We start from the raw sequence: 144,179 nt of genomic DNA on the forward strand, positions 1-144,179 counted from the left end.
TTCACAGAGTGGAACACAGATCTAAGTTATGTGCAAACAAGGTGCAAGCAACATGATCCCTGCACTCCTAAGCAACTTCCTGCCTATATTCTGAAAGAGGTCAACCTGAATGTAGGGTATATGCTGTGGAAGCATGTCTTGAGACATTATGGGAACAACAGTTTTGGGGTGGGACTAGGAAAGTCTTAGAGTGTTAAAAAGATATGTGGCTATGATATGAAAGTTCATATTGAGAGACTGAGGAGCTGGTACAGTTCTCCATATGTCACTTCCTTAACCATGCCAGGACAAGTGCTGAATGAAGCATAGCTGCATATTTCTGTAAAATGCCCTATTCTCTCATTATTCTGGTCATCCCAGAAAGGGCATCGCTTCCCAGAGAAGGGGATCTTAGGTGAGTTTGTTTTTTTTTTTCCTTTCATCCTACTGACCATTTTATGTGTTATGGGCACATAGATATAATGGTAGAGGTAGAAATAGGTACATATTTTAATTTACTGTTCCCTTTAAAATGTTCACTATTTGAAGATAAGTTCAGAAAGCTCATCAAAAAAAGTTCACTGTCTAAGAGGATAAGGAAAGGGAGAAGAGAGCTTTAGATTAGGAAGGACAACTAGACAGCATCTAGTCTACCCACTAACTTAATAAATAGGTAAGGAAATGAAGGTTCAGGAAATGGGACTCATGTAAGATTCATTAAATGGAATAGAGGTAAGAATGGATAGAGAATAGAACAGAGGTGTCCTGAACCCTCTGCAAGCCTCTAGAATCGCCATCCCTATGGCTTACCTGGGCCATGCACACTTCTAGGGCTACATTAAGGAATGCCAGCTAGAATCTATCTGCAATGCAGAAAGTATGAAATCCCAAGAGCAGCGTTGCCAGGCATAGTAAAGAATTTCTAGTTAAATTTGAATTTCATACTAAATACAAGTAGTATTAGTTTAAACAATAAGTCCCAAATATTCCATGAGACATGATTATGTTTAAAAATTATTTGCTGTGTGCTTGAAATTCAGATTTAACTGGCAGCCTGTATTTTTACTTGCTAAATCTGGCAATCTCACCCAACAGTCTCATGACCAGAGACTTACAAATATGGAGTCAAGCAAGAAAATGCTATAATTCATCGAAAGTACAGAATAATTTTAAGAAGCAGTTTTTTATTTATGAAGTGACAAATTCTGGATGGTAATCATCATAAAACTAAATTTTTCTGTTTTAAATAAAAATTATTAAATAACCATATAATATTATCTGTACTACTTCATAGATTCACCATGAACATTAACTGACATTTTACTTGCAGTATAATTAAAACAATACTGAAAAATATTAACTATGAAATATATATATGTGTCTGTGTGTGTGAACCCCATTTTATTCTCTTAATAATCCTCTTAGGTGAGTATAATTTATTTCATATCTGTTTTGTAGATGATGGAACTGAGCTCAATGAAGTTGGGATTGGGTAGGTTTCCCATAATGTTATATGTTGTGAACATAGTTTGGTGGACCTGATAGGCCAAGTCTGTTTGACTCTAAAATCCAAAATCTTAAGCATTGTATTATAAACAACATTCTTTTTTTTGTAGGAATTTATGATAAGTGCTAGGAGGTTTATGTACTAGAATATTTACCACAGAGTCATAAAGAAATTAGATTTTCAAGTGGTTAAAAATAGTAAACTGGTTCAAGAAATTGAAGATCACACATTTATAAAATACCACAAAATCATTAAAAGTGATGTACAGAAAGATGAAACTCAACTACCTCAAGGATTATTTTTATAAGAGAAAGGCTTGTCACATTTACTTGCAAGTATACAAATAAAAGTTACAGTCATTCATGCTGCCGTGAATGGCAGCATTTCATTCTTTTTTATGGCTGAGTAACATGTCCTTACTCATAAGTGAGAGTTGGAAGGAAGGAAGGAAGGAAGGAAGGAAGGAAGGAAGGAAGGAAGGAAGGAAGGAAGGAAGGAAGGAAGGAAGGAAGGAAGGAAGGAAGGAAGGAAGGAAGGAAGGAAGGAAGGAAGGAAGGAAGGAAGGAGAGAACAGCCCTATAGTTATTAGAGGTGGGGGTGGGGCAGGGGGAGGAAAACGAGGGAGTAATTGGGTAAGAGACACAAAGAATAATTACAATTTGTAATGATGAACATGCTAGTAATATTGATTTGATCACCACATACTGTACACAAGTACTAATAGTCAACTCAGTATCTCATCAATATGTATAGTCAATTACAATTAAAAAAAAAAGCATATAACACACTAAATAATCAACACATCTTTAAATAAATAAACAAAAGTTATTTCTGAAAAGTGGGATTATTAGTTATTTCTATTCTTAATATTTTCTGACATTTCCAATTTTTCTATGATCTATAATATGCTTTATTAATCAGAAAAAAAATGATGAACTATTTTTTTACAAATTTGGTCAAATAAAAAAATATACTTAACAGTATAATTATGTTTGTTCCCTCTTCTGGGAACAGAACAAGAAGTGACTTTAAGAAGAAAACAGAACATTTGGATCACAGTCGACTCTGAAATATAAAGCCTATCCAAACAAGAAGTAGATTAGAGAATGAATTCTTGTTTTGATATACATTCCAACAGCTTTAATGGAGGTTTTTGTTTTGTTTTGTTTTGTTTTTTAGTTATTTACAGTAACTATAATCTTGTATGGCTGGTACAATTTAGGACTGTTTAGCCAAAGTCACACCTGAAATATAAGAAGACAGTTGGAATAGAAATTAGGTAGAGTAACACCCAGACATCATCTGTAAGCATGAGAAAATTCTCTATGTTAAAGTTAGACACCAGACGTTTGCAACTTTATATAGTCATATAAGTGTAAATCACAGTTTCTTAGTTTTTGGTGTAATACTTTTGGAAGTCTGCACTCTCTCTTGCTCACATTGAAAAAAGAGGTGACATTGTGAATTTGACTCAGAGGTCCTTTTACTTCTCTTTGAATATTTTCCAGGATGCCTAATAAACTAATCATTGCTAAAGACAAGTAGTATCTACATGTGTTATAATTCCAGCGCTTCTTGATTTAGCAGACTGGTCCTAGGCATATAGAGAAAATAAATGACAGAATTTAAATGATACCATTTTAGGCACTGGAGCACATGAGTTGGTGTCCTGCCTGAGTCTTCCAGACTGATGCTCATTCAAGTACTTTACAAAATAATATATAGTTTGAATAAATCTGAACTTGTCAGAGTAGAAGTGATGAAGTCAGCAAAGAAGTCAAGCAGGTTGAGAGTATTTGCCTGTATAAATCAGAAGGTACAAATGAATGCAGGAAAGATCAGCTAATTATTTGCATCATTGTGCAGAAGGAGCCAAGCCCATTTCAAATTCTAGAAGCTTCAAATTGTGAGGCTTTCAACTGGTATTTGTCCCCTTGAACTCGGTTGGTACAAGAACCTATGCATGTATGTTAAAGTGATAGATATGTCCCAGTTCCCAGCAGGTTTAGGAGATCTAGCTCCTAATTCAGTTTCCGACTTACTTCGCTATGAAATAAAGGCATACTGACTACCTTGCAGAGAGGCTCAAGGTGCCTGATCAGGTTCCAGCCATGTGATTGGTCTGGTTTAGGTTCCACAGGGCTGAATTTGAGGCTGCTTCACCAGACAAATAAGAGAGGTGAAATCCAGAAGGCCAGCTGAGAGGACGCTGCAGAGGAAACCAAGGTCTGATGGCAGGAGACAAAATCCAGACGTCAAACCTAGAAGTCAGAGGTAGGAAGTAAGGTCCCAACGTGAGGTCGGAGCCACAGTGATGGAGTGAAAACGGCAGGCTCTGAGTGCAGAAGTGGGTCGGGTTTGCATGAGGTTATGCGCCTGGCGTGAGCTGCATCATCCGGAATAAGTCTCGCTTTTCTCTGGGTCTCAGTTTCTTCCCTGATTAAAGAGCATAATATCAACTGCTCTACCTTTACCTCCAAAGTTATTTAGAGAATCAGGTATGACAACGTTTCCAAGAAAGTAAAGAGTGAGGAATTTCCTACATAAAGTAATGCAAAGAAACCAAATTTGGAATACTGGTACTCAATGTAATGACCTTTATTTGTTGAAGGCATTATAAACTAAGAGGTATCTACCTCTCCACCCCTCACCCCTCGTCCCTCTCCCCTCCACGCCCACTCCTCATCTGCAGAGTGGCACCCTTCCTCCCAGACAGAGCCCAGCCGCCACACTTGCTTTGGGCTCTGTCCCCTCATTCACTTTGTCCTTCATTCAATAGCCATTGCTCTCTTAATTCCTTCTCTTCAATTTTCTTTCCTCTCTTCTGGCTCTTTCCCTTCAGCATATAAAAATGCTCATTACGCTCACCTAAAACCATTTTTTTCTTTGCTTGTATCTAGTTATAACCTTATCTTGCCGTTTCTCAGATTTTTAAAAGGACTAATCAATCTCAGTTGACTAATTCAACCACTGTAATATGGCTTCTGCACTCACCTTATTGAAATGGCCCTCATTAGACTGAAAACTAATAGTGAAAATTATCACAATGGCAAAGAATCCAGCATTAAGTGATAATTGCTATGTAGTAGGGGGCACTACAAGAATATCTCAATAGCAACTCTAAACAGCAGGTAAAAATGTTTATTTCCATTCTACAGATCAGAACTTGAGGTTTGAAGTAGGTTGATAACTTGCCTAAGGATACAGAGCTAGTCAGTGTTGGAGCCAAGAGTGGAACCCAGGTCTACCAAATTATAGATTTCCTATTCAAATTATAGAGGTCCCTTTTAAGTGCTAGACCAATTACACAGTTGACTGCTGTTCAAATAGCCTTAGCACAGCAAATTCAATAAATTCAAAATCAAACCTATCATCTTCTCTTCTCTAAATGGGCACCCTACTTTCAGCCACATCCTGCTGCCAACCCTTCAAAAGACAGCACCTGCCACTTGTTCCTTCTCATGGCCAAACTCTTCACAGTCGCACAGAGTGAGCCATGCACTAGTCTTGATTTTGCCTTGTCTCTGAGGAGCCTCCCATCACCACATTCCACAAACACTTACTGAGCAGTTGCTACTACATATGGCATAGTTCAGAGTCCAGTGATACCAAGAGACATAAAATATGGTCCCTATGCTCAAAAATATGTAATCTATTGAGGTAGAAAAGAGAACTCAAAGCCACTGGAGGATACCGTACAAGTCACCTAGTACAAAGATCCATTTAGTAGGTAACCTGTCCCATAGCATAGAGTTCCATTTTCTGATATCCCTGATAAATGGTCATCTTAACTTTGCTGGGTATTCCCACTGAAGAGTGATTTGGAATGTGGGTATATTAGAAAACTTTTTTACCACTGGGCTGAAATCTCTCTCTTTTTGTTCTACCCTCTGAAATAATAAATAATAAATTCAATCCTTTTATCCTTAAATATTCAAAGCATATTTGAATATCCTCAGATATTTAAAACATAAGACTGCTGGCCCCTACAATTAAGCTTCTGAGTTTCTTTGAACATTAGATTGGCCTAAATGAAATAATAAGACACCAAATTACAATTATTATGTATTATTAGTTGAACTTCACCATAAGCAAAGAACTGTGCTAGAGATGTACACATATAGATGAGTAAGACATATAGCTCTTTTCCTCAAAGATGTTATAATGAATTTGGAGTGATAGTATATGTATACTATGTATGTGTGTGTGTATGTGTGTGTGTGTGTGTGTGTGTGTGTATACTATGTATGTGTACAAAACTGTGTATTATTAATAGTAAAAAATGTACTATGTGCCTTGAAAGTACAATAATCCACTTTAGCAAGAGTCTTCTGTCAGCTGTGATCAAGCTTGACACAAGTACAAGATCTGGAATGATCACAGTGCAGGAGAATGCAATTGGTGCTTTTACTTTTCAATCTCTCACTAATTAAATATCCCTTGACAAGCAAGATATGGAGAGTGAAAAAACTGAAAGAATAGAGCAATAAAAGGAAAGGCTTCCTGCTGGCATTACTTTGCAAACCAATCACAAAGATCTGTATGTAAGAATTAGGTTTGAAATTGTAGTGAAATTTCTTGAAGATACTTACCTTTTGGAATAAAGTGTCAGGTCAATTCCAAACTCTCAAATGATTATTTGCCAAAACAAAACAAAACCCAAAAGCAAACAAAACCATTTTCTTCAGGGTGAAATGGAAATTTATGTTACTTTATCAGAAATAAATCAAAACAATATCAAAATAATGACTCAACTTCTTTGTAGAGATATACCTTTCCCTAATATAGCTATTATAAACATTGGCAGTGTGCTCAGTTTTGAAAAGTAAACAATAAATATAATAAAAATGCCCATTTGTCATCATTTACCTCTTTCAAACATTAACCACCCATAGGAAAGTCAAGTAAACTATAAATGCAAGCATGAAGGCAAATTTTCTAATGATACGTAACTATCACATAATATATTTAAAGGGAGACAATTTTTAAAGGAACATATTACCATCTCAATTAAGTTGTAAATTGAAAATATACTCTTTTTCTGTTCAGCTTAAATTTTCTCAACTAAATACACACATTAACAAAGGTCATCTGTGTTGGGGCATAATGACAGTTTTGTTAATTTTTTTTCTTCTTTGTGTCTCTGCGTACTGAAAAATCTAACTATCCTTTTAAAAAAAAGTAAATACTAATAAGATATTAGTCATCTCTGCTAGGAGAGAAATGACCTCCAAATCTGAGTGACCTTTAACCACTGTTTACTTCTCAGTCATCTCAAATGTCAGAAGCTGAATCTTTTGTGGTTCTTCTCCATGTGATTTCACACTCTGGGATGAAGCAGAGTCTTTGTTTGGGACATGCTGTTCCCATGGCAGAGAGAAAGAGCAAGAGAATTGGCACAAACAGGAAATGGCTCATCAAGTTCCACACACGTCTACGACCAGCTGCTGCTCACTTGTTGGCGAAGCAAGTCATATGACCAAGCCCAACCTTGGGAGCTATGGGAGGCACAGAGAGTCACATGGCAAGTCACATGCAAGGAAAGGCACATGATGTGTACCCACATGGGTACATTTCCATTCACTGGATGAAGTAGTGATGATTGCAAATACTAATGGCATCTGCCAGAGTATAACTGTTCCATTCTAACAGCATTTCCAGACTAAGCAAACCGTATTGACCGGAATGGGAACTTTAAAATAAAACATACATGTATATCTTCCATGAATATAATCTAGCTAGCTGGAATAGGAACCTAAAATTCTGCTAAGGATTTTTTTAAATATTTAAGATTTATTACTATTTGGGGGAACATAAGCATAAAACAACCCATGTTCATCAATCTCAAAACTATGGTCCATCAATAATTCTATGAAGTAAAATATGGGATGGGAAAATGTATGAATGCAGAATATTCATAACAGCATGCCTGTTCAGGGTTTGGAAAGTGTCATCAGTCTGAATAGTTTACACCTGCACAGCAAGGTGCTGACCTTGACTTAATCCAAAAGCACTTACTGACGGTTCTCCCCTCAGAGAACTCACACTCAAAAGGGAATCAAGACATGGCTGGGAGACAGAGCCAGGCACCAAGGTCACCCTGAAGAACACCCCAGCACCCACCCAGGGCAGACAGGCTACCAGAGTGACACTCTGAAGGAGGTGTTCGCCCACATCGTTAGGAAACGGGACCACACGTGTATAAGCTTCAAGAAGCCAATGTTTAATTTGAGGATAAAATGAACACTTAAGATGTAAGGCACACCTAAATTAAACTCATTAACAGTCTTACAGTTCCCTTATTTATGGATTATATGGAAAAGCCATGACCCCATTCCTATGAAGCAGTTATCACTAGGAGATGTGGACTTAAAATTAAATAATAAAAAGAGCTTAATTATAAGCTTAGGAGATAATGTCAGAAACTCTTAAACTACTTAGAGCTTGGAGCTTGGAACTAAATTTTCAAGCTAGCGCTGGCAGGCTTATGTCAAAGTGAGTTTTTCTTTGTTTGTTTTGTTTGTTTTTGGGTTTTTTTTTTTAATTGCAGCAACAGACGTAAGGAAATGGGGAAAAAAGATGAGAGAAATGAAAATACATATTTTTTTAATTTCCTTTTTTTAATCCTGCAGTTTTTAAAGGTAAGATTTGCTTTAAATGTCATGCTCTGGACTGAAGAATAGGCAAACCTGATGTTGCCTTCTTCATTTTAGAAGTGTCAAGCTGCAGCAAAGACTGCCAGACCCTCTATATGTATCCTTGTCACAAACTATCTCATTTTTAAATGGTTTATAACCTGTCACAAAATTTCACTCTGAGATGAGAATAAAAGGTGTCAGTCTAGAAGCAATCCTTTTGGTAAATGTTTGAAAATATGCAGGGCCATTTTAAATGTGAATAAATGACTAAGTGTAACATGGTAAACTGGGGCTGATTCCCTTCGGGTGGTTCCGTGGCCTGGGTCGGAAATGGGGGAGAGCTTTGCCTTCAGATAATTTCCCATCGAAAAGGAAGTTCTGCTTTACTCACGCGTGGGTTCCTACAATGTGATCCGTTCCTGTGAAGATTAGCAGGGGCCTGTTCAAGATGAAGTTTTTTTGTGGACTGGCTCTTTCGCCTTGCCATCAGAATTTCAATAGCTGCTCCATTCCGGAGATTACATGGAAAAGCAGCTTGCAGACAATCGAACAAAGCCAGAGGCCAGAATTAAAGCAAATACTTTTAATCTGCCCATGTATGTCAAGGATAATGAGTGAGCATCAATATTTTTAGGGGCCTGCCAAACAGCAAAGAAAAAAATATATGAGTACATGTATAGTTAGATCTCGGTACATATGTAAATACGTGTTCAATTCTGTAGCTAACGTCAGCACCCCCAAGTAGACTCACCCTGGACATACATACATCCTTGCTCACTTAGCACATGATGACAACAGTCTAAGTATTGGACACCACTGTGGCAACCTCTTCCTCTGTCTTCTTGTAATTGCCAAGCAACTCCTGAAAGTATCTTTGGTAAATGCTATACCTAAAGATAAAACTGAACACATCTAGATGTACAGACAGGAATCCAAGTTTCAGTTCCTCCATGGAAATTGCTCTTGAGATGCTCACACACAATTTTTTTGTTGCTTTTGTTTTTTTGTTTTATCCTTTTAAGCCTTATTTCTTCCCCTAGAAAGTAGGAGTACTGAGCAAGATTCTCTCTAAAGTATTTTCAGCTCCAAAAATACAGGTTTTTATGCTTCTAAATGTTATTTCCTCTAGGAATTAGATACATTATCAAGGTTTTAGCAACAGAGATATTGTGAAATTTTATTTCTTAGTTTGTAGATTGACTCATTAGAAATGAAAGAATTGGACACGGATCTACATAGTTTCAGTCATTATAAGTTTTTCCCAGGCACATCTCAGCATGCTTAATAACCCTTTCTCACTCACAGCTCCAGCCCCTTCCCCAGTATGGGATCTGGCACATGGGATGAGCTCCGAATATTCATGGAATAAACAAGACAATAAAGTGCTGGTTCTTTTGGCATATGTAAAAATCAGGAGAGAGTGCATGCCCACATCAATTGGATCATTAGGAGATAGATCTAAGACCACCAAAGTTTACTTTTTGTTAAAATGTGATGCTTCAGGCCATACTCAGGAGAGCTGGCTTTGCAGTAACTTCCCCAAATACGTTATGTTGAAAGACACCTGACCTCAACCTTCCTACTGACTTTTGTGACCCCGGCCCTTCACACCACACAGTCCCTGCTGAAGTGCTGTATGAGGTGAGAGAATCCAGAGGCAGAGCTTGTCTGAGGATCCAAAGCGATGGCTCCCTCTTACCCTTCTTCAGCAGGAACTCAATTTTGGCTTCTCTGTACAAGTAAAAATAACACTCTTTATGCTTAAATAAAAATCTGCCTTTCCTGAGGTCCGCTCTCCTTTTCAGAGACACTTATTACTGACACCCAGTCATGAGTAACACTCTCTTTTCCCACCATGATCAAAAAGTTTAAGAGGTAAAATCCACTGCTTTTTGAGAGTTTTTTTGTTTTTTTTTTTAAACCACAACCCACTTTTTGTTTCTGGATCAGAAAACATAGGAAGGGGACACATTAAGCTCTTGTTACTTCATTTCATGTCTTGTGTTTTCTGAACCACATATGTATTATATGTCTCAATATGTAAAAAGAAGAAAGAGAAAAAGAAAGAAAAACTAAAAAAAGAGGGGGGGAAAAATCTCAGTTTCAAATAATGAGCATGTGTACCTTTTTGCCTCAGGCCTTCATACACAATTTAGTCAGGAAGCCAGGGTAGATCATGATTTAGCTTTTGACATCTCCTGCCTTCAGGCCAGGAGAGACTAATACCGATTTCTGACTCTGAGCACGCCACAGGAAAAAAAGTGAGAGAGAGAGGCCTTTTATTGACTAAATGATAAAGAGGTTTGTAATGATAAATAACAGTCATTTTATTGTGGAATTCCCCAGAAAAGATGCATTCTGCAGTGTCTGAAGGAGCCTAAAAGCTGAAGTTGGTTCCCCATGGAGCCGAACCTGTTAAACTCCAATTTTTACAGCCGGGGGTAGGGGTCACAAATACAGGCACCTCTGGCTATTAAAACCGCACACACACTCCTACGCAGCCCTGGTGGCAGCCTGTTTCTTGGCTCCAGGAAAATTAGCAAAGGCTGGTTCCCAAGGTGGTTGGTGGCAGGTGCTCCTGTCTGTCTGGTATCTGTCTGTCTGCATCACCTTCTTCTGGCTCTGCACACTCAGGTTCTGATGTAATTCAGCGGCTTCTAAGCTCAGGCTGCTGGAGAAATCACTGCCAGTTTTGATCGATAGTTTAATTGTAAACTTTGGGAACAATAATGGATAATTTGGCTTGAACCGTCCATTATGAGCAATGTTGTCTAGGAGAGAGCCTTCAAAATTAAACAAGAGTTGGGCTGCATTATTACATCTGTACAACTCACCCAGAGTTAAATAAATCCCCCTTCACGAATGCTGTCTTGGCATTGCATGGAGTTCAATAAACATAGGCCCAGGCAGAGACAAGGAGGAAAGAAAATAGCAAATGGGTCAAAGTTAAAACTACTGACCTGCTACTTTGTTTGGAAAATATTATTATTGTTGTTATTATTATTATATTACCACAAGAATTCTTTAAAGTACTCTTAAATAATGAAAAATCTAAATAAGCAAATGAATTATTTTTCAGAGGAAGTTTCGTGTTTTATTTTATTTTTTTAATGAAAATTGAAGCCAATGAAATTTTAAAAGGTGAATGGAAGGTAATTATATAAAAAAGAAATTCCTTAAAATGCCCATAGCATTGATGACTACCATAGGACATACTTCTCAGAGAAATATGCAAGACCATTCGGGTATCAGTTGTCTTCATAGAGACTATTATAAGAAATAAAAATATCATTACTTATTATTTTACCAAAATATTATTAAATAGGGGAAAGAATACAAGGGCCCTTCAAGAAGTTCATGGAAAGATTTGTATTATCTTTTAATTCTATTCTTCCACACATTTTTTTAAGTACCCTGGTATACTACGTTTGGGATTTAGAATGAACCCCAAACCAGGGCTTTCCTGTGGCTGGAATTATTAGTAGCCTGGCTCAAACCAGCTATGTAAAGTCCTCAAATTCAATGCAGAGACTCAAATACCTGAGTAGAATCTGGTGACAGGGTAGATAGAGCTCAGCTCCAAAGTTCCGTGGTGGCCCAAGGAAATAGCCAGCAGAAGATTGAAAAGTATTATCATGCAGAATAGATGGGCTCTGTAATGTAGAGTAAAAGGGGCAGGGGGCTCTAGAGACACCTGGATCTGAGTGCCAGCTCTGTGACTTAGTAACTGTGTGACTTTGACAAGCTTAAAAGCTTAACCTACCTATCTGTCCCTCAGTTTACCCATATTTTAAATGAAAATAGTAATAGTACTTACTCCATATAGTTATTATGAGTATTAAATAAATTAATATAGGAAATACACTTAGAACAGTGGGTAATATACAACAACTGCTGGCTTGAATAATAATACTAATTGTCCTTTCTAAAAAGTGATGAGTTGTCAGCTTCAGCAATTTCTTTTTAGAGTCTTTGTATTTCTTATTCCCTTCGTGTGGCTAGAGGACACTTGCCTTTGACATAATTTCATTTTCCAATTTATGTTTGATGCCAACCTTCTTTACAGAAGCCAACATTCTAAGTTGCTGGCAGCAAGGGAGTAAAGAGAGATTACTAGCTTGTCTTGTGCAAGGCATCTTTTGTCATCCTCTCCATCCAGTAATGTCACCTTGACCAGCATGATTGTAAATTACCTTGCAGGTCAGTTGTAAATTTCAGGCTTCTCCAGTCGGAGCACTTTACATTCTGTCTTTGTAACCACCTCCATGCCAGTGAGCTCTATCTTCACACACAGGGCAGCCCCCAGGTCCCTGAGTTAATCCCAAGGCTTGTGATCTGGAATCAGCTTGTCCTGCCTGGTCCCAGCTTCACCACTGAGTAGCTGTGTGACCTTGGCCATGTCTTTAACTACTCTGAGCTCCACTTTTTTCATTCGTAAAATAAGGATAATGATATCCGCCTCTTGGGATAGTTATAAGGATTAAAAGCTATCAATTATGCAAAACTCTTAGACAGAGAAAGAAATGGCAATTGACTGTTGTTGTGAATAATATATTTTTAATCAATAAAGTTTTCTGCTAGCCAGGCTCTGAGGCAGTGTTCTATTTCTTCTACAGTGGCTCTGCATTGTTCCTGAGTTCAAGTTTACCCATGTGCTCTGCTTCTCCTAATGGGATTTGTGCCCATGTCCATATTCTACAGTTTCTATGCTGACAATATGCACAAAGTCCCAGTCTTTGTTTAAAAAAACATTGAGATCTGGCTTACTCTTTCTAGAGTCCACACCACAAGCACCCCATGAATCTATGTCATTTATAATATATAATAAAATAAAGCAAACTTATATGGCACCAAGACAATTATAACATTTGGATAAACAAAGGTGAGGATCCTTAGTTGTGAATGGTCAAAATTCATCTGGAAGATGCGATTCCAGATGTAAAAAGATACCATGAAAAACTGAATCATGTACAGAGAAGAGGCACCAACATGGGAAAAGGTCTGGAAACCACACTACACAAAGCGATTAGGAGGAGAAGTAGGAGAAAATTTCAGAGAGAGTGTACAGCTATCTTTTAAAAGCTGATAAATGTAATTATCGTAAAAATCAACTCCAAGAGAAAGAAGACTGTCTCTCTAACACTTAGAGCATTAGCAGCAATGGAAACATCTGCCCCAGAGAGAAGAGATCTCCTCATTCCTGGAGGTTGTGTGCTGTGCCAGCATGAGGGTTGGCGCAAAGAGTTTGATTTTAAGGGGAGGTGTGGGATTAGATGGCCCCAAATGTCATTCCAGTTCTCTGACTTGATGATCTGATCATGCTTTAGGGAATTAGTGCTTTGGAGTGCTTTGTTGAGTCTCTGAAGCTAGTTCTGCCAAATGGATTTGACATCTAAGGTCAGGGAGCATGCAGATATCCGACCCATTTCTCACACTCCCCGCTGGGGCTGAGGTGCAGAAGTTTCTTCCCAGACCATCGCCAAGAAAAGAGACCAAAGCAGCAGAGGCATGCACGGAGATTAAAATAAGCTTCTGACTTTTCGAAACGCTTCTCTATCCCTGACAACTAAAACACAAAAATATTATAATTTTCATTAAAATGAGCACCATAAAGATAACCTCCTCATGAAGCATCTATATGTAGAATAAATATTAAATTATTCTGTAAAATGTTTTGAAGACACTTTCTACTTGAGGATTCTTAATAAATCGCCTTTGCTCTATTTGAGAAAATCTTTGTTATTTTTCTTTACTCGTCAAAGCTCTCTTTCCCTGTTCTTTAAGAGCATGAATCTTCTCATTGATGGAGATATCAAAAGCTGTCCATAACCAGATTTAATTCTAGAATATACCTTTCTCTTCTTCTCTTTGTAGACATTTGATTTAGCTTCACCCACGCAGAAACTGAGATGGATAAGCTATACTTCGCATTGTTATTGACAAAAACTTATTTGTTATTGTGATAGACTGTGACAATAAGTTATTTGCTATTGACCAAATTTTGACAGTGTCATAAAATACTTTAACTTGAACTGACATAGGAGTAGATGATCAGGAAGTCATTTCTCCTAAATAGTACCTGGGGGTGCCTACATTCTCTTTTCCCAGAATAAAGAATCCTCCAGAGATTTGAGATGAAGGACCATTACTAACAAGATGTAACCATTAGTAAGATTTTAATAAACCATACTGTATTAAACATGCATGTAAAATTGGAATGTTCATAAACATGTTCTCCATCCTTTACAAGACAACAAATTGAGGTGCACACCCTAGGAATGTTTGCTAATAATACTTCTACATGGCCTCCTGACTTGGGTGACTGACATATATGTGAATCTAGTAAATTAAATCTGTGGTCAGAAGTCTTCCACCTGCATCCCACCAACAGGAGGCATGGGGGGGTGTCCTCAAAGCACCCAGGCAGTGCAGCATTGGGGCTGAATAAATGACTTGGCTTTTATTTGTAAATGCTGCACCTTTCCTTTTTAAATTCTGAATCTTGGCATTTTTCTTTTAATACCTGTGGTGAGTTAAAATTGCCAGTTCATTTGAGTTTAATTTGTTTTGTAATTAATAGAATTTAATTAAGGTGGACTCCTGAGATTTTTTTTTCTCCTCTTCTCCCCTTTTCTCTGGAACTTTAAATCTTATGATGTTAAATCCTCTACAGCACAAAATCCATCAGGTCTGAGCAGATTTCCTAGAATAAGTGTCTACACAGGCCACACTTGAATGGCGTCGGCGAGACACTATGGAATTTTGTCTCTATCCTGATCGTGGACACTTTGCCTAAGAGGGAAAGCAAAGCTTTCGATGTTATGATTTCAGTTTCTGTTTAATAAAATATATTTCTGCTGGAGATAATTTTGCTCATATTCATTTTGATCAAAAGTGAGTATGTTACAAATAGTATATGTCTCTCTCTCCATCAATACCCAATTGATATTGTGACTTAGAAAATATATATACACACATTGTGCTTCTAACTGTCAAATAATTTTAAGCTCTGTTTTGGCCTTTCTCACCCTTGTAGGAAAGAGGTGAATATATTTACACTCAGACATTATGCATCCCCCAAATAGGAGCCAAGTATCATCCAGCATCTAGGCTAGACCTGGACAGAGTTTGATTAAGCAAGATTTATCTGTGTCCTTATGCATTTTATTTTTCTAATATTATTTTGCTCTTTTTAGTCATCTTTCCTCCTTTTCTTCCTACATTCCCTAAACGTCTTCCCTCTATTCCCATTCAATTATTTCACTCTTCTTTTCCTTTTCTTTTTTCTAAACTACTTGAAATGTCTCAAGAAATCTATTAGTTTTCTTTCCAGAAAATACATATACCCCAAAATTCTGTGTGCAATGTTGAGAGTTTTACAAGTGCCAGATGCTATGGGTCAAAAGTGTCCCCCAAAAGTTCATGTATTAGAGACTTAATCCTCACTGTAACAGTATTACAAGGGTGGGAAATTCTATATTGCAATTGAAAGGCGGGGTATTTAAGAGGTGATTAGATTGTGAGGACCATACCCTAGTGAATGGATTGATCCATATATGCAGTAATGGGTTGATGTTTTAATGGGTGGTGGTGGGCATGGTTCTGATGGCTTTATAAGGGGACTGAGCAAGCAGGTTAGCTCTCTTGCTTAGCTCATTCTCTCTGTGTGATATTCTGCATTGCTGTAGAGTCAACAATAGGAACAAGACCCTCACGAGATGTGTTCCCTGGACTTTGGACTTGCCAGCCTCCAAAACTGTAAGAAATAAACTCTTCTCTTTATTCATTACCCAGCTTCAAGTATTCTGTTATAAGCAACAGAAATGGACTTACATACCAGAGATGACTTGAGGGGCTAAGAACCTGTATTCCCAACAGAAAGATTAAAACATGCTGTGACAATAAACATCATATAAATTGGTTCCTAAGTCCAATTACTGCTTAAAAGACCATTACAGATATCACATGCATAAGATCCCAAGAGTTTTCTGGGAAATCCTAAAATATAAATATAATATAAATTATTCATTGTCTGAGACTTCCTTGGGTTTAAAAGACTGATTTCTGAATTGAGAAAGCATAAAAAAGGAGGTACTATAATTGAAAAGATTCATTTCATTCATTAAGTGTTTCCTGTGTCTAAGTTGTGGAGAAATGTGGACAAAACATCCTTGCCCTGGAGGGGCCCTCAGCCTACAGTGGTTATTATGAGTCAAATGATAATTTTCACTCCTTTTTGTAAGGGCTTTGATAGAAATGCACATAGAATCTGGCACACCCAGGAGGGCTCAGGGATGGCTCTCCAGTAAAAGTTAGCCAGGTTAAATGGGAGTAGAGAAGTATACAGATGTGTTGGGGAAGAACGGAATCCAGAAAGATGGTAAACTTATGCCCAGTACATGGAAATTTGAAAACAATTTGGCAGGCTCAAAGTGCAACAATGTAAATTTGAAATTACTAGAGCACCAAGTTTGAAGAACAAATGTGGAAAATTAAAGGAGCTATTTTGGCAAAAGCTTATATTTCTTATTACAAAACTTGAAAATATAAATATATATGGTGTGGAAGGATTTTAAGGAGAGAAATGGCATAATTGAATTTACAATTTACCTGCCTGTCTTGCCTTGTGGCCGATGCATATAAAGGGACTCATATCAGAAACAGGGAAAAGATAAAGAGATGAAGGTAATACTGTTACCTCCTGCCAGCAAATGTTTCTCTTGCATCTGAACTCATCACAAAGGACCATTGTTCATAAATCTCAATTTCTTTTGTGATAGAAAAGAATGGACTTGGAAGTACAAAGGAAGCTTCAGCTGAAACTCTGTCCCAAGTCTTGTCTTTTTGAAAATACGTTTTCAAGCAACTAAACACCTTTAAAAGAAGCAGCTTTGATGTGTAATGCACCATGATTTAAATAATAGCTTTCTCCCACAGATACACAGAACTTTTCTGAGAAATAGCAATTACTAGATTATCCACTACTTCAAACATGAATTCTTTGAGTACTGCCCTGGCTTTTCTCTGTTTAGTTAGTAATTATGTTTTTAAGATGACTTTATTTGCTTTCTGAGTAATGGGGTGCTAGGATTTAATTTTTTTTTCCTTCAAATTTTTAATATAAATTTGGACTTGGGCCATCCTAGGAATCCTGACCAAAAACAGTTTACCTTTTGAAGTTCATCGCATTGTCCAGTCAGAAGAATGTCATAAATTCTCTCATTATCTCTGAGAATGAGAGTAAAACTAAGCCTCTTCAAGGAAGAAAAAGCAAAAAAGAATGAACACAAAAAATTAGCATCCCTTTAAATTAATAGAAAATGTAGGGCAAGGAATTGTGTGTGGTCAGCAGTCCAGGGATCAATCCATCAACAAGCTGGGCCATTTCGAGGACTGAGTCTGGGCACTGGCTTGACGTATCTACCCAGGCTCCTCAGAAAGGTCTGTTGGCCTGAGGCCCACAGGCAGCCTGCTGGAGCTTCTCCGACACTCTGCTCAAGGGGAAGACAGAAGGCTGCCAGACGTTCCACAAACACCCCCTGGAATACTCCAAAGATTCCTTAAACCTTTCCAAGTCACAACCAGCCAAGACTTGGAGCATTCTTGTTTTGTTTTGTTTTGATCTTAAATTTTTTGTTTTGAAATGACTGTAGATTCAAAGAAGTTTCAAGAGTTACACCAAAATAATAAGTAAAGCTTCAGGAGAGGAATTATACCTTTCTGTTGTGTGAACAGTCATGACTAATAATTCATCAGCACCTCCTTCCCACTTCAGTTCAAGACTGTAGACACATGACTAGTAACAGTAGCAGGACACTAAATTTTAAAGAACGTGAGTAACTATTTAAGTATAATATGAAACTGCTATGAGCTCGGGACTCTATGTAACAGCGTTGTAAATTGCCCAGACCTACATTAGAAGCCCAGAGGATTTTTGTCTGTGCTTTCATTTCTGAAAAAGAGACAAAGCCCTGTCCTTTCAAGTTGAAGAATCGACACATGAATACACCCAAAGAAATAACAGATCTATAGGTTGCCTCCATATTTCCCAAGTAAAAATTGTGGAAACATTGAAAAAGTACTTTAATTGTTCATTTTCACTTTGTAAGCAAAAGGAAATCCTGTGAGTAAATACATGTATTGGAAGTAATAGTGGAGAAAGGCTTTTGTTAATAAATTATCCTCAGAAAATTCAAAGAAACAATCAATAGAATAAAAAAAGCAATCTGTTTTATTCAATAGATTGTGCTTTGATTATGGGGCATCAGTGGCCACTAATAAATGAAATTATGTTTTCTTTTGATAAATTTTGTATGGATATTATTAGTTTTAAATTTCATTTAGTAACACAAGGCCAGGGAACACGTTTATTGGGGTGAGAAAAACTCACTCTGAGCAGATCATGGGCATTAAATTATTTTAACTCATACTTTGTCATTTAAAAATGCCTAAAGTAAATCATGAATTCTGCTAATAATCCTCCCCAGTCTGGATCCAAATGGTTTGGAAAAGAATCCCACTGACAATCAGGGGTCCTGAGAGCTGGTCCAATCTCAGCCACAGACTTCCCTGTCTCATCTGTGAACTGTTTCCTCAGCTATGTGAGTTTATGGCCACATGAATTTCCTCATCTACGAAATGGAGGGATTGAATTGCTTGCTTTTAAGTTCCCTTTTAGGCCTAAGTTAAGATTCTATGCCTCTATTAGTATGAAATAAACACAAACCTCAAATAAGGAAAAAAATAAGGAGAAAAATAAATGTGTACTAGCATGCCTCTATAGAACACTCAGAAAGGAGTAAGACCACATTTTTAATATATTTTATTATATCTTAACTTATTCTATTTTAATAGATTTTATTTAAAATTTAATATTTTAGATATTTTATGTTAAAATACATTTAGACTTATATAAAAGTTGCAAATGTAATAGAGTTCCCATCTACCCTTTATCTAGCTTTCCCTGATGCTAATATTCTGAATAAACATAAAAAAAATCAATATTAAGAACTTCACATTGCTACAATACTGTTCACTAAACTGCAGACTTTATTCAGACTTCACCACTTTTTCGTCTGTTTTCCTCTTTCTGTCTTAGGATTCACATCCAGGATCCCACATTATATTTAGTCACCAAGGCTGCTTAGTCTTCTCCAATCTCCGACAGTTCTCAGTGCTTCCTAGTCTCTGTGACCTTCTCACAGTGTTCTGAAGAGGATTGATGTCATAATTAGTAATTGATATCCCTCAGTTTGGGTTTAACCGATGTTTTCTCATGACCACACTAAGATTATGTGTTTTGGCAAGAATGTCACAGAAGGGATGTGTCCTTCAGCATATATCAGTGGTACCTAATGTTGCTATGTAATCCATATGTTGTTAATGTTTGCATGCATAAATAAATAACTTTTACACTCCCCCACAACTTCTTCAGCTTAGATGCAAATAATGTTTATTCATTTTTTTATTCAACAGTAAAAAATATGAAACTTTATCACTCAAGTCGTAATGAATATGTGCAAAGAATAAAGAAACTCTTTATTCCTTTTCTAAGAAAGATGCTCAAGTATGGAAAAGAGAAATTGGAAATTTAAAAGGAATAGGAGGGCTCTTCAAAACTCACACTATTAATATGAACTTTCTTTGTATTGGGAGTAATTTTATTTTCAGTTAATAACATAGTCTATCAAAAGCTTAGTGGAAACACAAAACAAATGGCAAAAATAGGCATGGGAATGTCTTAGGTAACTATATTTGTGAAATGATACCCTCTTAATGATTTTTCATCTAAAGACATTGTAAGGGATGTGATCTGTTTATCTTTCACCACTGCAAGGTTGTGTATAATTATTTTTCCATTCTCTGTGTACAAAGCCCCTAAAACATATAACTGTACAACTTAATAACCCTGTGTCCTTCTAATTTATGTAAGCATCGTAAGCAAACATTCTTTACACACTTACTCTTCCTTCATTTAAGAGGTCTACCTAGTATAGATATCCTCCCGATTTAATCTCTTCTCTCTCCCTTCTGCCATGTAGAAGTCAGGTGTAAACTAGAAGAGCAGGACATCACCTTCCCGAAGGTGAGATAAGACGGAGAGCTTTCTTGCCTCTGTTAAACTAGATTTGTACTGCATCTATGAGAATGTAATTTGAAACAATTAAGCAAGAGAGTAACAAATCCTGAAAGTGAACGAATGCTTGGAAAGAAGGTAAAGAAAGAAATGGAAAAGACAATTGAAAAAAATGTTCAGATGTGAGCTTAGGAACAGGAAGGAGATCTATCACTGCATTTGAAGTTTGTAAAGTAGATTTTCTGTGTTAGAAATACTACAATTCAGAGTTCTAAAAATACATCTTGACTTTGGAAATGAATTCACTGTGGCCGGAGGAAAAAAAGAAAATTTTACCAAATGTGCAATCCCACTTACTAATTAAATTAAAACAATAGTAAAATTATTCAGAGGTAAAATATGAAATAGCAAAATTGTACAGAAAAATAATTATGCAATTATTATATCATGAGGTACAGTTCACATTTTCTTATTTTCACTTAATAACCTAAAAGAACAAACCTCTACTAAGAAGCTCCTTAATCTGAGTAATAATTCATATTTTTTTCCAAGATGAAAACCTGATGTTGTTTCTGATTACCTTTTTCTTTTTCTGTGTATCTTATTATATACTTTTTTGATGCAACAGTCAAAAAGCAAAAGAGAATCACAGAAGATCGTAAGAACACTTGTCAGTCCAGTGCCCACCTTCTTTTGCAAGTTTGTTAAACATGAAAAAAAAAAAGAAAAAACTGCTTCTGTTATTCTTTCGTTATTTCAAAATCACAGAAGGTAACTGGAGACTTCACTCTGTCCTGGTCTGACCACATCAGCAGCATTGTGTTCAGGTTGGGACATCTGGATTCAATAGGGCTTTGACAAACAAAATTCCAAGTAACATTTGAAAATTTTTAGGACGTTTAATAAGAAATGGAAAAAAGGCTAAAAATATTATAGCTGTCTCGAAATATCTGAACCATTTTCAGGCGGAAAAGAGATCAGGTTCATTCGCCGAGACTCTTGGAGGGCAGAACGGAGAACAAGCAGGTGAAAATTGCAGGAAGATATTGGCACATTGTAAGGAAGACTAGCTGAAAATTATTTTGCCTAAAAAAATATATGGCTTTCAAGGGAGATGGTACATTTTCCATCACTGGATATGTAGAGAAAAATGGGATGACCTCTTATCATGGCTGTTACAGAGATAATCCTTTATCTGTTAAAGTTATACCAAGTAATCTTGATGTTTCCTCCTAAATCTGAAACCCTATATGTGCAAAATGGTTATAGAAAACAAATAAATTGAACATTTAAATGCCTAAAGATGCTCTTTTGTTTAGAAAGCCCTCAGTCCATTATGCTGTAATTGAGGAACAAAGTCTTCAGCATGAGAAACTCTTACTTTTCCATTTTGAACCTCAGAATTTTATTAGTTGTCCTCTGTATATTATGTAAGATAGCTAGACATAGAAAGTTATTCAGCTCTACATGTATAAATATACATGCATATTTATATATATAGTTATTCATGCTAATAAAGTAAATAAAACAATCAAAAAAAGTCAAGATGATAATTTCTACTTCACATGGCTTAAAGTTACAAAATTATTCTTGCGGAAGCACATACGAGGACAAACATAAAATGAGACAATACCCATTTTTAAATAAAATTTAAAACTTGTATTTTCTAAATAAGTTTTTTATTGTTAATAAACAAATTCATTTATGATAAGTTCTAGAAAGGTTCAGAGAAAGTTATCTTCTGTGAGGAATTTGTTCTATTTTATTTGTATTGTTTTCGAGTGCTCACGTACTGATTTCGTCTTTCCCCCTCTTCTTTCTCCGGAAAAGAGAATGTCAGAGAATACAAACTGGAACTGATACGGAAAAACAAAAGGAAGGGGGTGGGAAAAGCCATTTTTTTTATTCCAACCTGTTTGGTTTTTTGTTTCCTCATTTATCGAGGTGGCGTGGAAATGACGCCCTGAGCTGCTTTACCTGGGAGTAGAATCTCCAAACAATTAAAATAACATGATATGATTGGGGCCAGATTTAAGTTAAAGACAAATAGGGAACATGGATTACAGCAGATACCTAACGAATTGGCAATATACTGTATATCAAAACTGGCAAACGGGGTACATATAAGTCAGTAGCAAATAAATCAGTTTACAAAGAAGGCAAGATAACTAGGGGAACTCTTCTCAATTGCACGAGACTCAGGGGGCTTCTACAACTGCAGTTTCTCAGCTACTGACCGAAATACTTAAAGGAGTAGGAGTGATAGCGGAGGGGCAATAGCTGAACCTATTGGGCATTACCTGTCACCAAGGCTATTTTACCCAAAGGGCAACTCTCCTAGCTATGGGACTATTTATGCTATAATCACAATGATGGGGATGAGGATAACCAAATTAATAAACCTAGACATGTTCATGGAAGAGTGTTCCTCATTTCAGCCTCTTTTCTTATTGGAGTCATGGAAAATATAAAAATCCTGCTGTAATACATTTACCCTACGTAGTGGATTGAATTAGGTCCCCACAAAACTCCCTGAAGCTTGAATTGTGTCCCCCACATTTTATATATTAGAAACTTAGTCCCCACTGTGACAATGTTAAGAGAGTGGGAAATCCTAGTATGGTAACTGACAGGTGGAGCCTTGAAGAGGTGAGTACATTGTAGGATGTGCAGGAGTGAATGGATTAAACATGGCGGTCAAGGGCATGGTTCTGAGGGCTTCAAAAGAAGAGGAGAGTCTGTCTTGCTCTGTCTGCTCCCACCATCTTGCAATGTGAGACCCCTGGGTCACTGCTGTCACCCCCAGATGGACTTTGAACTTCCCAGTCTCAGAAACTGTAAGCAATAAATTTCATTTTTCTTTATAAATGACCCGGTTCCAGGTATTTTGTTATAAGCAACAGAAATGGACTAATACGCCCTAAAAAGGTGATAAAAACTAATCAGACTAGGAAGCCATTTTCAATGAGTCTTATGTGGGTATTTGTAGTATTTTGGTGACTTTGGGCTTTGAAGAACATGTTATCGACCAAGAAACTTTATTAAGCACCCTCGTTGGTCTCCTCCAACCCCTTCTCCACATTGCGGCAGAGGTAGCATGCTAGACCTCACTGCTAATTAACCCCACTCCCCAATTAAACTCTTCAAAGGCTTCTCACTGCTGTGGTGTTTCAGACTCTCCAGCATCTTTTCTGACCACTCTCTCTTTTACATTCGACTATCCAGGGCTTCTGAGTTTCTTTTTTATATTTGTGCATCTATGAACGTGGTCTCTCATCTTTCCACTTTAGCACATCCTGTGCCCTAAGTATAAGACATTCCTCTGCCTTTTGTCGGTCTCTTACTTGTCTTTTAGGTTCCTGTTTGAGTGTCCCCATCCAGGACTTCTTAAGTCTCTCTCTACTGGATTAGATAGGCCTGCCATGTGCTTCTGAAGTACCCTGTGCTTTTCCTACAAGGACACCTTGCATTTTATTATTTGCTCCAGGAATTTGTCTCTCTTCCCTGATAAAATATAAACTCTGTGACAAATGGAATGCCATCTCTCCAATACCTGGCACAGGGCTTGGTCCATAATTGGAATACAAAAAAATATTTGTTGAAAGAATGAATCAGTGAACCAAGTGGAGAAGTGGGGAGTACAGGCGATGAGTGTGGGAACAAGTAAGCTGTTTACACAGTGTGTACATTTTATCATCCATATGCAATGCTTTACCCTCTTGCCTACAAGAGACACATGAATGATCCTTCTCACAAACAGGGAAACAGGCAGAATGCTTGATGCCACCTCTAAATCACGCAATTTGTTACTGTAGAGATGGGGATGAGTTACAGCTAATATCTCTAGACACTTTCTGCCTCTCCCCCAAAATTGAGATTTATTTTAGCCTTGCTGTCATAGACAAAAACACCATACACTGGATTAAGTTCCCCAAAAGGAGAGGAAAAAGATATTAAATGGATCAATATAGAAACAAGATATAAGTATAATTTCTCCAGAGTCTTTTCTTTCATTAACCAACTTACCAAGGAAAAGTACCGCACACAAATAATCAGTGGGTATAAAATGACCCTGGTGTTTGGAAAACTAACAAAAGGATTGAATTTGCCTAGAGGCATTTCCAGATTAACCTATCTATACCATGTTCTTCCAATGGAATTGGAAGCATTGGAGGAAACAGACATGCCTGAAACCTGATTTTCAATGTCTTGATAGTTTATCAGATTTCTGGCATCATCAAGTTTTTGTGATTAAGCAAAATAGGCTTGCTCACACAAGATAATGACAATTTTTTCATTTCAGCACACTGCATCCTCAACGCCATGGGACCGACTCTGGGGAAAAATGAAAGGAGAGCCCCTCTGGTTAACACAAACCAAACACAGCCCTCTGGCCTTGCTTAGTTAAGACTAAAGAGATTGGGTCAGCCTTTCCAGGTTATCCACCCCATAGGACTTGGGGCACTCTTCTGTTTCTGCAGCAGGTTACCTTTATGGTATAATCTGAGATTAAATACAGGGAAGAAAAAGAAAAAAAAGAATTACAAAAATTGTACTTAAAATATAATAGTCCCACTAGGAAACATGCAACACTTAAACCTTGAACACCAATGGCCATGCAGAACACTACCGTGGCCTGACAATAAATCAGACACACATGGCTGTGGCTATTATTTGTACACCCGAAAGGCTCCCCGATGAAACATAAGAATCTACCTTTTAGTTTTTATAGAAATGCAGTAGGAAAAGAGTAGCCTTAAAGTTCTAGAGGGGGAAGAAAAAACATTTAAAAAATGTTCATAGAAATCTCTTACAAAGTTGTGACGCTGTCCCAAAATTTGTGCCAGCAACATATGGGCAAATATACAGATCTCTGTAGCTGCTATTCACAGTGCAGATTTATGCTCTGGTGCTTTATCCCGAGGATGTCAATACGATCCCATCTGTAGTCTCTTAGGAACTCCTAGCCTTGGACAGTAAACCTGTTGCACCTCCAGTGCTTACTTCAGAGTCTTCTGGATGGCCACAGACAGCTGTTTCATAAGCTTGTCTGTCTCCTCCACCAAGCGCTGTCACAGTGTATCATGAGCAGGGAACTCAGAGTGTCTGGATGTCAAATCCCCTCTGCTGCCTGATCTCAGCCGCGTTGACTAGATTGTCATGTCCATGGTGAGCATCCTTCTGTGGCACCCACTAACAGATCTCTGAGAAACTTCCATTAGCCAAACAAATAATGGCTTTCAAGTGTCTATTAATCCTTAAAAGAGGTCTTTCTTCAAATACCAGGTCCTGTCGACTCTCACAGATTGTCATAATTGTCAGCTGTGCCTGATTTTTCCTGTCCAAACCAACTATTGCTACTCACTTTATACCAGACTTTATGTAAATATCGTAATTGATATTTGAGCTTTTTTTGAAGGCTTCAATTTTTCACCACTTTCATGATGAAGAAAAATTCCTGTTTCAACTTTTCCCTTTCTTTTTAAACTTTGTCTTTTGCTCTTTGATTATGGTTGGGCTGAAAGGAAATAAAATTTTAGTCAAAAATGAGAAAAGAGGGGGAAAGGGAAAAAACCATTTCTAGGTCCATGTTTCCTACCTTACCTGTGTGATTTTTTTTTTTTATAACTAATCTGGTGTTCAAAAGAAACTGGGTTGAGGTATTCCATGGTTAACCACTGATTCACAGAAAAAGGCCACAGACATCTCTAGTGTTCCATTTCTCTTTCTAGAGAAAAGTTAGAGAAAGTGGTATGCAATAAATGTGCATTTTCACAAAAAATATCCCATTGGTATCACCTAAAGAGAAAAATTATTTGAGTTTTCTGCTTTCAGCAACTGAGATTACCCAAGAAAATAAATTCCAATTTAGTCTTACGGTACTATCCGTATGTAATGATGATGACTTTAACACATTTTCAGTTGGCCAACAGAATTATCCTGATTTCTGTAGGTGATAAGTTGAAATGTGATAGTGGTGAACACATATAAATTATATCATATTATTATATTATATTTCATGTTTGTTGAACTTTTGTTTGAAAGAAAAGGATTAATTCTTCCTGAATACTATCCATCTACAAAGTTGAAAGTGTGGTCTTCTAAGTCTTTGGTCTGTCAAGTTTTAGTATGAGCTAGGATTGGTTAAAACTTTAAGAAGAACAACTTTATTAATCATGTTCTTTGAATCAGTCTTCATAGTTGACTTTCTAAGTAATCGGAAAAGGTTTGTTTTTTTAAACCTAAGTTGTGAAAAAAAATAGCTGGAAATATAGCTAGTAGTTCCTAACTACAAACGACCCACCTGCCCACCTCCCTGCACCCCAGCATCCACTTGCAGATGCCTCGCTGCAGGGTGGGGTGTGTGGGGATGGGTGGAGGGCGGGGATGTGAACCACCCCAGCAAAGACTCCTAGAGCAGCCGCTGATTTAGAGCTTTTTGTGTTTTTCTCACTGGCATCGAATCACCAGAAAAACATGAGTGCTCCCTCTCCGCTTCCATCACCCCGTTTGTTTCTCCTACAAGTGCAAGTTGCCCTTCCAGGTGTGAGCCTCAGAGCAAAAAGGAACATGTGGAAGGGCTGGAGCAGCAGGAGGACTTTAGATGAAACGCCAGCGGGGCAGGGTGAGGTTTCTACACATGAGCTGCTCACGACTTTGTCTGTTCCTGTGTTCACCAAATGTTCCTTGTCCATCTGACTCTCCACGACATTTTGACTCAGAACTTGAAGAAACAGAAATCTGTATTACACTTGAGAGTTTACTGAGTGTTTTCCCACATAGCTTTTAAGTGAATCCCAAAATTGTGAGAATGGATATAATTTTAACCATTTTACAAATTCTGGTTCCTTTTACCAGCTGTGTGACTTTGAGCCTCTCTGTGTCTCACTTTCCTCTTTGGTAAAATGGGAACAATTATAGTACTTACCTCAGAGAATTGTTGCAAGAATTAATAAATACAGAAAGTCACCAAGCCGTGTCTGTCACATAGGGAGAGCCAGAGGATGGTTGCTGGTACTACGGTCACTCACAAAGAAGACTTCTAGTATGTGATTTAGGGAGGAGGGGTGATGTTCCCATACTCAAAGATTCAAACCCTGTTCTCGTGACACCAGACTTACCTTCTCTGCACTCGCCAAGCCTGCTTCCGGTGTGCTCACTTAATCTGCCAGATAAATGAACTTAAATGTGGCTACCTTTATAACATTTATCTTGTGAGGCAATGGTCTTGATTTCCCACCAACTTTCAAAATACAGCTCATTAAAATCAGGAACACTCTCTGTCATACAAGGTGTGTGAGCTAAGGGAGAAGGAATGAGACACACATTTTACAGTAGCAGCAGGCCATTTAATTAATATGGATATTTAGGAAAATCACTGTGTGAATGAATCTGATAGTATGCTCTGTGCATTCGAGGTTCTGATGGATTATACCAGTTTGCACAAAGTAGTTATGGTCCTGTTTTCAAAGTTTTCTAAGCACTTGGGCAGGTTAATTCATTTAGCATTTGTCCATGTCCTAATCAAAAGCAGCATAATGCATTTAGTGAGACCCTCCTGGTTAACAGTTGAATACTTTGAAACACTGCACATGATTCTCTTTTCTTGTTACTATACATAAATGAATAGGATATCAGTCAACTGTCTCCTGAGCAATGGACTACACTTGAATCCCATTTCTGCAACTGAATAGTAGTAGGGCCTTGGGAAATTTGCTTAGCATCTCTGAGCCTGTTTCTTAAAATACAAAACAGAGGTGCAAGTGGTCCAGGCACACACTTGGGCCGGTGCCTGACCCATGATAAGTGGTTTAGACATGTGCCTCTATCCTTTTCCTCCTGGAGCAAATTGAAATGTGGGTCCCAAAGCAGATAAATGTGGACAGGGTATTTGCTGCTCCATTGCTTCCAGAGAAATGCTTCCAGGCCACACTAGATTGGGACAAAAAGAAACAGGTTTCACATTCTTCTGGGTGATTTCAGTATACCCTGATGCCTGCTTCAAAGCAAAATTCCTTTTCCCACTCATCTCAAACATTTTTCAGATCCTAGGAAAATGATTATCTGTTTTCCTCTTCTACTCAGATTAAAATTGTCACTCTGCCATTTTTCACTGTGTGACCTTGGGCAAGTCACTTTACCTCTCTGTGCCTCTTTTGCTCAGTCTCTAAAATGGGAATAATAAAAAGACCTAACCCAAAGTTGTCTCCAGGATTTTAAGAGTTAATAAAGGTAAAGCACTGGGAACATTTCTAGGCACATAGTCAGTACTCAGATACTGGCTACTGTTGTCCGTATTCTGCTCCAGCCCCCTGGGACTGCCAACTCAGTTTTTTTTCTTGCAGTTGATGCTTTTCCCTGCACCCACTGTGTGTCACCTGACCACCTGCAGCCAACCACAGCCACTGACAACTACATGTCAGTGACTGGTTTTTAACTTCCCAGGGACATACTGCTGCGTGGGATTCCCCACTACATGGCTCTTACAGCCACGCAGCTCTCTTTGTGCTAGACGGAAATATTTATTTCTGTTTTTTGTTTTTGTTTTTTTCTCATAGCTCCTTTCCTACTACTCAGATCTGATTCCACAGTTCTGGACCAGAGGATGATATGGGTGACATGTGCTTCCAGATCTCAGAATCACCCTTTCTGACCATGAGGCGTTTCCCTTGGATCTGTCTTCTGTGCCTTGATTTCTCCCAACCTGAAAATGAGCTTGGTTAGTAAGACTCTTTACTACTCCTGCAAAAAAGGCTACTTCTTAGTCTGCCTCCCACGTGAATGAAGTTTTTTCAGTATCAGAATTTAGGAGAGTTTGTGTTTGAATTGATTGATATTTTGAACTAGTTAAGCCCAAAGATTGCCAGATCCTAGAATAATTTTTTTTTTTTTAACTTTTTCTTCCTTTTCTTTTCAGAGGGTGGTAGATACAGGAATCTGAAGCCTTGACCTTGGTGTTACAGCACTGAGATCTAACCAACTGAAGTAACTGGCCAGCCCATTTTTTTTTTGTTTTTGGTTTTGTTTTGTTTTGTTTCGTTTATGGCTAGCCTGTATGGGGATCCAAAAAAATATTTTTTTCAATGTTCTTTCAGAGTTAATAATTATTTCAAAAATGAAATGTATGCGCTAAAATTGAGCAAATGGAAATTATAATATTCTAACAAATATGACTAGTAATTGTGTTTCAGAGGTCACACTCAGCAAGATCTAGTCCAGATGTGTCTGAATCTACCTCTAAATATTTCACGTTTACTTAAACTTAAATCATGAATAGCTCTGATCCGAAAATATCACACTGGAAAATTCTCATAAAGGATCAATAATTGCTATGAAACATATACAACCACTGCCATTACCCAGCTCTTTCAGAACCTGAACTTCTGACACTCTTCCTTAGCTTTGGATTTTTACGCTTCAGTTAGTGCTAGACCTCATTATTAAAAAATACATGTAAGCTTAGGGAGAATTTAAAAAAAACAAAAAGTATTGCCCTTCCTTCAGTCTTCTTATTGAAGAAAAAAACTGGTTGTTATAGGTCTTATATCTGTGTACATATCGTAGATTTAGTGAGTTACAGCTTGGATTGTGTCCTGGGATGTCAGTGCTGTGTGTTTTGATATCAATTGTGGTTTTATTGCAATTATAGAATTATTTTTACATAACTATTTTAAATAAAAGTAATAGCATAATGACATTTTTGTAAAAAAAAAAGATGAAAACGCTAAAAAAGCTAGTAGTGGATGCTTACATAATTTTAAATAATTTTAATTTAGAGTGTAGTCTATACCGTGCTCTAAATTGATTCACTTTTGCCATTATTCCTTAAATATGCCCGTCTTTAGCTAAAACGTTTCAACAGCTGTTTTGATTTCCACATTAAAATAAAACAAAGTAAGTTTGATATGCATGAACCTTTGCAAACTTACAGAGTTACAGATTTAAACATGATCTTGAGAACTAATTTTGTTTTGACTCTAAATCTTTTGTATCTGTTGCCCCACCCTCCCTCTCCTTTTTGCATGTGTGTATGAAAAGAAATTGTCTTAGTTAAAAGACACATCATGATAGATGATTTGGCATTCATGTAGCATTGGGAAACCCACATAAATACCAAAAAGGCTACTAAGCAAACGATCTCCAATTAAGCTTGTTTTAACTTAGCTACTTAAATATCTAACCTCTATTTTTTGCACCTGTTACATTTTATGCCCATCAAAAAGGTCTTCTAAATTATAACTTTTACCAACCTGAAATGTTTGTTCCTGGCTTTTTACTAACATTGACTCCAGTACCTCTGTTAGTACAAAGCAAAATACTACCAGCCAACATGTGCAAGATAAATATTTGGTTGATATAGCTTTCTGGTTATTTTCCTTTTCTTTTTCTTTTTCCTTTTCCGTTTCCATTTTTTTTTCTTCCCTTATCCCCTCCTCTCTTATCTCTGTATGTCCCCATTATATGAGCAAATGTCTAAACAGCGGAGCAGTTCAGACCACAGAAATGATAGAATGGCCACAAGGTTCACGGTTTCCTTCCTATACATCTGGACAACTGGCTCAGTCCCTTGAAGGAGACTCTTTTCTAGGTTGAAAGCCTTGCATATCTGGGTGCAACTAAATTCTGCTCCAGATACAAGGACAGTTAGGCACACATTGCAGTCTACTTGTTGCCTTCTTACAGATTTTCGCAATGCCTCTATGATAGCCAATGGCCACAGGAAGCTCTTTAATTCCTAGTTATAACTCAGAACTTGTTGACTAGATAGATAAGCGGACAAAATGAAGAAATGAGTTACTGCTTAAAGGTGGCACAATGGATTCATTTTAATGAGCCCTCAAATTTAAAAGGTTGTGCACTGCAAAAAATTTGTCTGCACATAGAAAACTAATGTATGTATATACTTTTCAAGGGAAAAAAAAATCATAGACATAGAGAATAGTGAATTGTTTTCCAGGAGAGATGTCTTGCATCTTTTTTGGAATAAACACATGTTGGGTACCTAACACCCATTTCCTCTGGGTGGAGACATTTTCTCTAAACTGAACATTTTTTTGTTTGAGTAAATAAGCTGTGATTTTAATCCCAAACTACAGATTTTTTAAAATTTTTTTTATTTTCCAGAAGTTGGCATGTGTACAGTAAGGTCTTTTCATTTAAATTACCTGCGTTGATGATTTGCTGTGTGCAAGGTGTGTCATAAGGGAAGAAGTGAAAATATAAAGGTGAGTTCAGACAATTGGACAATCCTTCTCTGTAAGGCTCTTACGTAAGTAGATAAATTGGCTACTCAGATAAACATCATAGAAATTGTAGTCTGACAATGAGTTTTTCTAGGATCCTGTAGAAATGATTCAACCTTGCCACATTTTGTTATTCCATATAAAAAAAGAAAAAGCATTGTTCTCTGCCCTCTTTCCTTAAGGGATATGGGGATAACGTTCATAAAATTTCCAAAAGTAATTGCTATTATGATCTGCCTTAATCTACTTGAATTAACTTAATCTACATTTTACTAATGTATTGTCAGTGTTTAATATACACTCAGAGACACACACACATGCAGAATCGTTTGGGGAAGAACACACGGCTCACCCTTCCAGCTGATTAGCTTAAGGAGCACCATTAACATACTTGATAGAATTTCTTCCGTGTGTGCGAAACAAATAAAACTTTGCCTTATTTTTGTATGGAGGCTTCCTGATGCTTTTTAAACATGATTTCACTGTATGAACATGTGTATACACACATCTGTGCATAGAACACTAAAATTAAATTGACTTGCTGGCTAAAGTTAGAGAAAATCCTTTCCTAGCTTCTTTGTACCACTCAATAAATTATTACAGTCTGTGCACAAAACGCAAATTACATGCTTTATTAGTATGTTCTGTGGTAACCTCAAAACCACAAGTGTTTACATGTGCTGCACGCATGCACTTTGGGGCTTTTTAATAGCGGGTTGACAAGAGATTAAAGGCAGAAATATGGCATTTTATTAAAGCAAACATATCAGTATGCCTACCATGATAAAATGATCTAGTTTTCTTCAGACACAAAAGTTTCTGTTGAGTGATACCTTGGAAATTCCTCGAGGGCACCCCTATTATTCACTTTCCCCAACAGAGAGCAGCTGCAAATGGTCTCCAATTTTCAAAGAGTATTGCCTGGTCATTCTTTACTGTCAAAATGAAGAAGAGCATAAAAGTTAAGTCAATAAAGTAATATGAAATGCTTAATATAAAAATTCAGGAATGAATGATTAACCATTAAAAACTTACAGTAGCTATTTCATCCAGGAAAAAAAAAAATTAACATTTCCCCTGAAACCTATTAACACTCCTTGTAAACAATATTCTTTTTTGAAATATATGACCTTTCCTAATGCTCTCCACACATAAGGCATTTTTCTTATATCCACTTTACCTCCACTAATATGAAGTTGAATTCCTCAGGAGAGAGTGCTCGCAGCCCCTTCCTTGGAAATATGTGGTCTTCTACTGTACATTCCACGAGGACTCGCCCATCCGTGTTGGATGCTGTGACAACCTGTTGTTACTGATCCAACTCCAAAATTCCAGAATCTGCCAGGGGACAAACCAGAGGCAAAAGACCCTGCTCACCTTGAAGCCCACAGCTTCTCTCTCAATTTACAATATTTAACAAACTGATCATTGTGAAAATCAGCATAAATGCTTTTCTTTTCTTGGTTACATCCATCTTTTATTTATGTCTTTTCAGTATCTGTGGATGTTGTCTAGAGGGCCATGTGCAGAGAAAAGCAAAGCTAAAAGATGTTTCTTTATATTTTTGAGGAAACCATTTGAAAGAGCAGAGTTTAACTGAGTCTAGGGCTTCTTCTCAAAATTATATCAGAAAAAAAGTGAGGTTGTTCAGGACTTATCATAAAGCTAATCCCTCCATGCCCTGATGTAGCTCAGAAAAAATAACACCCTGGCCATAATATATAGGAAGAATTATTTTGATTGAAAAATTAGAAAATGATATTGCCCAGGTCACCGAGATAGCCCCTGGAGGCTGACAAACATTTTCTACACAGCAGTTAACAGAGGAGAAGCCCCACCAGGTCAGCATCCTCAGAAAACCATGACCAGGGTCATGGCAAGTTGGTCAGCATGCAAGATCAGTGGGTGTGACTTGGTTCTGGGAATAAACCTCCCATGGTAGGAATTTTAAGAATTCTTGTAACTCTCTCATTTCACAGAATTCATTTGCTCGAACAGATATTGTGCACTGCAGTTTCCCAGGTGTTTTGTTCCAGAAATTGGACAGAGATGGCCAGACTAGTCCTTGTAGGGAGACAGGAAGCTTACTGAAGGGTATCTTTATTGTGCTATCACCTAAGAGGCATTCTGCTCTTGAGGAACACCTCAAAGAGACAGGATTCATGGACAAAACATGATTAAAGAATGTAAAGCACATTTGGGCAATAATTTTTAAATGCTCTAGGTAGGTATAGATTGAATGTGAAATGTCCCCTATATTTGTCCATTTGCCTTATGTTGGCTTTTTAAATCAAACAATAGATTCTTCTTATAAAATCCAGACTTATCTGCTCTCTCCTCACACCAGTGGGCCTGGTCTCCCAATTCCTACCTATAGGAGTAATTCCGTGACATTTTTCAGGGGGAGTTTGGGAGGTGGAGAGGGTCAATGTGGGTAGGGTCTCCCGGTATCCTCTTTTGTCAGCTATTTTAATGCAGCTCTAAAAAGATAAACTTTATATAGTTACTCATGTTTTCATGCATTTTACTTATTAAAACATGAACGAGAGACATGATTTCTGGTAGGTTTTAGTTACAGTGTGTGTGTGTGTATCTACGTATCTGTGCATATGTATATACATATACATATTTTGGTGACACAAATTGTTCTACACAATCTATAAGAATAAAACTATAGCAGCAAAGCTAATGAAATGTTGAAGCTCTGACTGAACGAAACTTCCAATTTCTCCCTATGGGTCATTATAAAAACTCTAATGATACTTTCTACCATATCTGAAAAAGAGGTCCTAAAATGTAAGTTTTTTTCTTATTATTTTTATTCATTAGCAAAACTAACAAACCATCGGGATTATTTCTAAATGTTCCATGGTTAATTTATAAATTTCTCAAATGACATCAATTGCTTTTTTCCTTTGTCTCTTCCTACCCTCCTGTCTTAACCTCTACAAACACCCATTTTACATCATATTCTTTTATAGACACACATAAGGGTCTTGGTTCTAGGTATTAAACAGATAAGAGCAAATTAAACTTAGATTCTGACCTCAAAGGAATTGTCATCCAGTTTGTGAGCATCATGATAAGGATAAGTAAAAGGTTATGGGAAGTATTTCCCAAGGGCTATTTCTCGAGCTCCTGTTTTACGCTACATGTTGCAACAAGTGACTAACATATGTTATATAATCTAACCTTTGGAATTGAGAAGGATATAAACAGGGCTAGGAAACTTTTATATTTAGGGGATAGACATTTGAAGAAAAATCTACTCAGGAGACCAAGAACAAACAGATATAGGGAAGGAATGTACAGTATCGTGCAACTCAAAGGTAAACAGTAAGTAATAGCAAGCACTGTGGGAAATAGAGAATTAACCTGGCAAATAAAGAATGATTTGAGGAGAAAAATACCATAATTAACCTTTGAGAAAAGAATGGAGTGGAGACATTTGATTAAACATGGCAAATTGAATAAAGATATTGATCTTTGCTCTCTTATGAAATTTTATTAAAATGACAGTGAAGGGATTTAAAAAAAAGCACCACAAATAAAAAAAAATTGGAGAAAATGTGATATCAGACGAAAAATTTCAAGAATGCTAAGGAAGGTGAAACAAACTTAAGCATTAGCACTCTCTACTCTGTTATGGACAAACAGGAAGCAAGTTAATTTTCACCAAAGAATCCCAGCCTATGTCAAAAATTAGAGGCAGCAGGTACATATAAAGGCAATGATACAGGACGGGGAGGAGAAAAGGGAGACTGGTTGGACATCTGTATAAGTAATAACTTCACTCCAAGTACCTTCTCCCATCTGATGCAGTCAAGTAGCTCTGTTTCTGCCACCTGCAAGTTGTGGGAGGCTTACCATGAAAATACCTTCAACTGGAGGTGCGCTGGGCTCACAGATATCAGACACAGCTGAGCATTAAAGTGAAGAACCAAGAAGAGGGAGGGTGAATGGAAAAGAAACTGCGCACCAGCCCCTGCCTGGCACTCAGAGCCCAGCAGCCAGCCTGCGTTCATCTCTCCTCTGCACCATTTTCACCTGCTCTCACAGACAGGAGACTGGAGAGTCTCTTTCCGGGAAAATTTCCCAGTCCAAGAGAAAATACCTATTTCAACTGGTATTTGGAAGCCCCAGCCAAAAGACTGAGTTTCCACACAGTCAAAAAGATCTCACCCACTTCCTCACCCAGAACTTCCTGCTCCTGCCTCATCGTGAAATAGGAACAGAGAGCCAGCAGCATGAAACGTTTTCGAAAGCTTTCAAAGTGAAAGACGAAGATCAAAGGAGACAGAGAAAAGGAGCTCAGAGGAAATGAGATCATTAAGAGAGGAAGTAAAAAAAGAAACAAACAAATACACAAAAACAAAGAATCAACAAAATAACCTTGGAAGTGACAACCTAGAAAAAAAGTAAGAAAGCAAAAAAAAAGGTTCATGAAACAAAGAAGGATACTGGCAAATAAAAGGAATATTTAGAAAGCAATAACTCTTAGAAATTAATAACTAGTACAAAAGAAATTTTAAATTCTTCTTAAAGACTGGAAGATAAAATTGAAGAAGGCTTATCTGAAAATAAAAAATGGTATAAAAAAGAATCAATTTATGAGTTACAGAAAGATAGAACAACAAAACCAGAAGGAAGAAATCCTTCAAAGAAATAATTTCTGAAAATACATTTCTCAGAACTAAAAATAACCTGAAACATTTCTTACCAGATTGAAGTGTACACAAAACACACAACTCAATCACTGAAAAAAGAACCCCACCAAAACACATAATTAAAAAGGTTTAGACTATCAGGGAAAAAGAAGATCTTGAAAGCTTACAAGTAGATGCCTCCACATTGAATTTCACTATATTGCTAACAATGTTATAGCCTTGTCGGAGAATCTGAAGATAAATCAGTAAATACACAGGGAAAGTAGGAAAACAATACAAAATAATAATTATTAACTCCTGGGGAGTACAAGAAAGGGAATGTAATCGTGGTCCTCTGCATTATGTAACTATGAACAGTATACATATAGACATAATACTGTAAACAGTTAACTTGTGAATTAACACAAAAATTGTCACTGAAGTACAGCAGAGAGGCAGGTGGAAGAAGATGAGGAGATTGGGGAGTTTCTTAGGAACGATAAATTGCATTCTTCCATTGTAAGAAATGAATAGACAACACCTAGAATAAAGAGGTCTAGAAATAGTACACGCGAGCCGTTTTGAAACACAGGTTTCTATGAAGAAATATCCAAAAGAATTCCTGAGGAGTACATTAGAGAGGGATGCGACCATCAGCCGCTGTTTTTATTTTCAAGCCCTATCGTAGTAGGTGCTTTTAAAAGTATTATCTGCATTATTTAGCTAAAAATAGAAAATGAATAAATGAAATGAGGTAAATCTAGATACACTGATATGGAACTAGGCTCAAAACATATTAAGTTATTTTAAGGGAGCTGCAGAAAAATGCATTTAGTACTGTCCCAGTTAAGCTGTTAAAATTATATATTTAGATATATATCTAATAAATTAATAAGTTATTGAATCTAGGAACGAATGAGTGGACAAATCAATGAGTTCTGGAACATTTTAAAAGTTGGCAAGAAAAGAAAAATTATGGTGTGCATGATAGTCATGAACAGTAGGAATATTAAGCGATGGCATTTCATTTGGTTTTCAGGATCATGGAAACTGAATATACTTAAAGAGAGAAGAGGTTCTGCAGATAGTCGTGATGTAATTGTTATGAGTTTCTGAAAGGACTTGAAAAGATGAGATTCAGAGCAGAACAGAGGCATTCGCTTCAACTGTTTTTGCTGAGAATACCAGCATATAGCACTCGCTCAATATGAGGATGTGAAAACCTGAATTTCAATTTTAAACGATGTGGAATGTATAAGGGAAAATTAAAGGTGGATTAATTAAAATGGCCAACCATAGGACATCTCTCCTATGATCTATAAATAAAGCAGAGAGAAAAACAGAGAAGAATAAAGACTCCACCAATTGTCAAGATCAGAAATATAGCGTGTAACAGAATCAGAAAATGATGTATTTATTTTAAAAACAGACTAAACATATATTTGAAGCATGACATCATGATGGGAGCTGACTAAGACTAGGTCAGCATCAAGCACTGATGTAAGGCTTCATGTCACAGAATATTTGACCTTGGAGAACACTTTGAGTACTTACCCAGGACATGACCCCCCCTTGAAAGTCCCATGGTGAGATGATCGGGAATAACAACAGGACTTTGTAATTTAACTGGAAAGGTATGTTAACCAGGTAGTAATATCATGGGTCACACTTAAACGCTCTCGTATGCTAAAGTTTAGAAAGATTTAGGCTTTTTTCTGTACAGTAGTGGCAGATCATAGAATCTATCTCAGACTAGCTTGTCTCCTAAGTGCTCGGTAGACACTGCTACTCTTCTGATAGATGGAGAAAACGAGGTTACAAAATTGCTATACTATCACTTACTTTTATGGGGAACAGGTAAAAATCCTCCGGGAAATCATGTTAATGGGCTATAGGTTTTCCAGAATTTAGCTATATGCTTGGAAAAAGAGCTAGAATGCAGACTTTAGATTTGCGCACCATCTCCATTTCATTTCTCATGATAGCACTGTGGTTGGTGAGATATTTCCTAATTTGGAAATGCAAAGCCATAAATATGCCTTTTTAAATAAATGTATTCACTAAAAAGCAATTCATTTTCCTCAAAATATAGCACGGTTTTGAATATGATTACCATAAGAAGTTGATACTGGTGCTCAATATAAACCTTTCGATGAAGGGATTGCTTCACAACAGGCATAAAGAGTTTCTCTTTGGTAATCAAGACACATTCTCCTCTTATGAGATGATAAGAGTATGTTGAAATCTCAAGTAAAATAAACGTTACTCAAACTCCTGCAAGCAACTGAATACAGAAAGAAAGGGGAAAAAAAGAAATTTGTTGAGCAAAAGAAGTGAAATAAACAGAAACTAATAAAAATAGGGGGGAAATGTAAATGTTTACAACTTGTTTACGACTTTCTCTTAAAACCGCTTATTCAGGCTCCTTCGTGACATTAACAGAAAATGGACAAGGACCCACGCTCTTTTCATCTAATATGAAAATTCATGACCATGTCATTAGCATGTGGCAAAGTTTAAATTTTCTGCTTATAAGCACATGGTTTCGATGGGTATTCAGTATACCAACAATCCGTTCTGAAATTGTACGCACATTTGTATATTTAATATTCCTTATCTACTCCTCCCTAAAATATTCTTAACCACTAAAACTCTTGAACATGGAACTCCCATTCACGCTAGCTTTGGAAGAAAGTCTGCCTTCTTAAATCCCTCTGTTAAGGACGTATAATGAAATGCCTCGTTAAGAACCTTAATTTAAAGCAGCCCACAGTTCTGTATGTCAGAGGTAATAATTACCTTCTTTAATGAGCCTGAATTTTCCCTGTGATGAGTAAGGCTCCCTCTGCCTTGTTTATAGTAATTCTGGATTTATTTCTGGCTTTCTTCAAGTGCTCCATTAAAAAAAAAAAAAAAAAGCATTATGTCTGTTTTCCTGAGGTTAGATTCTGCCTACTCTATACCGAAACCATGTGCTGTTCAAGCACTGCTAAAACCAATTACCTATATATTTCTGGGACATGCAGGGGCCTATAGAAGCCATGTAATCCATACCACAGCTGCCAAGCAGAGCTTCAGATAAACTATGTCTTCTGAAATGGTCTATACTGTGATTTTCCACATGAACTATGTATATCCAAAATGTCCCAGCAAATCTAAGCAATAAAATTGAAAGGCTCTTGAACAAATTGATTTTATAGATATCTATAATAATATTAAGAGCTGAAGGTATGTTTTTGCAGGCTGAGGAGAGGTTGAAGAGTTATGAGCAAGTTATGAGAAATTATCTGACAACTTACTTCAATGATCATATTAAGCATTTCTTTGTTTCGTCCAATATAGTTAGATCTTCCCCCTATCTTATCAGCTACCCATAATACTTTGTCCAAAATTTATCTGCATTTCATCCAAAATAACTAAGAACTTTATTTTCTCAGTTTTGAGATGTCAAACAGTTTAAATCACGAAATATAATCCCTTCAGTTTACAGATGGGAAGCAAATAAGGAGACACTAAATGATTTGTCTAAGATCCTATGAAGGTACTTCAAAAGGTTTGTGGAAAAATAAAATTAAAAGACAATACAAATCTTTCGACGAACTTTTTGAAGACCCCTTGTACAGTATGTGTCTGACAGAGGCAGAACTTGAACTCAGGTAACTGGTGTTTGGTGTTTGTGTCTAAATCTGTCTAGTCAAAGTCTTCCCTTAGTTTCTAGGTAAAGAGAACCAATTATTCTTTCTAGCGTTTTTCTGAAGTATGTGCTTTCTTGTCTAGTTCACTTAAAAGAGATGTTTTATGATTTTCCAATTTGGAACTAGGAGCCACGGTCATTAATTTCTTATTAATCCTACCCTAGTGTCCAGTCAGACTCAGAATCACAGAGGTTTGGGGTTGCAGAAAACCTTAGAGATCATGGGAATGGATACTTCATGCGATGTAAGGTAATTTTACCAGTAGTCCTCAACTCAAGCCATACAGAAGCACCCAGGCACAGGTATGGCATGCTGCACAGCAGTCAAATGACGACTAGGACTAACGCCACCGACACCCAGCACAGTTCTCTTTCAACTCTAAAGCAGACTTCTTAGACAAGGAGCTTGACATTTTATTTATCAGTTCATACTTGTCAAGTAAAAATGGAATTGGAAAATCAGACAATAATTTGAACTAAAATGACCTCTGTAGCTTGATGCAGAAGCAGCAGCAGATGTCAGCTTCGACAAATCTTCTTTTATTCCTTCGGTGTCATTCATTAGAGTCAACCACCCCAAAATTTGTGTGTGAAAAGAGAGTTCATTCTTTAAGCCTCATGAATTGATGCCATCCTTTCCAATCTTTCCCCTGGTGTTCTGTTGTGAAATTGAATAAACAAATTGGGATTATTTTTCCTCCTACCCAACTAATTGGAGCCAAGGGACCAGAGGAAAAAAGCACTCAGTGTGTACAGGGCTTGCCCCTGGAGCTATCCTGCAAGCCTGGTTGCTGCAAGGATTTTGTTGTAACTCTAAGACCAGTTTTACCTATTAGCTGCTGAAACAACCTGCCGTGATGCTAAGACTAGTTTTACCTCCTGCCATCACTTACCTATCAGCCCCGCTGCTCAGAAACTTCGCTGGTGCCAATGAGCTTTCTTTCTAAACAATAGGTAGCATTTCTGTTAATAATGAAAACCCAACCTTTTCTTAGTTCTTCAGACATACTGAAGACCACCCCAATCTCTGTGTATGCCCCAAATTGCAATTCTGTTTTTATATATTTCTAAATAAAACTTTTACTTAGATTCTTCTCGATATTTTTATTGTACTTGACAATATCAGTTTTCAAAACAGTATTGGTCTGCTAAATGTATTCTTCTACTACTAGAAATTGAAACAAATTTTTAAAATCTCTTGGGGCTACATTCTTTAATTATTTTAAAATTTAATACAGTAATTGGGACTACTTTATGTCAAAAACATCTCATTTTTAAATCCATTTACTTCAGTTTCCAAGTTTAAATAAAATGTAAAGAGAAAGACCTAATGGAAAGGTTCCTGTTTGCCACGGCCGTGGCTAATCTGTCTGTGCATTTAGAGCTTATGAACTGTGCCTGTAGGGGAAGGATGCTAAAAGTCAGGATTTCATAAAGCCCTCCACACACACAGCCAGATTTGTAACATTTAGACTAATGAGATCACCTCCCAATGCAACTAACATTAGAAATATCCAGTTGTGCAACTGCACTGCTCCTCTGGCATATCTTTTAGGCTTCTCAACAAATTAAGTAGTAAAAGTAGCATAATATTAAGTATTGATTTGGACCATCCCTGGCTGACTAAAAGAAGAAGCTCTTTTAAATGTTAGTGCTTAATTCAGGAATCAGCACATTTTGTTTTCATTTTTATTTTATTTTTCTCATTCACTTGCTAGCCAATGGGTGAATGAATGGGAGCATATAAAACAACACAGACCTGGATTTGGTGGAATAGTGTTTGAAACACAATTTTGTTGCTTCTAGCTACAGTACCTTAGGAAACTTCTCTAAGCCTCAGTTTCTTCATCCGTCAGTTGAGATAAATATAAAATCCATAAGATTGTTGCAAAGAACAAATTAGATAATTGAAGTGAAATGGTCAAACACAGTATGTGGCATGTTGGAGAAACTGTTCCAAGATTAAACGAAAGGTGGAGTGGTAGTACGTATAATCTAAATCACTGAAATATGTATGATAACCTTTGTTCTTCCAATAGAGGGATGTTTATAAGTCTAAAGAAAAAGTATAAACCTCACAATTTTGGTTTCTTCTCTATATGAATCTCGAAGGCAAGCAGAGCCAAGCTATATAAATGTTTGCAGAGATTTTTGTGATATTTCAACCTGTTTATCTGAGATGAAATCTAGTTGAATTATGATAATTTTGCATTATAGATTAAACCTGAAGAAATTTGAAATATGTACACCAAAACTTAATTCTAACCAGTAGGTCAGAATCATTCAATACCAACATGTGCTTGGAATACGCATTGCAACACCTGGCCCCAGCTCAGCAAAGCCTTGGCTCAAAATCACCCAAAGGTTTATGAGTCAGCACCAAAAAAACAAGTCATTAGAGCATCCCAAGCACTTATCTTGGGTAAAAATGGTGGTCGTCCATGTCCAAATGTGGTTTTATATCATACGTAACATATATATTATTCCAGAGAAATAGCAATAATAAAAAAAATGAAATAATAGCATCAATAAACAATGCAATACAGAAATACCTCAATATTTATGAAAATGTCAACAACAATAAGTTTTCCAAAACTTTAATCATAGCACTTGACATCTGACAGATCATGCTCATAGCTGGTTATTTTAGAAGTTATTAATCCTTTGTGGCAACAGGCTACTGAAAAGCCAGTAAGATTCACTAACCATTGTTTCAGCAACTAATGTAATTACTTTCCAGTTGCAAGCTGGATAGAATCAGCATATCTATTCTCCCAAATTAATCCACATACTCAAGGCAATAGATTTTGTTAGAAACAACTGGATTATCTTATCTTAATGTTTATATAAAAGAGCTAAAAGACCACAAATGGTCAACTCTATTTGGAAAGCAAATGTGGTAAGGGATTCATCCTATCAGATACAAAATGTTTCAGGAGGGGGAAGAGGAGAAGAAGAAAAGGTTCCTGTAACTATGGCAATATGTGTTGCTGCACGGCCACAAAACAGAGCAAAGACTCCGGGGATATTTTTAAAGATTATATGGCTTAGTATTGAGTATAAAAATAAATATTATAAATCTATAGGAAAAACCCAACAGAAACATTTTAAATTCCTTAACTGTAAGTGAAATGAAACTTTAAAACACAATGATCTACCTTTTCACACTCATCACACTGACCAATATCAAAAACTGTTAAAAAGTATTAGAAAGGATGTGGAGAAATGGGAAAAATTGGCAATAGTTAGTAACATTGAAGATGGGTGTAATTTAGCAACACACCTGGAGAAGCCTGGTGCATGAGGATGTAAGGAAACCTGTAGGAGAACATTCGTTGCCTCATTGCCTATTATTAGAAATTAGACTCAGGAATGAGATTGCTCAGCTTCCAGTCCTGGTACTAATTCTTACTGACTCTATAAATTTGGGTAAACTTACCAACCTCTCCGTGCTGTAGTTTCTTCATGAGTAAGACAAAACAACCTTATAGTCATTCTGAGAATTAAGTGAGTTCATACATATAAAGCATTTTTAGAAAAAACTTTCACGTGTCAATGTTTGCTAGTATTTTTAACAATTATATTTATTTAGCATGTACCCTTTATTACCAGTTTACTCATCTATCATGACAGCAATGACTGTGTTCATACATCAGAACTTCATTATTACATGCTACTCCAGGTCACAGGGAAATCACTCGTCTTCAACGCTTCAAACTTTGTTTCAGCTGCAGAAAACTTTCTTCAACAAAAACTTAAGCAGAAGCAGGTAACAGAGTCCATGAGAAACCTCATCTTTCAGAAGTCAGCATGACGTGGTTAATCTACATCAGGTCGCCTAGATTTCAAGGGTAAATATAGACAAGCACGATTAAAGAACACCAGATGTACCAAACACGAAATCTAAAAACCAGGAGAGATTAGGGGATGATTTTCACGTTTTTGAAAGGAATCACTCTCACTCAAATAAATAATAGTTCCCTTATTTAATTTAAAATGAGATTTGGTTTATAACACACACACACATGCACACACACGATTTGCTGAAAATTTTTGGAAAATGTACAATTCAATGAGAGTAGATTTTATACTTGGATTCTTTCTTTTACAATCACAAAAGTAACAGAAAAATTAAAAACATTAAAAATACAAGCATGTAGAGAGTCAAAAATAAAAACATTTTTTAACCTTTTCTCTTCACTTTGATGATTTTCTTCTCTGATACACACACACACACACACACACACACTATTTTAAAAGCACACAAGATTGCAATATTCATTACAATGTACAGGACCAATTTTTCTCATTCTTTGTTTTTTAACAGTTTATTGGCTATCTTTTTTAGGTGTACTGGGTAGAGTACTAAATTTTTATCCATCTGTGTATCCAATTACCCAAGTATCATTTATTAAATGATTTCCCGCTGATTTAAAATACTATTTTAATTGTAGTCATAGCCTCTTTCTAGAATCTAGTGTATTCTATTAGTCTATTATTGCATTTCCATGCCAAAACCACATAATTTTATTTACTGTAGTTTTATATTATATTTTGGTATCTGTAGAAAAAGTTATCCTTTGTTTCTCTTTTGAAATTTTTCTTGCCTATAACAATGCTTTCTTGCCTTCACATAATCTTTATAATTGACTTATAAAGTTCCAAAAGTATATTTTAGAGATTTAGATTGGCATTTCTTTAAATTTATAGATTTATTTGCAAAAATGGGGTATTTCAATATCCCAAGATATGCTGTAAGAAGAAAAAATGGACTAGAAAAAAATATACCTTTCTGGAATATTGAATGTCAAAGAAAGGTAATTTTCTAAAGATAAATAAGTAAAGGTACTCATTTTTATTGTGAAATAGGAAGGAAATGATAAAATGAAAAATAAAGGCACAAACACTCTAATGTATTATAGTTTAGCAGATCTGATTTTAAGGCTAGTCTCTTATACCCAGTCTGAACCAAAATTTTCTCATCTGTTAAATAAGAAACTTGGACAAGATGAGGTCTAAGGCCATTTCCAGCCATATAGTCTAGGATGCTCCTATTCTAGGCAGAACAAAATCATGAGCCAGACCATATGCAGCGGGTGATCAAAGCCATGCTGTGCTCACACCTTATTCTGGGAGGAAAATAAATTTGTTGCCCTTCATACATTTGTGGATTGATGAGCCAACCTGAAGGAAAGTGCTATCAATCTGATGATTCACTTGAGAATACTGAGGCTCAGAGGGGTTCAGTAAATTTTCCAGTATCACTCAGCTAGCAAGAGGCAGAATGTCATTTCAGTAGTACGTGTGTCATTCCAAGGCTGATTTTCTTTCCACTGTGTGGAACAATTCTCAGTGCTTGGAGAAGAACAATTGAGTAAACGGGTAGACAGACGTCTCAGAATTAACTAACTAAGGATATTGCATTTCAACTACGTATCTCCTCATTTCAAAGTAGAAAAATCATTTGCTGGGAAAAAAAGTAGACTTCGTTTTATAATTGACTTCTTTATATCATCATAACTAGCTTTCAAAGGAATTACTTTAAAAAAGCAGTGACCTAAAACTAACTTAAGCCAATTGTAAGTTTCCAAGGATAAAAACAACAGGAGAGGTCATTTTGCTTTCTGTTGTACCAAAGAATAATATGGCCAACAAAATGAGTATTACCAGTATCTTCTCTTTTCCTAATTAGCATCAATTCTACTACTTTATTTATAATAACACCATGAATGGTAGCTTTTGAATAATTATTTCTGGAAAACCAATGTATGAAAGAAGAAATGTAGCATATGCCAGTTGTTTAAAGTTTCTTACACACATGAACTCATTAAATTTTCACTAAAAAATTACAAATACTCTACTTATTTTATATATTCAAAAAAAAAAAAAAAAAACCTGAGTCACAGAGAGCAAGGAGGTAGGTTGCCCTCAGCCTCACACAACATGTGTGTTGAAATGCAGGCGACCGAGCGCCAAACCTGACATCACAACTCTGTATTTCACTAGGTAAAGATCATGGGATTAAGCATTATAATAAGAGGAAGAAAAGAAAATGAAGGGGAAGTATAGGTCACAGTCATAGTGCCTGCTAAGTGCTGAGTACTTTTCTAAGCTCCTTAAACACGTTAACTCAGAACAACCCTATGAATTCCAGTTGCGGTCTAATTCCCTTATATGCTGTGTGATCTTGGACAAGCAAATTAACATATCTGAGCTTCAGAGTAGAAACAGGAATGGTAATGCATAACACGGAGTTAGTGTAAGGTTTAGATGACAGAACCCATTTGAAAGCACGCAGCGTATAAGTGCTTGGGGTTTGAGCAGGTTTTACCTTTCTACACAATATTTTCCATGTGATCTCAGAAAATTTCAATGTTCTCATGGAAAAGAGGAACTTCATGGGTCTGAATATTAAGAGCAACAGAGTTTTCAAATTCATAATTCAATCCAACAAAATCCGATTTGTTCTACTCCCATTTAACTCCTTCTTAACAGTTTTTTATAGTTCTTTTTCCCAATACACTAAGCTAAAAGAACATAAATATCAGTACATACACACCTTTAAAGTTATTTTCTAAACAGGAAAAGACCTATAAATCTGAAATAAAAGTAATCTTGTGAGAAAATGAAGATTATGCTAAAATGTCCACCAATATAATCACTATCTGATGTTAGTTAGGTTCATGCTAGGACAGGAGTCACAAAATTTTAGAGCTGGAAGAAATCTGACTTGCCTATACAACAACTGCATTGTAGAAACAAGAAAAGTAAGTCACAGGAAGAGGAAGTGGCCCAGTGTCACAGAATGGCCCAGTGTCACAGAATGACCCCTTGCTGAGGGTCACATCCCCAGTCCTGTCTCCTGGAGGCAGTGAATGTGTTGACAACCTTACAAGTTGCTAAGCAGTTACTTGGATGTGAAGAGCACATCATCACACCATACCCTCCCTGAGCAATGGGGGTACCTACTGAATAATCAGACAGTTTTCACCACCAAGGACAGACGTGGTTGGCCCAGAGCTGTACACAAGTGTTGTTTTGTAAAGTGATGGGCTATCAGATGGTCAGTAGATATCACATCTCTTGTTCCCCTGTGCTGTGAAAAGGAACCAAGAAGAACAAGGTCTTACTGCCTCTGCCAAAGAGGAGGCAGAATGAGCAGCAGACAGGAGTAATTCCCAGTCACACCTTCCAAGACAGTTTTAAAAAATTATCTATCCCTACACCTATGCCATGATTTGGAAGACTGTACGGACCAAAGTACATAAATGAATATATCCTACCCACAGACCTAAGATCCACCAAGAGTAGAATAGCTCACAATCCCCATTTCAACTTTTAATTAAGTCCTAAGTCTGAAGAAGTTTGGGAAACCCACAGTCTTAAGAAGATTGGGAAGTCCAACTTGGAATCCCAGCTCCTTTGAATATTTAAGTTAATCTGATGTTCAGACATTTTACCCCAATGTATACAGACACATGTTCAGAGAAACTAAAATATACTAGAAAAACAATCCTAACATGAATTTAATAATTGTGTTTCCATGTTCTTAGCTAGGTTTTGAGGAAATTTTGATTATTTCGCATTAATCATAAGAGGCATCATTAGTGAGAAAACCAAAGTTGAATACTGTGGTTGGCATTTGTGGTTCACAAAGCTTGGATGTGCAAAGCAGAGCCGGCTTCATGGAAGAGGTCCTTTAAATGCAGAGAAATTTAAATTCATAGATTTCAGAGAGGAAAGAAAACCAACAATTCATGTGCGCCTGTTACTTATATGTGCCAGGAACTATAGTGAGCATTTCATACACAGTATTTCATTTAACACACACTGAAACTCTCGAAGTAGTTGTTATTACCCTTATATTAGCAATAATCTGATATGAGAGACCTTCAGAGACATGCCCAAGGGGCAGAAAACTCTGTCATATGCTATTGTTTATATTTGCATGTATTAAAAATGGGAGCATAAATCAACATTTGCTTATACTAAGATCAAAGAATAAACCAGAATTTTTAAATAATGACATCTGAAGATGAAAGGTAGAGGACGTAGAAGTAGACAAGTACAGGAGTAGAAGCTAGACTTCTTTGAATATATGAACCTTGCTCTGTAGAATTTGTTTTGTAACCATGTAAATTACATAGTCATAAACCAAAATTAAATGTTAAAAGCAATCTAATATCTAAAGTCAAATGAAAAAGTGAATTTAAATATGTTTCAAGTTGACATAATCAGAAAAAAGGAATTTTTTTCAAGTGACTTTAAAACATGTGATATGACTGTACATCCCTACTGGAAGAGAAACTACGGTCAAAAATAACTGAAAAAACTCTTTGTTTTTACTAAGCATAGTATGGGTGGCAGGAATATTTTAGGATTAAATATTAAATCCTAAGACTGTTGTGCATGAATTATGTAATAAAGCAAATTAGTATTATTTATGTTGGCATTATTGAGAACTGGGATTTTCATTGTGAGTTGGAGATATAACATTGAATAAGGGCAAGTAAAAATCTTGAAATCCTGAATTTGATTAGGAAAGATCAGTGTGAACTTACAGTGCACTTTACCTTAGAATTGTTTACCAAGCTCTATCCACTGAAAATGCCTAGAAACCATTACCTACACTATAGCAATAGACACCATTAGTGCTCAGATTACTGTATCTAAACACTATTTCCCACTAAAAGAAACCAGTACTCTTTGGAGAAATATAACTGATGCCAATCCTGGAACAAGAAATGTGTAAAATGAGCCTGAAAACATCTTGTTATACCAAAAAGCAAGAAAACTATCAGAGACTTTAAGGTCATATCAAAAGGACTCAGGAGCTAACTTGAAGACACTCTTATATTAGCCAAAGATGGACACTTGAGGCATTGATAAGAATAATAATTGAAATCTGACTGCAATTGATTTAATTTGTTATAAAACAGATCAGATCTATTTAAATCAATGAACTCCTAATAATTTTAAAAAGAAACTCATATCATATGATAGGGAACCAACTTATTATTTTGAAAACAAGTAAATAAAAAGAAAGAACCAACCATTTATCCTGTTTTCCTATACAAACACATTCTTTAGTATTATAACAATTAAAAAGAATAAATTTCCATTTTAAACATGCAAATCAAATACAATAAAATATTATATATGAACTAAAATTTGCAGTTACCAAACAAAGTTATGACTCCTTGCAATTCACACTCTGTTTTGGGGGGGTTTTTAGGAAAAAATAACTTCAAGTGGTCTCAAAAAACAACAGAACTGAGTAACTTGCATTTTCCTCTTTACCATGGCTATGATACGATTATTGATTTAGAATTAAACACAGGACCATGTAGCACCAGAGGGATTGGAGACACAGACTGAACAAATAACAAGCTCTAATGAATCTAAACCCTTACAAAATTATTCTCAAAATTAAAACATATAGCCCAACGCTCATGTGTGAGGCCAACTGTGTAACTGAACTTCTCTGAATTTACTCCTAGAACAGAATATTTACTAAAGGATAAGTAATAAAACTATGTGAATTTGAAGCTGACATTTATATTATTAAAACTCACCAGTAACCACAGCAATTGTTTAGAATTTAGTCCAACAGAATTTTATTTTCAGAGGTATTATTTAGAATTGGAGGCCTTATGGGGGAGAGGAAGGGAGGAAAAGGAGGAATTGGTAAAGGGACACAAAAATCAACTATATTGTATATTGATAAATTAAAATTAAAAAAAAGAATTGGAGGCCTTAGTAATAATAAAATGCATACCAACTTTTAGTTAGTTTTATTATTGTCTTTAAATTCTGTTTAGGATTCAAATCACTGTAGGCAAAGCACCCCTTACTGCGTACACCCCAAAACAGGCCACTCCGACTGCCCCCCCCACCAGTGCTGTTTCCCTGAATCTGGTCAACTGGCTCCATCCAACACAAGAGAGACAACCAGACATTATCCACCTATTAATCGAAGTATAGGACATTGTCTAAAAAAATAACTTTTGCTAGAAACAGCAAACTTGAATTTGATCAAGGCTCTAGATTCAGCCACTAATTTACCAAAAGTACACAACAAATGACACCAATTTTTCAACAAATACATTGCAGAGTGAGAGTGAAGACTTAAAAGACACATCAACGAATTGTACGATATGATCCTTTTGAATCTTGACTCAACACTCTTAAAAATGTATCTGCTACAACTGAAAAAATTTAAACACTCATTGGATATTTGATGATATTAAAGTATTATTGTTAATTATAATGCAATGATGACATTGTGGTTATGGTTAATGAAAAAAAATCTTTTATTTTAATGATAAATACTAGAGATGATGTAATGTCTGAGATTTGTTATAAACTAATCTGAACAGGAAGGCAATTGGGTGGAGAACAGATGAAACAAGATTGGCCGTGAGTTGGTGATTGCTGAAGTTCAGCGTTGCTTAAATGGGGTGTCATTATTCTATTCTCTCTAGTTTGTATAAATATGAAATTTTCCAAAGATCACAAAGCTTATGGGAGATTTAAATGGAGTGCAACTTGATTTCCTTTTGTGGAAAGTGAAAGAGAAGTTAAATAAAAAAAAGGAGACAAGGTAGTTGTTGAAGGCAGACCCCAGAATAAGCAAGAAAAGATGGAGCTGGGGTAGAGTGGAGAAATTAGCGTCACACCTTACACCTGAGAAGGGACACTTCTTCCTTGAAAATGGAGAGAAGGGAAGAGGAACGTATGAGGATGCTGTCACGTGTGTTTGCTGGGAAAAGAGAGGGAACATGGGAAGCCTGAAGGCCTTGAGCAATTCACATAACTACTTAGCTGCTGAAAAAACGGGGGAGATGAGGAGATAACCAGACAACGTCCGAGTCTTTTCCTCCATTTCGACCACATTCTGTTATGTCAGTGACACAGAATAGAACCTGTACCTTTTGAACTTAAGACTTCCTGTTAATAAGGAATTTGAAAGCCAGTGATTACTTCCGTTGTTAAGTCAGCTTTTTAATTTTTTTTTCCTGTTTCTCACAATATCTAGTAAAAGTTCTCACAAATATTCTCTGAGAATCATGTTTTGGTGATTGAGAGTCCCTCAGTTGACCTGTTAATGATTTTTGTGTACCATTCGATAAGGACTTGAAGTTATTACTTTTCCTGGATAGTTGATAAAACCAGACCTCACAGCATTGGAAACTCATGAAAAAGAAGGCCATTCATTCTAGCAATAAATTCTAGCAAGTTCTGATGGATATTTTTTAGGGGCAGTAGAAACTAGTAAGGTTGGGTGTGTGGCAGAGATTTCAACCCTCAAACACGGTCCTTCAGCTGCAAAAATTTAAGAACAAATGAAATATAGATCTCATGTGGCAATATGCAGGGTGCCCAAGGCAAAACTGGCTGAGAAGAAGATGGCCTGGCCGACGTGAAAATTCTGAATTCATTGCTTTCCATCTACAGCAGCCACGGGAAGTACAGGAAAAGCAACACTATTTCTGTTCCACGAAAAACGTATTTTGTAGCTCTTCACCCTAGGATCATGGAGCAGCGTACTTATAGAGACTGACACTTCGATCACATATACCTCAACACATCACATTGCATCACATCTCCTGACTTGAATAGGCAAAGGAAATCAGAGAAGCATGGCCACATTTGATAATCTGAATTCTTTGGAGACAGCTCAGTACTCTGCAAGTCAAAAGAAGAATAAGTTATTACAGAAGACTTCCCAGTGCCGCTGCTTCTTATTAAACACTGTCAAATAACTCCCAACTTTCTTTGATCTGAATGAATTCTCTCTATTACTTTGGTGACCTTTAGCACATCTCTTCTTGACTTCCATTTTTTCTCTTTTATTCTATTTCTGCCTATAAATGTTCATTCTTTATTTTTCACTATGCGTTCTGTGTGTGTGTATATATATATATTCATACTCATATATTACATATATGCACAAATAGAGAGGGAGAGGAGAGATCAGATGTTTAGTTGGTTTTATTTTATGAATGTATAAAGACCAATAGGGGTTTTAGTAACTCGAAAAGAACGATAAAGACACAAGAAGTTAAATAATCTAGCAAGAAATTAAAACATAATGTCCTGGGCTGCTAAAGTATTTCCCTCTGATGACTGATTGCTTGTGAAAGACAAATCACACAAAATCTATATCTAATGACTTTTTGTACATTTCCTAGGAGTAACAATAATGATTTTGAAGACTTGGGAGAAAAGGATCAACAAAATGTGGGAGGAAATAACAGATTATATAATAAAAGTAAATGCTGTGCTCTGTGGGGAAGAGAAGTAGAAAAGTTATAATTGAGGAAAAAGAAAAAGAAGAAAACTGAAATCACACAGACAAGGTGGATTTGGTTATTTTGTCTTTAAGAAAGAAAATAAAACACACTAGAAAAAAAAATAGTTGGATGTACTAGAAGAATGCTTATTATATAATGAGTTTTTTATCAGCACCGCACTCTACCGAGTGAGCCACGGGCCGGCCATATAATGAGTTTTTTAAATAGATGTATTATAATAAATACACTTACCAAATTTGTGTACTATGACTGCGAAATAATAAGAACAGTATCATTTATACTGTATATACTAAATTCAACTCTTTCACAGTTATGGTATATAGATAACTTAGAAATCCCAAGACCAAGACTTAAAATATTTTATTGTTACACTCAATATTAATTTTCTGCAATGAATTGTTTGAAAATGATATAAAGCAACAAGCAATACATTAGTGTCCTGCAGGTCAAAACCTTAGGTCAAAAGTGTAGATTAGAATTAGTGAGAACTCTGTGCTTTGGAAAACAGATTAAAAGATATGACGTTTAAAATTTTCAATAGGTTTATACTTTTTATTAAATAATTTTAACAAGCTAAACAACTTTTCTGGGGGAAAGAATAAATTTCTGCTTGAAATGAAGTCAGAACAGTAACATTCTTTGAACACATGCTATATTATCTGTGTGCCAGAATAAATGCTAATTCATTTTACAATACATTACCATATAATAATAAAGTACAGTAGAACTTAAGAACTGCAAATGTTACTTGTAGAATAGTAATATAATATATTTGGACATATAGAATCAAATTCTGCTTTTTGGGGTGATCATTGCAAGGGTTATTTTTGTCTCTACTTTCTTATCACCTATTGAGGCCAAAGCATTTCCTTAAAGGACTTGATTCTCTGCCACTGGGAGATAGGTGATCCCCTAACAGGACCTAATATGCAGAGTTACTATTTCTTGGGATCACTAGTCCTCCAGAATCAGTGCAATTCAAAAGTGCTCTGACAAATTTGCTGGAAATGGCACACACATTTAATACAAAAAGTACATTTTGAAAAATAAGTTAATATCAATACTCTTGACCAATCCCAACCCAACTAAATGCCTTTTATTTTTCCCCTCCCCACCACTTATTTGTTTTCCAATAGTTTCACATGCAGACTAAACTTACTTTACATAAAGTATTGAGTTTTAAATATTCCATTTAGTTATCCTTGGGATACAGGAAGAATTTTAATTAGTTAATGATAATGCATTACTTTAGACCCTTAGATGAAAGAAGTTACAGCATGCTAAATTATTTTTATCATTACAAAATTGTAAGTATAACATTGCATTAATTATGGGCATTTAACTCTAGATAATTTCCTGTGTTGGCAGGGCTTTTGATTTGTGAAGTCATGCAAAATTGTGTTGTGAGGCCTTTATCACTCCATAGTGTCCATGATTTGGTATAAGTCCCTAAATACTTTTAAATCAAGACCATGTTCTAGTATAGGCTATATTATTCAGTAAGCTTTTTACTTCAATATTTCTTCTCCAAACCGCTCATTGGGGTTCTGTCGTAAGAAGTAATTAAAAGATTAATATAATCAACCCACTGGTTATACATCATTTGCTAGCACTGTTTATATGTTTCTCATACTTGACATTAACAGCTTTATTTATGTACAGGGTCAATGACATCATCACATAAGTGGCGTAGAATTAGACTATTATCATCAATTAGAAATACTTGTTGAAGCTATACAAATCTTTTCTTCTAACTTCATTGATTAAAATCCTTCAGTGGCTTACCATTCCAGCAGAATAAAGTATTAGTATAAAAGAGCTTAGGACCCAAAAGTCTTCAACTTTTGATGCTTTTTCATTTCAGCACTTCTCCTGTCTCACTCACACAAGTGCACACGTACACACACGCACGTACACACACACATGTACACCCACACACACACCCACACACACACACACACACACATACTGTATTTCAATAACATGGTATGGGCCATGTTTTCTTGATTACCCATAAACTTCCTTCCTCCTTAATCTCAAAAGAAGATCTGAAAATCTTTCTATGCTGTTCACATATCATCTGTTTTGCAAAGACTTCCTCAACATCCCAGGAAGGATCTATTCTTCCCTATAAGGTCCAGTTTATGCCTCTGTTAAGCGCTTATTAACTAACATTAAAATATCATGTTTTGTTTTTATTGTGTCAACATATAGCATTAATTTCGGTCTTGAAAAACAAGAAGATAAAACTAATATCGTGTCTACCCAAACTTTGAAATAAGTATTATTTTTCCTACTTTCCTACTTTTCCTGTGATAAAACTGAACAACATGAAGCCAGGTAATAATCATGGCATCTCACTACCAAGTGGTAGAGTCAGAATCTCAAACCCAAGTCATCTGACTCTAAAGCCTGTTACCTTCCACTATGCAAACAAGACCGTGTCTTAGTTAGTTTTGAACTCCAAGTCCCTTGTACAGTGTTTGCAAAAACAACACTAAATCAGTAAATGAGTAGATGTGTGGATGAATAAAACTCATAGGACATGAGTTGGACTACTGAGACAGTAGAGATGAACACTCCAGGAACGAGGCAAGAACACCACAGCGACCTTCAGTCTCGCAGCTCTGCTTTTTACTCTCTGCAGCATAGCAATGTCACTTAAGTCCAGGAGACCCGCTCAAGTGATTTGCCATGATGGGGGCTTTTAGAACATACAGGGCAATGACTGCTACTCAAGCCACTGCTGTTCTGGCAACACTCAATGTTTGAGACTTCCTCTCCTTTGAAATCTACATATTTTGTTCATATTCCACCATTTGTACTTGCTTTTTAAAAAAGTAACAGATTGGACAGATTGCTTAACATCTGTATGTGTCCTTTTTCTCCTGTGTAAATGAGATTAATAATACAGTACACACTTCGTAACACAGTTGGGAGAATTCCATGGCAAAATGCATGAAAGTTGCCAAGCAGAGCCCCTGAGATGAAGTAGGCCTTCCTTGAATATCAGTCCTCCCTGTAGTAGCCGAAGAACATTTCTCAGCTGTGCCTAATTCTCAAGACCATGTGGTGCTACCCCTAGCTCTACTTCCTACTGCAACCAGGTGCAGTACCCGAACAAATTCGGTGTCATTCTCCTGAGTAGCTGCCACAGAGAACCTGGTGTTGTGCAAAAAGAGGCCTGATCAGTTTACTTTTGGTTCATTCGTTTCAACAAACTTGGTTCTCTTAAGACACAGCCTAAGTAAGATTAATAACTTTTACTTACCTAGAGGAGGAAAAGATAGTTTAAATGAAGAATCCCCAAATGAAAACACCACTCATTACATTACCATCCCCGCAGGGAGATTCTACATTCTCCCTAGAAGTCATTTCTTCATCGCATCTATTAAGAAGCAAAATTATTAATCTTCCAAATGCAAATAAATTATTGTTCAGTGTTCACCTCCTCGTTCCCAAACACCCCAAAGCTGGGCTACTCCAGTGTAGTTTTGCTGTCTCCACCTGCCTCTTTATGCATTCAAATTGACAAATGCCCTTGTACATTATTTTTAACCCGCCCATACCTAATGCATCAGTATCTTGTTATGTTTCCCTTGATTTCATTTCTTGCAACACTAGTATCAGCAGCACAGAATTGCCAAAGCACTAAGCAGCCCAATTTTTCTTTAATTTCTCAGGAAATTGACAGTTTTATGAACTGTCTCTTTACCTATGCCCCATAAACATGTCAGGCTGTGGAAAACCATTCTAATTAAATCCCAGGGGACTGCAAGGGAAGATTATAGCTTCTTGGCAGGTTATTAAAAAACAGTTGTTCATATATTCACAAGTATGTGTACCAGAGCCTAACATTTGACAGAACAGTCAAGGAATTAACCCCACGAGCAGCTTCAGCTCAAACTGACCGAAAAGAATGGGAAGAGTGAGTGGGAGGAAAAGACAGCTCCATTCAAGCTTTTTATTTTTATATCCTTTGTGAGCTTCTATAGATCACCAGAGAATTTCAAAGGTGTCTGAGGTTGTCACTTTCATCAAGATATTTTGTATACCTTCTGGAAATAATTTATACAACAATATTACTTTCCAAAAAATAATTTCTGATACTGAGATTCTCTTGATATACATATAATCTAGCCAGAGTAAAAACAAATAAGGGGAATTTTTCTTTCTCACAAGCTCAGAACAAAAATATCTGGTGTAGAAGAAGTCAAATTTAAGGGAACAAATATATTTATTGTTCATGACAATAATTTCCAATAGCATTTGCATTCTTGACAAATGAACTATGCATTCTGACTGAATAGGTAAATATTTCAACCTAATTGGAGATAACCATTTCTTACATGGATTAGTGAAAATCCAGTGTCAGGAAGATAACCTGAGAAGTTGTCTACACGATATATGATTTATAGAAAATGAGTATGACATTTAATTAATTAGTTTAACTGGAAATTGTGTACCAGCTAAATAATGATTCTGGGTGATATATTCAAGTGTTGTTAAATGGTGGTCCTGAAAATGTACCTTTCCATTTCCCAGGGAGATAGAGCCTGGCAAGTGAGACATCATGCTCCTGAGATTAGCACACATACTCAGTCTCTAACAGGGACAGTCCCTTTTCTTTCTTCCATGGCCATAGAGTGAACCAAACTTTTTGGCAACTGTATGAAATATCCATGCCCATGGCCTAAAGGGAAATTGAATATGAAATTACGCTTTTCTCATTGCAAACCCACCAATGAGTCCAGAGAGCCTCTGCCAAAAATCAGGAGCAAGTGGTGAAATCTTTGTAAATGAAATCTTGATGCATTTCACCTAGAGTCTAAGCCAGTTGCCTATTCATTCTACTAATATAAACTTTGACTACTTATAAATTAGGTCCTGTGGCATGGTAAACACCACAACACCTTGAAAATCAAATGGCAACATAGGCCCAGTGTTTGGAAATTTTAATTGGTTTGAGCTATATTTTTCTGTTCGCTGGGTTGTCATTTTTTTCTGTCTCTTTCCAAACTTATCTCCTCTTGCTTCCATCCTCATATCCCCAGTTTTCTAGAATCCTTTTCCTCTGTCTATAAATGTGTTCAGCTGCCCTGTAACCTAATATAAATATCTTTCCTTGAGCTTACTTGATCCCGAAGACACTATCTCTTCCTTCCCTTCACTGAAAAACTTCTTGCAAAAGTACTCAGTTCTGCTAATTCTAATTTCTGTGCAACCTCTCAAATTAATATTCATTTCCATGGGCTTATGGCAATCTTAATATCAAAGATTGTCAAATATCTCTCTTTTCTCTCCTCAGCTTTAGACTAAAGTTTCCAGTGGTTTCTGGACGTTTATATTTGGACACCTACCTACCTTATTATGTTCTAAATGTTAGTGTCCCCACAAGTCCAGTTGCTCTTCTTGGCCTCCCAATAGTCTGTTGAAAGACTATTTTTCCAGACTACAAAGTTCGTTAATGTTTTTGACTCCTCATTTTTGCTAAGTGGCCAAATATTGTGAATATTACCACTAAAATATCTCACATCTATCCAATGTTGCCCAACTCGACTGCAATTTCCATCAACTTTTTTTCATTTATTGTAATAACCCTGTAACTGACTTCCTTGCAATATCTTCTCATCTAACATACTATCTTTAAATAGGCATTCCTAAAATTTAATTGCAATTAAGTCATCCATGTGTTCAAAAATGTTAAATGATAATCATAAGATAATTCACTATTGCGGGCAGTTTTTAGGTCCAATTCCCTACCCCACGCTCTGCCTTCAATCTTCCTCTGCTCTAACCCTTCACGCCCATCACAACTGGGCCCACAGAGCATTCTCTACCTCAGCCGTTGCTCATGTCCTTTCCTCTCCCTTTCAGAGCTTTTCCCTACTACCTCAGATTCAAAAAAAAAAAGAAAGAAAGAAAAAGAAAAGATGTTGCCACGATGATTCCAAGTCTAGGGCAAGAAATACTTAAGATGAGCCTGGACATCTTGTTAGAAAAGCAACAAAGTCATGGAAGAATAACAGAGTCACATTTTAGGGCACAAGAGCAACTTCAAGGGTTCCCACTTGCCAAAAATGGGGCTCCTAAAATGGATTGAAACACATCAAATACATAAAAGTGATAAGTGTATAATAATCTTTTTCAATATCCTTAAAAAAGTCCCCATCTTTTAAAGTTTATTTCTAATATTTCATTGTTTCTACATCACTTTTTGATTTCCTCAAATAACTTAATGAGCCTACTCCTTTGATTTTTAATACCATTTCACTTTTCCTACTAGTATCCTATTTTTTAAAAATTGACATGCATCTAATAATATGATGGCCATGTGATTCATGAAATCATTTTTGGAGGTCAAGACTGCATTTAAAACATATGTAAATGTTCCTTTGAGTTGTATATGATTCATTCTTCAACCCCTAAGATTCTAGTAAGAATCAATGCCTTAGAAAACTAAAAATTTTAAATATACTATTTTTATTAATGTTAGTTATTATGAAAGGTAAATTTACTCAAATAATTATCTATCACTTTTTTTCTTGTTGCCACCAGTGCTTTGGTGAGTTAAGTTACTATATGAAAAAGCTACAAAGCTACAGTAATCAAAACATCATGGTACTGGCATAGAAACACAGACACCGATGAATGGAACAGAATAGAGAACACAGAAATGAATCCATGTATATATGCCAAATGATCTTTGAAAAGGGTATCTAGAACATAAACTGGGGAAAGAATGACCTCTTCAATAAATGGTGCTCAGAAAACTGGGTATTCGTATGCAGAAGAAAGAAACTATTCTCCTATCTCTCACTATATACCAAATTCAATTCAGAATGGGTTAAAGACTTAACACTAAATAGATTTAAATTGGATTAAAATTAAAATTAAAAAATGGATTAAAGACCTGAAACTATAAAACTACTAGGAGGAAACATAAGAGAAACACTTCAAGATGTTGGTATGGGCAAAGACTTATGGAGAAGACTTCTAAAGCAGTCAATAAAAGCAAAAACAGACAAATGAGATTACATCAAAATAAAAGCTTTTGCACAGTAAAAGAACTAATGAATAGAGCAAAGAGGCTACCAGAAAAATGGGAAAAAATATTTGCAAACTATCCATCCAACAAGGGATTAATATCCAGAATATATGAGAAACTTAAAAATTCAACAGCAAGAAAAAAAAAGTAATAATCTCATTTGAAAATGGGCAAATGACCTGAATAGACATTTCTCAAAAGATGACATACAAATGGCAACAGATATATAAAAAAATGCTCAACATCACTAGTCATCAGGGAAATGCAAATCAAAACCACAATTAGATATCATCTCACCCCAGTTAGAATGGCTATTATCAGAAAGACAAAAAATAATCAATGCTGGAGAGACTGTGGAGAAAGAGGAAATCTTATACACTATTTGTGGGAATGTAAATCAGTACAGACATTTTGGAAAACTTATGGAGATTCCTTTAAAACTAAAATTATAGAACTACTATATGATCTAGCAATCCCACTGCTGGGTATTTATCGTAAGGAAAGGAAATTAGCATGCTGAAGAAATTAGCATACCTGCACTCCTGTGTTTATTGCAGCACTGTTCACACCAGCCAAGATATGGAATCAACCTAGGTGTTCATCATCAGATGAATGGATAAAGAAAATGTGGTATATATACACAGTGGAATACTGCTCAGCCGTGAAAAAGAATGAAATCCTGTCATTTGCAGCAATACGGATGAGACTGGAAGACATTATATTAAGTAAAATAAGTCAGGCACAGTAAGATAAATATGTGTTCTCACTCATATGTGGGAGCCAGAAAGAAATAATAAGTTGAACCTTTAGAAATATAGAGTAGAATCATGGTGTATTAGTCCATTTGTGTTGCCATAACAGAAATACCTGAGACTGGGTAATTTATAAAAACAGATACTTATTTGGCTTACAATTCTGGGACAGCTACATCTGGCATGGGCCTCAGGCTGCTTCTACTCATGGTGGAAAGTGTCAGGCAGCCGGCGGGTACAAGCAGATCACATAGTGAGAGGAAGCAAGAGAGAGAGAGAGGAGGTGCCAGGGTCTTTTAAACAACCAGTTCTCGTGGGAACTAATAGAGCGAGATCTCACTCAGGACCCTCACCCCCCCCCAGGGAGAGCATTAATCCATTCATGAGGAATCCACCCCCATGACAGCTTCCAACACTGTCTCAATGGGGATCAGATTTCCACATGAGTTTTAGGGGACAACACATCGAAACTCTATCACATGGTTACTAGAGACATGGTTGTATTACTTGGTGCACAAAATTTTTAAATTGAAAAGACAACCAACAGGATGGTAGAAAATATTTGCAAATCATTTACCTAAAAAGGGGCGAGAGGAGATAGTGAGAGTTTGGTGAATAAACACAAAATTATAGCAATATAGAAAAAAGTTCTAGTGACATACAGTAGAGCTAGGTATCTGTAATTAATAATTTATTGAATGTTCTCAAATGGCTAGAAGAGAGGGTCTCAAATGTTCTCAACACAAAGAATGATAAGTTTGGGGGATGGTGAATTTGCTACCTGATTTAATTATATACATGTATCAAAATAAAATTCTGTACCCGTAAATATGCATAAACAATACATTTCAATTAAAAATAAATAAATTTTATATTAAATAAAAGAAAAAAGGAGTAACATATTAGTGGCCTGTTAGGCTGCAGCTATCAATTTTATTGCTGCTCAGTAAAGTTGGTAATGGCGCTGGATGTAAGTAACCACTATTTCATATTTCCAAAGAATAAAAAGTAACAGGAACAGAATAATTTTAAACATTTTAAGCAACTAAGATTCTTATATCTGGTTTATTATTAGAGACATAATAAATGATAAGTAACCTAGTTTATTATTTTCTTTCCATTATGGTTCCTACAAAAATTGTAAAACAGTTTTTCCAGCACTTCAGTGGGATTTGAGGAGGAGAAATTATTAAACTTGAAGCTGTCACTGAAAAATGTAGCACCGTGCTACCCAAGGGCAGGCAGGCCAGTGGACTAGCAACATGGCTATCACCTGTGAGATTTTTAGAAATGTAGAATCCCAGGTCCCACTCCAGAATTACTGAATCAGAATCTGCATTTTTAACAGGATTCCAGCTGGTTTTATGTACATTAAAGTTAGTGAAGTTCTGATGTAGTGAAGTTCTACAGGTAATGAACACTCCTACTGCTTCTTGAAATCTGTCTTCCAGGCTATGTTAACTAGTCAAGAATTGAAAGCGTCTCCTTAACTATCAAGAACTTATTTTCATATATAATATATTTATTAAAATGAGGATTAATCTTGCCATCAGTCTTGGGAACTGTACCATGTATGTAATGATCCATGGATCACTCTGGACTTCTAGTACTTGACCTCCTTAACACCAAACATTTCTTCCAGTCCACTTCAGTGCCTCCCTGGAGGGTTTGACTCTAGACCTGGGATCAATAAATACAGCTACAAACTCTTTCCTAAAGCTAGACATCCATTCCTCTTTAATTCATCCTTCAAGGAGCCGCCATAGAATTCTTCCTAAAATGCTATGTTTTTCATAATTGCTTCCTGTTCAACTATTTCCTATTACCTCTTTTACAGCATCTACCAGATTGTCCAGTAATTTTTGTGTTTCCAGGTTGATTCCTACCTTCCATCCTCTAACCCTTACAGGGTGAGCCAATGCCATGTCATCTCTGTGACAGAAGTCTGTAGCACAGCTCCTGTCTCAAAGCAGGCACTTAGTAAATACTGACCAAAGAATGGACAGTCATATGTTTTTGTGAGTTTCACTCAGCCATTCGGACTAAGTATGATCACCTTCATTTTGTAAATAAGGAAACTCATGCTCCTGACCTGCCAAAGATTAGATATGGAATGAACAAAAAAACCTAGGTAAAAACTCAGATTTTCTCCTTCAATTAACCATGAGTTTTTATTTTAGTGGATTTTTTTTCCAGTTTACGGTTCTCGAAAAAAAATAGTAAAATGTTTTCCACTCCTACATTTCAAGCCCTGCACAGTCTGGTAAGAGTGAACTTTGTTATATTCAGGTAATCTGTTCACTGACCCTCTTCCCCATGTGACTTCCCTCCTCCATGCCTATGTCCATACTGTTGTACTACAAGGAACACTTTAATCCTTAAATAAATCCAAATCATCATTTGAAAAGCTCATTAATCCCACCTCCAAAATTCTGTTTCAATGTTACTCGATACTGCATAATTTTAGTACATGTAGTCCTTGCTTCGCAAGGATCTGATTTGCACAAATTACAATTATCACGGTTTAGTTAAATAACATCAGTTTCTCCAACAACATGGTTCCAATTTCAGTTCCATGGCATGTTAACTGTGAGCAATTGCATAAAGTAAAACTGCTGCTAACTCTAGTTCAAGTTTAGTTAAAGCCCTACATCACAATCAGTGAGCAGCCACGTCACCTCCTGCAGTCGGTTGGTCATTGGTCAATGTGCCCGCGTTATCAGTTCACATGATGACAGCAAAGCGGGTAGTGGTATGACTCGTTGTTCCTCAATAAACCCAAGCAACAGTTTACAAAACTGGATTATCCAAAGAGGGAATTAATCAGTAAAGACGAATATGTAGCAAAGAAATGAAAATTGGTGGCACTGGAAGTGAAAGTAGAATCAGATGTAGATGGAGTCGCAGAAGAAATAGCTGACCAGGGGAACGTTGATGCTGTTCTTGAGATTCTAGATGTGCAGCCAGAGGGAGTTAGTGAAGGCAAACTTATTGACATGGATAAAGAAAGTGGTTGTGATAAAAAGAATAAAGGAGTGGCCAAACAACAACAACAACAACAACAACAACAACAAGAACAAACTTCACAGATACTTCATGACAGTGAAAATACAAAGGATAAGTGTTAGACGCTGATCCAAACTGAGAAAGGAGCATGAAAATTTGCAAAGGCATCGAAAAGATGGGGTTTTCATAGCAGAAGTTATACCAAGAAAACAAGGCAAGCACTGTCCAAACTACTGTGGATACATTTTTAAATTAAAAAAACCACATTAATTCTTAATGTTTTTATATTTTAAATCATACCATACTAAACAAATATTAGTTTTACTATTTTTATTTCACTTGCAATGTTTTTACATTTGTAACCAATAATACAAATATTCTTAATGTTTAAGCAAATTTTTTAAGGCTACCATATTAATTTTTCCGGCTGATTACTAAGCTCTCTTTGCATGGTTTCAGCTTTCATTGCCATATTATGGTTTTAAACCATCATGCAAAGGGAGGGCTGCCCGTACTTAATTTTTTATGTGAGTTCTAACTCCTTCTCAACCAGGTTGAGAACTACTTGAGACTAGTACCCTTTTTACAGCTTTTTGTTTATTGAGGTAAAATTCACATAATATAAAATTCATCATTTTAACCATTTTAAAGTGTGCAATTCATGGCATTTACTACAGTTACAAGGTTGTATAACTATCACCACTACCTAGGTTCATAACATGTTCATCTTCCCTAAAGAAACCCCCATAACCATTAACCAGTCACTTGGCATTTTCCCCTCCTCCTGCCACTGCCAATCACTAATCTACTTTGTTTCTATAGATTTGCCTATTCTGGACATTTCGTATAAATGGAATTATACAATACATGCCTTTTGTTTATTCATATATCATGTTTTGTTTATTCATTTATTAGATGCTGTATACTGTTCCACATTTTGTGAAAATAGCAAAACATTTGTGCTGCTACCAACATTTGTGTACATATTTTTGTTTGAATATATGTGTTCAATTCTCTTGGGTATGTACCTAGGAGTGAAATTATTGGGTCATATGCTAATTCTATATTTAACTTTTTGAGGACCCACCAAACTGTTTCCCACAGCAGCTACAGCATTTTAAGTTCCCATCAACAGGGAGTGAGGGTCCCAATTTCTCCATATCATTGTCAACACATGCTGTTTTCAGTTTTCTTGATTCTAGCCATTCTAGTGGGTGTGATGCATTTATCCGATTGTGGTTTTTATTTGCATTTCCCTAATGACTAATGACATTGACCATCTTTTCATGTGCTTGTTGGCCATTTGTATCTTTGGAGAAATGCCTATCCAAGCCATCTGCCCATTTTAAATTGGGTTATTTGCCATTTTGTTGTTGAATTGTAAGACCTCATTATATATTCTGTATGATAAACCCTTTTCAGGTAAATGATTTGCAAATATTTTCTACCATCCTGTTGGTTGTCTTTCCAATTGTTACAGAGTATTACTTGGAGCACAAAATTTTTAAAATTTTGATGAAGTCTAATTTATATATTTTATATTTTGTTTGTGCTTTTGGTGTCATAGGTAAGAAACTATTGCCAAATCCAAGGTAATGAAGATGTAGCCCTTTGTTTTTTCCTAAGAGTTTTATCATTTTAGCTCTTATATTTTAGTCATTGATCTATTTTGAGTTAATTTGTATATATGGTGTAAGGTAAGGATTCAAATTCATTCTTTAACATGTGGATTTCCTGTTGTCCCTGCACAATTTGCTGAACAGACTATTCTTTTCCATCAAATGGTCTTGGGCCCTGTGTCAAAATTCAAATCACTGTAGATATATGGGTTTATCTCAGTACCCCCCATCTCTTCCATTTATTCTTATCTTATTATCACATTGTTTTAATTACTATAGCTTTGTGGCAAGGTTTGAAATTGAGAACTGTGAGTCCTATAACTTTGTTCCTTTTCAAGATTGTTTTGGCTATTTGGGGTCACTTGAAATTCCATACAAATTTTAGAATCTGCTTGTCTATCTCTGTAAGAAAAACGAGATAGATTTTAGAATTTTGAGAGGGACTACATTAACTATATACAGTCCAACTTGGGGAGTACTGCCACCATAACATTACTGTCTTCCAGTCTATGAACACAGGATGTGTTTCCATTTACTTAGGCCTACTTTAATTTCTTTCAACAATATTTTGTAGTTTTCAGCGTGCAAATTTTGCACGAGTTTGGTTAAATTTACTCCTGGGCATTTTATTCTTTTTGATGCTATTGTAAATGGAGTTGTTTTAGTAATTTTATTTTTGGATGGTTCATTGCTAGCGTAAAGAAGTACAGTTAATTTTTGTATGTTAATCTTGTATCCTGAAACTTTTCTGAATTATTAGTCCTGACAGTTTTTTGGTAGATTACATAGGATTTTCTATACATGAGATTATGTCATCTGTAAATAGAGATAGTTTTATTTCTTCCTTTCCAATTTGGATGGCTTCTGTTTCTTTTGCCTAATTTCTTTCACTGGATTCTCCAGTTGAATTCTCAAGTAGTAAAAATGGACATCCTCATGTCATTCCTGATCTTAGGGAGAAAACTTTTACTGTTACGTATGATGTTGGCTGTTGGTATTTCATAAATGCCCTTTATCATATTCCTTTTTATTCCTAGTTTGTGAAATGTTTGGGTTTTTTGGGTTTTTTTTTTTTCAGTCATAAAACCGAATTATATTCTGTCAGATGCTTTTTCTGCATCAATTGAGATGGTCATGAGTTTTTTCCCTTCATCTTATTAATGTGGTGTGTTACACGGATTGATGTGTGTGTGTGTGTTGAACCACCCATTCCTGGCATAAATCCTACTTGGTCATATGGTATAATACTTTTAATATTCTATTAAACTCAGTTTGTTAGTACACTTTTGAAGACTTTTGCCTCTCTGTTCATATGGGATATTGGCTTATAGTTTCTTTTCTTGTGATGTCTTTGGCTTTGGTATCAGGGTACTGCTGGCCTGAAATAATGAGTTAGGAGTGTTCCTCCTCTTCTATTTTTTGGAAAAATTTGAGAAGAACTGATGTTAATTCTTTAAACACTGGGTAGAATTCAGAAATGGTATATTTTTCAGTTTGTGTGTGTGTATTTCCTTTTATCCCTCACTGTGCTTAGCAGGCAGGGTACCACGTATGGAAAAAGAGGTATATAAATGGGTGGATAAATTCCTAGCCAAGTAAGAAATGTTATTTTTTAAATAAAGTAAGTAAATAAACTTAACGACACAAGACTTTTTGGAAATAAGCACACTGTACAAGTAAGTTCATCTAACACCATCCCAGCCAGGCCCTGAAATAAATTTTCAAAAGACTAACATGGCAGGGGTGGTACAAACACACAATATGGACAGAAAAAAGAGGAACAAGCTCTACTAAGTGGCTTGAAAGGAATCCTTGGAGGCAATACACTAACCATCCAAGAAGAAACTATGTAAAAATCCATAAATGGATTAACGAGCAGAACTGTGGCTGAAGAAAACCAGATTAGCTCTGCCAAAGATGATAGCCGTAAAATGCACCAAGAAAATATCCAACAATAGAAAAGAGAAATTATCTGCGGTAAAAACTCATGATTTTGAAAGTAGACACCACCAGCCTAATTTAATAATTGAAGGATCCCTGATGGAAGGAAGAAGCAGGATATGGTTGAATCCTTCTCAAAATTTAATTAAAACCAACATGGCACTTATTCCTCTGTTCCTCCAAGATTCAAGCAGTTTCACAGCGTAGCAGCAGACAAGCCACGGTCAGAGGCAGTGACTCACCATATTTTCAGAAAGAGATTTTGAGAATCAAAGAAGGATGGTTTAGAATTACAAGGAAAAAAGTTCCACATGCGGCTTCCATATTTGTCACTCTGTCTGCTCGCTGTGTGTTTCTGCAGCATGCTGAACGTAGACGGTGTGCCCTGCGTGCATCTGACTCCTGCCTGCCTCACAGCAAGCCCCAGGCAAAGCTGCAGTCACCAGGGTCTTCTCTTCTCCCTCTTCTATGCCCAGGGGGTACACGTACAAGATTGCCCCCAGACTTAAAGGGAAGCTGAGATTCTAATGTGTAATTTAGGTCTGCTTGATATTTGGTGAGATATAAACCCCACTGTTAGATGCTTCCCTTTTTCACTACCTGCTGGAAGAAAACAGGACCACATGCTAATTGCAAAATCCCTTTTTGAAAATCTTCAGGTTCACATGCTGCTCTTACCATTTGTCCTTAGCAGGCATCAGTCAAAATTTGTTAGATTTACTGGATCTGGCAGAAAACAATTTGAAAACTAACTTCTGTTTTGAAAGACATTTTACACCTCCCAAAAGAGGGGAGAGAGGAGGAAAGCAGTGAGTGAAAATGGTGGTTAGCAGGAAAGTAAAGGTTTTAATGGATTTGGGTCAGTCTGCCAAACTGCAACGGGCAAGCAGCCACGACTAATTTGCTGTTGCAGATTTCCATGGCCTATAGCCTATACCTCACATCCATCAGTTAAGGAAGTCAAGTTCAAGTTCATTTATGGGCGATCCAGAGACCTTTGGTGTGAGGTCTCTCAAAAAATCCTGACTAGAAAGAAACTTCAATTCTGCTGCAGAAAATGAAAGGTATCAATACAAATTATTTTTATTCAAGTTTCCATTGGATTTTACATGTTTCCACTGTTAGTGGTAGAATTTTGACCCTTGAAGTCTAAAAAAAAATGAGAAATAAACAGAAAGCACCAAGTACACAAAGTCTGAATTGAAATGAGATCATACAAAGAATTGTCTAAATTGGAGGAAAGGGCAAACTATTTAGTGATCAACTGAGCTGCTCATAGTTAACTAAGGTCAATTGCTGGAAAGAAAACTGAGGTCTCAGAATTTCACATTTATTAAATTGGATAACATTTTAAAATATCTCAAAGATTTTCTTATGAAATAGTTAAATCAGTTGCCACTTTCTTTCCAAAGTTTTGACCAGTTGGTTAAATGAGGTGGCTAGGAAACCTTTTTCATACATTTACACCCTTTTGATTTTCCCCCGAACTCATTAGCTGTTCATGTTTGATACTTCATTAAAAATGTTTATTTTTTATTTGTTTGTTGCTCCACAGTAACAAACAAATATGAATTGCCCACGGATTTACAGTGTATTAATTGGCTGATTATGTATCATTTGCCAAAACACTCAGGCATGCTGTAATGTAATGCTGATACTTGTACGTGTAAGGCATAGGTGTGTGGCCTTCCACCATCTGCCTTTCGTAGCTGCTATCAATCCATTATAGCAGCATTTTAAAATTATTTACAATTTAAAGTTTATAAGATATTTTCATAAACAGCGTATAATTTGCACTTGGTGAGCTAGATAATTCTCATCATTATTTTATCAATGGTGAAAACTAGGTTTATATAAATAGAAATAATTAACAATTTCACTTAACAACAGAAATCTCCTGTGCATGTATTCTTATGATTCCCAGTTTAAATTCATATCTGAACTTGCATAAGCTAATGGTTGAAACCAAAACTTTGGAATAAGTTAAATCTGAGTTCAAATCCTGGTTTATCCACTTCTATCGCTCTCCAATTATTTAAATTATTTGAGGTTCAGTCCCTCATATGAAATATGGAGAGTGTGCCTATCACCCAGGGTGATTCAAAGATTAACTATGAAATGTCTGACTCTTTTTTAGCAAGTATTTGTAAAAAGAACTATTAAATAATAGCAACAAGAAGAATGATAATACAAATGACATTGTTGTTTTATAGTTATTATTCACTTACCCAACTGCCAGGTATTTACTGTTTTATTTTCAGTGGATTAATTCTTGACTTCCTAAGTTGAAAAATTAGAAAAGGCACCCTTAAATATCCATATATTTGTCTGAAAACATTGCAGCCTTGTGGATGGGAGAGAAAGCAGTCAGGGATTGGAGGAGCACTTTGAGGGACCACTGTCACAGGGTGAAGCCATAGTCACTGCACAAGTGGTTTGAATGGATGAGGAAAAAGGGAACATGGACAGGAAAAAAGGATGGGGCAGGGGGTCCCACATGATAAGACTTGTGCCTCCAGCAGCCTGATGCAGAAGGGAACTTGACACCTTCCACTACTCTTGCCCCCTGCCTTTCCTCTAGGTTATCCAGGGGTGCCCCTCCCACAGAGTCACTCCTGTCAGCCCAAGATCAAAATGTCCAGGACTCTAGGTTTATATAAATTACCTAAACTTTAGGTACTCAGTTTTGTTGCACTCCATTAGTGGGCTCCCTTTTCAGATACATCTGATTTCACCTTCCTCCCTCCCAATCTAATGCTTGTTGAGAATTATTTTTCAGGATCCTATCCTTTTTCTACTCCCAAACCCAAAAACTGAGCTTATTTTCCCAGAATAGCTAGTCTTGGAGAAGTTGCCTCTGTTCTACTTGAAATTAAGTTTCATCCCCTGACTTTTGGTTCAGCGGTTCTCTTGGGGCATTGCATGATGATTCAGGACACACGGAAGCTAGCAGCAGCCTGCCTAGTTTAAATCCTAGTTCTACAACTTTCTGCCCATGCACCTCGGGGAAGTTACTTAACCTTTTGATTCATCAGTTTCCTCCCTATATGTAGGGGCAATAAAAGAACCAATCTCCTAGAGTAGTTATTCATGTTTGTAGAGTGTTTAGAACAGAGGATCACACCAGCTCTATTAGACTGTTTATTAAATAAAATGATCAGTAAATACTTGAACCTAAGCTATGTTGCAACTCTGCCTTAGCCCATTTGGGATGCTATAACAAAAATACCATTGTCTGGGTGGCTTAAACAACAAACATTTATTTCTCACAGCTCTGAAGGCTGAGAAGTCCGAGATCAAGGTGCCTGCAGATTTGGTGTCTGCTACGGGCCTTTCCTAGTTCATAGTTGGTGCCTTCTTGCTGCATCCTCACATAGTAGGAACAGCAAGAGAGCTCTCTGGGGCATCTTTTATAAGAGCACTAATCCCATTCATGAAATCTCTGCCCTCATGACTAATCCCCTCTCAAAGGCCCCAGCTCCTAATACCAGCACATTGGGGGTTAGGACATCAACATATAAATATGGGGTGGGGGGAAGATACAAACCTTTAGCCCACTGCACACTCTAATCTGCCACAGAAACTTTAAGAACTAGCTTGTTCTGTCTGTGCTCCTAACACTTTCATTTATTTGATGGCCATCTACCAACAACCCAAATTAATAAAAAATAAAAATCTAAGCATGCAAATTTCACTTATCAAATGTGTCTTATCAATCTCACCGACTGCTTCACACATCAGTGTGCCTTGATCTTTACTTAGTTTTCCAGGCCCTGATCTCTGGGTCATTGTCCAATTGTCTCTTCTTAAACATCAGAGCAATAATAGCACCTCTATCAATTAAATTCAGTTGCCCTCTGCTGGAACAGAGCCCTGTCCTCTCTGGGCAAGGTTGAGGGTGTATATCGAGAAGACAATAAAGGTGAAGGATGGCTTTTAGGAGTGCTAATAGGGCTTGCGTAGGCAGTAGAAGGAGAAGCTGGTTACAGGATTGACTTCCTGCACCTCTCCAGTGGTTCTGCCTAAGGTGGGTCCTGAAGTTAGATACGCTGTAAGATGCATGAGACAAGAACAGACTCTCCTCCTTAGTGCCCAGGAACCTTATTCTCTGGTGTTTCTAATTGTTGCCTAAATCACTCAGTCAGACGACAATTTTACAATAGCTAAGGTAGCTTTCTAAACAGGAAGTCATATTTTCCCTTTATGATGGATGGAAATCTAAACAGAGCAGTAGTCACGGAGGGGAAGTACTCTGAGGAATGGCCAGTGAGCTGCACCATGTACGTACCTGTTTACAAAGTGAAAGATCTTATAAAACCCCTTTTCCCCTTTTGATCAGAAACTCATTCCTGCCCCATTCTCTAAACATCCCCTTGTGGTCAGGCCTTTAATGCACAAATGAGGTAAAAGAAATGGACCCTGTGATTTAGGTACAATTGAAGTTAATGGCCTCAGTTCTCTGTTTCTCCTTGGCAACAGAGAATGGCACCATATGTTGGGGAGAAAAAATAAGTAGAACCAAGCATTCAAATCTGGATTTCAGGTTGTAATTTTGTTAAGAGCCCAGATGGAGTTTTGAGATGGGCGCAGAGCGTGCACAGGTTCCTAGTGGACACATCTGGCTTTAAGTTCCTCTCTTTTATTTTCCCCAGTGTCTGCAGAATGTTCTGTACATAGTAGATGCTCCACAATATATCAGTATTGGTTGATTTAGTACATACATAATAATAACATGTTGTCTTTGTTCGAAATGCCATGGCAGCTATGTTAATAGTTAAATTACTTTCATTTTCCGCAATGATGTCAAACGAAATGGCAAAATTAAGAGACATATGCTGATAAATGAACACACAGTGCAGGCATGTGTGAGCACATAGAGACAGCTCCCTGCAGTGGCATTTAACTGGCTTAAAGGGACAACTGAATGCACAATTACCCTCTTCCTCTATTTTCTATGCATATAGGTAATATTTCAGCATATGTTTTCCCAAAATAATGTAAAGAGAAAGACTCTGAAAAATACAAAAATTAAAATATATTTGAAGCAAACCAGGTAGCATATATAAATAGTGCAACTTTATTTACATCTCCCTAATGAATGGCAGAAGCTTCCTAAGTTGATCTATCAAATTCCCATAATCTGTTTCTCTTTTCAACCATGAAGTTCATCAATCATTTTCAATCAATATTTCACAAACAAAGGCAAGAGAGCTTTTGCTGCTGGCTGAATTAACATAGGGCTGTTTAATCTTTGTCCACCAGTCTTGCCTCCAAATTCTAGGTTCACATCTAATTTTCTTTAAAAGCTGATTAGTTTCTCCATTATCACTTTTCTGAGGCTCTCAAGATTTCTCAATAAGCCTGTAAAAGATACCCACTTATATCGGTACACTTATTTAATGAATTATTATATTAAAATTCAGGGATCCAAGTGAGTACTTTCTTATTCTGTCATGCTAAAATAGCATGAGTAAATAATTTGTATATAAGTGTGGCAAACATATAATAATTTAGATATAATATTGCTGGGCCGAGCCCGTGGCGCACTCAGGAGAGTGCAGCGCTGGGAGCGCAGCGACGCTCCCACCGCGGGTTGGGATCCTATATAGGAATGGCCGGTGCACTCACTGGCTGAGTACCGGTCACAAAAAAGACAAAAAATAAAAATAAAAATAGATATAATATTGCCTATTGAAAGTGATGCTGCAATAGGAGTAGTTTTTTATTAATAATATTGTTTTAACAATAATAAAAACTCTAAATAAAAAGCATATACGTAAATTATTAATAAAAACTAGTTTTCATAAAATTAGTTCTGTAACTAGAATGGCTTTATATACATGGATTGGGATTTTAAAAATGTGGAGGTATATCAAATGTTTTAAATCTATCCATAAATGTTTTCTAGACCCTTATTTATATACTTAGTGCACATTCACTATTATGATGTGTAACACTATATTCATCCTAATTATAATTATATGACAATAGAATCACCTTTTGTTAATTAATAGGAGACCTTACACTGTATATACAACTCAGAAAGGTTGAGTGACAAATTTTGTTAACCTTACTAGGATTTCCACTCCTAGCTATGTTGAATATATAACCATAGCCCTGCCAAGAACAATTTAAAAAGTCAGATAAAACACAAAGTTATAAGTTTGAAGGCACTGCAAAGCTGCTGAGATAGCCACAAATCAAGAGGCCAAGATGTTTGAGAGAAGGGAACCAGGCAAAGATGAATCTACTCCTTTGACCCATATTTTCCCTAAGGGCATTTGCTGACTCTTGGTATTGAGTAAAAGGTTAAAAATCTGCGTGCAATATCTAAGCCAAGAAGAGAAAAGAGCAGCCACGCTTCCGTCAGTCTCACAGCAATGGAGAAACAAAAATTGGAGTTCAGGGTCTCCAAGGCAGCTTAGATCCCAGAGGAATGATATGGATGAAGAAGTGAGTACAACCCTTGTGATTTTCTCCTAAAGCTTTTACTAAATTCTTTAGCTGGAGGCAAGAGAATAAGCAGCTAAGCTGAGACTCTCTGAAAAATCACAGCAGAGCTTTCATAAGCATAGGAAATAAAAATTGCAGTTCAGAACTCACCAAGGAGTTGGGGAACCTAGTAAACGCCCCTGCCTCTGGGGACTAACCCTAGGAGACAGGTGGACGAGAGGTGGAAGGAGCCTGATGGAATCCACAGCTCTACTTGAGGCAGCTCAGTTGCTGCCCGGATGAAGATAAAAGGTCCTCTTGTCTGACACAACTTTTGGCAGGTATATATTTCTAAATTTGCAGATCTCACATACTTTTTAATACGGATATTTAGATAATTGATTTCAGTCTTTTCTTTGCTAACATATGCATAAAATACATTAGAAATAAAATATAAACACATAATGTAAATGTTAGTGTTCTATATAAATATAAAATAAATATAATAAAATATATGAGAGGTCTTCAAAAAGTTCATTTTCCCATGAACTTTTTGAAGTACCCTCTTATTGTATATTTAGAATTATTTTATATTTTTATATATTTTTCAATAATATAAATATGTATACATAACAAATATATAAAAATTTATAACAAATATATAAAATATATATATGTATACATAACGAATATATAAAAATTTACATAATATATAAATATATAATTCATTATATATTATTATATGAAATATAACGAATATGTGAGTATGAATATTATATTTATGTATTATAAAATACATAAATGCATTTGAGGTGATAGCCAAAGGAAAAGCTGAATCAGTTATCTAAGTATTTATATTAAAAAGTAGAAAAGTGTACATTCAACTAAATCCAAAGGAAGTCAAAGAAAAGAAATAATAAAGAGAAGAAACATATTACCAATACCAGACATAAAAAAAGAGGATATCACCACAATTCTGTAGATATTTTAAAAATATTAAAAGTATAGGATATTGTGCCAATATCCTTTGTGCAATAAATTTAAAAATTTTGGTGAAATGAACAAATTCCTGTAAAAATACAACTAAAAAACTAACAGAAGAAGAAACGACAAGTCTAAATAAGGCTGGGTCTGCGAAAGAAATGCAGTCTACTATTAAAATAATTCCCCAAAGGAAATATCCAGGACAAGAAGTCTTTACCAGTGAATTCTTCCAAACATTTAAGCCTATTCTTATCTAAACTCTTCTAGATAATAGAATACATAAATAAATACTACCCAATTTGTTCAAGAATAATTCTACCAGGAAAAAAAAAGTCAGCGAGAGATGGAACCAAAGGTCCTCAATTACTTCTTCATAATAACATCTTCCCAGTGACCAACTGCAAATACCCTTAGCTGCAGGTTTTGCTCACTATTGTTTTCTTAAAACGACGTGCAAGGATGCTGGAGATGGTCAGAACTCGTAGCTATTCCCACTGTGGATTTCTGTTTCCTAAAACAGAGTTCTTCAATTAGATAAAGTGTCATACCCGAATGACTGGTTTATTCTTCCCAGAATAGAAAGACTGTCCTTGGTCATAGCCACAGTGTGAAATGCAGAGTCCCCCACATCTGGCAAAGTTGATGGTAGGTAAAAATATACGTCAAATGTACTTAGTTAGATTCCTCTTCAGCAATGAGCACAGTGGTTTTTCACATGGTACCTGCTCAACAAATTTTCACTAAGACGTTGAGGAAACACAGCTTGCAATGTGATTGAAATGTAATAAAATCAGTCAAGATTTGTATGCTTCCTTTTTACCATGTTTAGAAGGACATGGTGCTCATGTCCAAGTCTGTTGGTCCATTACTGTCATTATATTTGAGGATCATGGTGAGAGAGGAAAGAAAACAGTAAATATAAAAGCCCTGTAAATTCCAAAGAATAGGGCCGAGCCCGTGGCGCACTCGGTAGAGTGCTGCGCTTGGGAGCGCTGCGACGCTCCCGCCGCGGGTTCGGATCCTACATAGGAATGACCGGTGCACTCACCGGCTGAGTGCCGGTCACGAAAAAGACAAAAAAAAAAAAAAAAAAAAAATTCCAAAGAATACACACTACATTACAGAGGACTCATTTTTCAATTGCTGTTCTCTGGGAAATACCTGCTGGCTAATGTTTTGGTTTGAGGGCTCTAATTATCAGGAAAAGATAAAGAGAAAAATCAGTAAGTTGGCTGAGCCCAGTACTTACCTCTTCCAGATTCAGAAGCTAAGTTTTATTCATAAGAGAATTTCTCACAACACAGCCTTGGCAGTCAGGTACAGAAAAAGCTGGGTGGGAGAATTTATTAAGCCCTTCTATAGTAAAGCAAGTCATCATGAGAGCAAATTTTAAATTTCCAACAGGCAGATAACTTCTCTATCCCAGTATTATCAACTAAGATGTTCTGTAGTGAGGCATAAAACATCAAATAAATGAAGAGAAAACAGATTAGAAAAAAAAAAAAGCAAGGTAGGGTATGCTAAAGTCACAGCTTGTGCCAATGTTTCCCAATTTTTCAGGTTCATTTTAATAGTTCATAATTAATGGTGGACAATAAACCATCTAAAAGATGAACCATGTATGCTTTTAAACACATAAGCTCATTTTGTTTCACAACTAAAGTTCATCACCATGAAATCCTTTAATAAAAGTGACAGATAAATTAAAATCAATGGCTTGATTTTTTTTAATTGAGATTTTTCACCTTTACTTTTAATGAGAGAATCAGAAGTTTTGTTCTCCCTGAAGTTAAATACAATGTTGTATTGTATCAGATGTTTGGCACTTTTCTCTGCAGCTCTGAAGCAGCCCGAATGTAATTTGAGCTAATTCATGAAATGCACTTTGTAAAAGGATATTTATTGCCTGGGAGATAAATAGTCAAAATATATCAGATTTATTGATGCCCAGGGAAAATGGCATTATGGTTGTTTAGAGTGAACCTATGAGCAAAATGTCTATTCAGAGGAGTGAAGGCAGACTGCTGGTATGTGCCTTAAGAAAAACAACAACAAACAGAAAAATAGCAGGAAAAAGGAAACTGCATACTGTGTACCAATTTTAGAGGGAAGGGTTTAACATTGACTGCAGTATAGATCTGAACACTGGTGGTACAGGAACATTTTCTATAAAAACAGTGGTAATAGGGCCGACCCCGTGGCGCACTCAGGAGAGTGCGGCGCTGGGAGCGCAGCGACGCTCCCGCCACGGGTTCGGATCCTATATAGGAGTGGCCGGTGAGCTCACTGGCTGAGTGCCGGTCACGAAAAAGACAAAAAAAAAAAAAAAAAAAAAAAAAAGGTGTAATAGAATAAGGATATGCAGAGTAAGGAGATTCGCTTTATTTCAGTCCCCTTGTTTATTAGAAAGGAACAGAAAAACGACATCTGAAGAATTTATGAGTAATAAGGTCTGGAGCATGTTTTCATAGCATTGCAGAATGAAAGAAAAAATTATGCTCTGTTCTCAGAGAAGATCAGGACAAAGGGACCAATCCTGTAGAGAAATTTCTCATCATACCATAGGCCCTATTGAATTATCTGCAGGAAAGGATCATAATTTTGACACTGAATGTGAGACAGAGGTAAGAGTATGTGATGCAGGACAACCAAAGCTTTCTTCTCAAGGCAAAAAGGCCTTCCTGAACATGATAATTGAAGCAATCGGAAGGGACATCAAGATTGCAAAAGATGGCAGTATGGATGTGTAGCTTCTTAAGTTGTAAAGAAACAAGTTGCATATGTCATGCAAAACAACCCCTAAAAATTATTGCATAGGCCTAGCATCACAAAGTGAAATATCTATCTTTTTTGTTCACATTAAGCAAAATAGACTAATCAGAGCAATTAATAGGAATGTCTTTAGGTTCCAAAGAACAATATTTAATAATATTAGTAATTTATCGTAATCTGTACCTCCAAATAATAAGTGACATTAAAATAAATTAATATAAATAATAATAATCATTATTATTAATTTAATAATAATCATTTCCTATTTTTAACTATTATGATTCGATTTTTCATGGCTTTGACCTTGTTGATTTTATTGACATTTTAAAAATATTTGAGAAATACCACATGTTCTCACTTACTGGTGGGAGCTAAAAATTAATATATAATTCACACACACACACACACACACACACACACACAAAAAAAAAAAAAAAAAAAACAGGGGAGGGGGAAGAAGATATAACAACCACAATTACTTGAAGTTGATAGGGCAAGCAAACAGAAAGGACATTGTTGGGGGGGAGGGGGGGAGAGTGGAGGGAGGGAGGTTTTGGTGATGGGCAACAATAATCAGCCACAATGTATATCTACATAATAAAATTTTTTTAAAAAAATTGGATCCCTTCCCCTTTCTGGATCTGTTACAATAAGATTGTTTATCTACTTCCTATAGTGGAGTCAGAAACCTAAGATTTAATTCCCAGTTCTAACAAGTCTTTTATATCAGAACAAAGCCTTTTATCAACAAAGATTCAGAGAATGTTAGAACTGATACAATTCTTGTAGGTAACTGATTTCTATTGCTTTGTTTAGCTAGTGTGGGAATTGAGGCAATGAGAGTTTAAGAGGCTGATGAGTGTTCCCACTGTGAAAGACACTCCTCTGTGTGTCTCGAGCACCTGCACGTCTTGCTGGGTGGGCCACGAATGCAAGACCCTGACTTCTCTTTACCAGGGCCAGTGCACAAAGTCGTGTTTGCCAGGAGAGCCTTGAGGGATGAGGTGCCTAGAACAAAGAGCAGGATTGTCTACTGCTTGATACAAAGCTTCAGATGCCCCTAAAAGTCCTTCTCCTGTAATGCCAGACACTGAGTATGCAGACATGCACCTATGCCCTCTGCATCGCCCCATGAAAATTGGGGGTAGGAGAGAACCGATGCAAATATATCGATGCTTAATTCTGCTTGCTGTGTGGTGAGTAATGAAGTCCTTGTCTCCAACCCATGAATCTCGTTTTCTGTGTGTATCCATGAAATGGGAGAAGCTTCCCAGTAGGGTAAAATCAAACCCCAGAACTGACACCCGCAGTGGGAGAGAGGAGAAAGAATAGAACCATCATTTCTGACTGCTAATTCTCTTTTTCTCTCCAATTAGAAATAATGTTAAAAATTAGTCATAAAAAAATCATGGTTTTTAGTATTTGAAGGCTGTTGTGGAAAAAAATAATTTAGGTAAGTGTGTTGCCTAGATAGCTTTACCAGGAATAAAGGGGAAAGCTCTCAACTGAGAAAACATTGGTCCACGGGGTAGGAGCCACTCTTCACTGAAGAGTAGCTTAGTTTCTACTCTCCTCGCCCACACCCCACACAAAGGAATATATTTAATACATTTTTCTCTGTTAAATTTTTAAATTTAAATTCACTCTTAAAATTTCTATTTGGTTCACTCTCCAATCTGCTTTCTTTGTTTTCCTAACATAGGTAGATTCTATTACTTCATCTCTGAACATTTTAAACATTAACATTTAAGTTTCAGATTTCTCTATTACCTGAAGTCTCAAGAGTGTGGATTTTCCTATGGGTTAAATTTGGTTTTCAGTTTTAGTTGTATAGTGTTAGTTTCTTAGCCATGTCCTCTAACCTTCTCACCTGTACTCACAGTGGGCCTGATGCTCCAGTTTTCTCACAGGAGACCCTGTTTCCATGTGTGATTAAGGCTGGGTGCGTGGCTTCCAAGAGACTTCCTCAGACTGGAGATTTGGTGGTTTGATCCCAGATGAAACAGCCCTTCCTCATTCCATGTAGTGGCTTAGACTCTGGTCTGTGTTGCTATTAAAACCCAAACACTTAAGAAAAAACATTCAGCCTGATACCTCTGGCACCCCACCCAAACTGTAGCTTATCTCCATGAACCTGAATGTTTTTTTTTCTGGCAACTCAAGATTCCCCTTTCATGTTTTTGAGCTTAGCCAACTTAGTTACTTTGTTCTGTTTTAAACAGACACCGTTTTACCCAGAATTCTGTATATCTGGGGGTAAAAGGGCACCCACCCAAGTTAGCTTGGTCTGCCACAGGGCACCAAAGGAAGGCAACAACACTCATGCCACTTTTTCTTCAACGTCAATGTTGTTTTCACTTGTAAAAGTCAGTCCATGCAACCAAGTTGAAATACACTGTAACAGCAAGATGGTGATGAGGAACATTATCATGGGCCTCATTCTATAGGCAGATGATTGTTCATATAATTTTAAAAGTTGAATGATGTGAATAATAAGGTTATCAGGTAGAAGCAATGGCTAAGCCTGGATATAGAGAAAAGTCCTAGTCATTGAAATGATTTACCCAGAGCATACCAAATAATAGTAGAGATTTGGGTGGACAGTATATTAAGCATTTGGTAGTGGTGACATTTGGAAGTTGGTTTGTGTGTGTGGAAAGAGGGCTTTTTGTTTTTAAGGTTTGTTTGTTTTTTTGAATCAACACCCTTTTTCCTGGCTTGTTTTCCCATAGTCAGTCTTAGTTCACTGAGACTTTTTTCATTAAAGCAAGTAATTGTTTTCCTCCTCATTTTTTCTTTTAGACCAAGACTGAAATTGGACAGCAGATCAAAGACCATGGCAAAAAAATCCTGACATTGGAAACTGCCTTCCAAAGCATCCATGTGCCTCATCCGCTTCTACACATTCCATACAAAGAGATTGTTTCACTTTCCACCTGGCAATGCTTAAATTGTTTTATTTTTCTTCATTAAAACCACCACGCCTCTTCATTTAACTCATGTTTTAGTATCTTGATTCAGCAGGGTCATAAAAACTTTTATTTTTGTTGTCGTTACTTCTTTTTGCCACAGGGAGAAGTAAAAAGGAAATAAGTTAAAGGATACATAGTTAACCCTTCTTTAAAAATACATAACCAGATTTCTAAAGGAATGAAAAAAATATGGTACTTGTGGGACAACATTGCAGTCAAATCTATACTTAACGTTTTGTGGGTGTGTTGGACATTCCTTCATAACCCACTATGACCCCTTGAGTCCTCTGTAAATATTAATTATGGAAAATTGACAATTTATTTCTTCTATTGGAAGCTACAGAACCAATTTTCGAGTTTGCATTTCATGCCAGAGCAGCACAGTGAGCCTTCAGCACAGGTCTTTCCTTGGAATATGCACAGGTCTTGGAATGTCAACACAGTCTACCTATGAGTAACGACTGTGCATTTTTCTGGGTCCTTAAAAGGAAATCAAGTCTCTACGTAGGATCAAACCCTGAAACAAACAAACAAGAAAACCTGAATTTTTTGTCTCTGTTTAAAAAAAATTACGCCAGATTGCCAGATTCTGACCAACCATTCTGTGCTCTAAATATACATTTTGTTTTACAGTAAGTTCTTCTGATGTGAATGCTTTAATTGACCATCCTGTAAATGGCCTAAATACTTAAAATCCTCTAATTAGGATAATATAATGGCAGTGGCAAATGCCACCAGAGTGCTTTAGCCTGTTTCCTGCCAATTCGACCTGATCATTCTGTTATGTTTGCTGTAAATCCAACTGCTCAGTGATCAGTGAATAAAATGAATTCATTGCCTCAGTTTAATTTAGGAACTTATTTCACAATGGGCATGAATGAATTTTTAAATTTGACACAAAGATAAACATATGTATATACATGTATATATTTGTTTATATATTAGTCAGATGTCTATATTTTCTATGTATACTGTATATACTATATATCATACAATGCTCTATATAAGGTACTTTCATAATATTTCAAATAAATTAGATTTAGCACCAGAATACAGAGAAAACTGTAGAGTGTATCTTTACTATGTTTTTTAATAAATAAACAGCTTTACAGAAATACTCGAATCACAATTTTTTAAATTACATTTATATGAATTTTCAGAAACATATCTAGTTTCTCAAGCAAGATTCACCTTCGTTTGCTTTCCTCATTGTAAACTGTGTACTTACCTAGGAACACTTTGAAATGTTCTTCTTCAGGTAACAACTACATAATGTCAGCCATATGAGTTCCTTTTACGTGGACCAATCATCTAACCTAAAACTTTCTGTAAGAATTTAGGTCATTCCATTTATCCTGCTCTGTTGTGCTTAGTCAAATTTACCCAAGTCAGAAACTTTCAATAAATAATGTGAACTTTCAGCTCACCAGAGTCGAGTGGGAGTAAAAAGTAAGGCAGAATATTGCCTGCTCATCTGGTCACAGATGGGAATTGGGAAGGCTTTGCTTGTCTGAATTCTATGAAAACTCACCATTCAGTGAGACTTTCATTTTATCCATTCATCACTCCAACTCAAAAGAAAATGTCCCATGACGAACTTTCCTCTCCAAAATAATATGAGTAACAATGGTTAACACTTGCAAAGAGCTTCCTATGTGTCAGGCATTGAGTAAACCGTTAACAGATTTTATCTTCTTTAATCCTCATAATAATTATGTGAAATAGATACTATTTTCCCAAAATTTAGAGATGAGGAAACTGAGGCAAAATGACATTAAAGGAATATGGTGAAGATTACACAGCTTGGTAGCAAAGTCCAGTTTAGAAGAAAATTCCATTTGCATTTTTCAGTCATATCAAATGTGGTATTGTAGGAGGGTAGAGAGTGTAATTGCATTTCAGATATTACATGCCCAAGCTCAGTCAGGGTCTGTGCACTGATGTCAAGACAGTCCAGAGTCAGAAAAGTGCTGAGCAGGGAATCAGCTGACCTTGATTTCTAGCATCATTTCTAGCCAAGCCCCTAACCTTGAACAAGTCACTTAACCTCTGGACCCAAATTCCCAAGCTGCACAAGGAGAGATTAGATGTTCTCCAAGATCCTTTACAACTTCAAAGTGTATGTCTCTATGATTAATGGCTGAGTAAAATGTCACATTGATCTCATAACTTGTGGGTGTGTTGACCATGTTAATGTTTAAAAAATACTAAAGTGAATGTATCTGCTTTCTAAATTCAGCCACAATTTCTTCAGTTCAGCAGGACTATAAAAAAGATCCTGGTTTCTAGAGCTGGGGGTCTTCGAAATTTTTACCAGCACCAGTAGATATTCAGTCATTCATTCATTAAATTAGTAGTTATTGAGGTCAAATTTTGTGCCAGGCATTTTTCTAAGCACTGAGCTACAAGGTAAATGTAATTTCTTTATAAAGCCCTCGTGAGCTGTATAGCCATATATATGTTTGTATTTGTATATGTGTGTGTGTGTGTGTGTGTCACACTCATATGCAACACAGATTGTGATAAATTCCAGCAGGAGGTTAGAAAAGGTCCCTATGACCCTGAATAGGGAGGAAAGCTGTTCATACAAGACTTTCTGTAGAAGTCCAATTTAAAAAAAAAAAATTGGAATACAGTTGTGTCTGTTTAGCAATCTCATCAAAATGAAAAGACTACTGTGGTCAGATGGGTTTCTTAGAATATTTTTCTATTAGGGGTTAAGCAAAAGTATCTGGAATTTCTTTGGATCGAGACTCCTCTCTCACTTTTGTAGAGTTAGCCTCTATAATTCTAGCTACTGCTCACAGCACCTCTCTCCAGAAGTTGTCATGAGGATGAAATAAGATGATTGGCGTGCTGCGCCTCTCATAGGCCCTAGAAGATAATAAACTATCAATAATTGTTAGTTATTTTTATCTATATCTGAAGATTCTGTATTTAGAAGGAAGACTGTTCATTAAGTATAAGTATGAACCACCTTACACACTGAGGATAATTCTAAGTCACTGTTTAATTCAATCAGTAAATGTCCTTATTTAGTTCATTGCACACTGTAACGGTTTCTTAAACTTGAGCGTGCATCAGAATCACCTAGAGGACTTGTTAAAATATGGATATTTGGGCCCCACTCCAGATTTCTGATTCAGTAGGTCTGCTGTGGGACTGGGAATTTGCATTTCTAAACATTTCCTGGGTGACGCTCATGCAGCTGGTCCAAGGATCACACTGTCATACTGCAGTTGCATCCTGCTCCCCACCATGCCCAGTGTGAGGGTCTTTATGTACCATCAAATATTTGATTCTCAAAATCACCCTGTAATGTGGGCGTTACATGCATCCATGTATGATGGTCAAAGTGAAACCCAGAGACAATAAGGAACTTGGCCAGGGTCGCAGAGTTCCCAAGCAACAGAGCTGGGTTTAAACCCGTTTGCATGTTCTAGAGCTTGTTACAATATGTGATGTGTATTGAAATGCTTTCTACCCTAAATTCAGTGACTAATCTAAATTGATGGCCTCAACTGATGATGGGCCCAAGTGAAATATCTACATGACTGTGATATTTTGGTTTGCAAATTGATAAATCAAAAGCAAACTGAATCTCAGCAGGCTCTCTGTCATGATTAGTTGTGCTGCCTAAAACCAAAAATTAAAATAAAGTCTCATGAACCATATAAAAAATATTGGTTTGGCATTCCGTTTTCTTTGCTTATAAAATGACTGCAAAATCTTATCTGAGTCTTGAAAAATATTTCTCCATAGAGAAAAGTCATTTTGAGGTTAAATCCACTCCAATCTCATTTTTGTGAAATATCACTTTAATTGAAAGGCAACAATAGCTAGACAGATTTGAGCTGATTGTAAGATGGTGTCTTGAGATTGGGTGACACCTGAGTGTAATTACAGACATTCTGATAATTCCCCAGCATTGTACAAAAAGAAAAAAGAGAAAAAACCAGAATATATTTCAACAGAATGCCTGAAATAATTTTTCATTTTAATTTTAATAAGATGCATTTTTCACAATCTTGTTTTGTTCTTCAAATATATGTAAAATGCAATATTCTGACACTAATATTGAAGGAGAGAAAAGACAAGACAAGCTCCCTTTCTTGGGGTCGCAGCCGAAATCTAGCTTAGCACACCGCTGGCTTCTCACAGAGTGAGAGCGGGTGATCCACTCCTTTCAGAAGGCTTTCCCCAGAGATGAATCCTTATTTGCACGTATCATTTACAGCTTTGCCATGTGGGTTCAGATGAAAATGGAACTCGGGGGGGGGGGGGGCATAATTAATTGAATCAATTCAAGTCCTTTGACGAAAAACATGCAAGTGAAAACTACCAGAGGTTTTTAGAGCTCCGCTTCTTGCATTAATTCCACTTACAAGAAAAATATTCTGACATCCCAGAAATGTATGATCCAATTCAAATGAGTGAACACCTCAGACCTAGAGACAAACTCTGTATTTCACATCTCTTGTAAAAGGTACTCCATATTTTCAGCAAATACTTTGCTCATTTCCTCATTTGCATATATTCTCCCACTAGATTTGGGAGGATTTTAGAAGAGGGTGCACCTCTTTTAAAAGCCAAAGCAATAAAACTCACCACACCAGGATGCAGATTTTTTTTTTTTTTTTTTTTTTGCTCAAAACTTGTTCTGAAACTTTAATTTCTATGATGTCGAACTAGGGTAATCAATCAATCTGCTTTTTCCTTTATTTTGAATTGCACCCTATTACTTAGCTTGCATCAATACTTTCGTTTTCCATAAAATGGAAGATATGTAGTTAGATATATGAACCCTGCTTAGAGAACCAAAAAGGAGATTCCTTTTCATGGAGGAAATGGAGCAAAGTAAGAAAAAATACAAAGAATGTTTAAACATCTCACTTTAATTTTACCGTCAAGAGCCGCCAGACGGTGTTCTGAGCTTAGCAGGGGCGCCGCCGTGAAGAAGTGAGCACGTGGACGCCGAGATGCCAGCTGGAGCCAGCTCCGTCCACAAAAGCCCCGTGTGGGACAGTATTTCTGGAAAAAAGTGAGAGACGTGAAAGCACGGCTTTAGCCAGTCACGGCAGGTACTGTGATTGCAATGGAGACGCGGTGACACATGAGGTGTGAGCCCTGGCCCTGACGAGCTCAGATCTAGGGACAGGCACCAACACAACCACGTACACATCGAGTGGAGGTGCCACTCTCATCATACTTAAAAAGTAACCTGTTGTGTGCTAAGTGCTTTATACGTATTCACTCAGTTACGCAGTCACGGACAATCTGCATTTACAGATGTAAAAACAGATTCCGAACTTTGCAAGTCACACAGCTAATAAGTCATGGAGCTCCAATTCTCTTCTTGCTTCCTCTCCCAACGAAGTCCTTGGAACATAGGTCTTGCTAGCTGAAGTGTGCTATAGAGACAGGTAAGAGAGACAAGAGGCAGAGGAACAATATTTCTCACGGGCTTACTATGCTGTGTATTTTATATAAAGCATACTTCCTGTGAGAATGGGGTGGAAAGGAAGGTCAAGAAAGACTACATGGGGAAAGTCACATTTATGTTGTCTCTTTCCGGCCTGTCTTCAACCCCAGGAAACACAAGGAAACATATGGATGTGAGTAACCTGGTTTGGCAAGAATGTGAACTACAGGAGCTGGGGGAGCAAAGGGGCCTTGAGAAACTGGCTGAGGACAAGTCAAAAAGAGCTTTGAATATCTTGCAGAAGTATTGCATTTTATAGAGTAGACAGAGCTGAAGATGACAGAGAGGTGAAAGAATCACAATTGATACCTCTTTTATACACCCTACCAACCCTAGTACACAGACTGGAGGATCTTGCTGGTGCTCCAGGAACAACTGTCAAGTTGCATTGAAGACTGTGCGATTTTCTCATGGATGAAGAAATGTCAAGTCATTGGAGTATTAGTGATACTAATTGATATGATCTATTTAGTGCCTCTCTTTCTCAAGTGCTCGGCACATTGAATATATTATGTATTACCTTCGTTCCATACAATAATCCGTTAAGATTGCCATTACTGTTTACTTTTTATACATGAAGAAACTGACTTTATAGTGGTTATGCAACTTCCTAAGGGCAAACAGCTAATCCGTCCCAAAGCCTAGATTCGAAATGCTAGTTTCTAATTCTAATACCTATGCTCTGTCTACTCTACTATACAGTTTTTCCAGGTGCACTGAAGGATTTGTATAAATCTATTCAAAATATTTGCCTCCCCTCTGGCTCCAATCCTCCCTTCTTTCCTCCCCTAACCATAACTTGGACAAGCCACGTGCAAAATGGCAGCTTGGGTCGGAGATGAAATATGTGATGGTGAACACAGTGAAGGTAATTGACCCCTGTGGGGATCCCAACTGTTACTGTGTTCTTTGCAAAGTAGTGAAAACAGATGCAGCGAGCAGGAATGTGAAGTCAGAGTGAAGTAAGGACAGCTAAGGCAGAGAACGGGTGTTCGTGCCAACATGAGATGACGATAACAGAACACCAGGTAATTCAAACACATCACAACAACACACGTGTGATCCTCTGGTTTTGCAAGGGAGAGTACGCACCTGAGTGATAATTTATTTCCAAAGAGAAACTGGGGATTTGGGAATAGAAAGAACCTGATTTAAATTTAAGAGGAAACAAAGCCACAGAGGAAGTCCAGAAAAAGTTCCCAGGGAAAACTGTGGGAGGCCTTGTGCTTGCTCCTTACTTCTCAGGCCAAACCATACACAGCCTGATATACGTGTTTGCGTACAACCTTGTACTGAGGCTTCCTCCGAGAGTAGGTGAGAGAGGCTCTCTGTTAGCCAGTAGGGCTGATGCTTTCAGTCTTAGAGCAAGAGGAAAAAGGATGTTCATGATAGATCATTGGTATAAAAACCAAAGACATACTTGGAAAAGTAAGAAGATATGAGAAACTATTACAACATTTAGGCAAGGGGAAGCTTTTTATCTGTATGATTATCTATTCCTTTCGAATTTTTCCTCTTTAGGATGAACTGTGTAGGATAATAAACCTGAAATAAACAAGCAAACAAAGCTCTCTAAAAGTGGCTAAAGCAGAAAACCTTAGGAAACTGTCAAGTCTCAATCATAACTTTGACAAAAACACGTCCTGAAAGGATGCTAACTTTTCTTCATTTGTTTTACTAAATATTTATTTAAATCCACAAAACAAAAATCTTGTGATAATATACTTCCAAAGGTAAACTATTTTGATATTATTTTCCTACTTCAAAAGGCATTATTTGTTTGAAATTTTACTTAGGTATAGGTACTTTTTTTTATTCTTATTTTTTGAATGCCATATAATACTTTCTATTCTCAAGGAGTGGCTTTACTGCTTTAAGAAAATATTGCCGATAAAAAAACATAGATGTTAGAGTTTGCAGGAAGGTTGAAAGCCATCTAGGTCCACTTTTGAATTTTTACTGATGTAAAAAACTAGCCCAGAGAGGTAGTGATTTATATCCTGTCACACTGGCTGTTAGTGGCAGAGAGGACACTGGAACCCATATGTACTGAATCCATGCCCAATTCTTTATCCACTACACCATTTGCCAACAGTTTTGAACTTTAGACAAACTGTACTCATGAAAGATACCCACCTTATCCCAAAGACAGGGGGTAAACCTATTACCAGCCACTTCTAAAATTGGAAGCCAAGAATCTGGTTTCCAAATACTCATATGATATCTAAAAAATAAAGCAGAGTGTTTGTAGGAAACAATGAGTGAAGATTACATTTATAGAAATACTGCTTAAGAAATATGTACTTTAAAAGATTGTTGATTTTCTAATTTATTCACCCAAGAAAAGCCTTTTCCCAACTTTATTCATAAACCTTTAATGCAATCGTACAGCCATAAGCCCGCTTTAATGACAAAAGCTTATAGTTTCCAGGTTTGAACATAAAAAATTTAATCCAAATAGAAGTCTTGTTCAATTTTCGTTAATTCTAAAAACCGAAAGTTTATTTTTTCCTCTGTATACCCTGATTAGAATTTTAGAAGGAAGAAATTAAAGAATTCAAATTTTCTTTACATGAAAACCATTTCCACATTAAGAAACTGTGAAGGATGTTCTAACAGAGCTTTCCCAAAGTGCTGAAGAAGACAGTGACCTTCATTAAGTCGGACATCCTTAAACCATGAGGCCAGTTCACCTCTCTTGCTCTGTAACTGCTGAGTTCTCCACTCTCTACCAGTTGGAGAAAGAAAATAACTACCAGTATTTGAGCTTTAGTTAGCCAAATCAGAGAATCCTGAGTTATAAATTCAACAGTGTGAACAGAGAACAGAAGAAAAGGTGTCTGAAGTTACCATCTCTTAGATGTCCACCTGATTTAACAGCATCACTTTCCCTGGCTTCCATTCCCTTCAGTTAGAAATGGAAGCAGGCTGGCAGTGACCACAAGACCTCACATGAGCAAACGGGGAATAGAAAGACTTATCCAAGCCTGATGTTTCACAACCCCTGGTCCATAAATCTCCTCAGAAAAACCACATGGCCCTCTTACTCAGATCATTCTGCAAGAGGAGCTCCAGATACAGAGGTGTAACCATCCCATTACCAGTATCCCAAGCCATGAGAGTCCACCCTACAATACAATGGTTTTCTAAATTATTAGTAGCTTGCAATGCTCTATGAAAGTTTTTAAGAACATTTATAATCAAATTTATAATTGTCCCATAAGAGTTATCTGAAAGTCAGTAGCCAGAGTTCACAGCCTGAATCTATTCCTTCTCTTGAGTCACCAAAAGTTCAGGTAATACAACACCTGACAGTAAACATTCTCAGGATACTTCTAAGTATTGGCCAGACATTCAACATGTAAGCAATCTGTTTGTTTTGAATTAAAGAAAAACTTCCCTTGAGTCATTCCTCATAAACAGAAGAGCAGACATTAAAGGAAACTATGAATAATCTGCTTTGACTGAGAACACAGAGAAAAGGCCAAAGAGCATTTTTTCCCCCTTTAATTGATGTTCCAAGCTGATTTGAAACAGGCCAACCTCTTTCAAACATACATGTTAATAGACTGGTACACTCCTCTCTTGAATCAACCCAACTGGTCTACCAACTTCTAATAGACTCAAGAGCCTTGTATATAATACAGTTCAATCTGTCATTTAAAAAAAAAATTATTCTATGGAATTCATGGCCCTCAAGCTCTTGTGTGAATATGAGTAAGTTGAAGTTGCCTTCATCCTGGGTTAACTTGGTTCCACTGTTGGATAAATAAAATTGTCAGGAAATTCCTTCATATGTTAAAACAAAAGGTAACCCCTCATAACACTCACACACACTGACGCCAGGTAAACTCTTTCACATGCTAGGTTTTCAAACACTGGAAGACAAGTCTCACTCTCTAATCTTCTCTTCTCAACAAAATGTGTCATCTTAGACCACATTTGATGATATTCTCCAGAACCTTCAATATTATATCACTCTTCTTGTCCAGCAACATTTTGCAAAATAATACACCAAAAATGTAACGTAATTCTCTAATAGTGAGTGCTTTATTCCTTTAATCCATGTAAAGATATTTAAAAGAGTACCTGATACTTCATAATCACTCAATAAATGTTTGCTATTTATTATCTCCACTAACTTGGAACTAGGCACTGTTTGAGGAACTGGGAATACAGCAGTAAACACAACAGACAGAAATCTGGGCCCGTGCAACTTATTCTTGCTTATTATTTGACTCAATGAAACATTGGTTCATGCAAACCCAGGGTTGTTTGTAAGGTAACTGAACTACATAGGACTGAAAATTAGAAGACTAGCACTTACTTGGATACTTTTTAGCTGGGTGATCTCTTAAACTTGAGGTTATTTGCATTTCCCACCTCTTAGAGTAGCTGGATGACAAATGAGTGATATTTATCATCACTGGCTGCCCATTACCTACAGGAAAATGTGTAAATATCTAGAATAATCTGTAAGTCCCTCCACTATTTGCTTTGATTTTTTTCCCCCAATTTAAATCTGGACTCTCTCGTTTTGTTTCCAAATCTCCACCTGTGTTTTCCAGCACCCTTCATGCATGCGTGCCTCTCCACTCTTGCTGGTTCCTCTTCCTAAAATGCTTTCCCCCAATTTCTCATCCTGAGCAATTCCTCATCTTTTTTAATTCAGCTCAAAATACTAAATTGTCTTCAAAGCCTTCCTTGACCCATCCCCATTCCCTCCCACAGAATTGTTCCTTCCTCCTCTGCTTCTAAAATATTTTATCTGTACATCTTTTACAATACTGGCCTTCTCAGATTATAATTACTTCTTAATTATCTGTCTACAGTAGTAGAAAGTGAGCTTCTGAAAGGCAGAAACAATGTTTTTTTCAGTGTTGTAAGTCTGGAGTTTGGAAAAAGTGATGACTCTTGTAACTTCATAATAATATTTATGAGAGAATTTAATGAAAACACTTTGAAAATTGTAAAACAATAATATAAATATAAGGTATTATTTTAATAAATGTTTATGTATTTTTAAGCCTACCATTTGATTTTAGATGTCCAACTAAGTTGATTTTAAGTGCATGTATTTACTTTACAGCATTAATTTAAGAATCAAAATGGGTGTTAGTAAAAAAAAAATTAAAATTAATTTTATAAAAATCATTAACAATAATATCACCCTCATCATTACCTCAGTTTAAATAATTCCAATTAAAAAGTAGTTAATATAATTCAAAGATTTTCTCTAAATTATTTTAGCAATCTAATCTAAAGACATACTCAGAGTTAATTTTTTAAATAAATAGTAAATTTATGTGTTCCAAAAGAAAAAGTAATACATATTTAAATCAACAATAATAAGAATGATAAGAAATAAAGTGAATAGCAGAAAATATAGTAAGGAGAACGTTTAAATACCTCCAATAGATTAAAATAAATATCAGTCATCAGATAAAAGTGTTTAAATATTGTAGATAAATTTCCATTGATAATATTCTTCACGGAAGTAAATCTTCAAACTAAGCAGAAACATCATCAAAACTTTGAAATGCCAAGAAATGTATTATTTTATACATATAGTTCATTTTATTATCAATAGGAATGACAACATAGAAAAGTATGAATAAATAAAAATTCTTAAAGTGTAAAGACACTGAAAAAATAGTAGCCTGATAACCACAACAGGTGAGAAGTAAAAGAGGAGAAAATTTTCTAGTAAATTTTGGTGTAGACTTTGGCTGTCACTCTTACCACATGAAATCATCACGTGTTAGTAGTGTGGCACTGAATTTCTTTCCCCCAAAGAGTTCAGTGCCCTAAGTTCAATGCCCTGGGATGCCACCAAAGCCCCTCAGTCATGTACACTCTGGTCCTATAATAAATACACATTGACTATTTGCTTTTCTTTGGTAATAAGCCTATATTTCTCCACTGATTTTTGTAGGCTGAGTACAGCAGATTGCCCTTCCTAAAGTGGGTGGGCTTCATCCAATTAGTTGAAGGCCTGAATAGAAAATGTTGACCCTCCTGCTGGTAAGAGGGAAATCATACTGCATTACTGTCTTGAGCTTAGATATCAGTCTTTTCCTGCCTTCAAACTCAAACTGAAACACTGGCTCTTCCTGGATCTATAGCCTACCAACTTCCAACTGGAACTATACCATCAGCTGTCCAGGTCTCCAGCTTGCACACTGCAGATCTTGACACTTCTCAGCCTCCATAATCATGTAAGCCAATTCCTTATAATAAATCTCTATGCTTTATATATGTGTATATATATGTGTGTGTGTGTGTGTGTGTGTGTGTGTGTGTGTGTGTGTGTGTGTGTGTGTGTGTGTGCATATGTATATATATATAAATATATATTATATATATATCTCCTGTTGATTCTGTTTCTCTGGAGAAACCTGACTAATACAATCAGTGCTAGCTATCTTTACTTAAACTTTCTAGCCATTAGTTTCCTCATTTGTAAAATAAGAATTTTTAAAAATTAATTATGAGCTTCTTTCAATCATAATAGTCTATAGTTTCTAATTCTATAACTGCCAAGTCAAATAATCCTTTTTTATCTCTGGCTTTTATTGAACAAGGGCTTACCATGTGCCCAACACTGAGCTAGTGGGTGTTACATGTATTTACTAATTTCGTCTCATAACAATCTAGGGTGGTGTTATTCCTTATTTTGCAGATGAGGGCACAGAGATATTCAGTAACTTGCCCAAGATCTCAAAGCTTGGAAATTTCAGAACCAGGAGAAAAACCCAAACATGTTCCTTTAGTAAACTTAATTTAAACAAAACAAAACAAAACTTGAGGAAAACTTGTAAAAGTAAAAAGTGGTGGAGTTGGTAAATCACTTCTTGATACTTAACTACAACTCTCTGGGGCAATCCCTCTCAACCTACTTTTCCTCCAGGTTAATGTAGGTCCTGCTCACTGAACATCTTTGTCAAAAGAAGGTTTCAGTTTTACTACTATTTTCATGCCTAAGCATGCTTCATGCTTCGAGCTCCCTGGCCTCATGTGATAAAAAGAAGCTCTGCCTATTAAAACTAAGAGGTGAATATAATTTCTGGCAATACTTTATTCTCATGCTTCTGTTTCCTCTTCATTCTGAAAATATATTCTCTCATCTGGTTAACCAAAGCACTGGTTTAAGTAATACATTAAAATATATGTTCATACACACACACACACACACACACACACACACACACACACACACACACACACACAACGTATGTGGAGACTTGTATGATATCCTATTTTTCTCATCTTAAGCACATTAATAAAAGTGAGTGTTCTTATAGATGGTCTCAAATTTTCCTGCATTTCATTTTGTACGTATTATATTTCAAACACATTTCTCTACTTCATTTAGTCTGTGACAGAGTTTGGACATGTTGTCCCACCAAAGCTCAGATCGAAATCTGATGCCCAATGGGGCAGTGTTGGGAGCTGTCTGGGTCATAAGGGGTGGATCTCTTAAGAACAGATTAATGCCCTCTCCTGGGGTGGAGTAGTGAGGGAGTTCTCTATTAGTTCCTGCGAGAGCTGGTTGTTTAAAGGACCTGGCATCTCTGTCCCCTCTCTCTCTCTCTTGCTTCCTCTCACCATGTGATGTCGCACCTGCCTGCCACTTCCACCATGAGTAGAAGCAGCCTGAGGCCTGTGCCAAGTACAGCTTTCCCAGAATCGTGAGCCAAATAAACCTCTTTTTAAAATAAATTATCCAATCTTAGGTATTCTATTATAGCAAGGCAAAAACAGACTAAAAAAGTGTGATTTAGAGTATTGTTAGCATTCACTATCTTTTAAAATTGTTTTAGGAAATGGGGAAATATATATGTGTGTGTATATATATATATATATATATTTAATGGCTAACATATGAGGCTGTATTTTAATGGCTAATACTTACTGTGTGTCAGGCTCTATGAGGTAGGTACTTTTATTATCCCCATTTTACAGCTGGAAAAACTAGAGCTTAGTGGGATTAAATAACGTGTGTTTATCACACAGAGCTGAGATTTAACTAGACTAGAAATTACCCTAAAATTAGGGAAATGTAGTTTTTACATAGGTCCAAGAAGCAGATAATTACTAACCTTAGGATACACTGATCATGCACCTTATTTTAATTCTGCCATTACTGCATGTAGAGAAGGATCCTCTTAGAATTATTGACCTCTTCTCTACTAAATAAAATATTGAATAAATCAAATGTTCTAAGCTATTTCTTCCCTGATTAAAATACACTTTCTTGTTATAGTGTTCTAGAGGAAAACAACTTTAGGTAACTACAGATGCCAAATACTGCAACTTTTAAGATTCTAAATAGAAAAGAAGCCCAAACCAACTTCAATGCTGTCCTATTTTCCATGATTTCTTCAAGATTCTGAATAGAATCCATTATTTAATAAGCCTTGGGGAATAGTGTCCTTTCAGATTAACTGAGCAATTCTCCCGTGAATAATTTAATTTGCTTTTCAGTTTGGAAAACTCTCATTCCTGCCTCTGATTTTTAAGGGGTTTAGGATAGAAAGCAAAGTGAAGATTAAGTAAAAACCTAAAGCAGCATTAACATTTTTTATATATCAAAGCTTCTACTTGTTAGATTTAAACACAAAGAACTTCCCAGAAAGACAAACGGGGGAGGTGCTAACTTCATGGGAGGGGGTGGATGGGGGGGGTGTCACAGGAATGCCAAGACAGTTAAGTGACAATTTGCTGAGCTCCGTGACAGTGACTCCCCACCTTTCTTCTGAATGGGACATGGCTCCCGTGCAAACGAAGCAGTTCCACAGCCTCAGCTGTGGGTTGCCCCTGCCTTCCTGGGCGGCATCCTGGCTGCCAGACCAAACCCTGGCTGAAAGTCCATTTAATAAATGCTTCCAAGTCAAAAAGCCATTTTTACTGGGCTAGTTTCAAGCAGACCGCTGCCAAGGCTTCAATTCCTCATCTCACACTGCCATCTACTGTCTAAGGGCCAGTGCTCTGAAGAAAGAACCAACGCTGGCCAAGCTTGTCAGGAGTCCTGGGAATTATTCATGGACTTCTCTTTTCAGAGTCCAACTTTAATGGTAATCGAGTGTGTTTTTATGCTTACCAACAGTGCTATTTTTCAGAGTCATGTAAAATGTGTGTGGACCAAAACCATAGTACTTGACCTCATGTGAACAAAAAAAGTTATAGTCTATATTTTAAAAGAATTAGGACTACCAAATAATATCCAGAGAAAACAGACCCAAGAAATCTTCACTGAGAATCATTGTATCAATTGTAGAAACACAAAACTGACTGGACTTCATTAGCATTAACATGGCCCTCAAGATCTAACCATGGTAGACCTTTGCCGCTAAGGAGAATCTTAGCAAAGGAAAGGGCAGGACTAGACAACGTCAGGATGACCATCTAAGTCTAAGGGTTCATTCATCTACTGCAGAGGACTGATCCATTGTGGGCCTCCCACATGCATTTCCTCCATTTACCACGGGTGAGGTCATTTCCCCAAGACTGGCCTCTTTCACTTTTTGATAAATTGGCCCAAAACCAGATGGAGAGAATTCCCACCATCTCCACCACAAAACACATTTTGCTGGCACAACTGTATCACTCGCAAATCCATTGTACATTGTCTCTTAGTAGTTGTTGCTTTTTGCTTTGCTTTTTTTAAGAGGCAACATGAAATCATAGAATAAGTCCTATATTAGGAACCCAAAGAGCCGGTCTTCATCGTGACTTTGCCGCTTAGCATAGGGACACATGACCTTGGACGAGGCACTTGACGTTTGCAAACTTCAGCCTCAATTTCACTATTTGAAAATGGGGACAATAATTCTTTCCCTTCCTGCATTATAGGTTGAAAGAGTACAATTAAATAAGCTGTACAAATTGAAATTTGCTAAGAAGGTATATCTTAAGAATTCTGACCACTCCCTTATCAAAAAAGGAAAGAAAGAAAGCTATCTGAGGTGATTCATATATTAATTAGCTTGATTGTGGTGATTATTTTACAATGTATACATGTACATGAAATCATCATATTGTTCACCTTAATATATATGGGTTTTGACTGTCAAATATACCTCAATAAAATAAGAAACTTACAAAACATAAGCTATACAAAAGCAAACTATCATTAATATTTATATTGTAACTTCAATTTTCATGTGTATTAATCCATTTAATTTAAATATCACCTCCAGTTCCACCTAGAATCTAGAGCCATATCTTTCATGCAGTTGGATTTCTAAAACAGTTGTTGAATGACAGATTGATAGGTGATAGTCTCTGGAATTTCCTAGGAAATTCCAACTATCTACATGGAAGTACTTGTGTTCTCCAGAGAGCATTTACATTAATTTTTCAACTTTAAATAACGTCCCAGTAAATAGAAAAGAGCTCACACAAGGGCAAAGCAAGATATTTTTAATTGAAACCTTCCTTGTACTTTTAGTATTTTAATTTTCAAAAAAATCATATGAACTGCTATCAATTGTGTTTTTGAGAAGGTATACAAAATAGAACAATAAGATAAATCTATTTGTGTTGAGTTGGAAAATAGCAAGCTTTTTCTTTCTGAAAAACCACAACTGAGCAATAAGGGAAAAGTCAGAATTTCCAGACTGGTTAAAACTAAGATTTTTAGACCACCCATTACAAAGCAAACAATTTTTTAAAAAACCTGAAAAACAACTCAGAGATGTTTTTTTAAAAGAACACCATTTATTAAAGAATAAAAATAGTTGTATGTGGATGGGGGGTATGTGTGTGTATGTGAATGTACATGTGGAATATTCTAGGAAGTAAGGAATCTATGTTGATGTATGTAGACTCATTTATTCTCTTCAGATTACAGTCACATATTTTCAAGATACTATGCCTTAGATTTATAGGCAATGACCCTGAATTGACAAAGTAATGTCCTTTAATGAGTTCAAACTCATGTCTCTGACTTATCACCATCATCTTCTTGCTAAAAATATTTAATGCTAAGTTTATTTTTGATTCCTATTGCATTCCCTTTAAATTAGTGAATTCTATTCTCCTTATCATTAATTAAGTCTATATATTATATAACTTAAGTAGGTTCATCTATGAGACCTTGGTGATACAAAATAGAAAACAGGAGGAGGTCAAAACAGGGCTTGGAGGATTATTCTGGTGTTGGCTTGCCCTGAAGAGGTCGGCTAATGATCTAAAATCACAAGACTCAAATTGCTGTGTAGCCGTGAGCCTGAATCCAGAACCTCCGGAGCTACAGCTAAGTCAGGTTTGACTCTGGAGTTGGTAGTACTTTCAGACAGAAGAAATCACCTGGGGAAGATGCCGGAGCAGCATCTATACCTAAGGTCTGCACCATTATAGCGTGGGCATCAGAATCCCAAGGAGGGTTTGGTAAAACACAGTTTGCTGTGCCCCCACTCCCAGGGTCTCTGCCTGAGTAGGTCTGGGGAAGAACCCAGTATTTGCATTTCTAATAGCTTCCCAGGTGGTGGTCCCCACACTTTGGGTACCACTGATTAAGATTAAAGCCACCTCAGGGATCTGGGCCCTTAAAAGTAGATTGGACCATGTCACCACTATTCCAGACATTTCTCATTTCTGAAATGTCTCAGCAAAGGACTCCTTCCCTTTCCTATTTAAACTAGGCTCAGCAGTTAGTCACTGCTGTCTATTTTGAAGCATAAATGATGCTGAACCAATAAAGAAATTCAATCTCCATAGTAAAACTAGAAGAGAGAAATGAAGAGTTCAAGTCAGGTTTTTTTCATTTATCTTAACTTTCCTACTTTACTACATGTTAATTTTTTTTTACCTCTCTATCAGGGGTGTGTGTGTGTGTGTGTGTGTGTGTGTGTGTGTGTGTTTTGGGTTTTTTTTTTACAGTACCAGCATCTGGCGTGTGTGTGTGTGTGTGTGTGTGTGTGTGTGTTTTGGGTTTTTTTTTTACAGTACCAGCATCTGGCCTGATATCCATCAACACATACCAGGTGCTTACTAAAAGTCTGTAGAATAAATAAATGTGTAAGTGAAGTTAAATGTGTGAAAATATAAGTGAATGAAGTGATCAACTGAAATTCTATGAATGCTGGAAAAATAAACACAGATGTGTCCTGGAGGAAGTTTCAAACATTTTTTGAGTACTTACTAGGTGTCCCCAGCTGTGCTAAAGAGCTAGGCATATAATGATGAAAAAAAAAAATAGATGCAATTTGGATCCTCACTTAGTTGTAGCCAAATGGAGAAGAGATACATTAAAGACGTAACTACCAATGTCTGAAATGGATTGTGAAGGGAAAACCCAGGGTGCATAGAAACACAGGCATGCTGTTGTAGTACGGGCGACCGTGGAAAGTTCCTCTGAGTTCTGAACAATAAGTGGGAATTATCCAGACCTAAGTTGTAAAGATGTGATTATGAAAATGAAAATTCACATATATATGAAATAAGTAAATTTATAGTATAAGTCATGTTGCTTGTGGAATTTTACCCTGGAGCAAGAAGACCACCTGTTCTTCCAACTGTTTTCAGGCAAATAGGTATTACTAGTCTATAGGAATTCTAGATTTTTGTTGATTTTATCAAAATTAAAACATTATAGAAAAAAGAACCCCAAGTTATTAGGGAGTGATTAGTTATTAGAAAGAGAAAAGAAATAACAGTAAAAGGAGCTGTAACATGTTTGTTGTAACTGGTATTTATCATCTCAAATCATATTAAAGCAAGGATTACTTCAAATGCTCTAATGACATGTTCAGAATGAGATGTATTGCTTGCTAAGGGTATTATAGTAAAATAAAAGCATAATGAGTCTAATTCTATCATCACTTTGACTCTTGCTGGTATACCTTAAAAGATTATTTAAAACCAAACAAATGCTACTTCCAAGGAACATTTTTGGCCAAAAAAAAAAAAAAAAAGGTTATATTAAAAGTAATAATGTGATAATCCACCATAAAAAGAACTTGACTCATAAAAAGAAATTTTAAAGCTAATATTGGCTTATTTAAAAAACTCATGTGATTCAAACAAATTTGTTCTCTAGACAGCTGGATGTTCCATTGGTTCCAAATAAAAATAGTAGATAGTTTGCAGCTGGTTAATTCAAAGCCCATTAAACAGGAGAAATACATATATTCAAAAAATTTTTAAATTACTCTATGTTTCTATTTCTGCTTGTATACCTTCTCAGAATTTTAGCAGTATTCCCATAAAATACCACATAAAAATAGACTGAGCTATTTTAAGACTTTTCTGTGGAATTACAGAAGCAGGAATAAATTTCGGACTACAATTACTTAAAGGAGCATGCATTGAACACCTGTTGAAACAAGGCACTTGGTTAACCGCGGGGGATGAAAGTCTCATTTAAGGTACAGGTAAGGGCCGACCCCGTGGCACACTCAGGAGAGTGCGGCGCTGGGAGCGCAGCAGTGCTCCCGCTGCGGGTTCGGATCCTATAGAAGGATGGCCGGTGCGCTCACTGGCTGAGCGCGGTGCAGCCTGTCACAAAAAGACAAAAAAAAAAAAGTACAGTCAAAAGCACACTATGGCTTATAAAGTAAGAAAGAGCGTGATAGACTCAAGGAGTTAGGACATTCCAAAAGCAAGTTGGGCATAGGCGGGAAGTGGTTGTTGACTGAGGAAAATAACCTGGAGAAGGAAGTAGAAGCCAGATCATATGGTAGTTCTATTTTTAATTTTCTGAGGAACCTCTATACTGTTTTTCACAGTGGCTCTACCATTTTGCATTCCCACCAACAGTGTGCAAGAGTTTTAATTTCTCCACATCCTTGCCAACACTTGTTTTTGTTTGTTTTGGATTTTCTTTGTTTGTTTGCTTGATGCTAGTTACTCTAATGTGTGTGTGGTGATATCTCATTGTGGTTTTGATTTCCATCTTCCTGATGATTGGTGTCATTGAGCATTTTTTCACATACCTGTTAGCAATGTGTACGTCTTCTGGGGGCATCACAATTCCTAATTTCAAAATACATTACAAGCCTACAGCAATCAAAACAGGATGCTACTGGTATAAAGACAGACTTATAGACCAAACGAACCACTATAGAGAGTCCAGAAATAAATCCACAAATATATGGTCAACTGATCTAAAAGGGTGCCAAGAATACAAAACCAAAAGTAAATAAGTGGGACTTACATCAAACTAAAAAGTTTTTGTGCAGCAAAAGAAATAATCAACGAGTAAAAAGGCAATCTATGGAATGGGAGAAAATATTTGCAAACCATATATATCTGATAAAAATGTTAATCATCAAAATATAAAAGAACTCCTACAACTCAACAGTAACAAAAACTAATAACCCAATTAAAAATGGGCTAAGAATTTGAATAGATGATTCTCCAAAGAAGACAATAATCCCATCTTAAAAAACAATCTGTTCCCAATTTCCTCTTCAGCTACCACTTCTTTCTCTCCTCCTTTTACTGCAAATTTCTCAGAAGAGTTGTCTATATTTTCTGTCTCCTCATCTCTATTGTATTCACTTCACTCCAGTCTTGCCACTCCATCTTTCTTACTCTACTAAAACTTCTCCAGGCCAATGATAACCCCACATTGTAAACCCAGCAGCCAGTGCTCAGCTCTTACTGTACTAGATGCTATGGTCTGAACGCTGGTGTCCCTGGTAAATTCATATGTTGAAAACTAACCTCCAATGCAATAGTATTAAGAAGCAGGGCCTTTAGGAGGTGATTAGGTCATGAAGGCTCCACCCTCATGAATGGGATTATTGCCCTTATAAAAGAGGCTCAAGAGAGCTGAAAAAAACCCTTTTCCCCTCCTGCCACGTGAGGACACAGCCTCAAGGTGCCATCTTGGAAGCAGAGAGTGAGTTTCACCAGACATTGAGTCTGCTGGTGCCTAGATCCTGGACTTTTCAGCCTCCAGAACTGTGAGAAATAAATTTCTATTGATCATAAATTACCCAGACTGTGGCATTTTCTTGTAGCAGCTCGAATGTACTAAGACACTAGATGATACAGTTAATCACTCCCAACTCCTTAAAATGCTTTCCTCGCTTGACTTCTAATTTACCATACTCGCTGACTTTCATTTTTGTCTGCATTGAGCATCTCACTGACAACATGTATTTCCACCCTCTTTGTCACAGTTTAGAAGGATAAAAACTGAGGTGCACTTAACATGGAAATTATGCATTCACTCTAGGCGAAGGCTAAAAGACATCACAATACAGAACAAAGGTTTAGGTTCCATAGTTGTTTGAATGAATCAAAATGAAGACAGAATTGACCCATTACTGACAAATAAAAGTATGAGATTGTCAAAGTCAAAAGAATTTCTGCAACAACACCCAATTTTATGTTCACATGGCAAAAAAGATGATTTAGTCTTAGCAAAACATTATCCGCCACAATGAATTAATCTAGTCATTTAAATACCATTACTTTCATAATGTTGTACAAATGTTATCAAATTTTATCGTTTTGATCTATTATTTATAATTTTTATGATTTTATAGGTGTTCAAGAACTATAAGAACAAGACTTTGATAACTTTTTTATTTGTACAAGCAAATCATATTATACTGAAGCTAATTGTAAGTCAATAATAGGGATCTCCTGGAATTTTCGTTAAGGGATTGTATACATTAAACAAATTTGAGAGAAAACCTGGGCACTTGGTTATCATTTTACACTATAAATACTCTGAGGACATGATTGGGACTCTGAGTATAATGCATTTGTCAAATTATGTATATGCTTACCATTGTACACAGCATACTAATAGAAATTAACATACCTTAGCATAGACTGTATCTTATGACCTAATTATATCCCATGTATAATCAGAGAAAGAATGTTTACTTACTTTTCAGATATATATGGATATATAGAGAGATAGCTATATAGATATAGATATTTAACATGTACTATTATTGGTATTCACCTTTATCTTTTAGTAAGAATTAAAATTTTCACATTCAATTGTGGGGATCAGGTTTCCAACAGCAATTACTATGAGAATAACTAGTTATTAAACTTTCAGAGAAGTAACATCACTAATATTAATGACATACCAAATGCAAACTAAAATATAATAAAAAGCTAAACAAAATGTATCTTTGAGTTACCTCTTTTTAGGAAATAATCTTTGTAGCTGAGTTTTACAGAATGCTGGGACTGAATAGTTAACATTAAATAAATACAAGTTAAATTTCCAAATTGGATGCAGCAGGGAGTATTTCATAATCACTCAGAAATATTTCAAGATTTTTAAAAAAACTGATCTAATATGTCTTAAATACAATAATAGAGGATGTTAATTATATTATTCAGTAGAAAACCTTAATTCCTTCTCCCACTTTATTGCTATTTTACCTCTTTCTCAGTTTCCCACCACCTTTTGTCTTCAGGGTACCACCAATAACCCGTGCTGCTACAGGCAATATGGAGATTGTCACAAGAGCTGCACTTGAATAACCTCAGCTGAGAGATGAAAAACATGACTCATACACGGCGTAAGCAGTCGTTTCATTTTCAGTATGATTTTGGACCATCTAGAAATTTCTTCTGACAGAACAAGTAACTAGATAAAACAAGTAACTAGATAAAACAAAATAAAGAGGTCCCACCCATCTGCTCATTGGTAACCAAAATTTATTGAACAAAAAAATAAAATATGACACTGAAAACATTCAATCTGTCTAGTCCTGTAGATTTTACTATCTAAATATTTCTCCAGGATATCCATTTTTCTCCATTATGTCGGCAAAATCTAGACCAAACAAATTGAATTTCTCTCCTGAAGTATTTCTCTCCCTGCATGCACCTCACTCACCTCTCCCCGATCCCATTTATTCTGTGCAACACAGCCCAAGAAAGACTTTAAGAACCCAGACCTGATCACGCCACTCTTCTGTTTAAAATTCTTTGGTGACTTTCATTAATCTTAGAGTGAGGGTCAAACCCTTTCAGGTGGCCTACAAGAGACCCTGAATAACACAGCCTCTGACTGCCTAGTGAGCTTCAGCTCCTATCACACTCCTTTTGCCCTCAGTTTTCCTGCCTCCATACCAAACTTTTCATCCCTCCAACCTTCTCTGTAGCTTCCTACCACTAGGATTTTGCAGTATTTCTTCAATCCATTGTGCTCTTTCCCCTCTTCTTTACTTACCTCCTACTCATCTTCCACATTTCAATTCAAAATGAGTCCCTTGGTACAACTCAAATAGTACTGGGAAGATAGAACTCGGTAAGTATGTACTGAATGGCTGATTAAATTCAAACAGAACATCACCACCAGGAGAGAAAAATACATGTACTGAAACTTACCTTTACTTACCATCAGAGAATCTCCTTCAAGCAGATTTAAGGAGAGAAGGTGGAGGGAGGGAGGTAAGCAGCACTGAGGAGCATTAGCCAGGGGCATGTCAGATGCAGAGGCAAATGTAGTCTGACATGTGGTTTTGCTGCAATATAATTGCATGATTTAAAATTAGGCATCAGTGCACTACCAAGTAAAAGTAACTGAGGGAGAAAATCCCTTCCTGGCTTTACACTGCGTAAGCATAGGTAGACTGGCTTTATATTTGGCTTGTCTACTGACTGACTCCTGGGCAAAGGGTTCATTTACAGATTAGACCTAGGGCCACGGCTGTCTGGAAATGGAGCAGCCATATAGTGATTTAACATGGCAATATCTTCATGTTTGGTATTCCTCTGCCACCTCTGACCCCACCTCCTACCACCACCACTAGACTCCTACAGTTCTCAGTAAGGAAAGTAGCCTAGCTACCCTCTAGGGGTCATTTATGAAGCTAGAAATCTGGAAAGATCATCTTCAAGACTTCTGTGCCTTCAAGGAGAAAAGAGAAGCAAGGGTATGATTACACATTAATGTACCTGTTTTTTTCTTTCCCAGTTAAAATATTAACCCTTGGTAATTATCATGTGAAATAGTCTTGCTTTACAGATGAGAGAATGTGGTTCAGAAAGCAGACTTATCCACAGACACACAGTTAAATAGCAACCACAGCAGAAACAACTCAGATCCCCAGACTGTTCAGGCCAATGTTTTTTTTCATGAAGATAGAATGTTAGATGGTTTGCTTTCCTGCAGCCCATTAATGTTTGAACATTTAATTATTTTTACTCAAAATTGAATACTCATGCGCCATTTTCTTTCCCTGTACAATCTCATTTTTATCCATCCGACCTCAACACACTGTCTTTTAACTCTTGGTTTTCTTTAAAATTGTGACTTTGCATTTTCCATTTTTTCCCACGATGACATCCTTCACTAAGATGCAGTTCCTCAGTTTTGCAGTTTAGTGTGAACACTTGCCTTTAATAAACCAAACGCCAGAAGTGAACTTGCTAAAATAGTAGTTGACTGCATTCTTATTTGTTTGTCTAAATGTAACAAGAGGGCACTATAATATTCATACTGACCTTCAAATGGATAACCTATATCACATTAAAATTTCAATAAAATAGTAATAAATCTGTATTTTCTAAAGGCCGTACAATTGCTTCAGCTCCATTTAATGTCTTTACAAAGTTCTCATTCCATCCATATTTTGAAGTTAATGAATAACAGGAATACTATTTATTGAGTTTTACTATATTCCAGGTGCTTTTCTAAATATTTCACACGCAGTAGCTCATTGAATTTTCATAAAAATTCTACGTGGTAAGAATTGCTGGGACGACATTTTGCAAGTAAAGAAGCCAAGGTACAGAGAGGTTACTATACCTGCTCAAAAGCACAGAGGTAGAGCCAGGATTTGAGCCCAGATGGCTTCACTCCAAGGCGTAGGCTTTTATCCACTACAATGATTCCCCAGGAAATCACAGAGGGGTTTCTTAAATGCTTCTGATGTTTTCTCCTCTGTGATAAGACTGTGGGTAGGTAACTTCAGAGATAAGTTATATTTGTATTTCTTTAAAATAATGCAGGCTTGGACTATATCTATCTATCTTTATTTATTTACTTACTTACTTATTTATTATTTTTTTAAAAATTTCATTTTACTTCTCAGTATACATTGTCGTTGACTTTCATGGCCCTTTACCCGTTCCCCCCGCTTCCCTCCCCGCCACATCAGATCTGTTCTGTGTAACAACTGAGATACAGCTAAGCTTCCAAAGAAGAAAAGAGAAACGACTTTTACCCTGACCTCATCGAATCTTCTTTATCTCCTTTTGACGTACACTCTCTATATTAATTGGTTCTTAATTAATCTTTGTGCTTCGGGATTTGAAATAGCTTTAGAGTATTGGTAGCCAGTTTCTACTCTTGCTCATTTTTTTAACAATGTTGATTGAAAATTAATTCAATGTAGAAGAAAATGACGGTGTACTTTGTAGCAATGTGGCCTGTGGGTGCTTAATTTAAAAATCCTGTCAATTAGGATTGTAATTTCAACCAAAGTTTGCACGTAGACACTAAAAAGGCATCATCGTAGAGCCTAAAGGCATAGACCATGTTTAGAAGCATCCCCTTTGTCAGTCGATGAAGATATTATTCTTTATTTGGAAAGAGGACAAAAATATTTGTTGCTGGCTTTGAATTTCTAGTTAAACAATATAAAATTATTGAGTGTAATTGTGTCCTGCATGAGGTCTTTAAAGCAACATTTGCGACCTGGGGGAAAAAAATCATAAAAACAACTTTCTAAATGTTCCTGTAAAGCCAGCCCCCAGCTATAGAGATCTGAACATTTGATTAAGATTAAGATCTTATTGCTTTTTTTCTTACCCAGTGGGAGTCATTTTATTTTCTGTCTGTGTGGAGTGAACAATTTCTAGAAAACTAAATTCAGATGGTTCTGAACAATCAGGTAACTGTTGCTCTTCTTATTTATAGATTTGATTTTGGTCTTTTAAAATTTATATTTATTCATCGTCTGATTGTTCTCCCCTATAAATCTGAATATGTTACATGATGGATAAGTGTGTAATAATTCAATTGCTTTAACAATGGCCAATAACCAATGGAAAAATAGATTCTTGGTTTACTTAGTGCAAACCACAAACACACAAAAGTCTTTTTAATTTTTTCCCTAGTTTCTAATATTGAAACATCATGCTGCTACATTTAACTGCAAGTGAATTGTTAAAACCTAAGAGCCAGTGTTAAAAAATTCAGTAAATGTAGCAAATAGACGAATTTTGAAATTTAAACTTGTATTTCTTTTTAAACTGTATTCATAATGTATATACTATTAGCACAGTATTAACTAATCAGTACATGTGTCTCTTTCTGGTTCTGAGGAAGAATAAATATTTCATGACAAATTCTGGGGAAACTTGCATGCGTTAACATTAATCGCTTATGTCCCCATTACCAGAGAATGCTAGTTGCCCATACGATGACCATTTCCCCTTTCTTCTTAGTAATTGAACTGTGGACATTGAGCCTTCATTGTACATTTTGCAGCTCCATGTGGGCAAATGGCTAGCTCCTGGTCCATAGCACAGGTTATTGATCATTCTCAGGTACTATGAGACTGCTAAAAAGTCTCTTTAAGAAAGAGAGCTGACTTAATGTTTTTTTTTTAATGTTTGTTTTGTTCTTTCCCCTTTTCGCTTTTCCCATCCAAGTGTCTTCCATGTGGATGTGATAACTGGAGCTCCAGCAGTCACCTTAAGCTATGAGGCAATCTGGAAAATTGAAACCTCATGCTAAGGATGACAATGCAGGAAGATGAAAGAAACCTGGGTGCCTGATGACTTCAGGGAGGGTGCTCACTCTGAATTAACTGTGTGAGAGAAAAACAAACCCTTATACTTTTTTTTTTTCTTCTTCTAGTTTTTGCTGTTTTGTTTTTGTGTTTGGGGGTTTTTTTGTAAACAGTGAAACTTAATTCAAACTGATTTATTCCCTACCATAAAAGACAAAAAGTTATGTATAATTATGTCATTTAAAATAAAATGAATATAGTCTCCCTTGTAATTGAAAAGGCAATAGTTATGTGACATTCTATTTAGTGTTTAAATAGAAATTCTTATGTTATGTGACATTTAGTGTTTAGAGTTTTTATCTTTCACTGTAGTTTATAAAATAGTAGCCCTGCAAATATTTGGATATATGTTTGTGGGTCACAGGGGTTGAGGGAAGTTTGGGGTCACTGCTACTCACGCAGCCTGGCACACTGGCTATTTCAGAGCTGACCTGGTGGACAGAGCCTCATTACTCTGTGTAGTTCATATGTAAGCACATTTATACATAAATTGAAAATAGTTGCCAAAAGGTTGATTAAAGTTTGAGGGTTCTTTATCTCTTGTATAAACACTGAATGTGTAAATGTCCTGTCTCTCATTTTTTTCTTCCTTTTTTCCCCTCCCCTCATAGAAGTCTTTTTTCTTCAGTAGTTGACATCTTATTCTTACTGAATAAGAGATTTGTTTCTTTGTGTCACTAAATATTTATGTCCTCAATCTCCTATTGGCTGATTACTGTCACTAAGTTCTACTTAGACCTCTGAAAATAAAATCAGAATGTCCTCTAATGAGTTTCTAATCTGTGTAGTCTAGAGTTGCCTAGATCTCAGGTAAAACTCAGGAAACACTGACTCTGTGATGAAAAAAAAAAAAAAAAGCAAGACTGGGAATTATTGGTAAAATTTTTAACATTTGTCTGGTTATGGTATAGAAGGAAGAGCAAGAGTTTTCAAGGCAGGCTTGGTCTGAATTCCAGCTCAGTGTAAACTTTGTGCAAATTATTTAATTTCTACAAAGCTTAGCTTTTTATCTATAGAAAAGCAAGAGGTAGTATCTTTACAGGGGTCCTTTGAAGATTAAATGAGATAAGGTATACAGAATTGGCATAGATATGGCCCCAAATGGAAATGATCTTAATATAGTCTCTTTTATCTCTCTTCCACTTGAAATAGCTTTTATATCAGCTCCTTCCACTCAACATTTATCACTACCCTCCTATTTCAAGTCCTTATCACTGAAGCCCATGGCCCTATAGATCTATTAGTTCACTCCTTTACAAGAACACCATCATTATTTAACTCACAATTCTGAGATTAAGCAACTTGTCCTGGGCTCAGCTGACTGGTTTCTCTTACCTCCGCTGGGTTCTCTCATGCTTCTGGACCAGGTCAGCTTCAGTAGCCAAGTCAGCTGGGGGAGTGCTTATGCACATTGGTTCAACTCTGTTCCACAAAGTCTCTGATCCTCCAGCAGTCTATCAAAGGCTTTCTCACATGGCTGCTAGCCCAGAGTCTGTTTCAACAGAGCAATGTACCGCCCTAAGGCCTAGGCGTGGGACCACCCCAGTCACATCTATCACATTTTCTTCTTCAAAACAAATCACAAATCTAGGCCAAATCCAAGAAATGGAGAAATTGACACCTCTTTATAAAGTAGCTAAAAAAAATCAGGTTGTAAAATTGTAGGTATAGGGGAGAGTGGAGAATAATGACAATTTTTATAATCTGCTGCAATTATTATCTACTTATTGGTCCTTCTGCCTTTTAACCTCTCTTCCTTCCATTGTTTCTCAAATTGTGATCCATGGGTACTTGGAAGTCTAGGAGTTAAAATATAATTTTACTTAATGTTTATGTATTTTTTGTAATAATAAAATTGAAAAATAGAAGAGAAGGGAACACTTCCCAATTTATTCTATGAAGTTAGTATTACCACCAAAACCAGACAGAGATAATACAAATAGAAAACTACAGACCAGTATCCCTCCTTAATACAGACACAAAATTGTTAGCAAAATATTAACAAATAAATTCAGCAATATATGAAAAGAATTACAAACCATGACCAAGTGTGGTTTGTCAAAGTACAATAATCAAAAATCATATATTAACAGGCATAAGAAGAAAACTCACATGATTTTTGACAAAAGACATCTATTTTTAAAGGAAAAAAAAACTCTCAGAAAAATGAGAACAGAAAGAAACTTCCTCAACTTAATAAAAAGTATCTACAAAAAATCCACAAACAGCATTATACTTAATGGTGAAGGATTGATGCTCTCTCTGTAAGACTAGAAAGTAGGAAAGGATGTCTATTCTTACCACCCCCACTCAACACAATGCTGGAAGTTTTGCCAGTTAAATAAGGCCAGAAAAAAAAGAAAGGCATACTGAAAGAAGTAAATAAAACAGTTCCTATTTGCAAATGGCATGATTATCTACATTAAAAAAAAAAAAATCCAAGGAACTTACAAAAACAAAACCCTAGAGCTCATAAATGAGTTCAGTAAGCTTTCAGGATATAAAACAAATATACAAAAATCAATTGTATCTCCATACATTAGCAATGAACACAAATATTTAAAATAAAATATAATTTACAATACAATTTACAGTTGCTCAAAGAGAGTAAATACCTGTTAATCTAATAAAACATGTATAGGACTTGGATGTTGAAAACTACAGAAAAACAATGAAAGAATCAAAGAAGATCAAAATAAATAGATAGACATACCATGTTCATGGAATGGAGGATGAAACATAGCAAAGCTGTCAATACTCCTTAAATTGATACACAATTCTACCAAAATCCCAGGAAGATTTTTTGTAGACATAGACAAGATAATTTTTTAAATGTATGTGGAAGGCAAAATAACTTGAAAACCTAAAACAATTATGGAAAAGAATAAAGTGGGAAGAATTGGCCTACTAGATTTCAAGACATAGCTACAATAATTAAGACTGTGTGGTACTGGCAGATGATAGACACACAGATGAATGAAATAGAACAGAGATCCCAGAAATAGACCTACACAAATATGCCCATTTGATATTTGACAAAGATGTAAAAGCAATCCAATGAAGGAAAGCGAGCCTTTTCAACAAATGGTACTCAGGCAATTGTACAACCATAAGAGAGAGAGAGAGAATCTCAACCCAAGCATTGCATCTTTTAACTTAAAATGGATTGGATCATGGACTCAAATTTAAAATGTAAATCTATATTGCTTTTAGAAAACAATAGAAAAAAAAATCTTCAGGATGTAGGGCTAGGCAAAGAGTTCTTACACTTTTCATTCAAAGCACAGTACATAAAAGAAAAAATTGATAAATTGAACTTCATCAATATTAAAACTTTTCCTCTGAAAAATTCACTACTAAGAAGACAAAAAAGACAAATTACAGACTGGGAGAAAATATTTGCAAACCACATATTCAACAAAGGACTAGTATCTAGAATATATTAAAAACTTTCCAAATTCAACAGTTAAAAAAATGTCAAATTATCCAGTTATAAAGTAGGCAAAAGACATGAAGAGACGTTTCACTGAAGAGAATACACAGATGGCAAATAAGCCCAAGCGAAGATATTCAACACCATTTGAAAAATTCAAATCCAAATCAAAATGAAATAACAAATTTATCAGAATGGTTAGAATAAAAAGTAGTGGTGAGAAAAAATGCTGGCAAGAATGCAGAGAAACCGGATCACTTCTATATTGCAAGGGGTATGTAAAATAATATACTCACTCTGAAAAACAATTTGCAGGTTCTTAAAATCTATACGTGCAAGTCCCCTACAACCTGGCACTTGTACTCTCAGAAGTTTATCTTAGAGAATTAAAAACATCTTCACACAAAAACACGAACACAATTGTACATAACAGCTTTATACAAAACAGCCTGTAAACAACCCAGATGATCTTCAAAGGGACAGTGGTTAAACTATGGCATATCCCTACCAGGTATTGTATATTTGGCAATAAAAGGGAATAAACTATTTATAAAAGCAACAACCTGGTTGAATCCGCAGAAATTTATGCTAAGTGAAAAAAGCCAATCCAAAAGGTTACATCCTGTATGATTCAATTTACGTAATATTCTTGAAATGAAAATAGTATAGAAATGGACACATTAATGGCTGCCTGGGATTAAGGAGGGAAGAAGAGTGGAAGGTAAATGGGGGTGACAATAAAAGAACATGAGGAATCTTTATGGTCATGGTATTGCTCTTGACCTTGACTGTATCACTGTCAATATCCTGGTAGGGACAGTGTATTCACTTTTGTAAGATGTTAGTTACTACTGGGGGAAACTGGGTAAAGAGAACACGGGATCTCTGCATATCACATTTTACACTGCATGTGAGTCTACAATTATCTCAAAATAAAAAGTTTAATTTAAAAAATTGTGCCAACGACAATCCCATTATTTTCTTCTTCAATATGTGTCTAAATACAAACACAACTATTTTTATGTGTTGCTTAAGTAACAGCTAAATAATGTTATGTTTATTACTTCCAAAGTGAGCTATATCACATTGTGAAAGAGTCTGAAATGATCTTCAGGGAAAGAAAGAAAGAAAAGGGAAAAAATACAGATTTCAGTTTTACTCGCAGCACAATTGACTGTCTCACACTTTTTCTCCAGTATTAAAATATAATCAAAACAGCAGAAAAATGGGATTACATTTTTTGAATTATGCTTGGTATAATTACCTGTATTTCACCAATAAAATACATTAGCTATGGAACGCAATGGGTTTAACTTAACACAAGAGTAATTGTAAGCTTTTCAGCTTGAGGTGGGTTTTGTTGCTGTTGTTTTTATGTGTTGGTAGTTAACACTAAAAAAAGTTAAGCACTTATGAAGTGTGCTTTTTTTCCTCCTTAATTTTAACAGAATGTTAATCTAAGATTCCCAGAATGACTAAGTGATCTCTGGTAACCTACAGGATAGTTGTAAAATGCAAGGGGTCTTCAAAATGTTCATGGAAAGATTCATATATTAATTCAATTTTTCCACAAACTTTTTGAAGTGCCATCGTGTATTTTCATGTTTCCATATTCTTCTCATGAAGTTTATGTGAAATGGCTGCAACTTCTTGGAACTCTAGACAGAGATATTCCAGGCCCAGCTGCACCATATAGGAGATTTGAATCAGCTATCATAAATTACCACTGCTCATTCAGGCACTGGCTAAAAACTACAAGATTACTTAGAAAATCCTGTACATTTCAGTCATGTGGTTCAGAGAGTATTGTCCAGTGGTTCACTGTAGAATCTTTGAGCAATACTTCATGGTCTATGGGTCAGGAATGAGGTTAGGAAAACTCTTGAAATTAGCATCTATATCCTACAAAGATGCCTGTGTTAGAATCAGGCCATTTGAAGTCAATACATCATCACTAAAAAAATAGATGGTAGAAAACTGAAGAATAAGAGGAAATTAAAGAAAAGGTAAGGAAAATGGCAAAGACAGCCTATGAAGATCAATAATTACTGACCTGTATTTTAGCCAATTTAAATGAATAAACATAATCCCAGTACTTCTGATTTACTTAATCATCCTGGAGTTATTCACAAGTGCATTTTAAAATATTAACTTATCTTTACAAATATGCTTAGCCAAATCCTTTAAATAGCTCCTTGGGCTTCTGATAAATGATTGGATGGATACAGGTGCTATTTTCTTTACTATTTTATACAATGTAACGTGTAATTCACGTCCACTGTTTAGACTGACCACTGAAGCATTAATAATCAGCTAGTTTATAAATAATTCTATTTGTAAACCAATGTTACATTTATAATCAATATCTTTAACCTCGTATCCCATTCTCCAGTCACCAAAAAATTTCAGAGAAATCGAAATTAGTCCTTCTACAGAGAAATTTTAAAGATCCTTTTCTAATGAAATATCGCCTGAGTCTATCACATACTTCCACATCACGAGCTTATCCTGTGTACTTCTTAGGCATACATTTTAAATAACTCTAAAATGAGGGACTATATAGCACATAAACTACAAAATTTCAAAAGGTGGAAATAATTTACGCTCATTTTATTTCTTTCTCTAATTAAAGAGTTTAGTTGCTATGACTTGGGGCATTGAGTGGTGGCAAATACCTACAAAAGGTAAGAATATTCATTCTCATTATTTGGGGACTGCCATATACCAGCAGTGTAATTTAGCAAGTTTGATAAATCCTTATATGCTTTTTAGAAAGAAATAAAAAGATCACCTAAATATATAGATACCTGAATCATAGATTGTGAAAATAATAATAATAGTTATTAATAATAATGATGATGATGATGATGATGATGATGATGATGATGATGATGATAATAATAATAATGATAATATGCAAGTATGAAACACCTGCATCAAACATTGTGTAGGACAGGTAATCCAAGATTACAAATTTGTAAAATTGCCATTTTATTCTCAAGCCTATTTCTAGCCCTGGGTTTCCCATTTCTATTAATGCAATGTCATCTTTACAGGCATAGAGATGAATACTTAAATGCCTTTTAGCTTCTCTCTCCAACTGTCCCTGTCACATTCTCCACCCCCTTGGCTGCTTATATTTCTGATTCTTCCGATGTTTACCCTGGACTCATCAGTTTTTCCCTATTCAAGTTTTCACTTCCTCACACTTGAATGATTGTGATATTCCCTGTACTTCTCACCTCTGGGCCTCCCTTTTTCCTCTCAGTCCTTGTTACACACCAAGATTAATTTTCTTGTAACATATATTTTACCACGATCCTCTCCTGCCCAAACACCTTCTGTAACTTCCCACTGCATAGAAAATTCAGGTTAAATTGTTCAGCCTGGAATTCAAGATCCCATGTGATCTGAATTTTCTCCCACTTTTCCCTTTCATGCTTGTCTGTATTCCAACGAAACAGAACTATTTAAGCTCTCCAGAGCACCCTTGCCTGTCACGTGTCTAACCTTTAGCTCTTACACATAGAACGTTCCTCCAGAGAATGCTTCCTCTCTCCTCCCCCAACAAATTTGTGAGCAATTTCCCACAGTTGTGGATAATTTCTCCCTTCTCTGGTTCTCTACCTGCATCCCCTAGTAGCCCTGATACTTTGTTATTGGTGCATGCTTTCTTTTTCTACATAGACTATATGCTCTCTCAGGAGAGGTACCATGCCATATTCATCATCTTGTGATTCAGCATATCTAACAAGTGATAGGATACAAATAAATAAATATTCATTAGGTGGATTGATATATTATCTTTTAGAAAGAAATTTTTAACTTATAAACTTTCAGATAAAATGATCCCCTAGTTTGCCATTAACATGTGTTCGTATTTCTTAATATTGTATTGGTAAGATAAATATAGAGGGAGCTAATAATAGAAAGTTGTAAAGCCATCTTCCCTGAATCAGCTGTTCTTCACTGTGGTGCACAGATTACTTCATATTTTTCAGTCCTTTGGTAAACAAAGTTCTGAAAATAGCTCGTTGTTATTTTTTAAAGTATTTTGCAATCGAGTTGCAACAAGAACATAAATTTAATCAATAAATGGGGACAAAGTTATAATGATGAGAACAATGATCTTTAATGGTTTCTGTTTTTCTATTTTAGATGCCATTTCAGAGGTTGATGTATGGTTTATTTTTTGTCCTGTGTAAAGAGAAGACAGCTTTTTAAAAATTTCTTTGTCCGAATTGTGGTAAAACAATTATAAAAGACCTTAAAATAAAGTCACTCAGGCAATCCCCCAGCCTTGTGAGGACCCTGCATACACCCAACTGGAAAGAGAAATATATTTTCAAAATCAGGAAGGGTGACTGTAGACCTGAACTTGACCTTAAGTATCCTTTTGAAGATGTTTAAAGCTTTCCTTTTCCGCTTTAAATTATCTGCATGTCAATTACTTCCATTGAACATTTACAGTCTGCTGTGGATTATTTCTCTCATCAGCGCTAGCACTAAGGGCCCTGTTTTAATGAAATTTAATCTGCAGTAACACAAGTGTACATAACAGTTGGATCAAAAAAGAATTCACTACAGTGTGCTTTCAAATAATTAGTTTCCTCAATGTGTTTAAGATGATCATTCAATTCATAACTTCTCAGAAGCACATTTTTTATGCAAAGTAAGGTTCACCTATAAGTTGAATGTTAGGTTGTATGGAATCTATATAAAATAAAATGGATAAAAATATTTTAAAACTGCATTACAATTCCAGAAAATACAACAAAAATTCTGCAGTTACAATCTACTGAAACTAAGAGGGAGAGAAAAGAGGACTAATATTTGAGGATTGATTGTGTTGAATGCTATAATATGCTAGCTAATATGTTGCTTATCACTATATTAGGCAATCGGTGTACTTATCCAATCGTGAACATAAGCATTCTATCCTGATGCTTTTATAGGAAAATTAGATAGCTTATAATTGTAATATTGTAATATAATTGTATGTTGTAATATATAATACTTGTATGTACAATTGTAATGTGATTGAGATATTGGGGTAAAGACTTTGAAGCAATTGTTAATTTGTATTAAAATCTTTCACTCTACTGACATATTTCTCTATGCAAATAAACTACTTAATGAAACAGGGACAATGCCATGGGTTTCCTTTTTCTCTCTAAATGTAGAATATTGGAACATTAATTTTAATTGTCATATGTAGATGTGAAAACTAAACACCACCAAATATCTAGAGCATAGCTTGTATCTCATCCCTTTTTCATCAGAAATTGTGCCACTGTATCTGCGCGTGGCATTGATTTCTGAATAAGCAGCCAGGTTGAGATGTGATCAGTTATATAGACAAGCTCACTGCACTTTCTTATATCTGAAACATCCCTGGAGGTCCTTGTAATTTCTCAATGCCATAGACTCTAATCTGTAGGAATCTTAAGTCTAAAATTAGAAAACACAGAATATCATGATTATTTACAATATGAAATATTTACAACTAAGAGTAAAACCCTATTTTCTTCATATAAAAAAGTACTTGATATTAAAGTGCAAGATCAACCACCTTCTCTACAATGACTAGCTTTAAAAAAAATAAACAAATATGGAAAAAATTTAAATTTTCCATCTAAAATTTTTGAAGTTGCACCTCACAATTTGTAAACTATTATTCTGATGGACGTTGTTTGCTTCCATTTGAGTTGGGTATTTATAGCTCAATCAAACTTTTACTAGCTGTTTGTCAGTTCTAAAATGTCACGTGCGACCTTGACATTTTTGAGCCTCACAGGGCCCTAACAGCCTCACCATGAGTTTCTCTGCTTTTATCAGATATGCCACCCACATCCCCAATGGGAAAGTATACCCACCTAGCTAGTTCCCCTATCAGCTGAACCCCACCTAGTCCCCAACAGGTTTTACTTCCCTGCCAGCCCATGACAGTATTCAAACAAGCCAGTCACATCCTCCCTGAACCAGGGGTCACCTCACCCTCTTGTTACTACAAATACAAAGCCTACACTCCACTGTCCCCTTCTGGTTCATGCTGCTCCTGAGCTCCACCCTGTGTGGCTCTGCATGGAGTGTGGTGTCCTCTTCCCCTGCCTCTGAGTATATTGGACTAATACGCTGCTGTCAATCTCATCTGTCCAGTGTCATGTGTTTGGTCATCTTGTAATATTTGGGGTGAAGGATACCACCTTCACCAATGGGATGAATAGCAAGTGATGCAAATACTCTTTTAATTTTTAAAATTCAGAGTTAGGAGAAGACAGACTTAATCTTACATGTCAAGGAAAGGATTTTACATTGCACAGCCCTACCAAATCCATGCTTCCAGAGGGGGAAGACAGGAATAACGTGAGGCAGAATGAAGCTCTGTGCCTATGTTTCCGGGTAACCAGGCTGTGCAAGACATAGGAATGAGGAATAACTGGAGCAAAGAAAGGCCAAGGAGCACAGATGCATCTCTGATGCTGTTCTGCCACTAACTAAGTTACTGTGGGATAAGGATTCTCTTTCGACCAAAAATTATCTGAGAGCCTAGCAGATATTTAAAACACTTTAGAATTCCTCCCTCCAGTCCAGGGTAAACTGAAAAAAAATAGATGAATGTTTTATGAATCCCCTTAGTTGTTTCACTTGCTATTTTAATTTAGGTTGCCCCAGAAACCCAGAGACAAGGATCCAAGAGTAAGTAATTTATTTGAAAGGTGGAAAAATGGGATATGGATTAGTAGGATATAATTATAGTGTATTTTAACAAGCAAGATACCACTGTAGACATTTGGAGCTTACTCCCACTGGGGGACCCTGAAAGATAGCATGCAACATGCACCTCAGACTTATCTCAATCAGAGAAGATTGACATGAATATTTATCGACAAATCTTGAGATGGCTGCACCCAAGAAGAATCAGTTTTCCTGCTATTTCTATTCTCCCTGCAGAAGTATGATCCCATTTGAAACAGCCCACAGAATCCCCATTCCCCCACATCTCTCTCTATTGCTAAACCAACTTTATTGTCTTTATTTTTCTTATCATTGCTACGAATCATATATATATATATATATATATATATATGATATGTGATTTTTCAATTGTCTGTGTCATCTACAAAGAAGTAAGATCCAAAAGACTGGAGACTTTGTTTTGTTCACTTCCATGTCACCAGCTAACGACTTAATACATCATAGGCACTCAATAAAGAATAAATGTCTTGGATAAATGAATGCTAGTGAAGTCATCAGTCATTTTGTAGAACTGCTTCTCAAGTTCGCTTTTAAGTTAAAATGGCTTGACGAATGTTGTGTTTGCTCAAACACAAGGAGTTTTTACTGGGCAGAACCCTGGGTGAGCATTATGTGCTCATTTGGGGGTCCCACGCTTGGAAGGGACATTTACAAAAGAAAACCCAGCCCAAGGAGAATCATGGTAGAAAGGGGCAGGTTTCCATATGATTAATTAAGGTAACTGGGAACAAGGGTCATAATGAGAAAGAAAAGAAATAGCAAGGATAATTGCCTTCAAATATTTGGAGAAATCTCATTCGAAAGAGGGATTAGGGGCAGAATGAGGATCAACTGGTAAACACCATTGATGAACAAATCTTAGCTTAAACAAGGAATAGCACTTTCTCCCATGAAGGTAAAATTGTCCCCATTACTAGAATGGATGGAGCACAGGTCACACTCGCCTTCCTCAGTTTCTAGCACGTGGAAAGCACTTTTCCCCTCAGGTTCTCATTTCCTCTATTCGGTATGTCTGGAACACTCATCCCCAGATGTTTGCATGGCGACTTCTCAATCATAGGGCTCAGTTAAATGCGATTCTGGATTATTCTTTGACCAGAGACAGGTTCTTTGGTCCAAATCATCATAGAAATATTATATATGTGTGTTTGGGGTGGGGGTAGAGAAGCCACAGCTAACCATTAAGAGTGGGGGCTGAGGAGTCAGGCTGCCCGAGTGAAATCACTGCTCTATCACTTAGTAACTGTGCGACCTTCGGCAAGTTACTCAGCCTCTCTGAATCCACATCCAGAATATTGTTCATATAATAATATCCATCTTATAGGGCCAATGTAAGATTTAAACAAGGAAAACAGTACAAAGCACTCACAATAAGTGTTCAATATATGTTCCTTATTATTGTTGAAATACTTTTTTCCTTTCTTATAATTTATAACTCACTTTCTAAATTATTTTGTCTATGCTTCGTTTGCTCTAGACTGTAAGTTGCATGAAAGTCGGCATCATGTTTCTTTTCTATCCTTAGTGCCCATCGCACACAATAGATGCTCAATATGTAACATGCAATAGATGCTGAATAAACAGTTCTTCAGTAATTTGAAGGTCCAGTCCACTATCTGTCAGTGTTTTACATAGGCTAGTAGCTTTCAAACTGTCTTCCATAAAGCTCTGGGCAGTGCAAATAGACACTCAGGGTTCTTTCTGCTCTCTGCCCTCCTAATGTGGCAGAACAAAGGCAAGCAGGCCGAATGAGCGCGGTTTTCAGCTCTGTGGCAGCCACAGCAGTTCAAGTGAGAACCTGATGCCAGCCTCCAGAGACCACATCGAGATTCACTGCAGTGTCCACCCCAAGGCCACACTCTCTCCCACGTTGCTCCTAGCCAATGTTGAGCACGATAAAGATTCCCCAAACAGGGCTATTCCTGCTCTGATGGAAGATCTTTGCTCTGAGGCTCCCGTCATCCTGACCGAGACTCTCTCAGACTACAGCACAATATGAGCCTCTTTCTACCCAACCCTCTACCCTCCCCTCTCAGCACTGTGGTCTGTGGCTCCCCCACCTACTCCTGTTCCCTCTTCCTTCTTTATCCCTTCTGAATCTCTGAACTCAAGGTAGAAAGTGTGGCACAGATCAAATGTCCTTCCACCTTATTTCTGTATGAGTCTATTTTCCCCTCTAGAATGCAACTTTTTTGAAAGCAGAAATTGTGCCTAATTCACAGGCGTACTTGAATCAGAGGTGGTCAATTATTGTTTATTCAGAAATGAATGAATTCATGGTCTATCAGTTATTATTCATTGTGTGTTTAGTGTCACAGCTTTAAGAAGCATGGTATGTGGTCATTCTGATTTATAAAGCAAGGGTTTCCATATACCCCTGATGCACACAAGAAAAAGAAACTCCCTGCTACCTTTGCGTCGAGAGTATTTTCTTGTTCCTTATGCTGTCTTACTTGGCATTGTTTTCTAAAGCCCAAGCTATTATAGACCTTGGTTTCTGGAACGCTCTACTCTTGGTTTTCCTCCTCTTCCCCAGCCTCCTATTTATTTACCATGCACTAGCTACGGCAACCATGTATTTCACTCCAGATCAGATCATTCTTCTGAGCTTCAGACCTGCTTATTAGCCAGCCAATTGGAAATCTCTGCTAGATGGCCCGTGAGCCCCTTAAACTCAGCAGATGCAAAACTGGGCTCAGCATCCTTCTCCCAACCTCGCTCATTTGTATGTGTTCCCTATTTTCAGAAGTAGTATCAACATTCGACAAAATTTATCCAAAATATAAACCCTACCATCATTACCGAGTCTCTCTTCTCATTCACTCACTTATGCACAGTTAAAAAGCAAGTTCAGTCTTCACCGTCTGATCTTTCTCAAGTCATCCCATTTCTCTTCACTCCCACTGCCCCTTCCCTCCTCTGGATTACTGCACCCGGCTTCTAACTAACTAGTTTCACTCCCTTTTTCCCCTCCCAGAATTCCCTGCGCTGTCACAAGCGTAATCTCTCTAAGACACAAATACCATATTTTTTTTTTACTTCTCTCCCTAATACCTTTCAGTCATTCCTCATGGCTCTTAATATCAATCCAGACCTTTATCATTGTATATGATACTCCAAATAGATACTGTGATTCCTGTTTCAGCCTTTCCAGGAATTCTATTTTCCAGTTATATGGAACTTTTTTCAGCTTCTCTATGTGTTATGATTTTTCTTATCTCAGCCACATATTGAGTACACCATTACCTTTGCTACAAACATTTTCTCTTTTGTCCTTGTCTTTTATTCACTTTTCCGGTTTCAGACTGAATGCAGCTTCCTCCAGGTAGTCTTCAATGGCTCCTATAAGTTCAAATTAGGTGCTCCTTCTACATGTTTTCAAAGCACTTGAACCTACTGTACCATAGCACTGTCTTGCCATTGTCCGTCAATATTGTCTCTTAAACTACAAGGCATGCAAGAGCAAAAGAGGTACCTATCCTTCTCATGAAAGAATCTACCACAGTGCCTAGCAAATAATTGGTAGTCAATAAGTATTTGTGGGATAAATGAATGAATGAATGAATGAACGAAGAAACTGCTGGTAGAGTGGATCGGTCATCCTCTCACATGTATCAGAAAACAGGAATAGTGACCTCCTAGAAAAGAAATTAAAATTTCCAGAAATAATTACCAGAAATTATTTTTATCATGCTACCTTATTGCTAATCAAGCCATCCACTGTGTCCTATGAACAATCTCTACCCCGAAATATTCCATCTGATATACGCTCTTCTCCCTTTTTAGCTGGCTAATCAGTACAAAGGCCTCGCTCAGCAAATTCTAAGCAAATATGCGGAAGATTTATAGATTTAGGTTGATTTTCATACAAATTTGTAAAACCACATGCCGAGGCTTATGAATAATTGACAAACCCTTGGGAAAATACATCTATAAATTCAGATCTCCCTACCTTTTAAAAGTAGGTCTCTATTGCTTTTCCAAGTATTGCAAAGTTGAGTGATTTTATGGGCATGATACCAGGGCTGGCTGCTGAAACCTTTTAAGTATGTTCATTGAGAGAAAAAAAGAGTCTGGGATGGGGGTGCGCATGCACACACATATATTTGTAGATAAGCATGTACAGGTACATTAAATACTTGTCAAGTTGTAATTACAGAAGCTTGTTCCTAAGGAAAGTGTGTGTTCTAGAATGAGAAAGACAGTTTTCCCTGAGTACAATGACTCAAATGCAACAAGCCACATACCCTGTTACCTCCACTACTCTTTCATTCCTCAAACCTGAAAGATTTCTGTTCAGCTTTTGACCATTGGGCATCTCTATTTGAATCAAGATTCTACTTGAGGGAAACTTTCACGAGGATTTTCTATATCTAGCTCAAAATCAATGGTGAAGTATAGTAGTATATGAGCACCACACAGTATTTTGATTTTTTTTCTTACAGGTTAAAAATTATCAGTGACAATATAAGAAGGTCTAGATTCAAATTTCTCTCAGGAAAGGTTCTAGAGAAATCTTTTAGAATGGCCTGAATTGTACTTTTTTGGTTTTGAGACCACCACAGGTAATGTTAAGGAGTAGAAAATTGTTGAGAATCTCTGAAATAATTCCTTAGAAAAAATCAATTGAAATTCACTTTCTTTTATAAATTTATGGTAGGCAACACTTTTTAGAGTCAAAGGCAGTATCAAGAAGTTACATCTTCATCAGAGAAGAATGTTCAAAACTGTCCAAGACAGATGGTTTCCAGGCATGGGTGGTACAGAGTTCCCTTCACAGGCTTATCAATGTCCAGGGACAAATTTAACTCCGGGCCCGGCCCAAATGATGTTGTAGAGAACAGAGATCCTGTGAGCGACGTGAGGACTGGCGTGCCCTAGCACAGAGGAGCTGCTCAAATGAGCTTTGTTTATTCTTTCCTGGTGTATCTACACTTCTTAATTGAAATGTTGACTTTAAATTCTTAATTTGATGAATCTGAAATTCCTAGTCCTAACCCTTTACCTTTGATCTGATTCCAATTTTGGTCTCTATACCTGACTTCTTGTTATAAACCCATTTCCTAAATCCTATGTCATATAAAACATTTACATACAAATGTACTTGACTCCAATTTTTGTTTTGACACTCAACATTATCTCTAAAAATATGACTGCTCCAAAAAGGGTGAGATTTCCTGGATTATAACATGCCATTAGGCCAAGCTAGAAAATAAAAGAGGTGGTTTGTCATGTTGTATAATATCATGGTTTTTATATTCCTGCATCCTTATTACTACACTTTGCTACAAGTAATTGCTTCTTTCCCATCGACTCCCACTCTAGGTTGTTAGCTTCTTAAAGACAAAGAGCAGGTCATATTTTCCTATGTATCTGACCTGGCAGGTTATGGAAAACTTTTGAAGTTTTTTTTCAAATTGCAATTATTGAAAATAGAATGTCATTGAAATATGTCCCTATAAAAGTGGGAGGTGAACTGAATAAATTTAAAAATGAAGCTAAAATGCACATGATTCAATCTTGAAATTCTAAAATCACTCTTCAGAATATCTCAACTAATGAACAGTTTTTGATGGAGAAATTTACATTTTAGTGGACAAATTTATATGTTCCATGAAAATCAAAAAATGATATTAAGACAGTATTCTTTAGCATCTAATTTTGGCAGAGGATTCAAAATAATCATAAAGAAAGAGAAGTTATTTGATAAGATTTATCTTCTAAAATATTTGTCAAAAGAGCTTCTCTGAAGGAAGGTGAAAAGAAAGTTATCTGTGAAAATATTTGTTTTGCAATATTTATGCATTTTAGTACAAAGACTTAGAATCGAGATTCTCCTCTACTTAACAGATTTCCTCAGACTTTACCAGGAACCTTGTAAGGTTCAACTGTAGAAAAAGTATTTTATCAATTAAAAACATTGAGATCTTTAAACCTCAACAACAACAAAAAACAAACAACCTGAATAAAAATGGGCAAAGCACTTGAATAGACTTTTCTCCTGAGAAGATATACAAATAGCCCAAAAGCACATAAAAAGATGCTCAATATCACTAATCATTAGGGAAATGAAAATCAAAACCACAATGAGATACTACCTCACACCCATTAGTATGGCTAGTATTAAAATAAATATTGTACATCAATAGAGGCAGAAAGTGGAATAGTGGTTACCAGAGGCTGGAGTGAGTGGAAAATGGGAGCTGCTGTTTAATGGGCACAGAGTGTCTGTTCTGGGTGATGAAAGAGTTCTGGAGATGGGTGGTGGTGATGGTAACACAAGAATAAGAATGTACTAATGCCACTGAACTGTCCACTTAAAAATGGTTAAAATGGTAAATTTTATGTTATGTATATTTTACCACAACTTAAAAAAGTAAAATTAAAAATTACATTTTAATTATTGAGGTCTAAAATTAATAGTCAATTATCTTTAGATCTCCTAAACATGAAATACTAACAATTCTACACCCAATGCTATGTACTAAGCAGTAGGAACTTTTACATGACTTAGCTCGTTTAATTCTAACAATGGTCTAAGGGGTAATTATTGATATAATCTACATTTTGTAGATAATGCAACAGATATGAAGAGGCTAAGAGTTTGCTAAAGATTACACATCTCACGGGTAAATGCTGTGGCTCAGATGTGTCCCCCCAAAATTCATGTATTGGAAATTTAATTGCTATTGTAACAGTGTTAAGAGGGTGGGAAATCCTATTATATTATTTGAAAGGTGGGGTCTTTAAGTTGATTCTGTTGGGAGAACTGTGCCCTTGTGAATGGATTGATCCATTCATCAAATAATGGGCATGATTCTGATGGCTTTAAAAGGAGAGCTAGTGAGGAGATTAGCTCTCTCTTGCTCAGCCCATTCTCACCATGTGACACCTTGGTCACCACAGGACCCTGTGGAAAGTTCCTACACAAAAGAAGGCCCTTGCCAGATGTGCTCCCTGGACTTTCCAGCCCCTAAAACTGTAAGAAATAAATATTATGTCTTTATAAATTACCCAATTTCAGATATTATGTTCTGAGCAACAGAAACAGACTAATACAGGCAGTTAGCCTGGGATTCAAACATGAGCGGGCTGGCTGATGGGCATACCCTCTTGACAACTGGGCCATCTTGTCTCCATCATGAAGGCTTTACACAGTCTGAATGTTGGGTCTGTGCTGAAGAAATTAAGGGTAGGGGGTATTCCACTGAGGATAAACCTTATAGTAATAGTGTAAGATGAGGATACACAGAGAATATCTGGGAACAACAGGCAGCTCTCTCCATCTATACAAAGAATATTCTTCTTGAGAGAGAGATGATGTACCAACAAAGTAGTGGGGCCAGGCCTTGGTAGCTCTAGACTTCAGGGGTCAGCACCACGATCTCCTGGAGCTCAAAAGGACTGCAAAAGGCCAGAAGTAGGTTTTCTAATCTGAGTCAATGAAATCTTTACTTAAGATCACACATATGGTATGTATTGTTTCACTGATATTTTTATTCACCATTTTGTGGTTGTAACACATAAAAACAATTTTTTAAGAAATATATAGTTTCTTTAACAGTGTAGTCTTCATCTGTCATAGGAACAGTGGACAGAATGGTGCTCTTTAAATCAAACACTACCTGAAACAAGCTGACTTTATTAAACTGGTCATGAAATTATAAAACCTTCATCACATATGCAACAATAGAGCCTTTAGCTTTGTAAAGATTTTTCACAAGGAAAATATAATTTCATTTTACGTTGTATAAATTATGCATTATGAGCATTATATAATAATTTTATTATTAATAATAATGAGAAGTTAAAATTGCAGAGTATTCTTGGGAAGGGTATCATCTCTTCTATTGTCTTTAACTTTATCCTCAATGCAACCTTGTACGAATGAAGACAAGGGTATTAAGCAATTTGCTTAATGGCAGAGCTGGGAATAAGATCCAGATCCTCTTGGGTGTGTTCAATAATTACTTGTTTATGAACTGACCACTAGGGATTCTCCTAGAGAAAAAACGTTATGAATCTTAGGCCAGCCCTTAGACTCCCTTATGTCAATTTAAGTTAAAACAAACTTACCCCCCCAAAAAACAAAGCTACCCACTTAAAACATTTTTTGATTATGTGATAATTTTATTCATAAAATATCCCCAATTATAATAGCCAAATTAAGTTAAAAAATCAATCTCAACTCACCCCTTGAAATCTCAAATTTTGAATTAGTTACAACGATCCATGCTGCAAACAAGCTATACCATAAAGGAAGTTAAAATATGGGCCTGAATCTTATTAAGATATGAAATCGAAGGTGAAATATAAATTAAGCAAAGAGTAGAAGAAAATGTTATTTTATTTTTAAAGTAACAAAAGAGTCAGATGTAATGAAAACTGATAAAAGTGAAAAGTAGGCAATAAAAAATTCTCAGTACTAATTATCTATAATTATCTGGAAAATAAAAACAAAAGAGAAAGTTCATATTAGGTAAGGCAGAAGGAAGATCATTAATAAAGACCATTGAAGACATTTAAAAATCAGAAAAGATTATTTTTATTTAAGTAATGAGGTAGATATTGCAAAGCCAATAAACCTGTTGTTGTGTGGATGAATTCTACAAATTAGAGTTTAGAAATTAATATCTAAGCCAGAATTTCAGCAGAAGTAGAATTGAGACAGAACTTTATAAATAATACAAATTTTATGTACTCAAATCTATGGACAGAATTTCAAATCATACAATCTTTTTTCTTTTTTATTTAATTTCAGGAGATTGAGTCTCAGATATAGTAATAGATCAGCTGCAAATCACACAGGTAGGATGAAGCCAGAATTCATATACAGGCTCACCCTAACATTTTCATGGCTCAGCAAAAAAAACAAAGAGGCCCACATACCTTATGTCACATGCCATATACCACATACCACAACCCCCAGTCCCAGTCTGCCCCAGTTTCCTCCTTCTCTTGGCTCCTTCACGCAGTACAGGGGGGATACACACACACACACACACACACACACACACACACACACACACACACACACAGGCATGCACCCATTGTGGACATACCCTGCAAGTCAAAGATCTAACCAAACACCCTTCCTCCAACCCCCAGCTCTTGGGCACCCTTCAGACCTTGACGTGAGTAACTCAGGGGTGCAGCTGGGGTGTGGGTATGGGGAAGAGGTCAAGGCAGGACCCAGAAGGGAGTCCAGACTCTTTGGGCAAGGAATTCATGGTCCCAGGTACCCTGATCATGATGTGGCAGCTGGAGCTTGGGCACTGGTGGGCACTTCCTCTTGACCCTAGGGATTCCTCCACCACGGTGAGTGGCAGATCCTCCAAAGCATATTCATTTAGTTGGAGCCTTCCATTCTCAGGTTTGAATGGAAGGCTCCAACTTTTTATAAGTCCTATACATTAGTTAATATAGTATTTGTGGTCAACAAAGCAGTTTTACACACATGATCTCATCTGATCCTCCCAGAGCACCCATGAGGTACAAAACGCAGGTGTCCCTGAGGAAACTAAGGATCTGAGATAAGGGACTAATGTCCCAAAGTCAGAATGAAGCAGAGTTCAAGTTTCACACTACCAACATCCACTTTGTTTCCCTTTCCTCCATTCTGTATCCACTCCTGCCACTCAGTCACTACTCACTAAGTCGTTCTTGATCGTGTGAAAGACACCACACTACAGTACAACCAAAATGCAGGGACCAAGCTTGCGACTTCACCCAAGATATGTGGCTTTGGGACTTGGGAAATATTCAAGGTGAATAAAATTAACATTCTACATACCCTGGTGCAGATTACTAATTAATTTTCTCAGTCTGGTTGGGCTGCCATAACAAAATACCACAGATAGACTGAGTGTCTGAAACAACAGAAATTTATTTTCTCACAGTTCTGGAGGATAAAAATCCAAGATCAAGGTGCCAGGCAATTCAGTTTCTGGTGAGGGCTCTCTCCCTAGTAGCAGATAGCCACCTTCTGTCTATGATCTCAGGTGGCCTTTCCTCCAGGTATTCATATGAAGACAGAGAGAGCTCTGTCTCTTTCTCTTTTTCAATTTTTATTTATTCATTTATTAATTGACAAATAACAACTGTATTTATTTATTGTGTACAGCATGTTGTTTTAAAATATATTCTTTCTCTTCTTATCAGGGTGCCTGCCCTATCAAATTCAGCCTCCATCTTTATTTATCCTCATTGGTGCTTCATGACTTCCTTCCAGGGCATATCTCCACATACAGTCACAGTTGGGGGTTAGGACTTCAGCCTAGGCATTGGGGGAGGGGAGGACACAAACATTCTGTCCACAGCATTAATCCAGAGATAAGACACATTTCCATCATGAAAGTAATGCCCAATAAGTCCTTTCTCACCTTAGTTTGCAGGGTCTCTAAATTAGAGTTGATTAAACACAGAGCCGCTCAACGCTGTTTAAGTCCACAAATATTTGATTGCCTTCTTTGTGCCAGAAGCACTTGAAGCGTTTTACATTCTAGACTGATCTACATAAAATTATGAAAATGTACTAAGCATGATAGACACGCATAGAATTCCGTGGAAATCTGTCCCAACCACTGCCCGTTGCTGTCATGAGCAAAACCTAGCTCCAAATGCCTTCACTTTTTCCCACTGGCCATGGGTAGCTATTTCTCAGCTGCTGTTGTATCCACCCTAGCAAGGGGCTAGAGGAAGTTAAATTGCCCAGGTTTCTTCCCAGTAGTAAATGTGTTTAAGAGGATACACTAAGTACAATTTTATATTCTGACACATTTAATCATTATTCACTTATTATAGTCAGCAAAATATTTATTGTGCCAGAAATCATGCCACGTAATGGGGATACAATGCTGAACAAAAACAAAAAAACTAAATATGGTACTGTCCTCATGGAACTCACAGTCTATTGGTCGTACTGCAGGCATTTTCCTGTGCCATGGAAAACCTTTTTGTGATGACAAGTTTTATGTCTGTATCGCCCAAAAAGTGAAACTTCTTCCTAATGTCGGACATTGTGATTTTTATAATAATGAAGAAGCTATGATAAATAGCACTGTCCACATGTTCTATTATTTCTTTGAGATGGAGTCTAGGATCTTCCTGTTTTTAGGTTTTACTATATAGATTAATCACATAATCAATGGAAGTAATTTTTAATCAACATGAGATAATTTATTTTAAATACTTGTATAATGAAGAATATCTTTCACAAAAGAAAGGGAACATGGCTAGTTGTACAGTTGTTGAGACAGAACATTTTCTTGTCTATGGATCTTGTCTAGGATCTATGGCTGATTTGCCACTATCCTTAGCAATTTAGCTCTGCAGAGATGTCTGAATTCAGCTTGATTGTCCCCTTTTCATGGTATATTTTTTGTTGTTATACAAAATCATCATGTTGTATACCTTGAATATACAATTTTTACTTGTCAATTATGCTTTAATAAAGCTGGAAAAAATATTTCATCAGTCTATATTTTTATCTGTGATCTCCCTTATCGATATGAACTGAAACATAAAGAGGCTTTTTGATCTGCATTATTTAGTTCATTTTTCTACGAGTGAAATTGTCAACCATGACTAAACATGTGTATTTGTTTGCCTTTTCCATTAGGGATAGCTACAGTCTTAGATCTGAAATTCCATTCTCTATCCTTCAGATGTGTTATCTTTTTTATTTTTGAAATATTTAAATTGATTTTGTTGTTCACCTGCTCTATGGAAGTTCTTTGCAAATTTCTGCTCAACTTCCTGATGTGACTTGGAAGTGTTATCTCTGCTGTTCATTGCCTGCATTACAGATTTCATTCTACTGTATTCATCATGGCACAGACTTTTCCCCCTATCTTATCCATCTCCTACTTGCACTGTTTTTCTTTCATTTGGCCTTTTCTCTTCTTCTGGTTTTCTCCCACTATTCCAGAGAAGCTGAATCTTCATGCATTTTATTATTGATGCCTAGTTTTCATTTTTCTAGTTTCTAACTCAAATTACTTTCATTGTATACTGACTCTGACTTTTCAGAATAATGTTTCACTTGGGTTGATGTGGGAGAGCTTTGATGGTCTCTATTCAGGTTTTGTTGCTGTTGCTTTCTGTTGATTCATCCAGGAATCAGGAGACAACCCTGCAGATTCATTCGCTGTTTGCCAATGAACAGCAGAAGTATCCTACCCATCAACCTACCGTCTATGCACTCAGGGCTGTTCGGATGCCTTTCCTGAATCAACAGGACCCACTTAACAGTTTCCAGTAGGCTTTTTTTCTGGTGGGGTCTTTCTAAACTTCACATCCATTGCCTAATTCTTTGCACTATGGATTGACGAAGGGCACAGAAAGCCTCAATTGTCAGCACAAAATGTCACCCACACACTCCATCCAGTACTTTCTTGTGGAAACAATACCACCCAGAACACCATGTACTGCTACCCATTCTCCAAACCCCAGGCTACTTTCTGCCTGGTTGTGTCTTGAGGTTCAGTGTTTCTGACTAGAGAGGAAACAAGACAGGTGGCCAATGCCCTGCCTCCAAGAGTGATGGTTCTGCAGGACAATTCTCTCATGAATGAGGATGCAGATGCTGCCGGAAAGCTCACCACCTTGAAGGAAGTTATTTTCATTAAGGTTGAACCATGGTTGCTTTCTCAGTTCAGTTTCCTGATCCTCATGGTTGTTAGAGCATCCTTCTGGATTCTGGAATTGGACTGATGCTAGCATTATTTGTTCTTTGTTTGTGTATTTGCTTGTTATTTTGGTTTTTGTTTTGTTTCTTTGTTTGTTTGCTCTTGGCAATTTTGATCATTCCACACTTCCATAGGAACTTGTAAAGGATTATACCAGGGGCTGCTAGCTACATGCTATTTTAAATATGAAAAATAGAAAATTTTACCTGGAAAGTCCATTTACACAGGTAGACAAATACAGAAGTACTTCATTAACCAATGTGATTAGACAAAGCCTGCTAACCTTAAGCTACCATATTAAACTGGCTATGGTTGTGTGAACAGAGGTCATGCCAAAAGCCATCTAAAATCAGATCCAGGAACGGGAGGCACTGTGCTGTCTGATGATCAATCAAACCCAATAAGCTAGTGGCTTATGATTAAAGTAATAAAAATATTTTTCTCCCTAAGTTTTTGTCCTTCTGTTTTTAAAGAGATCCCCTATCACTTTATAACTACTTAAACATTATGACAGTTTTGAAGAAAGATTAAGAATCAAAGGTAATCTGGTCAAGCTCTCCCTCGGTCACATACATGCACACACACAACACACACACATACACACAACTGCACATAAGCACACATGTGCACACATAAACACCTCTAGTTGGGAAAACATGTTATGGAGATAATCACAGACTCATCAAATGAGGGCAGGGTTATTAACACATTCAATCTATTGCAAAACCCAATCCCATTACAATGCCCCAAGAAAATAAATGAAAGAACTTTTTCAGGGAGAATTGTAAGTTGCATCAACTTTTGCCATGGAGAAGCTTGACAATATTATGAGTCACACCAGGAAAGTCTGTTATCATGATTAAGTACTTTTCAACTGTTAAAATAAAACATGTCTAAATTAAAAGTAGAGAAAAAACAACAGCATTTATCTTTATATTATGTGAGAAAGCACCAAAAAAAAAAAAGAGTACAATACCATAAATAATGTTTTTCCATTCAAGTTTGCATCTTTATTCTTGAAACCCATTTAGAAAACAATAGAACAGGGTGCCATGGGAATACGGGATCATTTTCCATGAGACTTTAATGTGTGATTACTTAGTAATGTAATTGAAAGCATGACAGTAGCGCACTGCCAGAGTTCTATTGCCAGGAGAGCATATCAAAATAATACAGAATGCTTCATTTTTTTTTTTCATTTTTCAGTATTGTACTAAATCCCATGCCAGATCATCAGGTAATATGTATTATATAACTAATTTTAGTAATTGGCAAAGAGATGCCAGTCTCTCACATGATGTTGCACAAGAATAACATCTCGGATTTAAAATGTTACTCTTTCTTCAACTTCATTGCTTTTTTATTTAACCTTCCAGAGTTGAAGGTCAGAAAGTGGTTAGACTCATACAGACACAAATGAGGGATATGTCGAAATAATGGATGTAAAACTCTTTTTTTTTTTTTAAAGAGTAGCCTTTTAATTTTTAAGCTTTTCATAGGTTTTACACAAACAACATAAAAGGTAGAATACATGTCTGCCCCCTCCTGGGCCTGATGTATAGTAGACAAACACCAGTACAAAGCACAGTGCCTGGCACATTGTAAGCACTGAGAAATGCTATTAAATGAACATTAATTGACCAATTACTCTTCTTTTAGAAGTTTCTATTCAATAGGAGAATTTAATTCATTACCCCAAAAGACTTTTATTGAAATCCTTTCTGTAAACTTGTTTTCGTTCTGGCCATGGTCCCCTAAAACCAGATTGTCTAACATCATAGATACTTCTAATTTGTATTAGTGTCCTATTGTATACATTAATAAAGGCATATTATCTTCCTGTAGCCCTGCATTTTTACTGTAGAAAGCCATGGCAATCCCATTTAAAATCTTTTAACCTATTCACTTCATGGTAGTAGCAGTAGCAGAGCCTTCTGAGCTTTGTAACATAATAGTGCCCCTTTATCACATTGAATGGTTTATTAGAACCTGCTTGTACTGATGATTTAGTTTTACCATGGTAAGGCCACCACTCCAGGGCTTTCCACTCTGTTTGGGGACTCTTCTGTCATTTTAATGTTTAGGGGTTTGTTTGTTTTCTCGTGAAATGGGCTGTCATTTAATTTGAGCATTATTTACATTATTTATTATCAGGAGACAAATTGAAGACTAGGGGGTTAAAAACAGTGTACTGTACTTCAGAATCACTCTGAAATCTGTAGCTTACCAATATCACAGAGAATATTCAGACTCTTGGAAGTTATCACACACAGACTCTTGCTCCAATAAGCATGGCTGTTTTCAGTTACAGAAACAAGTAGAAAAAGAATGCTAACCTCCTTTAAACCTTGAGTTTTGCAAACCCAAATGCTCTATCATACTTGATAGGGTTTCAGAACCTACCTAATTTCCTTTGTCTTTTTTTAAACCGAGTCCACAAAGAGCAGAAAACTATCAGCCAGGACCTAGGTTCTGGTACACAACCCTGAAAGAGGTTAAACCTCTTGTTCTGTTTTCTTCGTTCTGTCTTTTGCTTCTATCTGTAGGACTGGAATTCTGCCTTTAACTCTATTCTGAAGCCTGCCTAGTTTCTCTGCCCCATACTTCCATCTCCTTGTACAAGAAGAGACCCAGAATGGAGCCTTGGCCCACAAGACACCAGCGGGCTAAGCCTCTTTTTGGGGCTAATTCTCTCCAACCTATTTTGCTGCCCAAACTGGGTTGGACTGGTCTTGGCTTGCTTCTACTCTCTGTCTAAAATATGTTTTAATTATCAATAAGTTTTTTCTCTCTGTCCTAACAAGACCTGAGGTATAATAACTAATCTAACAATAGTAAAAATATATTTGAAAAAGAAATGTTATTTTTCCAGAAATATGTAATGTCATACACTAAACATATTATCGCTGTGAAAAAAAAGTGGTACTACTGAGTTGCTATTACTTCAGAAATGGAAAAATGTAATATTCTAAATTGAATTTGGCAAGATAAGAAATCTGATTGGCAGATCTGAGATTCTGTTGAATCACGGGCATTGGGAATATCTTTGGTTTTTTTCAGGCCACTTCTGAAATCATCAGACAGAGGAAAAGCATGTTTTAAATTATAATTTAGGAGTTAGTCAGTATAACTGACAAACACCTTGTCATTTTTTAAATCATTCAACAAAACCCAAAGGCTAAAATCCCTTCATTCTTAACATCAGCAATGAGGTGAGGGATTTAATTAGGAGTGAAATGCAACGATCAAGAAAACATAAAAAAAATACTACCTGGGGAATACTAAAAAACTAAATCCTATAAAACTATTTTCCTGGTAACTTTGCCATGGATTAGGCTGATCTGGCGCTACAGGCCTTCAATGGCCCTTGAAATGGTGAAATTCTTTGTATATCAGACCTTGCAGACCACTATATTCCAGTATAAATCAGCAAAGCACAAAGAAAAACAATAAGGCTGAATTCTTCCAAATTTAGGCAGTCTGCGATGCAAAGGTACTCTTCCTAGGGACACATCGTAATGGACTCCATCCAGAATCAAACCTGTGCATTTGGAGACCTTTAGTGGGGCAGGCAGCAGAAGCTAATGAATAAATTCCATCACTATTTTTTTCGTATGCAAATTTTCTTTGGCAAGTTCTGTACAACAAAAATCTCATTGAATTTAATGAAATCAACGCAACAGCCAAAAGTTAATACCATTTAGGTATCAAATGCTACAATTACCATTATTGTTTGATCGACTTCATAAAGTAACCCACAAAACATCCTTGATCTCTTGTTCAGTTTCTGGGAATTTCAGAAGAATTCCAGCTGGTGACTTAATAGTATTCATTTCTAGTTACCTGTTTTTTTCAGAGCTGGAAAAATACTAAAATCATGGGCATTTGAACTGTTCCACAAATGATTTTTCTCCCAATATGGACTGATAACAGTCTGAAGCTTCATGCATTCCTTTAATAGCTAAGTTATTTAATAAAACAATACAGTCAAGAATCTGGTTCTCTGAAGTCCCTGATCACCTCATTCGAGATCATAATTCCACTAAGAATAAATAGTATCCAATGTGAGAATCCAAACAGGATATTAAAATATCTTTCGTTTGTGACTCACTCACTCTTGACCTGAAACATGACATAAAAGTAACTGTCCAAAACAACAGAAGCATTCCTGCTTCTCTGTTAGGTATACCTTTCAATTTGTCTTTGATCAGAATTAAAAACAAAACAAAACAAAACAAAACATAGCACTGATTTTAAAGACAAATATAACCAGATTTCACTTTCTAATGAAATAGATCCTTCCACTTTCCATAATGTTATGCAAATGGGCTTTCTCACTGGAGATAGCATTGACATGGTATTAACTAGGTTTTGAAACAAGTCCTACAATTGTTTCAATAAAAAGTTGAAGAAATCTCTCTCCATTCAATGAATATGACCAAGGTTTCAGAGAGTTACATAATTCTAAGTAACAAAATATGTCAATATAGCTTTGTCTGATTAGTTTGGTTTTAACACCATCTATCGTTACCAACTAGCAAGATGCCTAATTGGCAATGAGTACTTAAAAAGTATTTAATAAATGAATAAGTATATAAGGTGAATAAATGAATAAATATCTTAGTTAATCTTGTTAGTTATTAAGTAATAAACAGCTTTTTCAAAGTTTGTATCCTTAAAAAGAAGGTCCTACAAATGCAGAGGGATATGATCTTCATATTTAACGTGGAAATTTTAAAAAATAATTTTTAACTAAGCTAGCACATAAAAAGAAAAAAATCTCCCAAGCAGGAACCTAACCACATATAGTAGGATTTCTGATTCAAATTTATAAAATACTCCTATCTAATAAAATATTTAGGTACAATTTTAAATCTTTTTGAAGCACTGTAAGTCTCACTGACCAATGGCTGGTAATTTATTTTGGCATTTTCTCTACAGTTTTAGAAGGGATAAAAAAGGAAAAAGCCAAAAACCACTTACACCCTTGCTTTCAAAGCATGATATTAATGTATATATGAACGCAACAAAGAGGAACACAGAGAAGATGCTGTCAGCCTTTAACTATCTACAGAAAATTGTTACTATTGCCACTCCCACCACACACACACACACACACACAGCACCAAAATGGTCAGTTTGCACTACTTTTCAATCTATCCTGAAAAAAACAAAAAACAAAAACCTGAATTCTCTGGTAAGAAGGAAATTAGAGTAAAAAAAACCATTGAAATAACAGTTACAAATTACAGTTTTAAATATAGTTATGAATACAGATATACAGAAATGAGAATATTAATTTTGGAGACTGGCAACCCTTCGCTTTCCATTCGTACTACCACTTCATAGTTGTATGATCTTAGGCAAGTTATTTAATCTCTAAGTCTTGGGGTTCTCATTTTTAAAGTGGGCATAATAATACCAACTCCATAAAGTTAAGAACATTAAATAGCCAGGCACCTAGTAAATATAAAATGTATATACTTTCTGCACACATATATGTGCATGTATGTGCTGCTTTGAGTAATTTAAAAGTCATAGTTTTCACTAAAACCCAAAATTTTTATTTTTGTATTATTCAAAGCAGAGAAATGTACAAAGAAATAAGGTATGTCTGATGGTAAAAAAAAAAAATTAGGGCCGAGCCCGTGGCGTACTCGGTAGAGTGCTGCGCTGGGAGCGTGGCGACGCTCCCGCCGCGGGTTCGGATCCTATATAGGAATGACTGGTGCACTCACTGGCTGAGTGCCGGTCTCGAAAAAACGACAAAAAAAAAAAAAAAAAAAAATTATCTGGCTAAATGGTGAGACTGTTCATAAAAATGGAATTTTATCTTATTATTGAGATTATAGCATAATACTTAAAATACTTTGTATCAGCCATGTAGACTTTCCAGATTATATTTTATTTCTACCTAACCTAACATGTTATGATTAATTCTAAGCACCTATAACATAATCTTAAACTCTAATGTGACAAGTCAGAAAAATGAAGGACTTTTTTAAAAAACCCAGGCTTTCATAATTTAAAATCTAACCTTTTGGTTTACATGATGCCTGCAAGCAGTGACATAGATGTTGACAGCATTAATATCACTATTTCTGTCACTAAAATCTATAGCAAATACATTAGCAGCCACAAACAGAGGTAGTTTTTCATAGCGCATGCTAATTGCATTGCTGCTCTGAACTTAGTTTTGCAGTGTCAATACATGAAAACACAGAACTGAGAAAGCAGCACAAACCCTGGGAAGATACGTAAACAGGCTGAGAGCTTCTTTCAAGTCTATGTATTTGTATTTAGATGACATATTGTACTCTCATTATTGATACTGTGGAATGATATTTCCCAAATGGTGATCAAAGAGACAAAAGATATCTATTCTTTGTTTGAGACAGAACAACTTACCAAATGCCCTACATTTAGGTCAGGACCTAACTGCATAGAATAGCAGAGTCTAGGATGAATTAAATTCTTACTCATTTTGAATTTGGTCGTATCTACCTTCAATCTATGAATGCCTTACAAGGCAAAGAAATCCCCTGTGTTCAAAGCACAAGTCCCTGGTGACATTAGGGAAGGTGGTCAAAAGAGGACCTAGTAAAGGGAGCGAAGCTTGGATTGAGACACCATTAGCCCTACCTGAAGAGGCTACACTTTTAACCACCACAAAACATTCCCCTTTCCACCAAAAGGCAAATTTATCCACCTGATATTCCTGGATAATAGACGAAATGTGATTTTCAATTCTGAGCAATTAATAATATAAAAGCAATCATTCTGTTCCTGTCATAAAGAATAAATACAATTCGTTATTATATCTCCACTCCCCAATTTTGCTGTTTGTTTATATTTAATAGGATTAAAAGCTAAAAATCACTTTCTTTACTCCAGTTACTGAGAATCTCAGGTCTTTAGAACTGGAAAGAATTTCTTTAAGTGCTTGCTTTCTTTCTCATTTTGTATGTGGAAAAAAAATGTAAGGTAGGAGATGATGAGTATGACGGGGGTCCCTTCCAGAGTTATGAGCCAGTTGGGGGCCCAGGACCCCTGGCTTCTGTACTCCGGCTCATTCCACTGCCTGTCTCAGCAGAGAGCCCCAAGGATGTACATTTCTTAAAAGTCAATATTTCTCATACACCTTCAGAAAAAAACATAAAGAGAGTATTCACTAGATTTCATTGCCTAAGCTATTATCCAAGTTGTAAAAGAATAAAGATATTTTTGTTTAAGGCAGCATAATACACCATTGGGCAATGGTTATAAATTCAATATTCTTCCAAGAATTAATCTAAGAATAGAAAAGGATAGACATACTTTTATTTGATAGTTCTGCCTTACAGTTAAAAGAAAAAGCTTTCCAAATTAAACAAGTTACTGGCAGTAAAATGTGGGGTTTCCCCACCAATTTTAACATCAAATACCATATCAGGAAGGCCCAACTGCCAGTGTCACGAGGACAAAAGGACTCTTCAATGGGATGCTGCTAAAGCTGGCCTCCTTGCAATAGATCTCTTTTTCCTTTTTTGCTCTATTCTTGGTAAATTGCCTAAACAACAAAACATAATCTTAATTTTATGTATTTGACTTTGTGATTAACTCGATTCATGTGGAACTTACAGGTGGAAGTATATCACATAACCTATGAGAAAACATTTATGGTTCTTAATTTATTTAAATGCTGTTAATTCTAAATGCCTACATATTATGATTTGCCCTAAAGTGATAACTGAAAAGTTAAGAAAAAAGAAAATGACTCATAAATAGTTGGATATTTTATATTTAAGATTTAAAACTTAACAGAACTGTCTAGACTTTGTTCTTAGCAGTAATGTTTTATGAAATTTAAGCAAGTAAAAACCAGAGTTTATTAAACATGGTACTTTATTTATCCTATGCCCATATTGAAACAAAGGGATACTTGAGGTTGATACTGTTTTGAAAAAGTTCACATTTATTCTGATTTAAAACACATAATAAAAAATGGACATGAAAAAATAAGAAACTGCCAAAAATTATGACACTTAATTACTTATAAGCAATAATGGAACGTTTTGGTAAATACGTACAATTAGAATATTTTACTGCATTATATGTTCACAGTTGATCTTCCATCTACGTAAGCTCCTTGAGACTCTTTACATTGGATTTTGTTTTACAACAACTTGCACCATAAGGATTATAAAATCAGACTTCGAGAGAACAATGCTCTGGTCTAATGGCAATAACATGGGTTTCATACTCTCTCACCAGAAATATGATCTTGGACAAGTTGCTTCACTGCTTTGAGCCTTGTCTTCCTGTTCTATATGGAGGATGATGATAAAACCCACCTCATATGTTTATTTTAGTATGAATTAAAGAATTAAAAAGTTAAAGGGCTGGTGTTCCACACTGATCTTATTATTAATTATCACCCCTCCACCCCCAACTTTTTTTCTGAAATGGGAAAATGTAAGAGCCAGGGGAAGAGTGCGTAAGCATATGTCTCAAGGCCTCTGGGTCACGTGTCAATGCCAGGGGTAGTTAGCTTTATTTGTTTCAAAGGTGCCCTTGTGCCAGGATTTAAACGTATCCTTTAGGAATAGAGAGGGGAAATCTTTCAATATTGAGAACTGATTTGATTTCTACTCTTGGTAGCTGAGTAAGGAGAGGACAAGGCATCTTCAAGGAACAGTGGTAACTGTCTGTAGTAACATGAGACATGACATATCTCAATATGTTGCTGCTGCTTATTTCATGTCATGGCTAAACTCAAGAATCCTCCCCACACTGACGGATTTATCAGTATGGAACACTGTCCCTACAACAAGAAAGAAGATGGGTGGGTTGGGGGAGACAGAGTAAATTTCAATTCAAGAGTGTAATTACAGCCACACTTGGATGGTGTCTCAGTCAGTCCAGGCTGCTATAACAGAATACCGTAGACTGGATGGCTTAAACAGCAAAAATTTATTTCTCACAGTTCTGGAGGCCGTGGAAGTCAGAGATCACGGTGCCAGCATGGCCGCGTTCTTGTGAGGACCCTCTGCTGTTCACAGATGGTCAAAGTATTGGATTTATGTCCCCCCCAAAACTCTCTGAAGCTCAAATGGAGCTTCTGGAAACTCAAATGATTAGAAACTTAGCCCCCACTGTGACTGTGTAGAGGGTGGGAAATCCTATTATTGTAATTGAAAGGTGGACCCTTGAAGAGGTGACTGGATTGTAGGACCGTGCAGTAGTGAATGTACTAAAAACGGTGGTCAGGGGCGTGGTTCTGAGGGCTTTAAAAGAAAAGGAGATTCTGTCTCTGCTGCTCTCTCTCTGCTTCCACCATCTTGCAATGTGAGGCCCCTGGGTCACTGTGGCCACCACTGGATGGACTTTGGACTTCCCAACCTCAGAAAGAGTAAGCAATAAATTTTGTTTTTCTTTATAAATCACCCAGTTTCAGGTATTCTGTTATAAGTAACATAAATGGACTAATACAGTCATCTTCTTGCTGCTCCCTCACATGGCGAGAGAGGGAAGTCATCTCTCTCTTGTCTCTTCTTATAACGACACTAATACCATTCATGAGGCCTCCATCCTCAAAACATAAGGCTCCATCTCTAAATACAATCACACTGGGCACTTATTCTTCGATATAACAATTTTGGGGGAACACATGCATTCATCCTATAGCAGATGGGGTAGGAAGACTTTGTGGCCCACTTAGCTCCATGCGAGTTATTACTGTAGGCTCCTCCCACCTCCCTTTCCTACTCCTCTTCTAATGTCTTCATTTCTCTTCTTCTAGTTGCTCAGCTGACACCTTAGGGATAGGGGTGTGGGGTGCCCATGCTGCTCTCTGCTGCCTCACTCTGCCTTGTCTATTCCTGCATAAAACACCCATCTCTTCCTCGCAGCTCAGTTAGATGGTATCAGGAAAGTGCCTAATCCATTCCCATTGAGGCAAATGACTGATTAATCTTCTGTGGCACGTTTGCTTGGAAATCCAAATAAATTTCTAATGGATCACATTCCAGGTGATGTGAAGGGAATTCAATTTAAAGTGGTGTCTGGTCACCACTTTGAAAAACTGGAAGCACCAATGGATCCAGGCAAGCTAAGTTTGCACATAAAACATGATTGCAGTGGTACCTTGTAAAACTACACGACTATGCCAGTTGTCAGGTTACATGACTAAGCCAATTACATGGCTATGGCAATTCATAACTAAAGCTAAAATATTTCATTATTTTAGTTATGCTAAGTTTCCATTTGTATTGTCCAGGCTATGGCTCAGACCCTTCAAACCCATTGTACAGACTGGGTCACCAGACCCCTCACATGCAGGTCCATGCTAGGTAATTGGGAAAGATCCTGGGAGCCATTGGCAGACGACACGAGCTCAGTCCTCAGCAGCAGCAGTAGCAGCTTACAGGTCCAGGGGCAGCGGCCTCTCAGAGTGTCCTGGGGGCTCTGGCAGCAACAGCCTCCAGTAGCAGTAGCAGCCTTTCCAGGTCCCCCTGGGGGCATCCCAGCTATTGAGGGGGGGGCCTGCAGATCAGAGCCACTCATCCTTTATACTTAAGTCCATAACCCAGGACGCCTGGGCACACATGCGCAATTACACTAGACAATAACCAAGGAACACCTGGGTGCACATGCCTATTTACAATCAAATGCTCAGCAAGATTCTGAACATCTGAGGGGCCCTGACAATGTTCCTATATTTTCCCAACATACCTCTAAATGGGAAGCTATTTTCCAGCCTTGCTCCCATGGGAAGGCTGGTCTTTTTATTTCCAAAACTCCTAGGGCTCTTGGGATTTGCTTTCTTTCAGCTCATTAAAGCTTTTCTTTGTGAAAACGGGCCTTCCAGCTTTCATTTCTCTGCTGGTAGCTCTGTAAGCATTCCACTCTCCCTTCTGAGTTCTGCTCCTTGGACATGGATTCCCCGGTGATGTGCTCATTCATCCATAGCCATGGCTCCCTTCCTGACAGCTGGCCTGTACTTTGTTATGGGAGTTCCCCAACTCAGAGCTGGCTCACTTCATCATGGCTAATTTATAGTGTGTCACAGGTGTATTTTGGAACAATTTAATAAGTGTAATTGAATGCATTATATACCAAACAAGTTGTTTCACAAAATTCTATTCAATGGGTTGCCTTCTACTATGAAACATCGGTAATTACTTTCATGATGTACAATACTTAATAATGCAGGCATCCCTGCAGAAACAGAAAAAGTCATCTTGACACCTGTGTATCTCTTCAAATAACTATGGTGATCACTGGCTGAGAGCCAATAACAAAGAATGTTTTTAAAGAGCTAAGATTTTAAAGATGACTTTTCATATGATAAAGGTATACTTAAGATTTCTCTAGTTTATTTTTGGAAAGGAACTCTTTATCAAGCAACATGCCTTGTATATACTCAGAAGAGGAAGACGAGTTTATTATACATATCCATTTATTTTGGTAGCACTGCTATGTCTCAGCCAGTTGGAGCATTTGATTATTTATCTTGAGGGGGAAGAGTAAAAGCTTTATGGCTATCTAAAGATGCTGCTAATGTTGGTAAAATGCCTTTTCATGAATGTCTTTAAGGTTTAATGTTAATGGACAGTGTTATTACTCCACGGAAGGGAAATGAAATGTAGTGCAGAGAAACTTAATGCACCCAACACATTGAATCAAGGCCAAAGAATTATGTCATATGGAGAAAAGTTGTCACTGAGATGAAAACTTGAATGTATTTGTTTAAATGGATAAACAGATTGCTAAAATACTGTGGATTGCTTAAGATGCAAGATCATTTTGAGCTCTGGAAAGTGAGTGTACTTTCAATAAGTCAGAAACATTTGGTTAACTAATGTTAGAAGAGGCTAAATGTATCAGACTGATTTGTTAATCAAGGAAATAGCAGAGAGTTTTACATGAGTTGATCCACATTGGATTGATCTAGTTTTTAAGTGAAATCGCTAACAAATTTGCTATTTAATCACAAACTTATGACTAAGATGAGAGGCAGCTGGAGGCAATAGAAAGAAGCCTGAATCTGGGATCAAACAACACAGTCTCTGGTCCAGTCACCCTGGACCTAGACTAAACATCCTTTTGGTCTTTTAAACCAGTTCATTTAGACTGTATTTTACACACACACACACACACACACACACACACACACACACGCACGCACGCGCGCGCGCGCGCGCTCAAAGATATATTGATCAAGATCTAAATTAAGCAGAAAAAGAAAAATAAAAGCTCTAAATTCTTCATCTTCCCAAGGGGGTGTTAAAAGCTGTAACTTTGTTCCTTAGCTTGACAAATACATAAAGCTTTAGGGTCCTCTTGAAAAGGATTAAAATAGCAACTGGCAAGATAGAGAGTGGTGACCTTACAGATTTCTGTGAAAAAATAAAAGGCAAGAGAAATGAAGTATTAAGAAAGTAAAATATAAATAAGGATGACTAAGGTAGACCAAGCGTAATAGAAAAGTAAAACTGAAGGGTGTAAATTTCTTTTTTACAAGGCAAAAACTCTAAGAAATAGTTGAAAATAATAATCTGTTATTCCTTACAAAAAATATTAAAAAATAAAATATCACAAGAAAATATTACACACAAGGCTCTAGAATGCAACTTCCTCCCCCCCAAAAAAAACTCCAACTTAAAAATATTGATGTCAGAATTATTTTTAACAATAACCACATTCTCTGTAAGCTCCATGAGAGCAAGATTAGTATATTTTGTTTATCGGCCTATTCTCAGCTTCTATCACAGTGTCTGGAATGTAATCAGAACTCAAGAAATATTTGTTGAGTGACTAAATAAATTAATTAATAATTATTTGTTTTGTTAAGAAAAACATTAATTTGGGTAAAGAGGGTAATTTTATACTGATCAAAATGTTGCAATCTGTAGCAAATTTATAACTGCATTCAAATAGTTTCAAAATACCTTACTAAATAGCAGAAATGCAGTTTTAGGTTATTTGTCTTTATAATCCTAGGGTTTTCAATAGTACCTGATACATGATGTGCTCAAGTAACGTTGAGAAATTGTGTGGCTAAAGATACAAAAGCAACCTAAGTTTCCATTGATGGATGAATGGATAAAGAAAATGTGGTGTATATACACAATGGAATACTATTCAGTCTTAAAAAAAGAAGTAAATCCTGTCAATAGAAGCAACATGGATGAACTCTGAAGATATTTTGCTAAGTGACATAAATCAGTCATAGGACAAAGACTGCATGATTCCACTTATATGAGGTATCTAAAGCAGTCAAACTCATAAGCAGCAGAAAGTGTAGAATGGTGGTTACCAGAGGCTGAGGCAGGGTGGGGAGGAGGGTTGGGAAAATGTTGATCAAAGGACATAAAGTTTCAATGAGACAGAAGAAATAAATTCAAGAGATCTGTTGTACCACATGGTGACTATGGTTAATAACAGCATATTGTACTCTTAAAAATTGCTTATAGAGTAGATTTTAAGTCTTCCCACCACATACAAAAAAAGATATATACGTGAGGTGATGCTAAATCAAGCTACTCTACAATGTATACATATGTGAAAACATGTTGTACACAATTCATACACACAAATTTTATTTGTCAACTACAAAAAGAAGAGGAGGAGGAGGAAAGTAAAAGGAGGAGAATAAATGTGTGGCTAAATTAAGGATGCAATGTGAGAGTGACGGGAAGAAGGCACAAAAAGCAACACAAAAGGGTCCTGCTACACACAGCTCCACTCAACAATTCCCTCCTTCTTTATTCTCTGTACACCAGGCTCACTGCCCAGCTAATTCGCCCCAGTAAGACAAACCTAGGTTCTCCTAGATTTCGACCTGAGTTTAGATACATTGCTTCACATCATTAAGTGTCAATAGCCTTCCTAGCTTTACTGACACCTCAACTCCTTTTCCCCTTTTCTGTGCATCACCCCCGTGATCACTGCTCCACTTTACTGAACCTGCCTCATGGGCAGGATCCATACGAGGCTAGCCTAGCTGTGAAAGGCTGTTTTTCCTCTGAAAAACAGTTTGTAAGCCCTTCTAGCTTAAATAGGGAAGGAGAGAATCATTTTCAGCAACATTCATCCCCCAAAATACTATCCCACTAAAATTAAAGGAAGAAAATTGGCAGCCATAGGGCCCAGAATAATGAGAGATTATTGACAAAATCTAGTTAGGAAAATGCAGGAAAAATCCAGGCAATAAATATATAGAACCTGGAATAGCACAGAATCAGTAGAAATAAACTGGAGACATTGGATTTGATAACAAGTTTGTGATTCGACAGGACAGGGTGATTAATTAGGTGTGGAGTTAAGGATGATTACAACGTGGCTAGCTTAGAAGATTCACTGAATGATGATTCCATTAATAAACAGAAGGAACAGCTTTAGAAAGAAAGGACAGCTTTTAGGTAGAAGATAATGGCTTCAGTTCTGGACACCTTAATTTTGATGAACCCCTAAGACATCAAAGATGAGAAATCTAGTAGGCAGTTGAGATGGATTAGGTTTAAATAACATACCTAATCTGGTAACAGACTGTTTTGGCTGAGTGACAGCTATAGGCAAGAAGTGATCATCGGAATAATAATATATGATTAGATTTTGTGGTTGATTAGATCAAGCAGAGGGATAAATAACTCTTTTGTCATGGCTGTACAGCTGTACACCTTCATTATTATTTCAGGTTCTCAATGAAAATATGTTAGGACAATGTCCTACTAACATGGGTGCAATATTAAAAGGTAAGCCACCTGTAAAGAAATTAATATCATGCTCAGCATCTTTAAAAATCTTAGTCATAAATTACACAAACCAAAATAGCAATGCTAACAATGTTAAAGTAAATTCAGTTGAATTGGGTTATTAATGACTCAAACTAGCATCTTCCCACTTTTAAATACCACAAGATTCCTGTTGCATGTAAGCAACACTTTTCTCATACCAAGAGCCTTTTAGGAGCCCTCTATCATATCCATCTGACACTAGGGTAGCAACATTATGGATCATTGAGACAGGTTGGCTAGAAAGGTAGATCACTCTTGTCAAGGAAGAAAATTTAAAGAGTCAAAGGATCGTAACTCTTATCCTCTACAGTAAAAATGGCATTGTTGATGATTTAAGAACTTTGGATGGTGCTATTCAGCCAGGATAATTATAAAGAATATCCCATTGTGGAATATAATTCCATGGGTCTGTAAATTTCTGTCCCTTTTCCTATTTCAGCTCATCTTACACATCAAAAAACTCACATTGTCCATAAAATGGAAGATATGCCATATAACAGTTATATCAGAAAAGATCTTTTATGTGAAATCACTTCATAAAGTGCTGTTCAGACATAAGGTATTAGTACTTATTTTAGCCTATCACAGAACTAGTGCATCAGGACTCCAAGATTTAGACTCAAATGTCTATTATTTTTTATTTTTTTTTATTTTTTGGACATGCTCTCAGAAATAGGACAC

This window comes from Cynocephalus volans, chromosome 5 (assembly GCF_027409185.1).
Source record: "Cynocephalus volans isolate mCynVol1 chromosome 5, mCynVol1.pri, whole genome shotgun sequence".
Classification (NCBI taxonomy): domain Eukaryota; kingdom Metazoa; phylum Chordata; class Mammalia; order Dermoptera; family Cynocephalidae; genus Cynocephalus; species Cynocephalus volans.